At 51.7% G+C, this 139,901-nt stretch overlaps 2 protein-coding genes across 5 annotated transcripts; one reads left to right on the forward strand and one right to left on the reverse strand.

Annotated features, from left to right (window-relative positions):
* The first annotated feature begins 406 nt into the window (after positions 1-406).
* Positions 407-66,098, forward strand: Jph3 (junctophilin 3). The gene is made up of 5 exons (XM_028880818.2): positions 407-1,141; positions 23,765-24,542; positions 53,257-53,381; positions 56,129-57,012; positions 61,033-66,098. Exons 1-5 carry the CDS (start codon positions 760-762, stop codon positions 61,111-61,113), a joined length of 2,250 nt encoding a protein of 749 aa, XP_028736651.1. The 5' UTR covers positions 407-759; the 3' UTR covers positions 61,114-66,098.
* A 3,458-nt stretch (positions 66,099-69,556) lies between these two features.
* On the reverse strand, positions 69,557-101,819 carry Klhdc4 (kelch domain containing 4). Of its 4 annotated transcripts, XM_028880819.2 has the most exons (12): positions 101,639-101,819; positions 99,569-99,660; positions 96,486-96,564; positions 95,287-95,385; positions 90,816-90,952; positions 80,997-81,089; positions 78,899-79,058; positions 74,762-74,837; positions 72,814-73,022; positions 71,169-71,571; positions 70,137-70,262; positions 69,557-69,962 (listed from the first exon to the last, which is right to left on the reverse strand). In XM_028880819.2, exons 1-12 carry the CDS (start codon positions 101,735-101,737, stop codon positions 69,757-69,759), a joined length of 1,779 nt encoding a protein of 592 aa, XP_028736652.1. In that variant the 5' UTR covers positions 101,738-101,819; the 3' UTR covers positions 69,557-69,756. The 4 variants fall into 4 exon arrangements, with proteins under 4 accessions (XP_028736652.1, XP_028736653.1, XP_028736654.1 ...); XM_028880820.2 differs by lacking the exon at positions 101,639-101,819 and having other exon boundaries at positions 96,509-96,564; positions 99,569-99,583; XM_028880821.2 differs by lacking the exons at positions 99,569-99,660; positions 101,639-101,819 and having other exon boundaries at positions 96,481-96,555.
* Between the last annotated feature and the right edge of the window lie 38,082 nt (positions 101,820-139,901).

Genomic DNA, 139,901 nt, shown 5'->3' on the forward strand with positions numbered 1-139,901 from the left:
CGGCTAACGGGGTGGGGACCGCGCGGCCCTCCACTGCCTGCGGCGCCCGCGACTCGTCCCGGCTCCCGGCCGCGGCGTGCGCTCGCGGTGCCCGGTTCCTTCCCGTTACGCAGTTCCTGTCCCTTTAAATCCCAGCCCCTGCCAGGGGAGGCTGGGGCGCGCCGGCCGGACCCCGAGCCGGGGGAGGGGCAGGGCGCCCCGGGGTCCCCGCGTGCGCGCGCGCGGCCGCCAGCGCCCCTTCTCTAGGCGGCGGCGCGCCTGCCGGGGCCCGGAGCGCACGCCGCCGCCGCAGTGCCGCCGCCCGGCCCGGCCGGGATCGGTGCAGCCGCGCGCGCCGCCGCCCGCGGGCCCCGCCGCCCGGGCCTGAGCCGCGCCCCGCGCCCTCCCGCTCCCGGGGCGCGCGGCGAGGGGCCCTGGCGGCGAGGTGGAGCCGCGGGCACCAGCCGCTCCCCCGCCCTGCGCCGCCCCTCCCCCGCCTCCTCCCGGTCCTGTCTCCAGCGGGAGCGCGAGACGCTGGTCAGGCTCCGGCGCAGCTCGAAAATGAACAATCGCCGCGGGCGGACCTAGACGCCGCCGCCGGTCCGCGCGCGGGGTCGCGGGCGTGCTCCGTCCTCCCCCCCCTCCTCCCCCGAAAAGAGCATCGCAACAAAAAGCCAGCCAGCCAACCAAGACTCCGGTTTGTTGATCGCCTTGTTTTGGTTTTTTTTTTTTTTTTTTTTTCTTTCACCGCTTGCGGGATTCGCAAACCGCGTTACATGCATGTCCAGTGGGGGTAGGTTTAATTTTGACGATGGAGGGTCCTACTGCGGAGGCTGGGAGGACGGCAAGGCGCACGGCCATGGCGTCTGCACCGGCCCGAAGGGCCAGGGCGAATACACCGGCTCGTGGAGCCACGGCTTTGAGGTGCTGGGCGTCTACACCTGGCCCAGCGGCAACACGTACCAAGGCACCTGGGCGCAGGGCAAGCGCCACGGCATCGGCCTGGAGAGCAAGGGGAAGTGGGTGTACAAGGGCGAGTGGACGCACGGATTTAAGGGGCGCTACGGTGTGCGGGAGTGCACGGGCAACGGGGCCAAATACGAAGGGACCTGGAGCAACGGACTGCAGGATGGCTACGGCACGGAGACCTACTCGGATGGAGGTAGGTGCGGGCAGCGGGGGCGGGGGGGGGGGAATGAGGACTGTCCCCCTCTTTCTCCTTCTGTTTATCTCCTGGGAAGTTGAGCCTCGCCTTCCAATTGGGCTATGGGCTCCTGGGGCATCTCCTAGGTTCCCAGGAGGCCTCAGCGGGGCCCCTGGCCACAGGTTGCCCCACGCTTGATGGGGATAGTGGCCCGTGCCAACCCAAGGGCTGGGGGCTCTCCAGCAGTAGGGCCCTGCTGCAGCAGCTGAGCCAAAGTCTCGGCATATCCTGAGGAGCAGGCCGGAGATCTGCACCTGCCGGAAGGCCAGGCCGGGCCCTCTGCCACCTCTGGGACCAGCCAAAGCAGGAGGGGCCTGAAGATAGACCCTTCCTCTCCATTGGTGGTGCCTGCCTGGTGTCCTCAGAGTCAGGCCCCGGTTAGCTTCTTGTTTTCCTGCGGTGCCCAGGGCCTCCCTCAGTCCTAAAGCAACCCAAGCCAATGGAGAGGGAGCGCTGGGAGCGCCAGAGGCGGGGGATGCCGACCAAATCAAACAGCAAGGCAATAAACTTCTAGGTGGTTGGACACAGGCTGTCGAAGCAGGCTGCTGAAGGGAGGGAGGGAGGAAGGAGGCCCATCTGTTTAGCGGGAGCCCAGGAATCTGGCCGTTCAGTGGCTGAATCATTTTCCCCTTTAGTTTAGGGAATCGCTCTGCGCCTCCGGTGTAAGATGCCACCACAGTCCGGGCAGAGCCGGTGCCGGAAGCCAGGGAATTGCCAGTGTGACGGTTTCTGTTCAGAAGTCCTAGCTGGCTCGGCAGCCTCTACCTTCCCTGGACACTCCCGTGCCCACTCCTCAGCCGTGCTGAGACCTCGGGAATAGTTATAGGAAGTCAGACCCCAAAGCGGACTCTGCCTGGAGGCCCCCTCCCCCGCCAGGCGCTCATCCCAAGAGGCTGTTCTCTTGCCTCCCTCTGGGCCTGGGCGGCTTCGGATTTTTCGGGCATGGATGCCTGGGAAGGGAGTGAGTTGCAGCAGTGACTTGGGCTTCTGCCGGGAATAGAGAGCTTGATGGAGCCTCTCTGTGTTCTCTGTGCCTGAAGCCAGCTCCTGCCTGAAGCCAGCACCTGCTCCGGGCCACATCTAGGAGTGATCAGGGCTGGAAAGTAATTATTATTTTGGCTTATGCAACTGAAAGGCAGGGTTCGTTATTACCCGAAGAGGAGGCGGAGTCTGGGCAGTTAATTATATAATGCTTCTGCCTGTCTGTGCCTTGCCCAGCCCTGGTCCCAGGCGGCCTTTTCTGTACTGTTGTTTTCGTGGATAAGGCTGGAGAGTTTCCCTGACCCTGGGGCATTGAGGCCCTTCTGAGGTTCCAGGCGCGCGTGCGTGTATTTGTATGTGTGTGTGTGTGTGTGTATACATGTGTACTCACACTCAGTCTTGGTTAGGTCCTTGCAGCAGGTGTGGGTGGCAAAGGTGGGTGGTCAAGCAGTCTGGTGTTCCCAGCAGGGATCCTTAGCAGGCAGTTGTGGCCCAGGGCAGACATCACTCAGGGCTCTGGATAGACTGTTCAGCCAAACTGCCTTTTAGAGGTGTCTGCTCTGGAACAGCTATCATGGTACTCTGAGGTGACTGGACCCATCAGAAGAGGAAAATCCCAGAACACTTGAGGGTGGGGCTCTACATCCAGGCCTGCCCACACCCCAGATATCTATCTCCATTGGCCTAAAGAATTCTTACCTCACCGTCAACAAATGTTTATTGAACACTTACTATGGCCAGATGCTGTACGCTCTGGGAACTCAGAAGCAGCAAAGCAGACACGGTCTTTCCAGAGTGTTCACTTAAGAGGATGGTAGCAATTCTCCATGGGGAGTTGGGAGCAGGCACTGGGTCAGCCAGGGACTCAGGGCCTGGTGTGCTGAGATCATCCCTTAGATGACTTCCTGAGGATCTTAGCCCTCTACTTTCCAAGCCTTTGGCCTCCTGTAGTACTTCCCTGAAGTACTTGCTTTGAAGTGTAGTCAATTGAACCAGGGTTGTGTGTGAGCAGAGGTTCAGAGCCTAGCCTTGTGGCAGAGCCCCCCATGTCTGGGGTCATGACCCCTTGCTCCTCCTCACTACTTGACATTGCTCAGGGGTGCTCCTTTTACCCTGAACCTCTCAAGGGAATTTCAGTTCTTACCACTTTCCCTGGAGTGCATGGCAGAGAGGTAAGCATGTGGGTCTGGTCTCGGGGCTGGTTCTCCAACTCTTGGATGTTAACATAGCATGACGGAAACTAAGCTGGCCCTTCTTGCTCTGGATGTTCAAGTACAGGTGTCCAGATCCATTTTTTTTTTTCTGAACGTGACCAGCTTCTTGTTAGGGAGGGGTAACCTTTAAGAACTCAGACACTGGAGAAATCATTCTGTGAACCCTGGGTGGGGTGTGGTCAACTGCGAGAGCAGGTCAGGGCCTGGGTACCACGTCCCCTTACCTGGTGGGCACCCAGTCCTCAGTTAAGAATGACTGGTTCTCTTGAGTGAGTAGTCCCCCAGCCTCAGCACACCTTTGGTTTTGTACAGAGATTGGGGCAGACAGCAACAGAACTCCACAACTTTTGCTCAGCGTCCAAGGCTGACTTGGAGAAGCGGTGGTTGTCATGAACAGAAAATGTATTCTGCATTCAGCTGCAATTGGTACGGAATCCGTTTTGACTAGGGACGTTTCTGCCAAGTCCTCCTCCAGCTTGCCCTCCCCCAGGCACAGTCAGGCATCGCTCCTGATGTGAGCCCAGTGAGTGACTCTTGAAGTCCATATGAGGCCCCAGGGATGGGGTGGGGGCAGCAGGAGTACAAGCTTTTGGGGCATTGACCAGCTGGCCTTGCCAGGGATCTGCTTTGTGACTTTGGGCAAGTTGCTTAACCTCTCTGAGCTTCTGTCCCTTTGTCTTTGCAAGAGGATAATACCGTGGAGTGGGCGAGGATGAGCTGAGGGTGGAGTCCCAGGCTCTGCCAGGAACAAAGTGGGCATTCTTTTCATCCTTACAGTTCACGTGCAGAGAACATCACTGTTAACAGCTCCTAGGAGAACCATCAGACAGACAGGACCGAGAGGACCGTACAGGTGAAGAGGTGATGGGAGATACTTACTGTGTCTCTTACACTTCCCATGTCACACACTGGGCAGCAGAGACTTCGAGCCAGGAGCCTTGAGAAGAGCTGGGATTCTAAGTTAGCTTTCGTTTGCGTTGCCTTCTTATAAACTCCCTTTGCAAACTGCCTGTTGTCTCTTCCACATCCACGTTCCCATGCCGGGGACAGTACCTCTAGGTTCAGGCTGATGCTCCAGCAGCCATCGCCGTCGTCACATTGAGACCCTAGGACCTCCTTACTTTCTGAAGATAAACAAGGCTTCCTCTGGATGCCTTGGACCAAAAAGTCAACCCCCCCCCCATAAACCCTCCCACACTCTGAGAGATGAGTCATCGTACGCCCCGGCCTCCCCACTCCCCATACGAGCAGGTCCCGTTCACCGGCCCAGATTCCACAGCCCACACACATCACACACACCCACAGTAAGAACTCAGATCCACCCAGGCGCCTGCGCACACACACGCGCACAATACACCTGCCACCCTCGGATCTTCCACCCTGTCCCCCGAAGCAGCCACATGTATCTCCTGGCTTTGTTTGCTCCGCCATAGCCGAGGGCCGCCGGGAGTCCCTGCCACCCTGGAAATGTGGGGTTCTGATGCAAAGGTGGTGCAGCCATTTCCATTTTAAGCCCAAGCCTCTGGCATTGCTGCCCCCTGTGAAGAGAAACTGTTATCAGATGATAACAAACTGAGTTTTTCTTTCAGTCAGTACCAGGGTTTGAACCTTGCTGTGCTGGGTAGACACTCTGCCACTGAGCTATATCCCCAACCCTCTTTTTAACTTTTTTTTTTCCAATTTTATTTTGGATAGGGTCTTGCTAAGTTGTTTAGGCTGGCCTTGAACTCGTGACCCTCCTACCTCAGTCTCCTGGGTGCTGAGGATTCCAGGTCTGTGCTACCGCGATCGGCTGCTTAAACTGCCTTCCATGCTTGACTGTGAGGAAAGCTTTGATTGAAAAAATCCAGGTGCCTGGGTTAAGGGGGTACAGCCAACCCATCAGCCCATCCTCACAGATATTCTGCCCGGAGAAGCTTGGTTCTGAAAGGAAGCGCATACTCTGTCTTGGAAGATGAAGACATTTCCTCAGTCTCTTTTCACCACTGAGGGAGGGGGATGTTGACAGGCTCCATCAGGTGGAAGGAGAAAGGAGCAAATGACTGGTTCTTTGTTCCAATTATAGCTGAGAAAGAAGGGTTGGTGGGAAGTGTTCCCTCCCCCACCACAGCCTCAACTGCTGGCACTGGGGACCTGATGTGAGCCCTGGAGGGTCATCAGTTCCCTTGAGAGTGGTGTCTGGGAGCACCTAGTATGGACTCCTGGGTGACCTGAGGTAAGGGGGCTCTGTCCTGTCCTCTATGAGGACCTGGGCTAGAGAGAGGATGGCTCCAGAAGAGATTGTGCTGGTGTCCTGGGTGGGGGCACGTCTTCCTCAGCACCCTAGGTCTCCACAATTCTCAATGTAACGAGTGGACGTGCTTGCAGATACTCTCCATAGTAGCCCCTCCACGCTGGCCGTGGAGGACATGCCACTGTAGAGGATTCCAGTCTTTCTGGCATAGTTGTTGTATGTTATTTCTTTTGAGACAGGGACTTACTGTGTAGCCCAGACTGGCCTGATATTCACTCTGTAGCCTAAGCTGGCCTGGACCTTGCAGAAATCCTTCTTATTCAACTCCCAGGTGGAGATCTTTTTTTTAAAAAAATGCTTAACAAGTTTTTAATTTATCATTATTGTGTATGTATGAAGTGTGGGCAAGTGTGGGTGTGTACATGCCATGTCGTGTGTGTAGAGGTCAGAGGACAGCCTCCTTCCACCTTTACGTGGACTCTGGAGATTGAACTCAGGTTGTCAGGCTCACACAGAAAGTACCTTTATCCACTGAGCTCTCTCACTGGCCCTGTGTTTTGTCGTTGTTGAGACAGGGTCTCATGTGGCCCAAGCTGGCCTTGAATTCTCTGTGTACTTGAGATGACCATTTAATTTCTTTTTTTCTTTTTTTCTTTCTTTCTTTCTTTCTTTCTTTATTTATTTCTTTATTTCTTTATTTATTTTATTTTATTTTTGGTTTTTCGAGACAGGGTTTCTCTGTGTAGCTTTGCACCTTTCCTGACCCTTTAATTTCTTATCATCTAGCCTTGACCTCCTGAGTGCTGGGATTACAGGTGCAGGTCACCACACACACTTTATGTGTTGTTGGGGATCAAACCCAGGGCTTCTCGTGTGCTATGCACACACTCTACCAGCTGAGCTACATCTCCAGCCCTGGAGTCCTTTTTTATTTTTAAAAAGCATTTATCTATTTGTTTGTGCCAAGCTGAGTATGTAGAGGTCAGAGGACAACTTGCAGGGACCGGTTCTCTCCTTTCACTATGTGGGTCCAACAGAAGGAACACAAACCATCAGGCTTGTCGGCAAGCATGTTTACCCAGTGAGCCGTCTCTGTCCTGGGTTTCAAATTGAGCTGGGTGGCTCCTAAGGAGATGGCCCTGAGGACCTTCAGCACCTCGGAGAGCTCCCCCGCTCCGGATTGCTCTGGACTCAAATGCCAAGCAGGTGACTAGATTCTGGGGCCAAACCCAGTGGGTTCAAGAGTAAACCCTTGGCCCCGAACTCTCCCGTATACTGTGTACCTAGTCGGTGTGTCTACCACTCTGCCCACTGTTTATGCTTCAAGAAACATGACCAGTCGAGCTGCTGGGCTGTCTCACTCACCCTGTACTACGTACAATACACCCTACTCACCTTCTAGTGCTGTCTAGTGGGTGAAGACTGGCTGCCCTAAGTACAATCCAAGGCTTACTAACATCTTAGGTTGTGTGCTGGGTTCATGGAATGTGGCCAGTGCACAGCCAAAGGCGGATGGGAGAATGGTTCTGTCTGTGGCGGCCGATGAGAGAGAGTCTTGTGCTTTCTCTTTAGATCGGCCTTAATGGATTAATCACCTAGACCAGTCCTCCCCACCCCACTGGCCTTGGCCTCTAGCCATGTGCATCCATTTGCATTTAAATCTAATTGAATGCAATACAGTGTAAGGAGTCAGCTCCTTGGTGCACCAGCCACATCTCAGATGCTCTCTGGTTTGTGGAGCGGTGGCTCCTGTGGTGAACAGCACAGAGAGGGACTGTTATTGTCACTGCAGAAGGGCCTGTAGGATATGATGGCCTGAAGTGTTCCCCTCTTGCAGGAAGGGGGATTGCTGGTGGTCACTGCCATGTGGCCAGGGACTAAATATTGCCAGCATGTAGTAGTTGCTCAGTAAACTTGAAAATTACGGTAATGTTTAGTTTCACCCTTGTTCCTGGTGTCCATTTCTCCTGGACAGCTGGAGTATCCAGATGGAAACATCTCCATAAGCTGTGTGTCTGGGTGAGCCTCACATTTGGCCCCTGTCTACCATATCCCTGTTACAATATTTTATTACTAGCATTTGGTCAAACAGCATTTGAGACAAGTCAGTGGTACTGGGTGAACAAATAATGGTGATAACGGTCTAACAGTGAGATGCATTCATGTCTGGAGGTGGTTCTGAACCTCCGCTGAGCAAGCACGTTCCTTGTAGAGTGCTGGAAAGAGGAGGTACGTGGCCTCCCTGCCTGCGTGAGAACCACCTCTCTACCCTCCTCAGCTGGAAGCATCCAGGTCATCAAGAGGCTCTCACAGAGGTCTTCCTGTGTTCAGGGAGCAACAGGGCCTGCCTTGTAATTGGCTGCAGTTGTTGGCTGGGCCTGGCTGTGAGCAGGGTGTGGTTTGCAGGAGCAGAGGGGACGAGATAAAAGAAAGTCAGAAACAAGAAATAGGGTGACTGCCGGGCGTTGGTGGCGCACGCCTTTAATCCCAGCACTCGGGAGGCAGAGGCAGGCGGATCTCTGTGAGTTCGAGGCCAACCTGGGCTACCAAGTGAGCTCCAGGAAAGGCGCAAAGCTACACAGAGAAACCCTGTCTCGGAAAAAAAAAAAAAAAAAAAAAAAAAAAAAAAAAAAAAAAAAAAAAAAGAAATAGGGTGACATGATCTTCTGGAAAAGCAAGCCGTCTGGATACAGATGCAGACATATGTAATATAACTTGGGGTCTGTCCTCCCAGACTTTAGGGTTGCTGGAGGGAAGTCCCACAAATCAGAATTCCATGTGCATCCTGAAGGAGCAGCAGAGACCTCCCAGGGCAGGGAGGCTCTGGCTGTGTTTGGAAGTCCACCCCAGGTTCCTAGCTTCATGAGAATCCTCTGCTCCTTCCTCTACCTCCTAGTCTCTGTGGTGGGGCATTGACCTCGTCCTGCTCAGCAGGTGCTATCTCTCCACTTCCCAGAAATGTCACAGGTCATCACCTGAACCTGGGAGGGACTCTAAGATGCAAACAATGTCCTGAGAAGCAAGACCTGGTGCTTCCTGCCAGCCAGTGAAGCATGGGCTGCCTCCCTGAGTCTAGGCCTGCGCATGTGATAGCACTACCTGGAAGAAGTGCCTGGACACCGATTGTCAGCCTTCTTGAATTTCTGGGCTGGGATATCACTCAGGAATGTAGAAGACATCTTGCAGAGCTCAGGTGAGGCTGGTGCCAACCCAGGGAATGCTCTGAGAACCACAGTTTGGCCGGGTGCCTCCCAGCTCTGCTGCATACTAGAATCACTATGTGTGGTCCTGGTGTACCCATACCTCAGCTGAGTACGAAGTCTGTGTGAAGTGCTTTGTGGAACACCACTAACTGGGCTCACCCAGAAATGCAGGTAAAAGGGTAACTGGTCCCTTGGATACTCCATGATTTCCCCAGGAGAGGCTGATTCCTGCCTCCAGGGAAGCACAGTTGGTCCAGAACACTCCAACTTGCATCAGAACCCTGGAGTGCCTCGTCTCTGGTGGTGCCATGGTCTTATTTCAGGGCTGTGGAAATGAGACTCTTAGGGAGTGGCATCCCAGGCTGGGGGGTTGGAGAAAAGCAGATAGACCCCAGGATGGTTGTAGCAGAGAGGGCTGACCCTGGGTCAGTGTTTCAGGAAGCAGCTGAGGGGCTTCCTTTAATAGAAGCAGAGTAGACTATACATTTCTAAGCACAGTGGCTATGGTTTAGTCTCTGCCACTGTCTTCAGGTGGCCTTCTCTGTGGCTATGGTGGCTAATTTTGATTGTAGACTTGATGGAACTAGGAACCGCCTAGGGCACTGGTTTATCTGTGAGAACATTTCCAGGGGGGGCTAATGATGGAGGGAAGATGCTCTGAACATGGAAACCATCATCTCATACTGAATCAAAAGGAAAAGGCAGATGAAGGTGAGCCTTCCTCTCTCCCTCTCTGCCTGAACTGTGAGCAAGCAGCCCCCTCTCTTGCTGCCACAGCTGTGACCTCCCTCTCATAGACCTGTGACCATGTGCATTATCACACCCAAAGTGGGGTAGAGTAGACAGCCACAGCCCAGAGCCCCCAAAACTGTAAGCCAGAATGCATAGCCAACAATCCCTTCGGAGAGATTAGAAAAGTGGGGTGTGTGTGACTTACTGTGGTCATGTAGTTGGGGGACAGCAGAACCCAACTGGTTTCTACACTATCTCCATCCTGCCCTGGTTTCCTGATGGAGGATCATGTGTCAGCCACCCCCGTCTGTCATAGATACGGGATCAGAGTGGTGAGGAGCTGGGGCTGTGGCCTCAGCAGCGGCAGGCTGATCTCTGGTGGGGCTTTGCCCAGCAAATGGTAAGCCCCTTGACAAAACCACTCACTCTCTGGCAGAAGCATACAGGCTCTGCAGACTTACAGTGCTGTGTGCCCCCCTTCTAGGTGTTCATAGAACCCCAAAGAGGAACACTGTGCTCGCCACAAAGGCCAGAACCTTGACTGCTGGGTCTCATCTTGCACAGTGAGGACAAGAACAGGTACATGGCCAGAGCCAGAAGGCACCTCCAGGAGAGTAAATCTGAAAGTAGGGATTGAGGCTGTGTGACAGAGGCCGATTTTGCCACCCCTTGCATCTGCTGCCTCCACCAGGCACCCCACTCCCGCTCCACAGCATTGGGTACCCAGCATCTTTCTTGAGCCTGCACCTGGTCCCCAGCTTGGCAACATGGACCTGAATGTTCCTGACTTGGGTTGCATCAGCAACATCCCAGACCTTGGCTGCTTAGTCTCCAGGCAGGGAAGGCAGGGAACCCCCCACCCCATTTTGCAAATGAGCAGCAGGTGCTCCAGAAGCATGGAAATGAGGACGGCTGGGCCAGGGACACGGCCTTGCCCGTGGGGTGGGGGGATTCTGGACAGGCTGCCTGTACCATGTGCAAGGTCAGGCAGTGGAGTCCTCTACTACTGCTGTGCTGAGATTCCAAGGACTGTCGCCTCTCAGGAAGCGCCTGTCTCCTGCTTGTTGCCCCCGGGAAGAGGAAGTGCTCATTTCAGGAGGAGCATGGCCAGCTTCCCCAGGAAGGGTTTCCAACACAGAGGAAGGCTGGGGGAGCGCTTACAGGAGCTCTTCTTGGAGTTGCCTCTGGGGTAATCATGATGGTTAGCTTTTTGTCACCTCTAACTAGAATCACCTGACAAGAGGGAATGTCAATCAGGTTGTCCTCTGGGCAAGTCTGTGGGGCAACTTCTTGATTAACCTAACCCACTGGGACCGTGCCATCCCTGAGCAGGTGGTCCTGGGTGTTGGAAGAAGGCAGGCTGAGGAGCCATGTAGAACAAGCCGGTAAAGTGTTCCTCCATGGCTTCTGCCCTGACCTCCCTTGGTGATAGATGTGACAAGGAAGTGTAAACCGAATGAACCCTCTCCTCCCCAAAGCTGCTCTTGGTCAGTGTATTACCGCAGTAACAGAACGGAAACCAACACATCAGGCGTCACAGCCCCCACGGGCATGCTCAGACGCTGGTGCAGGTCGGGTTTGCGCCCCGAGAGGGAGAAAATGGTATTTTGACAACATTTTTGATGAGAACTTTATTGAGATAGAATTCACATAAAAATTCATTCTCTTCCCGTGCACGTTGTAGTGTTTTTTGTTGTTGTTTTCTTTTTGTTTTTTAGTGTATTCACGGTTGGGTTCTCATCACTAGTCCTTTTTCTTCTTTTTTGTCTCTGCATGTGCATGAGGGTGCATGTATGTGGCAGTCAAAGTCACCCCACGTGTTCCTCCTTAGGTGCCGTCCTTGTTTTATATGTGACAGGGTCTCTCCCTGGCCTGGGCCTTGCTGGCTAGGCTAGGCTGGATGGCCAGTGAACTCTAGAGATCTGCCTGTCTCTACCGCCCACGTGAGCATTACCATTGGGTGCTGCCATGCCTGGCTTTTCTATGTGGATTCTGGGGATTGAACCCTGGCCCTTGCTCTTCCAAGGCCAGCATTCTAACAACTGAGCAGGGTCTTACCGTAGCTCAGGCTGGCCTCAAATTTAGACAGTCCTGCCTCAGCCTCCCCAGTTCTGGGATCACAGGTCTGTACTACCTATGGTCAGGTCCAGCCTGTCTGGAACACTTTCTAGCTCCAACCATCTCTGTACCCTCCTTCATGCCTGCTCACCATTGGCCTGCTTCCTGTCCCCAGATTTACCATTTCAGACACGTGGGAACACACCTGTGTGCCCCTGTGTGACTGGCCCTTTCACTGAGAGTGACGTTCTCAATCCTCGGTATTGGTACTTCATTCCTTTTTCTGTCTGAGTAGTACTCCATTGTTTGGTGAACACATGGCCCGTCCTCTTCTGGGTCTTGGCATTGGTCTCCCCTGACGGGAGTGGGTGGTGCTGTTGTGATTCTATGTGTATGTGTAGTTTCAGTTCTCTCGGGGGTGCCAGAAGTGGGCTGTCGGGGTCCTGTGGGGTGACTGGCTCTTACCTTTTGAGGAGCCAGCTGACTAGCTGCACAGCTGCCGCTCTCTCTCCCATTCCTGCCAGCGGTGTGCGAGGGCTTCAGTCCCCTGCAGCCTCACCCCAGGCTCACCCACACCCGTCATTACTGCCCTTCAGACTGCAGCCACCCAGGCCCACGGTGTCTTGCTACAATCTTGTTTATACTTCCTGCAGTGCTGGATGTTGGCGTCTCTTCACACACAGTGCATGCTACTGCCTGGGTGTCTGTCTGTCTGCGCTGTCTGTTTAGCTCTTGCCTGTTTTTGAACCGTATTAGTTGTTTTATTATTGGCTTCTAGGGTTTTCTGTAGATTGCATCTGTGAGTGCTGGTTGGGAGGGAGGTAGACTGCCAGGCACACAGTGGGTTGGCTTCTTTCTCCCAGAGCTCCCAGCACCATGCCAGGCACACAGTGGGTGCCCAGCAAGTGCTTACGGTGACAGACTCAGGGTCACTGCTCAGGGTTTGCGGTTCTTGTCATTAGAGGCTGTGACACAAGACCAGCTGGCTCTGAGGATGGATGTACAGACGGACCCAGGACTGTTCCGCAGTTAGTCGCTCTGGAGCCCATGTGGATCCCTTGCATGATGTGGGTGGAGCAGAGGACACAGGAGACAGGGTGGTGTCTGTGACTTGGAGAAAGCCATCGGTGGAAGTAACTTTGGATGGAGAATCAGGATGTTGGGAGCGGGGCTGGTGGGCCTCCTAGCCCGCAGAAAGAACCTGCGACACCTCGGGGAGCGCTTTGTGGCCCACTTGCTGGATCACACCAGTCAGGGCTCCTGCCTGATCATCTCTGTGAAGGACCCGAGGAACTACACCATGTCCAGGGCCCTGGGCTTGACTATGTGTCTCTGAGAAAGTGCAGCGGAGAAGCCACAGGCAGGGGTTGATTGGACTGGAGTTGGCTTCAGCAATACCCACCCAACCATGAGGTAGCTTGCAGAAGCAGCATCCTGTCCTACTAGCTGATGGAGCAAAGAGAAGAGATGTGTGAGCCCTGGGGAGTGAGCAGCAAGTCGGGGAACAGAACCTAGGAGACGGGGAGGGGAGGAAGAGACAGGTAGGTGACCCAGGACCTATCAGGACCAACTTTGAATTTCTCACTCCATTCTTTATTTTCTGGTACATCTGTGCCTGGAAGCCTAGGAGGTATCTCAGTCTGCTGTGGAGGAACAAGACAGAGGTTTGGAGATGAAGCCGTGGCCCAGAGTGTCATGGAGTGTAGGTTCAACCTAGGAACCTAGGGCTGTGAGCCAGGTGTTCCATGGCTTCAGGAAATTGCCTGCCTGCCTGCCTCAGTTTCCAGCCCCTGGAAGGGCTCATCAGGACTATTAGCACTCAGTGGAAACTGGGTCCCCCAGTACCAGGGAATGTAGCCAACTCCCCACAGGGCCATCTCCAGCCCTGGTCCCAGGAGGTGGTGGGCTTGAGTCTCTAGAAAGGACGTCCGTCTCCTGGGTCCCAGGTGCAGCTGGTACCCTGGGGACATGGCTACCCTGAGGCAGAGTGAGGTAGGGGAGCTGCGGTCGTCCCTCAGGACCAGGCCTGGGATGGGTTCTTGGCATCTATGAGTCAGAAGCTGGTAGGCCTAGTCTACAGTGCTGCTCCATGTCCTACCCTGGGGCGGGTTTGCTGACCTGCCCCAGGCCTTCCTCTTCACTGACTGTCTCTGACAGATGACCAACCCTTCCATAGCCACCAAGGTCCCTCCATAGAAAAGCTCAGAGCCCCCGACCCCCTGCAGACATCACCATAGGTGAAGATTTGGGCTCATTCCTGGAGTGAGGATGTATTGTAAGGAGCCACTGAAGGGCTGGGGCTTTGGGGTCAGGTGTAGGGGGAGGCCCTAACCCTTTGGGGTTCACTCCATACTGGTGCTGTCTGAAAGAGAGGCAGCTTTCTAGAGAGAGAACTGTGGGGAACAGGGCTGTGATTGGCTGGGAAGTATCTGTCCTTTGTTTTCGCTGGAGAGGGATGGTTGGTGTTTGTGGGTGGCACATTGACCTGCTTTTGCTCATTATCCTGATATTGGGGTGATGTCTGCAGTTGATGATCTAGAAAGCAGTTTACATACAGAAAGATGTTGATGGGGGTCAGGGGCACGGGGGTGGGGTACCACAGGTACTTAGGTGGCCAGTTGATCTCTCTCTCTCTCTCTCTCTCTCTCTCTCTCTCTCTCTCTCTCTCCCTCCCTCTCTCTTTCTTTCTCTCGTTTTTTTGTTTTGTTTTGTTTTTCGAGACAGGATTTCTCTGTGTAGCTTTGGAGCCTTTCCTGGAACTCATTCTGTAGACCAGGCTGGCCTCGAACTGACAGAGATCCGCCTGCCTCTGCCTCCCGAGTGCTGGGATTAAAGGCGTGCGCCGCCACTGCCGCCGCCACCACCACCACCACCACCCGACCTCAGTTGATCTCTTCTGCTGATGGCGTCAGGGTCACCTCAGGCCTGCACTCAGGCCCCCGCCCCCCGCCATCTCTTTGCTGCCCCTTCCTTAGCCCCTTTCTGGTATTCTCTTCCTGGCTTGAGTCTGAGATCAGCCACCCCATGAGTACTCAAGCTTCCATGCCTCTCAGGCAGTAGCCAGAGAGAACCTCTGTGCCCGGAGACCTCTGGGGGACCCAAGATGGCTGGCCTGCGCTTCCCGAGAGCCAGGCTTTCTCTTCTGACTTCCCTCATCAAAGCTGCCCTGTCCCTCGGCCTCTCCACATGGATGCCTCTTTCCCAGGCTGGTGCCCACTGGGGCTGCAGGGGCAGCTGTAGGGTACAGCCTCTGCTGTCCTTGACACTGGGCCTCCTTGGCTGACCGCTCCAATGTCCGGCGGGGTGGGTGTGAGGCTGATCCCCGATTTCATAGCCAGGGCGGGCCACCTGTGCAGTGCTGTCCAGGGCTGTTTGTGTTCACTGGGACTGGATGTGCCATCTCCATGGAGGACAGTCACAGTCTGTCATCACGCTGATGCCTGTGAAGACAGAATGTGATCATTTGATTCTCACTCTCTGGAGACCCCACATCAGCCCCTGCCCATCCTACCCCTCCTGACTGATGGCCAGCCAGATCTGAAATCAGAGACCAGTGCTTCTGACCTTGGCTCCAGCCTCATCTCTGCATGGGACCCATGAATCCTCTGGGTTGGTTTTGGGCATTCTGTGAAGGTTTAGGGGTGCAACTGTGCCATGCCCCTTGGCCGCAGCACAGCTTTCTGGGAAGTTCTTATCCTGGGTGGTCTCCACAGAGCCCCAGAACAGGGACTGAGTAGTTATGAGCATAGCGATAATAGGGGGTCCCTGTTTTTCCCAATTAAAATAGATGGGGGACTTTGATGGCCAGCAGCAGAAGGGAGCAGGACCCCTTCACCCCATGGTCAGGGAAAAGGAAGGCAATTGCTGCTTCATCATATTAGGTGAGGCCCAGATGAGGCCCAGCATTCCTCTGGTGCAGATGGAGGTTTTCCACTGACCCGTGGCTTTTAAGCAAAACAGACAAACCAAAAACCAGCTTTGGGGCTGGAGAGATGCCTCAATGGTGAAGAGCACTTGTTCTTGCAGAGGATCCAGGTTCAGTTCCTGGCACCCATGTGGCCACTCATAATCACTTGTAACTCCAGTGCCAGAGGATCTGACACCCTTTTCTGGCTTCCAAAGGCACCAGGTACACATATGGTGTACAGACAGACATTCAGGAAAAACACCCATGTGCATAAAATAAATTAATCTAAAAAAATAAACTCCGTTGTATTGACATAAAACCTACACCATGCACAGTTCACTCATTTAAAGTGTGCTGCTCGATGTCTTTAATCCCAGCACTCGGGAGGCAGAGGCAGGCGGATCTCTATGAGTTCAAGGCCAGCCTAGTCTCCAAAGCAAGTTCCAAGACAGCCAGGGCTACACAGAGAAACCCCATCTCAAAACGAAACAAAAACATCAAGTATGCAGCTTAACAGTTCCTATGATACTCCTGGAGTCATAAGCCATCAGCCCAGGCGGTTTGTCCAGCAGTTTCACCATCTCAGGAAGAAACCTTGCACCTAAGGATCATGTCTCTGCTTTTCAGTCTCAGTCCCCAGTGGCCACCTGCTCTCTGTCTTGTGGATCTGTCCAAGCTGGGGGTGGCTCTGAGCAGCTGGTATCTGTCACTGACTTTCATGTGTCCGGGGTTCATCCACAGGGTGGCATGTGGCTGAGTGTTGTTCCTTTTCATAGCTGAGTAATATTCTGTCACCAAGATGGACCTCACTGTCCTAGCCCTTCCTTCAGTGGTGTCCCTGTGGGTGGTTCCTATCTTTGGGCTGTTGTGGACATCACCGCTGTGAACAGTCATGTGCAAGATGTATGTGTGTGCATTGTGCTTTCTTTTCTCTTGAGTGGGTCTCCAAGTATGGTGGGAATAGCATTTGCCTCATAGTGGACACATGAGAGGAAGAGGCAGGGGGACCCCATTATAGCCTTTAAGGGCACACTCCAATGCCTTGAAGATCCTGCCACCTCCCTATAGCTCTCTGCTAGGGATTCTACCTTTAACACCTGTCCCCGGTGACATCTGATCCAGACCATGGCTCTAGAGTCGAAATGCTTATCACAGGGTGACTTGAGGTTGAATTATTTGAGTAGCTTCTCCAGGCACATCTTACGTTCTGGAAGCTAAACTTTCGCCAGGACCCTGTTTGGAAGAAGTTGTAAGGCCATGAGAAGGCTGGGTTACCAAGTATGGGGTGCAGGGTAAGGAAACCCATGGTGAGTGCTCAGCTGCCTCCTCCTGGCACAGGCCTTTTCCTGTCCTCCCCCATGCCCTGCAGCCCAGACCTTGAGTCATGCCAGCTCCCCACTGAGAGTCTCTGGACCCTGGGTGCTGAGGATCACAGCCTGCCATGTGTACAGTGAGCAGAGCCAAGGTCATTGTGGGTCACGCCTCCATCCCTGAGGTTCTGAGCTTCCGGCAACCTGCTCTCCATCAGATAGAGAGAAGCTGGAGAAGGGTGATAAGGATACAGGGAGTCTCTGGGGTCCTCCACAAGGACATACAGAGACCCCAGGAACCTACATGGGGGCACACAGAGACCCTGGAACCTCCATGGAGGATGTACAGAGACCCTGGGAACCTCCATGGGGGGCATACAGAGACCCCAGGAACCCCCATGGGAGACAATACATACAGACCCTGGAACCTCCATGGGGGGTGGACAACACACCGAGACCCCAGGAACCTCCACAGGGACACACAGAGACCCTAGGAACCTCCATAGGGACATACAGAGACCCCAGGAACCTCCATGGGGGGACAACACACAGAGACCCCAGGGACCTCCACAGGGACATACAGAGACCCCAGGAACCTCCATGGCAGACATACAGAGACCCCAGGAACCTCCATGGGGACATACAGAGACCCCAGGAACTTCTATGGGGGGACAACACACAAAGACCCTAGGAACCTCCACAGGGACATACAGAGACCCCAGTAACATCCACAGGGACATACAGAGACCCCAGGAACCTCCATGGCAGACATACAGAGACCCCAGGAACCTCCATGGGGACATACAGAGACCCCAGGAACCTCCATGGGGGGCACACAAAGACTCTTGGGACCTCCATAGGGACACGGAGACCCTGGGGACCTCTACAGACCCTGGAACCTCCACATGGATACACAGAGACCCCAGAAACCCCCATGAGGGGCACACAGAGACCCTGGAACCTCTGTGGAGCACAGGGAGACCCAGGGGATTACCACGGGGAAACACTGTACTTCTCTAAACCTGAAACTGCTGTGAAAATCACATTAGTTATTTTACTAGAACAATGAAGAGCATCTCTGCTGCTCCAGTGTGGACAGTGGTCAGCCAAGAAGTGTTACTATGAAGTCCAAATGCTCAGGCCACAAGGGTATAGCCTGTCATTTACAAGGCTAGCTGCCGCAGGCTTGTGCTTCCCTGGGCTGAGGTGGACCACACAGGTGGACCTCAAGCAGCATGGACCCTGTGCTGTTCGTGGTTCCTCTCATTCAGGCAGCATGGGGTGAGTATGGGGCTGTGTTCACAGCTCCACTGGGCTCTGTCTTTGCCCTTGACCTCGCCTGACCCCATGTTTGTGTTATGCGAACATGATGCATGTGTACTCCAAAGTGGCCACCTTCTGGTCTCCTTCCTGCTTCCTCCATATGCTCTCTGACTCCTCTGGTGTCCTCTCTGCCTCTGGTCAGTCTTCCTTTCTCCTCCTGCCCCTAATCCCTTCCGAGAGCACATGCTTCTACATGTGCACCCACAGTTTATGGAGACTGTAAGTGGTAGACTTAGGACAGTGCTAAGCATTCAGGCAAGCTGTGACACCCAGGGGTGCCACATTCCTTCAGAGACTGACCTCTGCCTTTGTAAGTATGTGGTTGGTGTCAGATCTTCAACACCCTACCCCAGAAGACAGAGAGCTTCAGACTCTTGCTCCCCTCCCCTCCCCTGGCCATCCCAGCATTATAGCACAACTCGAAAGCTGAATCCATACTCGGTGTTTTTCATCCTTGCGACGGCAAGCTTGATTACTGCTGAGCCAAGCAATGTTCCCCAATGTCCATTTCCCATGCACACTTTGAGTTAGCAATTGACTCTTTTTTAATTGCATTGTTTTATTTAAGTCATTGGTCAGTTTTTCCCCCAGCCTCCGAATGCTCAATAAGAAAACCTTTTGAGCAAGCAGCCTTCCTCTTCACACACCTGTCAGAGTCTCGGTCTGCCATTACACAAATTCAAGTCTGCTTCCAGGTGGATTCCTCCCTCGGTGCCCTCATCCTGGAGTCCTGCATCATTCCCATTTGATCACCATGTCTTCCTCTCTCTTCCATTCCACCCTCATTTCGGTGGACCACATCCTGCAGTAGCTTTCTGAGAAAGGGTGCCTAGAAGAGTTTCTGGGGCTTGATCACTTGGCTGACATGTTGGTGAAAAACGCATGTCAGTGACACGCAGGTGAAAAATCATTTTTTTCCCAGAATTTGTGCCATGTGGGGGCGCCAGTTTCACACCAGGGGAGCCTTGCTGCTCTGCAGTCAGTCCTGTGTTATTCTGGCTGCTGGATAGTCTTTGTTTTGTTTTGTTTTTTTTGAGGCAGTTTCTATGGGTAGCCCTGGCTGTCCTAGAATTCCCTATGTAGACCAGGCTAGCCTTGAACTCAGAGATCCGCTTGTTTCTGCCTCACAAGTGCTGGGATTAAAGGCATGCACCACTGGCCTATGTCTCTTGTATGCTCCATTTTTGTGACTTTCTGGAAATGTCCTGCTGCTGTGTCCTTCTCTTCTCTGTGCAGTGACATGGGTCCTCGGTCAGGACACCCAGGCCCGTCATGTCCTGGGAGACCATCATCCCTGTGTTTGGTCTTCTCTTTTGTGCTTTCTTGGGACTTCATCTTGGGGCTTCGTGGATGCAACTTTTGGTTCCTGCCTCATTGTCTTGCCCACTTCTTTTTCCAGCTTCATCTCCTTCAAGAGTGTGTATCCACACAGTTCTACTCCTGGTTTGGAGGGTTTGGGCTTGTCCTAGGGATCAGGTGAACACGCTTCAGTCCACAGCTAACTCCAGGAGCCATAGCTCTCCAGAGCTGCACAAGGCTTTAGAATGTCCCTCGGTGGCTGGTGATGACAAGGATGTGGTCATTCTCGTGGCCTTTTCTGAGGACAACTTCTCGAAGACCTTGAGGAAACCTTCCTTGTGACCAAGAACTTTAGCTCTAGGGATGTGTCGTAAGGAGAAAGTGTGATATTATGTATGAATATCAGCCATTGTAAATAGGCCACGAGTGGGTGAGGGTATAAGTTGCTGTGTAGCCTGTGTGTGTGAGGCCCTGGATTCAGTCCCTAGAACCATAAATAAACAAATATGGAGTAAGTAAAACAGAAAAAAAAGGTAGGACCTACAGGCCAGACCCAGTGGCGATTTCTGTGACAGGAGACATCCATGTAGTGACTGTTACACAGCCATTCTTAATAGTGGGAAGAGGTCCGCTGTAAAGGAAAGAAGGTTCTAGAACATGATCTTACTATGTGTGCTATGTTAGGCACAGTTTCTCTACCTCCCAGTCCTGCCTTTCTTCCTAAGACACTGGAATGTACTTCTCTGATAGTGGGAATCACCCCGTCCCCTCTGAAATCCTGTCTCCATGGTCAGAGTTGGGGCCTTGGAGTGTTGTGTTTCTCGTCTCAAATACAAACTCAGTAGATGATTTCCAGACTCAGGGATAGCACCACTGTGTCCATAATGGTCACCTGAGAGGCCTTATGGCACAGTCCCCCACTGTGACAGTGCCCTGGTATCTTCTTTACTCTGGGTGCCATGGGCTCGGCCTTTTCCCCAGAATGGTTGGGAAAATCACTTCTTGGCTGGAACCCACAAGGCACAGCTTGAACCCTCGGTGCCATGCACTCGCCGGCCAAGACAGCTGACAGGCCTGTCCTCGCAGCCTCCACTGTGGGCAAAGGGCTGCTGGGCAGCAGGCTACCGGTCCTTTATGGATGAGGATGGTTACAGATCAGGTTGGAGGCCCTTGCAGGGGGACTGCAGGAGGGATGTCTACACCTTGTCCTCAGGCTCCCAAACTTCTGAGGAGGGTTCCCACTCGGGTCCCCAGACCAATGGCTTCCAACCTTTGTAACAGTGGACTGAAGGGCTGGTCCCTGGGTCAGCTGCCTTCCCTCAGGCTTCCATCCCAACCCAGCTTTGAGGCTGCACAATGACCCGTGTGGGAATTCAGCTGTCTGCCCCTGCTTCCAGGTGGGGTGGATTCCAATGTGCTCTCTGTAGTCGGACCCTCTGCATCCTGTCCCTTCTCCCTGACCCCACCCTGTGCGTGACCACCATAGATAGCCACATCTCAGGCTCTGCTCTGGAGAAGCCACCTGGCTACATTGCTGACCACTTTTCCTTCTCTTCCTTTCTCCTTCTATTTAGTTATGTTTTTGTTTTTGTGATCGAGTCTCACTTTGTAGTCAAGCCGGCCTCAGATATGTGATAATCCTCCTGCCTTAGCCTCTGAAGTACTGGGATTGCAAGCAGGAGCCACCATGCCTGACTTTTTATTTCCTTTCTCTGTAGTACTTGGGATGGAGGCCAGGCCCTCACATGGGCTAAGCGTGTGTTCCGTCGCTGGGTTGTGCTGTGGGCCTCCAGTTACGTACGTTTCACCAAGGATGCCATAGTTCTGGGCAGATTGGTCCAAAGCCCTGAGCAGATGGGCACTCTGTGCATATCTGTCCTCTGCACACATCCATAGAGAGCTGGGTGCCTGCAGTGTGGAGTTGGTGCCTGGGTAGCCAGCAAAGTACATTCTGGGCCATTCAGGAACCTGGTGCTGTCCTGGGCCAGTGTAGTGTGTGGACAGTTGGTCCAAATGACTGGTGTGTGTTGCTACTGGCTAGGGAGAGACATGAGCTGGGCCGACCTGGAGGGGTTGGGTGGGAGCACTTTGATTAAGGAGACACTTTGTGATCTCAGCCTCCATTAACCCAGTCTCCTTAGGCCTGATGAGGCCAGGGATGGCATTTGTTTATCTCTGACATCTGTAAATGAGGAAGGGGTCCTGGGTGATAGAGAGTAGGGGTGGAGTAAGGGATCAGAGGAGGCCGCTGCTATGGACTCCCACTCATTTCACATCTGAAAAGAAAGATCCTGGGCTGCTGTGTCTTTAGAATCACAAGAGAATCAGAGTTGTGCTGAAATCATTTGGTTTGACACCTGATGCCTCATAATGACACCGGTGTCTGCCTCGGGGCATCCGCTGCAGTGGGCTGGAAGATCCTTCTTAGGGTGATGAGCCCTTCTGCTGGGTTCAGGTTAGATCTACACCGTGAGGACCACTGGCCTGCTCTGCAGATAGGGAAGCTGAAGGGGTCCAGGAACTTACCTGAGTCATACAGTAATAGCTGAGCAAGATGTGTGTGTGGGGGGGGGGGGCGGAGTCCTGAATGTCCCCTTGATTTTTTTAGCACCTTTATAACATTTTGGGGCTCAGGAGATGGCTCAGTCAGTACAGTGCTCGCCACACAAGTGTAAGGACCCGAGTTCAATCTTAGCATCCATGTAAAAAGCCAGGTGTAGGTAGGTACATGCCTGTAAAAAGCCAGGTGTAGGTACATGCCTGTAATTGCAGCACTGATGGTCTGGATCCCTGATGCTTCCCAGCCAGCCAGTCTACCTGAATTGGTGAGCTCCAGGTTTAGTGAGAGACCTTGTCTCAAAAGATAAGATGGAACATCTGGAGAGATAGCTCGGTGGTTAAGAGTGCGCACTGCTCTTCTAAAGGTCTCAAGTTCAGTTCCCATCACCCACCTCAGGTGGCTCACAACCTCCTGTAAGTCCAGTTCCAGGGGATCTGATGCCCTCTTCTGGCCTCTTCAGGCACTGCATGTGTGTGGTGCACAGATGTACATGCAGGGAAACACACATAAAGTGAAATTAAAAGCTATGTATTTTAGAACATTTTACTTAAATTTTTAATTTTAAGTCTTAACAAAGTGGAGAACAACAATCAAGGAAGATAGGCATCTTCAACTCACCTTTGCACAGATGGGCGCACCTGCACACATCCATGAATATGTATACACACACACACACACACACACACACACACATTCTCACATTTTTACGTTGTGATTTTAACTACCGTTTCTCATTTGGAGAAAGAATTTGACTGTGTTGCCAAATTGGTTGGCTCTGGATTTCTGGGCTCACGTCCTTCTGCCTCAGTCTCCAAGGCACATACCATGGCACTATTCCGCATGCTCTTCAGAGGTGTTAAACATGCCATCATGTGGTCATATCTACTCTAGAACTTCTCCATCACTCCACATGGAAACGTGGCCCCAGTGAGGGGCATTAGCCATGCACTCCTGTCCCAGCTCCTGGGACTTTACCCCTGTATGTGGGACCAGGAGGATTTGTCCTTGGGTGCCTGGCTGCTTTTACTTTTATGGTGCCAAGGTTGTGCCCTGGTGTGGTGACATCAGTGCATCTAACTTTTCTTGGCTAATTTTTCATGTCATGGCTTTGCCACGAGGCTGACCTTTATTGATAGATGTAGCGATATCCACAGCAGATGCGGGGTTGTTTTGGACTCCTGTGGACAGTGCAGTGTACAGGGGGGGCATGTTTCTTTGCTCCTGACTCTGCTGTGTGTTTGTGGTCTACTAATTTTAATGTCCCTTCCCCATGCACCTGATGCTCCTCTAGAGTGTCCCCACTGAGTGGGCTGACACCTCCAGTAGCAGCAGCAGGGACCTCACTCTCCCTAAGGTGGACCCTTAACAGCCCCACTGCCTTCAGCATCCTACAGGCCATGCTTCCTCCCTCCTTTACCCCCCCCCCCCCCCCCCCCCCCCCCCCCCCCCCCCCCCCCCCCGCTGAAGGCTCCCCAGGGCTACTCTAGACTCTGCCTCTCTGTATCATACTCCATCGCAGTCTCAGAATCCAGCCATGGGAAACAGGACAAGAGTGTCTTTGAACATGATCATCCGTGGGGTCAGTTGGGGTCAGTTTACAGCCTCGCTGTGGCCCCTCTGCCTGCCTCTGTGCCCAGGTAAACCCACCTGGGTTTCACTGTCATGAAGAGGTTCTGAGGGGCAGGTGGATGTGGATGTTCCACACACCTGTCACCCACATCCTGCCCCAGGAGCTCACCCCTCTCTCCTTTGTCTCCCCAGGGACGTACCAGGGCCAGTGGGTTGGTGGCATGCGCCAGGGCTACGGTGTGCGGCAGAGTGTCCCCTATGGCATGGCCGCAGTCATCCGCTCACCCCTGAGGACGTCCATCAACTCCCTGCGCAGCGAGCACACCAACGGGGCAGCGCTGCACCCGGACGCCTCCCCGGCAGTGGCCGGCAGTCCAGCTGTGTCCCGCGGTGGCTTCGTGCTGGTGGCCCACAGTGACTCCGAGATCCTGAAGAGCAAGAAGAAGGGGCTGTTCCGGCGCTCGCTGCTGAGCGGCCTGAAGCTGCGCAAGTCTGAATCCAAGAGCAGCCTGGCCAGCCAGCGAAGCAAGCAGAGCTCCTTCCGCAGCGAGGCGGGCATGAGCACCGTGAGCTCCACGGCCAGCGACATCCACTCCACCATCAGCCTGGGTGAGGCCGAGGCCGAGCTGGCTGTCATCGAGGACGACATCGACGCCACCACCACTGAGACCTATGTGGGTGAGTGGAAGAACGACAAACGCTCGGGCTTCGGCGTGAGCCAGCGCTCGGACGGGCTCAAGTACGAGGGAGAGTGGGTTAGCAACCGGCGCCATGGCTACGGGTGCATGACCTTCCCCGACGGCACCAAGGAGGAGGGGAAGTACAAGCAGAATGTGCTCGTGAGTGGCAAGCGGAAGAACCTCATCCCACTGCGTGCCAGCAAGATCCGGGAGAAGGTGGACCGGGCCGTGGAGGCAGCCGAGCGGGCAGCCACCATCGCCAAGCAGAAGGCCGAGATCGCTGCGTCCAGGTAGGGTTGCACAGAGTGTCCGGCAGGGGCCTGTGTCTCGGGTCACCCAGCAGGAGTTCGTGACCCGCTCTGCCCATCTGTGTGGTGCCCACTGTGAGGCCTGCACAGTGTCCCTCTGTCTGTCCCCCACAGAGTCATGGTGTTCCTTGGAGGTCTTCAGACGGTGATCGTGGGCAGAGGCAGGGCAAGGGAATGATCTGAGGGGCCTTGGGGACCTGCAGCTTCCTCTTAAACAGGGCAGGAGGGAGTCAGGAGGCTGCAGCAGGGAGGGAGATGCCTCTTGTTTGTATGTGTCTAAGTGTGTTTTGTGCCTCTCCACCACTGGTGGACAGAGGAGGCTGCTGTTCCTGTTGGTGTGATGTGTAGGACACCTGCTGGCTGCTGCCCTCTGCTTCAGGGACACAGGAGGCTGGAAGCCACTTCAGTGGCCCCGATCTCCGGCTGAGGCCCCCACATGGGCCCCAAGAGACATCTCTTCCAGGGGAACAGAACAGCTGTGGGTGGCAGTGAGGGGCTCCCATAGACTTGGTATTTTGGGTCAAGAGCTGCCCCAGTCAGGCTATGGGGCATTGAACTTGTGTTTCAGAGGGACCATCAGGTCCCAGGGAACAGTTACAGAGGTGGCTGTGGGTGAGCATTGTGTGGTTTTTTTTTGCCTCTGGGTGTCAGGGCAGTGTGTAAGCCTCAGGGCTGGAGAAGGTGCCCCAGGTTAGCTCCCTGGAAACCACATAGGCAAGTGTGGGAGCCTGGGCTGGTCTCAGCCAGTCTGTGAGAGTCAGGAGGCAGCCAACAGGGGAGCCACAGGAGCCGCATTCGCAGGCTTGAGGATGCTGCCCTGTAGGAAGCCCAGAGCACGCCTGTGTGTGTGCCTCTGGGCTCTGCTGCGATGCGCCTATTAGATAGCTTTGTGAAGCCGTTGCACAGGATTATCCTCTGAGCCAATCTGCCACCATCTTCACCAGATCACCCGGGCCCGCTTGCAAAAGATCGTCATGGCTCAGCTTATTGGTTGTTGACTTTCACTTAGAAGTTGGGTGGGTCATGGGGCCCTCACCCGAGTAGCCAATCGCCCCATGCTCTTCTGCCCTAATGGCACGTGGTCTGTAGGTCCTGGGGGAGGGACCAGAGTATATAGGCGGGGAAGGATGAGGGGCAGATGTTCCATCTATGTGGCTATGGGGAAGCCAACACCCATTCTGGGTGAAGACTTTCCCAGAGGGGCCTTTTGGGGAGAGCACCCATATTCCTATCAGTAACGCCTGCCCAGGCTCTGTAAGGAAGCCCGATAAACTCGTTGGTTCCCCAAAGTGAACTTTGGTGGTATGTACCTTGGTTTGTTGTTGGGACCTTCGGGGGAGAGGTAGTTGTTTGTCTCCCCCCTCAGCTGCAGAAGGTGTTAGTTAGAAGCCGAAAGTCTCTGTCATTCCTTCCAGAGAGCCTGGGGCTGAGGAGCTATTGCATGGGTCTTGGGCTCCTGGGCCAGAGGCCTCAGGAGGAGATGTGTCCATCTGGAAGATTCTCAGGCAGTGATGGCTGGCTGAGCATCCAGCTCCCACTCAGCCTTCAGACTGTAGTGACTGAAGGTTTGCTCCTTCTGGTTGACCTTGGATCACGAAATAAAGCCCAGGTGTCGGCTGGTGGGACGTCTGTCCCCTGTAGTGCCTGTGGTCTAGAGGGGACAAGAGGCTGAAAGAAGGCAGAATTCGTACCTCAGTACTGATGTCTGACACTGCCCGGGCTTAGCCCCTCCCACTGCCCCACCACCACCACCAGGAAGTGACTGTGAGTGACAAGTGTGGCTGCTCACCTGGGGTTTTGGGAACCTACTAAGCTCTAGGTGTTTTTTACTGTTGTAAACATAAACAGAGCCCTTACCTCATACAGGAAGTTGGGAAATAACAGCCAGAAGACCACGGTGCTGGCTGAAAGCTGATGTGTGCACCCCAGCACCCCTAAGCATCCACTGAACTAGCTTCCGATTGCTCTGTTTTACTGTCTCCCTTGTATGTTGGGACCCTGGTGGATGAGAGACAGTTCAGAGGCTGGGGTTGCTTGCCACAGCCCTGTCAGGCCCCAGATGAATTCTTTTTTGTTATATTTGTTTTGTTGTTCTGTTTTTGAGACAAGATCTCTCTCTATGTAGCCCTGGCTATCCTAGAGCTCACTATGAAAACCAGGCTAGGGGCTGGAGAGATGGCTCAGAGGTTAAGAACATTGCTCTTCCAGAGGTCCTGAGTTCAATTCCCAGCAACCACATGGTGGCTCACAGCCATCTGTAATGAGATCTGATGCCCTCTTCTGGCTATTATACATAACAAATAAATAGTTTAAAAGAAAAGAAAACCAGGCTAGCCCTAAACTCAAAGAGATCTGCCTACCTGTGCCTTCTGAGTACTGGGATTAAAGGGGTGTGCTGCCATGCTTGGCTTCGGGAGAGTTCTTGAGTGAGGAGGGTTTGAGAAGCAGGAGCAAGTATCATGGGAGACCTCCCACAGACATGATGTCCCATACACCCACCACCAGATCCCCAATGTTAGGAATGAGAACATGGGACTCAAGGTAGTTTCTATGTAGATGCCATGGGACACTGGGAGAAGCTGGCCTCCCTAGAGCAGGGAGGTGCAGTTGGACCCAAGCACATGCGGGGTGACCCCCTGCAGTCGATGTTTCTCTCTGAGCCTCGGTTTCCCCATCTGTGGCAGAGGAGCCATGCTATTCCCAGCCCCTGCCCCTGGCCTGCCTTCCCCAAAGCATGAGAGTGCGGAGCTAGACAGGGTTGGCACACGGTGGCCTCCGTGCCCCAGGAAAGCCGAGAGACAGGGCTAGGAGGGCAAGAAGGACTCAAAGAAGTTGGGATCGACCTGGGAGTGAGTGAGGCTGAGTGACTCACCAGTGCCTGGCGTCCTGGCCAGCGGGCGGCGTTTCTGTCTCCTGTGGTGCCTCTGTTGTGGCTTCCCTGGTGGACACAGGGACAAGTGCAGGGCAGGGAAAAGACGTGCGTATCTTTGTGCACCTGGGCACCAGCAGACCCACGCACACACCCATGGGCTCCAACCTCGTCTGTTGAAACCCTGAAGCACACCCCTGTGCCTCACCCGCATTGGCTGCCCGACCCCAGGCTAGTTTTCTGCATAGCTAGGGTCCCAGAGGGGACCCAGTCCTGTTACCTTATCAGTGGCACGGCCATGAGATGAAATAGGCCCTGATTCTGCATTTACACAGCTGGGGTCCCAGAGTCTTCTAAGAAAGAGGCCAGTTGAGGGAAGTGTCCCCCAGGCTACCTCCACATAGTATGGGACCCATAATGTGTAGCATGTACAGGTATGCCAACTCCCTTGGTGCCCTCCAGGGCATTGTGAGGTTACTGCCTAACACTTACATTAGCCAAAGTTGTGGGGTCTGGCGGTGGCTGGCAGGAAAGACAGGAGGCATCAGACCCTCCTCACCAGCCATCAGGAAGCAGCTTCTTAGACTGTGGCCTTGAAAACAGCAGGGACCTTGCTCAACTCTACTGTCACTGCCAAATGGCCAGGGCAGGCCGCTCTATAAGCAAGGGTTCCCACGAGAGCAGTGATTCTCAACCTGTGGGTCATGACCCCTTTGGGGGGGTCACACATCAGCTATCTAGCCTACCCGATATTTACAACTCACAACAGTAGCAACATTACAGTTGTGAGTAGCAACAAAATAATTGTATGGTTGGGGGTCACCGCAACACGAGGAACTATGTTAAGGGGTCGCAGCCTTAGGAAGGTTGAGAACCACTGCACCAGAGGATGGTGGAGCCCAGGATGTGGGGCCTGGTTTATGGTCGGCCCCATCATCACTGCTGGTGTCACCCCAGCGGGGCTCTGAATCCTGGTACCCAGAGTCCCTTATTGGAGGTGGAGAGGCAGTGCAGCATCATGTAGAAGGCAGGCCACCACCCCAGGCTGTCACTGTGTCTCCTGCATCTTCCCAGTGGGCTCAGAATACAGTAGGCAACCAGAGGCCAATGCTGAAAGGGTAGAGATGGCAAGTGACCGGCCGAGCCTTGGGTCCAGCAAGAGCCACGAGCTGCTGTGCTGCCACTATAGAGCCCTCATCCCTAGGGGTCATCACTGTCACCATCAAGATGACAGCGTCATGGGGCCATGTTGCTCCATTCTCAGCCTCCATGTCAGGGCTCATCCAGTAGTGAGAAACTGCCCGTGGCATCCTTATCAGACATTCCAGGCCATCTTGATGATGGCTCCAGCAAGGCTTGGGACAGGCACAAGAAGAGTGACTCTGAGGGGTGCCATAACTCTTGGGGAACCCCTTCTGAGGCCCCTCTTGGTGGAGGCAAGGGAGTGCCCTGTAAATACAGGGGAGATGCTCAGTGGTTAAGGGCACCTGAGTTCAGTTCCCAGTACCCACATCAGGCAGCTCACAACCACCTATCACTCTGGCTCCAGGGAATCAGACGCCCTCCACTGGTCTCCATGTGCACTGCACACACACACACACACACACACACACACACACACACACACACACACGCACATTGACACCCCGGCACAAGCACATACCTGAGAAATGAAATGTGAGTCTTTAAATGCAGCACCGCTTCTGAAGTGGAAAGGTGGGTGTATGTGCACCTGGGAGGAGGCCCGCTCAGGAGAGAGGGTCCAACCCCGGCTGCTCCCCATTAAGGTGGTCAAATAGATTGTCCTTGTTAAGGGATAAGAAGTCACTATGCCACATCTTGAGCTAAGCCTGTCCCCTCAGCACTGCATGCAAATACCATGGTCCTTCTCATCCATGCATTTTCTGTGGTCAACTGTGGTCTGTCTGAAAGCATCTTAGGGAAAATTCCGTAAGTAAATAATTCATGAGTTTTTCCCCGCCTTGGGACCGGCTCTCCCTATGTACTCATAGGTCTTTCATTGTGCGCCATTCTGAGGTGTGCAGTGGTGTCTGGCACCATCCCACTCCATCCTTCCCAGGCCATGACTCATTCTATGACTTGTCCTTGTCCAGCACATCCACACCATGTATGATACTCACCCGTGAGCACCGAGTGGCTGTCTTCAAGTGACCCCGTTTGACTCGACAGAGTGACGGTTCTGTCACTAATAGTTATGGCCAAGCCCTCGTGGGTGCCTGGAATAACTGTACGGAATGGGCTTAGGACCGGAACCTGAGATCTCGGCCCTCCTGGCGACAAGGGGACCGCTGTACACGTGCCACGCTTTCATAACTTGCTTTGTGAGGATGGCATTGCACTGTGCCTGGTTCTCTGAGCTCGTCCCGTCTCCCTGGTCCAGGAGTCTCTCCACTGGTGCGGCCCAGTGTGCGCATTTCTTCACTCTCTGAGACGAGGGTGTTCCATGCTGCTGGAGCCCTCCCTCTGTTTGAGTGTTCTGGGCATTTCTGATCTTGCAGTCTAGGGGTGAGGCTGCAGAGGCCATCCTGCTCCCCGTCCCATGTCTGCACCACCCTCTCCAGTAGCATTATGGTCTGCTGAAAGATATGTGCTGCGAGCCTGTGGCGGATGCAGCTCTCACGAGGAGGCATGTTCCGAGGGGCTGAAGAGAGAGAGGCCCCTGAAGTGCACCCACACATCAAGCCCGGAGCCTGCAGCTGCGCCACCTCTCATGACAGAAGATCTTTGCAGATGTTGATGTGGAAGTGGGGGATTATCTTGGAGACACCCCCACCCCCACCCCCACCCCCCCGCAGGTGGCCTGGTGTCATCACAGGGTTTTCACGTGAGGGAGGCACTGAAGGCAGAGGTTAGAGCTGTGAAATACAAAGCTGGAAAAAGAGTCCAGGAACCAAGGAATGCAAGCAACTTCTAGACATTGGGGGAGTTAAGGGAAGGGATTTTCCTGGAGCTGATCTGGAGGGGGCCAACCCAGGCCACACCCTGATTTCAGCTCCTCTGTATTTTGGTGAATCTGCACAGCAGGTGGAGTTTTATTACAGTCGTTTCAGGAGCACCCCAGAGAATGTTCAAGGCCCCTTCTTCCCCCACTGGCTGCACTGCCCCACAGTATCACTTTCTGGTCCAGGGTTGGGCTCCTGCCTGTGGGAGGCTGGTCACACCTCTGGTGGGCAAAGGCCCATCTGTTTGGGATCGGCCTTGCAGCTTGACACTGAACAGGGTGGGTGGGGATGGGCTGTAGGGGCCTGGGAAGTGACTGGACTCAGGACTAGCTGAGGGGATACTGGAGGCGAATGGCTGGTATAGACCATCCAGGGCTCTGGCTTTACCCAGAAGCCCCCGTTCTATCTTGGTGAGCTGGGAGATCGTGACCTTGGCTGTCTGGCACCTCCTGTGGTACTTCTCATAGGCTCATAAACGTGGGAATGTGGGCAGCCTCTGCCCATGCCAGCACTGCCTCCAATCCCCGCCCCAAGGGTTCTCACCTTGCTGCAAACAGTCAGCCACTATGGTTGGAAGCCACAGTCAGGACAGCTGTCACATGCCCTTCCTATGGAACTGCTGGTCCCATGGTAGTCTAGGACCTCTGCGCAGTCTCAAGCAGCTGTCACCTGGATTCACAGAGGCTCAGCAGGAATCAGAAGAGAAAGGAGTCAGCTGGGGCCTGCTGTGTCCACAGGCTCACCGGGCCCAAGAGTCCTGCGCAGGTGAAGGAGCTGTGAGGAGCTGTGAAAACCAGGCCCGCGGGACTCCCTCCCCAAGTGAGACTGTTGCTGTTTAGAAGACCCCTGGGATGGGCCTCCATGGGACCTTAGTGGCCTGTCCCGGGAATTTGGTGACATCATGGTGTCTCCTCTGAATCTAGTCTGACCCTCTGAATCTAGTCTGACCCTCCCACTAAATGCCCTTTCCCCATCTGTCTCTCAGAAGTGCGCAGTGGCTCTGCTGTCTGTGACCTTGGCGGGTGTCTAAACTCCTGGGCCTTGCTTTCCACTCTGTAGGATGGCAAGTGGAGTCTGTGCCACATGCCACATGCCACGTTGCTAGTGTATCGGCATGAACACCCCAGGGGTTGAGTCAACCCCAGAGGACTCAGCGACGCCTACCCAGACATTTATTCCTCTGGCCTCAGCTCCTGTGTCCCACCGGTGGACACACGCACAGGGTCTCTGTAGCTTTCGGTGACACCCTGTCCTCACAGCAGGCTGTCCTTGTTCTTTGTCCATCTGTCTTCCCTAGGCCCACCTGTACCTTTTGCAGGGTCAGGTGGTTCCCGTGACTGGGGAAGGGGCTGTGCCGGAGCCTCCCGCTGCGGCCCAAGTCCCTGGGATGACGGGTGTGCCCGGACAGGCTTGGCTCACCCCTTGCTTTTGCTCCAGTTCGTCGTGAGGTTGATATTAGACCCTGCTGTGACAGCTGACACAGCTCACCGGCCCTGTGGTCTTCCCACACACCACGGCTCCCAGCCACACTGACTCTTCTGGGAACCTCTCCATCCTGCTAAAAGGCCTCATGGCTGCTGTGGCAAAGTGCCACAGACCGGGCAGTCACAGCAGCAGGAACCTATCCTGTGTGGCATTCTGGAGGCTGCCGTGGGTGGAGCCGTGATCTCCTCCACAGGACCAGGGTAGGGCCTTCTGTCCCTATGGGGTGCTCAAAGGGTTTCTTGGGATTCCAAGGTTCCATGGCTCATGGCCCCATCAGACCTCTGCCTGTGTCCCTTTGTGTTTGCTACTTTTCCTTTCTTTCTTTCTTTTTTAAAATGGAGAGTGTGCCATGGTGCTTGTATGAAGGTCAGGAGACCACTTCATGGAGTCAGTTCTCTCCCTCCGTCTTTATGTGAGTTCTGGGGTTGGAACTCAGGTCATCAGGCTCGTAGGACAAGTGCCTTCACCTGCTGAGCCATCTCGATAGCCCTGTGTGCTTTTTCTTGTAAAAGAAAAAAGATAAGGGCCCACTGGAGTCCATCGTGGCCTCATCTTAATCACTTCTGCAATGGCCGTGTCCCAGGAAGGCTGAACTGAGGCTTCAGGTTGGCAGGGAGTAGGACACTATTGTTTCCGCCCACTGCCTGCTCCTCTTCCACAGCCCAGGCTGCCCCTCCGTGCAGAGGGCCATCCCTGCACCATTTGCTCTGACTCCTGCAGGCCGAGGTGCCCTGCGGCAGTGGTGTCCCCAAGGTCTCATAAGCAGGTGCTGGCCTGGGCCATTCACTCCACGGCAGCCATGTTTGTGTTCTCAGTGTGGGGCCCGGTGTGCGGGGGGGCTTCTACTCTTTGGGCTCTTTGCTGATGGAGCCCCATGAAAATCTGCCCACGGAAGGTGTGTGTGTGTGTGTGTGTGTGTGTGTGTGTGTGTGTGTAACTGAACTCTGAAATGCATGTTCTAGGGTATTTTGAACAGCTGACCATGTAGCCAGGACGCGGCTGCAAGGACGGAATCCCAGTGCAGCTAGCTCAAGCAAAATGGCCCTGGGTTGGCTCCCACTCCTGGGGTGGACTGCGGACACAGCGGGACCCAGGGCTGCAGACAGCGTTGGCGCTCTCTCCCCATAGGTCTTGCTTTCCTCTGTACTCGGTGTCCCTATCCAGAAAGTTCTCAGCATGGGGTAGGGAAGACTGGCAGGTGTGTTTGCTCACACACCCGACAGTTCTCAACGTCTGCAGGAAGGAGATGCCCTTTCACTCCCAGCAGCCTTAGAGACGTCTGCCTGGAAGCCCCCATACTCCAGACTACAGCATGGAATTCGTCGCTTTTCCTCGTGCTCCAAGGAAGAAGGGCTGGTGGTAGCTCATAGTCTGTCATGGTGGCAAGAACCTGAGGCCGCCAGGGGCACATCGCGCCTGCAGACAGGAAGTGGGGCTGGGTTACCGCCAGTGATCCGCTTCCTCCGGTCAGGCTCCACCTCCTGAAGGTTCCACAGCCTTCCAAAACAGCGCAAGCCGCTGGGATCGAGTGTCTGAAGGAGGAGCCCAAGGGAGGAGTTTGGAAAGTGCCCTGTCCAGGGTGCTGAAAGACGCCTGGCGGCTAGCCAAGGCCATCAACCCACCTGCTTAGTGCCCCATCAATGACGTCAGCACATCCTGCCTCCATGGTTCACTCCCAGAACAACCTCATCACCTCAGACACACCGCCTTTCCCTCTCTGTTCCCACTCCTCAGCGCAGAACTGGAGTCTTTTCACATAACCAGCATCCTGCGCCACGAGGCCTTTGTTCCTGTTTTAACTTTCAGTTCATATCACATTCTCAGCAGCCATTCCTGTTGCCGACTAGATAATATTCCGCGTGTTTACTTATCCACTCGTTATCCTGTGGACCCTTGGCCTGTCTTCACTCTTGTCTACTGTGGATCAGGCTGACTCGGATGCTCATGGATGTGTGTGCAGTTTCCCTGAGTCCTGGGGTGACTCTGCAGATCTACAGATGCTGGGGTGACATGGTGTGGCTCTCTCTACTCCTTCTTTGCCAGCACTCGGTATTGGCCGTCTTCTCTACCCCACCATTCCAGTGGGTGGGGGAAGTGGTGTCTCTCTGTGGGTTCGTAGCTCAGGCTGGCCTTGAACTTGTGATCCCCACGCCTCAGCTTTCCTCTGTCATCCCTGCTTGGACTTGCGTTTCCCTGACAACCGATGGTGCCAAGTCTTTCCATGTGTTCACGGGTCGCTTCATACTTTCTCTGAGGAAATCGTTCAGTTGGGCTTTTCAGTAAATATTTGCGTCCTTTGAACGCTAAATCCATGCAACCAGGCTCCCTGGCATGAGACTGAGCTCCTCGAGAGCATAATGCTGCCCGAGACTGTGTCCTAGAGCACACAAGAGGACAGTCCAGGAGGGCTCCTTCAGGAGCAGAGCCACACAGTTGGTCCCATGTGTTGGCTCACCCAACTCTGAGCCCTCCCTGCAGGCCTGTCTTAAGTGACCTCCGAGACATAAGCAAGGGGAACGAGGCAGGTGCCCCAGTGGGCAGAGCCATTCATTCCTACTCCAGTTCCATGGAGGCTGAAGCAGGCCCAAGGCTGCTTCGCCTCAGGACCTGTTCATGCTGGGCAGAATGCTCAGTGAGGTCAAGTGCCCAGGTCTCCAGTGGCCCACCACTAAGCATGACCCCAGCTCACACCTCGATCTCAAGAAGGAGGAGAGAGAAGGCACAGTCACATTGTGAGGACACCCGGTCGCAAGGGAGGCTGGGAAACATGGTCCTAATCTCGGCCATGGGCTTTAGTATAACGAGAGAGAAGGGGCCAGCAGCTATGGGGAACAGACAGCCACATTTGCCGCCCTGACCAGGGGCAGTCACTCTCAGGGCCTGTGTCCCTCAATCTACAGCCTTCCCTGGGCCCCTGGCTGCCTCACCTCTGCAAGGCAGCTGCCCCTGCGGAGTCCTCTTCTTCTCTGAGCACAGAGATGCTGCCCATGTGTCACCTTGGGCCTCCAGGGCTGGACCAGACAGGGTCAGGGTAGATGTTCCACAGGAAGAGCGAGTGTAGGTGCCTCTGTTAGATTTCTCCGGATCTCAGAGCTAAGAGACAACCAAGGCATGCTGTCCCCAAACCCAGAGCAGATAACCAGCTGGGGCCTTCTGTACTCTGTCTTTTCCTTCTGAGGACAGAGGAGGTGAGGCCATGACATCTGCCACCAACCCTCGCCTCTGTGGCTGTCTCTCTCTGTGTCTGTCCCTCTCTCCTTTTATCTCCCTCCCTCCCTCCCCTCCTCCTTTCCTCACTCTTCATCCCTGCTTCCTTAGCTTTCTCTGTCGACCCGTTCCCTCCATTCTCTCTTCCGTTTCTCCTTCTTTCTTCACCTGTGGATTCCCACCATGGAACCAGGGTGGCCACAGTGAATTGGGTCAGGCCCTTTGCCACCCAGCCGACAGCCACATGTGGGGCATTTGTAAGGCACGGACTCCCAGCAGGTGGAGGGAAGTGTCACCCCTGTATTGTCTAAGAGGTGGCCCCACTTCCCCAGCCCCCAAGCGGAGGCCGGTTGACCGGACTGGGCTGCTGTGGGGGCTTCCACAGCCTTCCGCAGCCCCGAGGCCTCCCCTTTGCAGCCCCAGGGCTCTGTTAGTGATTTTCCCAGCAGGGCGGCCCGACGGCTGGTGCCTTGAGAAGCAATTATGTGAAGTGGCTGAGCAAGGGAGCTATTACCGGCAGGGCGCCACAGTTGCTGTGACCTCAGGTGCCACTTAGCTGTGCCCAGCTGGAGCACCCACAGCAGGCCCAGACACCCCGCCCAGGCGCCGCAGCCTGCCTCTTGTAGAGACCAGCTGTTGGGGAGGCTAGGGTGATGGGCTCAAGACCATCACTGATTGAATAGTAGTGGCTGCCTACGGCATTGTGTTGAGTATTAGAAGGCCAGATCTGGCGGGGGTGGGGGTGGGGGCTCCATTGATTAGTAACTTCTGTTATAGGCTCACCTGCGTCTAAGGGGGTTGTTTGTTGTCTCTGGGCTTTGTTGGCTTCAAGCTCTAGAGGTGAGTTTTCCCAGATGCCCCAGCATGGTGTTTGTGTGTGTGTGTGTGTGTGTGTGTGTGTGTGTGTGTGTGTGTGTGTGTTAGTGTTATGCATGTGTGTTCATATGTGTGTATAAGCTTGCTCATCCATGCCTCTGTGTGTGTGGAGGCCAGAGGTCAATGGTTCCTTCCTCCATTGCTCTGGACCCCGTCTTCCCAGCCCTATGACATTTTACTTGCAATTGTTAAAAATTGGGATGAAGGAGGCCGGGGAGATGATTCAGCTGGCAGAGTGCTTGCCTGGCAAGCGTGAGAACCTGAGCTCAGCCCCTGGCAGCGGCATTGACAAGGCAGCCGTGGTCGCTCACACCTGTAATCCCAGCACTGGGGTGGGCGGTGGAGGCTGGGATCCCTGAGGCTCACTGGCCAGCAAGCCTGGTTTAATCAGCAGTCTTGGGCCAGTGAGAGAACCTGTTCACAAATACAAGGTGGCTGGGTGGTGGTGGTGGTGGCGCACACCTTTAATCCCAGCACTCAGGAGGCAGAGGCAGGTGGGTCTCTGTGAGTTTGAGGCCAGCCTGGTCTACAAAGTGAGTTCCAGGACAGCCAGGACTACACAGAGAAACCCTGCCTTGAAAAAAATAAACAACAACAATAAAACCAAGGTGGACAGTAACTGGGGAAGAGGCCCAGGCTTGACCTTTGACCCCCCCACATGCCTGTGCACATGCGTAAACACATACACATGAGTACTTTTATAAAACCCACAGAACAAAATGATCATCTTAGCCGTTGTTAAGTTCATGATGTCAAATACATCAACCATTACCAGTGTCTTTCTTCAGACTGGAGCCTCTGCGCCCATGAAACATGGCTCACCCTAACATTCACAGCCCTCTGTTTCCACTCTCCCATGACCATTAAGATACTGAGGTGTCAGGACAAAGAAAGGGCTGATGTGGGGTTGACATTTGGGGTCAGCACCCAAGTGTCAATATTCATTTCTTGCTATTGTCTTGGGGTTGCCAGTGATGGATCCCAGGCCTTGTGCATGCTGGGCAGGCTCTCTAGCATTGGGCCTCACCCTGTAATAATGACAGATGTGTGGTCAGTTTCAGGACGATGCTTGTTTGAAGGACAAGAATTTGCTCCACGACAAGACTGAGGACTTGTCTGAGTGCAGTGCAGACTGTGTGTTTCCCTCTGCGCAGGCCCACACGGACCGTGTCAGAGGACACAGTGTGCACCTCTGTGCCCCTGGCTTCCTGTACCCTGTTCCTGTGGCATCAGGCCTGGCCACCCAGCCCATCTTGCCCTCATGCCCTTCACAGCAGCTCCCCAGTGGCCCCCACAAACTAGTGTCACTTCCAAATTCAGGGGATGCTTTTGTGGGTGTGTCAGTGTGTTGACCCTGTTAGCGCTCCTCTCTCTCTCTCTCTCTCTCTCTCTCTCTCTCTCTCTCTCTCTCTTCCTCCCTCCCTCTCCCTCTCCCTCTCCCTCTCCCCCTCCCCCTCCCTTCCTCCTCTCTTCCCTCCCTCCCTTCCTTCTTTTCTTTCTTGATTGTTTTTTCGAGACAGGGTTTCTCTGTGTAGCTTTGGTGCCTGTCCTGGAACTCGCTCTGTAGCCCAGGCTGGCCTTGAACTCACAGAGATCCGCCTGCCTCTGCCTCCTAAGTGCTGGGATTAAAGGTGTGTGCCACCACTGCTGTGTTATTATCAGCTTTCTGCCCTCTTATGTCTCTCCAGCCCCATCCACACACCCCTATAATTGGATGGTGCGGTCCATCTGCCCATGCCGTGATGTCCAGATGTGCAGGCATCTGTTTTAGCAACGTCCCTGTTCTGTGGTGTGTGTGGGAATGGCCTTGTGTTGTGAAGTCACATGCAAGTGTCCAGGGGTTGAAAATAAATGCCTCCCACAGGCACCTGAACTCCGGGTGCTGGCCAGACCTGTACTCCTCAAGTCTCAGGGCGCTTGAGGAATACGATGAGGAGCTGGAGGCAGCTGGAGGCGTGCTGGCGAGGCAGGGAGGTGAGGGCCTGTCACTAGGCTTGCCCTAGCACACACTCCATGGAGGGGGCGTTTCCATAGCCTGGCTGGGCTTGCCCATGTGCTGAGGCTGGTGAAGCCTGAGCTTGGGGTGAAGCGCCAGGCCTTGTCTGGCCCTCTGGGAAAAGGCCCTCCCCACACCTCCCAACCTCCTCCTGTGGGGCTCATTTGAAGCATGTATTCACTCATTTATTTAGCTAGCTACTTAGGTTTTTGAGATAGACTCTTGCCATGTAGCTCTGGCCAGCCTCAAACTGACAGTAATCCTCCTGCCTCAGCTTCCTGAGTGCCTGGCTGATGTCTTTCTTCTTCTTCTCCCAGATGCTCTACTCTTTTATTTCATGCAGTATTTAAACTTTCTTAGACACAAACAAAACCAGAGGCTAAAGCCAGCCTCCTTGTTTCTGCCTGCTCAGTAGTGCCCTCACCTGGTGAGTCCTTGTACTGCTCCTCCAGGTTAGCAGGGATGACAGTGAGATGGGAAGTGCTGCGGGCAGGCGCCCAACTGGCACTGGTCTAGCCTGGACTGCATGTCTCCTCCACAGTACCAGGAGGCCCACGGGACCCCAGGCTCTGACACAGATGCCCCATCTGTGTCTTATGGGACCCCTACCCACCCACCCCCCATGGGCCTGGAGGGTCTCTAAGACCCATCTCGGGCAGCAAGCACTTGCTCTCCGCACTCTTCCGTTGTGTGTCCTGCGTCCTGTGTAGATGAAGAGGCAGGCCACACAGCTGGTGCAGGAAGGTGGCTCGAGTTTTGGTTGCTCAAGGGTCGAGCCTTGTCATCTTCATCTTCTGCCCATCGCCAGGTGTGTGGCTCAGTGGGCACCTGCAGACTGGCCAAGTTGGAAAGAAAGTCTCCCGAAGGCAGGGGGAGGGATGGAGCCCGGTCAGTAATCTTGAGAGTGTTCTAGTGGCTGAATGGGACAGAGTCCATTGACATTTACCTTTCGGCCAGCCAGCTGGGGGAGAGGAGTCCAGTGCAACACCCCTAAGTTCTATCCACTCCCATTTCTCTCCCCCACCACACATCGGGGAGCCAGGACTCCTGGGGCAGGAGTGTGATTTATCCAGGCTCCCAGCTCCTCACTGACATAACTGGACCCCTGCCCAGTGTCTGTGTGAGCTTTGTGGGGTCTAGTGGAGTGCTGTGTGTGCCGGGTGAGTCTTAGTCCAGACCTGCACTTCGTGGGACTCCAGGTATCACCTACACTCACACACTGGCACCTCTGGGCTTCTGTCTTGCTGGCCCTGGCAAGCAGGTGACACTCGATTGCTGCTCCTCTCGGAGAGACACCCGTGCTCACTGTTCTTCCCCTTCCTGCCCCGGGCTGGCCCTCATCTCCTTCCCCGCAGAGTGGACCAACTAACCTTCCTCCCCAGGGGAGCACTTGGGTGCCCATCCAGGCCGCCTGAGTCAACCAGCTGCCTGAGGCCTGTGGGTTGCAAAGCTCCCCTGCCTGGATGACTTTGGCTGGTGACCATGCAAGCTCCAAGAAGGCTTTGGGCCCAGGCAGTGGTGGCACACGCCTTTAATCCCAGCACTCGGAAGGCAGAGGCAGGAGGATCTCAGTGAGTTTGAGGCCAGCCTGGTCTGCAGAGCAAGATCCAGGACAGGCTCCAAAACTACACAGAGAAACCCTATCTCGAAAATCCATTTAAAAAAATAAAAATAGTCTTTGGCCGGTCTAACCCATAAGGTCTCAGGGCAGGTGGGCCAAGCCCTGGGGCCCCCTTAGAGTCCCTTCTGTTTCCTGAGTGCTCCCCCAACAGCCAGTTCAGGTCATCGGGTTCCGAGACACCTTCTTTGAGCTTCCTTTGCCCCTGACTTTGCAGGTGACCCCACCTTGCAGATGCCGAAACAGCCAGGGAGGCCAAACCCAGCCAGCCCTCTTCCCCTAGGCTCAGACTTGATGTGCAGGGACAGGGCCCGCAGAAACTGGACTTGGCTCAGTGACAGGGAAGCCTGATGTCCCTCCCCTGTTACACTGAGTCCACGCCTGCTCTTCCCCCTGTGAATTCCAAGCCCACATCCCATCCCTGTCAATAAATGCGATTGTCGTGGGGCTCTCCTCAGCTTTGAAATGAGATCCTGGTACCTACTCACTCCTGTCTCTGATTCCCTCAGTGCCGAAGCTAGTTCATCCTCGGGTGCCCAGCTCAGATCTACAGAGGCAGAGGCAGTGTCTACAGTCATGGAAAGCCAGATAATTTCATTTCTGATGAGCATGGTGATGCCTTGCGTGAGTGCGTAGACACCCCTAATTTCACTGTACCTACGTGAGGTGGGCAGCGTTATGTACCTCTCACATCAGCTAGAAGGCTGAGGTGTCCACCTGGTCGCCCATCTGCAACCTGGCAGCGCCAATGTCAACTGCAGCAGCCAGTGCTGTGCCCACGGTCCCCGCCGCTGTCCCTGTGGTTCCCTAAAGCCTTGTAACAGAGGGTCACAGACTGAAGGCTCTCTCAGTCCACACAGTCTGTCTAGAGGCCTGAAGTAGGAAATGCTGATCCACAGAGGACCACACTCCCCCTCAGGCTTCAGAGGAGTCCTTCCTGCTTCTTCCAGCATCCAGAGCATCCTTGGCATCCCTTGGCTTATGGCCATATCAATCTGGTCTCTGCCTCTGTCTTTACATGGCTTCTCTCTGCAAGGTACTCTCTTCCTCGCCCTCTTCCCCCTCCCCTCTTCTGTTGTTTGTCTTGAGACAAGGTCTCATGTAGACCAGGCTAGCCTGGAATCTGATGTGTAGCTGAGGATGACCTTGAACTCCTAATCTTCTTGCCTCTGCCTCCCAAGTGTTGGGATTACAGGTATATGTCACCATGCCTGGTATGAAATCTGCCTCTTTTAAGCACACTGGTGGTGACCGCTAGGGCCTAGGTCACCTGGGTGAACTCATCTCAAGGTCCTCCCGTTTTTTTTTTAACAAGTTGTTTTTTGTTTGTTTGTTTGTTTTGTTTTGTTTTTTTGTTTTTTGTTTTTTTTAGATTTATTTATTATGTATACAGTGTTCTGTCTGCAGGCCAGAAGAGGGCACCAGATCTCATTAAAGATGGTTGTGATCCACCATGTGGTTGCTGGGAATTGAACTCAGGACCTCAGGAAGAACAGCCAGTGCTCTTAACCTCTGAGCCATGTCTCCAGCCTGGTCCTCCCTTTTTTTATTTTATTTTTTTACACTTACTGTGTGTGTGTGTGTGTGTGTGTGTGTGTGTGTGTGTGTGTGTGTACGTTTCGTGGTGTGCATGTGGAGGTCAGAGGACAGCTTGGAGGAGTTGATTCCTTCCACCGTGTGGATTTGGGGAATTGAACTTGGGTTTTCAGGCTTGGCAACAAGCCTCTTTTACCTGCTGAGCCATCTCGCTGGCCTCTCAAGGCTCTCACTTTAGTCAGATATACACACTGTCTTCTGAATACTGCAGGTCATTCATTACAGGTACAGGGAGAAGAGGAGGGCATGTCTTTTAGGGGGGGGGGACCTTTTCTAGTGTCATGAGGAAACTGGGCATGGAGTGACACCTGGTGATGCTGGAGGGTCCCCAGCCCTACCTCTCTGGCTTTGGCACAGCGGACCAGGGTGGCGTGTGTCAGGCCTCCAGCCCTGTTTCCACACCCCACCCCCTCCACTCTTGGATGTCAAGTTCAGGCTGCCGCTAGCTCCAGTGTGCTCTGAGATCTGGTCTCCAGAGACCTGGTGAACATTACAAACACCTCATTAAGCCTCTCCGAGGCCCCTGGAGGCCAGGCTGCCACCGCTTTGCCTTTGGAGAACTAAAAAATCGCAAAGAAATGGCTCCTGACAGCCCCTATTTCCTCTTCCGTGTGAGTGAGGCTTGGGGTTTGAGAGTCTACCTGCTGGGTGGGGTGGGCCGTGAACTGAGGTCCTACACAGGAGGGACGATGGCCTCCATGTCCAGCTGTGGTGGGGGGACAATGAGGAAGGAGCCTCGGTCACATCTGATCTGCAGCTCAGGCTCACACCTGTGCTGTGGGAGCAGGGATCGGGGCCGTTGGGCCCCAGCCCCTGTCCCCTTCTGGCTGCTTTGTCTCCCATCTGAGTCATTGCTGATCTCCTGTGGCTCTCGGGGGGTGACCCAGACACGGCACACAGGCTGACACCACTGGAGCTGTGGGGTGTCCATGTTGGCAGCACGCAGGGAGAGCTCTGTCCCTGCTCCATGCTGCTCCTGTGGCGGAAGAGCTGGGTCCCTGACAAGCCCTGTTCAGGACATTAGATTTTTCCAGGAAGCTTGGGCACAGAGTAAAGGCTTTGATCAATGTCTCTGCTGTCACCTGAGGTCCTCTGAGGTCCAGCCTGTCCTCAGTTTCCTCTCCTCTGTGAGCAGTTGTGCTTTGACCAAGATCTGAGTGTGGCGCCTGGGGCAGTCACGGGCCTTCCGATCCTGCTCAGGCATTGCCTCCTCCCCCTCCCTCTCCCGCTTTCCCCTCCCTCTCTCCTCCTCCTTTCCCTTCTCCCTCTCCCTTCTTCCTCCTCCCCTCCCTCTCTTCCTGCTCCTCCTGCTCCTCCCCTCCCCCTCATCAGACTGGGACCTGTCGCCCTACTGTGTGAGATGCTGCTGACAGGTCTCTGAGCTCCACCCGACTGACTCTCTCCTTGGTTGCCGGCTGCCTGTGCAGACAGAATCCTGGAGAGTGGCCCTCGTCTGTTGACTGAGTTCAGCCAGTGCCTGTGGGGTGCCCTGGACCCACCCTCCCCTTTGGCTCGTGGGGGTGTGTCCTGCTGCCTTACGGCCTGCTCACATGGGAACACGAGTAAAGGTGAAATCCGGGGACTTGATCGGGGCTGGCGGGAGGGGGCCTCAGAGGTAAGGTTTAGCTTAGGTGTTTGGAGTGTTGGGAGATGACAGGACCTGCCACGAGGTGAGACCACAGGATTGGGGTCAGGCCTGTCCTGGGCAGTCACCTCGGCCTGTGCCCAGCAAGGCATGTCTTACAGAGACGACTCATGGTTACCACTTTGAAGTTTTCTCTGGAGAGGAAGCCAACCAGGGCAGGGAAGCCAGCTGATGACCTGAAGGCATCTCACTCCCAGACAATCCCCTGGCCTTGGTGCTCAGGCCCCCACTTGGCCTCACTGAACTCCTGTGATGGTGCTGGGGTCCCGCTGATGGAGGAGGCCGACTGACCTCTTTGCCCTCTGCTCCATGGGGATCTGGACCTGGTGGCCAGGCAGTGCCATAGTGGACATGTCCTCCTGGTGTGGGGGCTGCTGTTCTTTTGCCGGATGGCTCTGGGCTGGTGCTGAGGCCCAGGGTAGAGGGAGAAGCAGGGTCATTACACGTGGTCCCCTGGGACTATCCCTGGGGATGAGGTGGCCCTGCCTGAGACTCCCCTTCCCCTGGTGTTGCCTCGTCACCCGAAGTTTGAGGTTTCTCTCTGGGAATGCACCTTCTGTGGGGGTCAGGAGGCCTCGCCAGATGCCCGACTTCACCTTTAACTGAGTAGAGCAGAGTTACCCAAAGGTTAGATTTAAACTAGGCACTGAAAAGGTAAACCAAGAGGCCGGAAGCAGGTTTCAGGTTCCCGTGGCTGTGTCCACACATGTGAGGCCCTCGCTTCTCTGTAAGTCCGTGCCTGACCCTCTCCCGCTCTGAGCCTGTGTCCGGGACCCATCTAGCTCCTCCTGGGAAAAGACCCTGAGCTCAGCCTGGTGGGGAGCCTGCCCTCTTCAGTGGGTCTCTAGGCTGTTCCTCATACAGTTTACATGGTTTGCCTGCTATTCCTGGGCACGGGGGTGGGCTGTAGGGTGAGGGAAAAGAGGGGGTGCTGGAGCTAAAGATAGATGGGAGGCCTGGAGGTGAGGGGAGGCACCGGAAGGGGGGTGAAAGAAAGCTTGAAAATCGACCTACCTTTGCGTTTCCCAGGCTTCCCAGGCTCCTAGAGCACTGGGGTTGTCATGACAACCGAGATACATCCTCTCCATCCTTCTTCCCCACACACAGAAACTGGTTGGTGTGGGTGGGGCCTTTTCTCTGACTGGCCAAGAGCTCTCTGACCCAGGCAGACTGAGCACTGGAGAGGATGAGTCTCGGCCCCAGCTTCCCCTCCTGAGCCACTGTTTCTCCGCTCCCGATGAGGGGTGACCCCTGCAGCCTGTGTGTTATGACCCCAATATTCCGAGCAGAGCCTTGTCCATGGGGAACCTCACAGTCCCCAACTACTGTTCCTGCCAGTAAACCCGTGCCCTTCTCCTTTTGGACTGTGTGGCTGTATAGAATCGGTTCTCTCACCCCCACCTTGAAGTCAGCCCTGGTGTGCCTCATCTCAGCAGCAGAGGCACTGGTGAGGGTCCAGTCAGCAAGGAGGTGTCCACGGGAGGAGGGCGCTAACAGGGAGAGAGGCCGTGGGGGACATTTTCAGATGGTGGCATTTAGTTGATGCAGCTTGTGGGCGTTGTTCATTGACTGGGCCAATTTGGGCTCCATTTGGGGAACAGGAATATGGAAATCTCTGCCTCACGGCTCCCTCATAAGTGAACTCCAGGTGTGCAGAATGCTCGTGCATGAAGCGTGGAGCGTTTGACTCTTCCTACATGGAGCATGCCCGGGAATTCGAGCTCTGCCAGCCATGGCAGCACACTCTTTGTACTCCCGGCACTGGGGAGGCTGAGGCAAGACTGCAGGTTTGAGACCAGCAAGATCCTTGCCACAAAGCAAGATCCCATCTCAGGTGAAGATACAGCTCACCAGGAGAGCCCGTGAGTACACATACAAAGCCCGGGGTTCAAACGCCAGCACATCGGCAGACAGTCAACCTCACCACCGTGCACCAAGCCCTGGGTTCCGTCTCTAGCACCACAGGTGTACGTGTTGGAGAGATGGCTCAGTGGCTAAGAGCACTTCCTGCTCTATCACGACGGTCAGAGCTCAGATCCTAGCATCCATGTTGGGCAGCTCACAAAACACCTGGAACTCTAGCTCCAAGAGGTCCAGTGCCCTCTTCTGGCTCCCAAAAACTCTTTCATGTATACGCACATGCCCACACAGAGACACACCCCCACAAATATAATAATGATGATGATGATGATGATGATGATAATAATAATAATATAAGCATGGTGGTATATGCCTGTTACCCTAACATTCAAGAGGTAGAGAGAAAAGCATACATTCAAGGTCATTCTTTGTTACGTGCTAAGCTGGAGGTCAGCCTGGGCTACATGAGGCCCTGTCTCAAAAATAATAAAAAAAAAAAAAAAAAAAAAAAAGAGAGAAATGCAAATTAAAGCCACACTGTGATGATACTGTCTTGCTCGTCAGCTTGGGAGAGATGGGTAAGCTTTGCTGACCCACAGAGCAGGAGAGCCGTGGATGGACCTCCCAGGGGAGCTCTTGTCACGCCCAACACAGCACAGGGCTTCCTCAGTGTCCCTGCTGTGCTTTAACTCAGAGATCACAGTTCTGGAAATTTATCCCCAAGTCAGATTTGTGTTGCCAAAGTCAAACACGCAGGTCATTGTTGGCCCGGGACTTGGGAGTGTAGGAGATGAGGTGTGGCCACACTGAACTTGGGGCAGAACCGAGAAGTTCTGTACTTCACTGGCGTGACACACGAAGTGTGGTGTTAAGTGAGAAAAGCCAAGTGAAGGAGAGCGTGTGGTGTGGCTTCTAGTGTATTCACGACCTGTGTCTGATGTGCGGGAACCGAAGGGCTCAGACTGGCTGGGCTGCTGTGACCAGAAATGCTCTAGATTTCAGACTTCATTGGGTTTTAGAGTACCTGCATATCCATGGTGAGATTTCTTGGAGCCACTCAGGAGGCTGAGACAAGACGATTGGGAATCTGAAACATATGAGACCCATCTCAGGAAATCAAAGCAAAACAAGAAAATATTTCTTAGAGGTAGAAGCCAAAATTTCACTTATGCCTCCAGTGTGCTGTCTACACGGCCTGAGAGTGATCTTACACATGCTGTTAGTGTGTCTGCTCTGTGACATGGACACCCTTCTCTGTGTGGACCTCAATTCTACAGGCCACTGTGCCAGCCTCCTGCTAGCCCTTCCCTCACAGGACAGGCCCTGTTCTGTGCCCAGGCCCCAGCACCTGCCTGTGTCCAGCATCTGTGTCCAGCAATAGACAAATTAGTCCAATGGACATTGCTCCCATGGGGAACGAGTGACTCCAGTGACAACAGAGATGTGGGGCCTTGGCGCCACTCACCACAGGTCCAGTGCTGTGAGCAGGAGGGTTCTCTGTGTGAGTGTACACACTGTGGAGAGCTGTGGTCAGGAGGGTTATCTCTGTGAGGGCATGCACTGTAGAGGGCCCAACATCTGCCCTGGAAGTGGAGCAACACCTGGTTGGAACAGTGGCTGCTTTACATGGAAGGCTTTCTTTGCTGTGAGGAAAGCCCCCGGGGAGCCTCGGTGACCCCCCGCTCTGACCTTTGCATGAGCCTTTGGTGGCTGTGGCCAGGCATGGTGCACAAGCCCACTGCTTAGAAGCTTTAGACAGGAAGACCACGTTTAAAGTCTGGAAAGGCAACTTAGCAAGACCCTGTCTAAAAGATAAATTCAACCAAGCCACCATGCCTTGTGTCTGGCACAGAGTGAGGGAGAGAAGGGCAGTGCTGTGAGCCGAGGATGCCTGGGAACCTTCCAGCCTCTGCGGGGTGCTGGCGGGTCTTCATCAACCTCTTCTTGTGGTCCCTGGCGGGCAGGTTGCAGGAGACATTCCTTCCAGTTCCCATGTGTGAACACCATGAGCAGTCAGTTCCCGAGGAAGCGTGGTTGTAGTATGTGTGCCACCTGGGCCCTGTACCCAGGCCTGAAAGTATCCCAAGACTTGTGTCTAGGAGTGCCACAGCAGTCTGCAGCACCCATTGACAGAGTGTGCTGTTTTTGGAGGACAGAGCCAACCTGAATCTCCTTGTTTGTAAATGATGGACCACGGCTCCATCATTCCTGTGCGCAGTGTCTGGCTTCAGGGCTGCCCAGAGTCTCCATACTTGTCAAGATAAACGCCAAGAGGTATTAGCCTGTTCACAGAGCCTGACAAGCTCTGGGCCAGATCTCTGAGGGCTGGCCTGAGAGTCAGATGATCAAGCCAATGGGGCTAGTCCCCAGTGGGCATCTAGGGGGGTGGGGCCAGCAGGGGCATGGTCCCTCCCCAGCAGCCTCCCTGGAGGAGGTGGGTTGCCTTGACAACCACAGCCCAGGGAGAGAAACTTGCTGTGGGGCTGGGCACTCCCAATAGAGTCTCTGGGAGCTGGCTTCTGGGGATTGGGTGGGATTCTAAGCATCCCTGAGACACCAGGACCACGTGTTAACTTCGACACAAGCAGTGGCTTTAGGTGGACCATGTGTGGACACAGCTCTGTCACACACTGCTTCCCTGGTCTGTCTGTCACCTTGAAGCGCTGCCAACTTGGGCCTTGACTTTCACCATGCTGGGAGCAGGAGTCCTAGCTGAAGATGGTAGGGCTGGTTCCATGACAGGCTGGTCCTGCCTCTATCCTTTTCTAGATGGTAGCAAGCCCCCTGTCTTCATGGAGCTCTCTCTCTCTGTCTATGTTCAAGTTTACTTTCTAGGCTAGTGTACTGAATTAGGGCCCATCCTGATGCTCATATCCTCCCTGAATAAGGTCACAGCCACAAATACCTCAAACAGGACCATGATATGTCTACTAGGGCTGTGACCCAACCTGTTCACACACACCTGACCTTTGTAGTTTAAGGTTGTTCTTAGAAGTGTAAAGAAAAGCCACATTTACACTCGAAGGAAAGCTCCAGATGACACATCCTAGCACTAGAGAGGCTGAGGCAGGAGAATTATGAATTCCAGGTCTGCCTGAGCTACAGAGTGTCACCTGTCTTAAAAAACAAAACACACAGAAACAAAGTAAACCATGCTGCGCAGGGGCAGGGTAGGGAGGTCAAGAGAACCATCAGGCTTAGCTGGCCTCATGAGGGATGGAGTCTGCACCTGTGTGGCCCTGCCTGCGTCCTGGTCTTCATCTATGCCCACCGATGCCCTTGCTTCTCCTCAGACCTGATTTGTGGAGACAGCCATTCAGAGCGGCAGCTGCTCAGGGTGTGTACTGCAGCGTGTGAGACCGCACACAGAGGGTCTCTGTCTCACCAGTGGGGTGGTAAAGGAGACCTGACAGGTAATAAGCTGGGCCTGTGGGAGACATGCACAGTGGGTGATGGAGTGGACATCTAGGAAGAAAGAAGAGCCAGAGCCCCGACAGGCACAAACCTTATCTTGATAAAACAGGCCCTCTCTGAGATCCAGTAAAGCCTGGGGACCGTATCTGGAGGAACGCCAGCATCTGTTGCCATTGCTGAGAATGACCGGAGGCCATGTGAGCCCCTGAGTCTGTAGAGATCAGCAGTGCTGCTACGGGCAGTGGAGAGGTCAGAAGCATGCACACAGTCTTACCAGGTACAAAATACATAGTTGCCACTGTGTGCCCTCCTGTGAGATCCCAGAGGGCTGAAGGACAGAGGAGGGGAGCTGGGATGCCTGTGACCCTTTGCCCTCCCTCATCTGCCAGCCCAAGCCAGGAGTGGATACAGAACAAGAGTCAGAGCGAGATACTGACCAGAGATTTGGTTCCTCTAGTCCAGGGGAGGAGGCACTTCCTACAAACACAGAGAAACAGAAATACCAACACAAGAGGGAGACAGAAGGCTCTGGAACTCAAGTTCCTTTCTCCAGAGGCTCACTCTGACTCCTGACCCTCAGTGGCCAGGAGACCTGAGCTGTCCTGTCTCTTTAGTGGTCCTCTCCACCATGCTTCTCTAACACTGGCCCTAGACAGGCAGCAGGAACATGAGACCTGTCTCGGGGCATGATAGCAAACCCCTGTGAGCCCAGCACGGCGGTGCACACCTGTAAGCCCAACAGTTTGAACACTGAAGTAGGAGGATTATGAATTTGAGGTCAGCTTGGGCTGCAGGATAAGATCCTCTCCTCCCGCCTTCCCACAAAAGAAAAAAAAAAAAAAACAAAAAAAAAAAACAACCCTCTGTGGTCCCCAAAGGCCTGCCTGGAGCTCCCAGGGTCCAAGCATCCATGGTGACTCTGGCCAGAGGGGAATAGAGAGCAACACAGGCAAGAAGATAGCAATCTGCCAGGGGGAGCCAGGAAGTCTAGAAGAAACAGCTGCCCCAGACTCTGGAGCCTTGCTGGGGAATGAAGCTGGTGGAGGGGAGGGGGTGGGTTGGAGAGGGAGGGGGTGGGTTGGAGAGGGAGGGTCTCCTCGTGGAGTTCCTACTAGTCCCTTGGCTGTGGGAGTCTCATAGCTGCCTGTTCCATGGGAGAGTGACCTGGGCTCAGAGGGTCCAGGAAAGCCAAGATGTAGACCATTCCTGTGGCTCCTGAACAAAATGCCACAAGTTCTCAGCAGCTTGAACAGTCCATTTGCACTCAGAGCTGCAGCAGTCCAAGTGGACTCCCCAGGATATGAACAAGGTGGGTGGGCCGGCCCCTCCCAGAAGGTTCCAGAGGGCCTGACCTTTGGTCCCCAGCCTCTAGACCTGGCTTCTCAAGAATGGGAGAAACACAGGTGTCAGGTGACCCGAGGACCTGGAGTTGACCCACCTGGCTGCTGAGTGGCAACCGGAGCTTTAGCACACTCCTAGGGATCTTGACCCCCACCCCAGACAATGCCACAAACTGTCACACAAAGCTGTGTCTCTGGCCTCCAGCGGCAGTTGCTGCCAGAAGCCCATTTTGTCTTGTGTTACCAGCACCGGCTCCCTTTGGCAACCATGGGCACAGTAGTTTCTCTCATGACATTGGATGGCTTCCTTTGTAGTCTCCAAAACCAGCAGTGGTCTGAGTGGTCACATGATATATATATATATATCCTGGGTACCCAGCACATGCTCCAGAGATGCCTTCAGGGAAAGATCGAGGCCTTATTGAGACACGTGCTGTGGCATCAAAGGTCCTGCGTCTCTCAGTTGGCCTGGGCCTCCTGGTAATCCACTCTTTTCCTTTTTTCTTTCCAAGAGTCACCCATGTAACCCAGTGATCCTCCAGCCTCAGCGTCCTCCATGTCTGTGTGATGGAATCACACCACCTTGCATAGTCCTACCGCTTTTATTTCAACGGCATGAGTTGAACATCGCCTCCCGGCTGCCCCTCAGTCCCTAGGCTTTCTCTGGCTCCCCACCCCACACACTTTCTGCAGGTAGCTCCTCACCGCCCCTAATCTGTAAGATGACTGGCCCTACCCGGCTACTGGTCTGTCTTAGTTTCCTCTCTCCAGGTCCGGTCCATGAGTCCTGGGTCACAATTAGCTGCCTCTCAGTTGCTCTGGGCTTTAAGTTGCCACCTCCTCTCTGGGTGTCTGAGCCTATGGTGAGGGCCACGGGTACGACTATGCCCATACACAGGGTACCTGTGCAGGAGGAAATGTGGGTACAACCATGCAGAGGGCCCAGCTAGTGATGCCGGGTGCAGGAGAGCCCCTCATAGGTTGAGAGTGTCCCATCTATGACACTGTAGCCAGACCTCACAGGTGTGAACTTAGACGGTGGGAACACCCTCTGGAGGCTGCTGTCCCTTAAAGTACTCGCTCAGGGCCAGGTCCTCCAAGTCTTGCTTAAAATTAGCCTTTGCTGTGTGGTGGAGTCTTTGCTACCCAATGCTTGTCTCCATTGATTTTATTTTAGGATTGGCACAGTATATTCTTTTTATGTATGTGTGGCATACATATGTGAATATGCACATGATGTTGGTGAATTAATGGTGTTTTTACTAAGTGTGGATGTGGGAACCAATCACAGCCCCTAAGGGATGTCGGGAAACTGAGCATCACCAGGACAGCACTGGAGCTGAGCTATGAGTGCCGATATTACCAGACAGGACCTGAGCTACAACCATCTGAGGAGCTGCACATGTGCAGATAAGCTCCGCACCCTAGCTGCCTGCTGTGGGATTTGGGGGTGGGCACTCTCTCTCGCTCCCCAGGACACTTCAGCTCAGCAGCTGCTCTATCAGGGCTGTGTTCTGCTCTGGGACATTGCAGACCCTCTGTTGGAGCTAGGGGACCTTGCAGAGAATTTGGAACAGTTTCCAAGGTCGCACAGATTCTCAGGGAGGTCATTTAAAGAGTGCCACAGGATATGCTGGGATCACAGAACAGGATAGACGGGGACCCTAGCTAGGGGACACAGGCTGTCCTCCAAGGTCCCCGGGCAGTTTCTGCAGAAGAGTCCTGAGGGCAGCAGCTGTGGGTCTTCGGCTGATCCATTGTCAGCAATAAATCAGGTGTGATTAGAGCTGTGTTAGTGTGTCCATCTCCTTTGTCATGACAAATACCAGATACCCAAGGAATATTGTAGAAGGCGTAGTTTTCATCTTACATTCCGTGAGACATGAGGTCATGGCTCTGATGAGAAGCAATTGTCCTTTCCCACCACTAGGAACTGGCGTGCTTCAAGGGGTCGGATTTCATCCACACTACATTTTATAGCATGTTGGGTTTTCTTGACTCCTTGGGCCGACTCCCTGGAGTGTATGGCAGAGAGCAGGAGGTCCTAATGCCTGGGGAGCCGCATTAGAGGAGAGCCTGTGGGCTGGACCAGGTGTCCTGGTAGCCTGCTTCCCTTCTTGGCCACTTGGCCTTCCACACTTGTATCTGGGTAGCACATTTTCTTCTAACACAATCATTTGAAAAGCAAAGCTCTAAGTGGCAAACACTGTGAGCATTTTGAGAGTTAGCTTGGAGAGTCCAAGGCACAGGTGCCGTGAGACATGGGAACCCGGCTGCTGGGCAGAGACTGTCCCCGAGAGCTGTGTGAGGAAACTCGATCTTCCATGTGTTCATTCTGGGAGCCCATCTCTGGGAGATAATAAGATTATTGGGGTGGGCCATTAAGAATAGCATTAGTGCCCTTTAGGACAAAGCACAAGAGATACCTTCTCTTCCTTCAAGGACACAGCCAGAAGGTATCATCTATGTGGGTCTTCCCCGGATGGCATCCTAACTTGGGACATCCAGCCTCAGAACTAGGAGAAAGATAACTGATTGAAAGTCACTGTCCCCCATTGCTTGCTCTGGCAGTTACCTGGACCACAGGCAGGAGACTTGTGAGGAAAATGCCACCTTTATCTCAGGGACTGGGGACTCCTGTTTCCAGTGTTGGGGAGGTGGTATTCATGTGTGGCATGATCCAGCCCTTGAGTCAACATGCTGGGAGGAAAGAGGGGCAGATGAGGAGCACCCCATTCTGCCTTGTAATTCCACCCTCTGCTATTCGAAGGGCAGGGTGGCCCTGTGGGACTCAGCAGAGACCCAGCACAAGCAGAGCTGGAGGAATATATACAGGTCCTGGCCCATCTGTCCCCAGACAGTGTCCTGTGTCCTCTTTGCCAGAACAGGAGCCTCCCCATCCCCACTCAGGGCTGGATGGAGCCTGAGGGACAGCTCATGTGGCAGGGACTCACTGGTGACCCGTTGCCACTTCCCTCCTGGGACGGGGATCGCCCATCTTAGGTTTCCACAGTGTGGGTGTTTGTTGATAAAAATACATATTCCAGGTCAGGTGGTGGTGGTGCACACCTTTAATCCCAGCACTCGGGAGGCAGAGGATCTCTGTGAGTTCGAGTCTAGCTTGGGCTACAGAGTGAGTTCCAGGAAAGGCACAATGCTACACAGAGAAACCCTGTCTTGAAAAACAAAGAAACAAACAAAAAAAAAATTCTAGGGCTGCTTGAGAGTGTGTACTGCCCTTCCAGTGGACACGAGTTCTATTCCCAACACCCATGTCTAGCAGTTCACAGCCACCTGCAGCTCCAGTTTCAGGGGTTCTGACACCCTGTTCTGTCCTCCAGGGGCATTCCTCAACATGTGATACACACACACACACACACACACACACACACACACACACAGAGTAAAAATACAATATTTTTTTAAACGAGATGTAGAGGTGTCTCACTGGTTAGAGCACTGCCTGCCCTTTGCAGAGGAACCAGGTTCAGTTCCCAGCACCCACACGATGACTCTCAGTTGCCTACAACTCTGGTCCTAGGGGATCCAATGCCCTTTTGTGACCTCTGTTGGCACTACATGCACACCATGCACAGACAGATGTGCAGGCAAAGCACCCATATACATAAAGTAAAAAATAAAGAAGAAATACACCACACTTTCTCCAGAGGCTGCTGTACTAAGGCTGGTTGTTGGTGTGAGGGATGTTTGTTGAGTGACTAAATGAACAAACAGGAGCCGAGGGTAGACACCCAGGGAGCTCACTGCAAAGGGTCCCATTCTGGCCTTCTACTCAATGCTCACCCTTTGCCTTCTGTCTCCCCCAGGACCTCCCACTCACGGGCCAAAGCTGAGGCAGCACTCACAGCCGCTCAAAAAGCCCAGGAGGAAGCGCGGATCGCCAGGATCACTGCCAAAGAGTTCTCGCCTTCCTTCCAGCACAGGGAAAACGGTGAGTTCTGCCTGAGCCAGTGACTCTGAGGGGCAGGGCCCTGGGCGGTGGCTCCTGATGCCACCTGGGGCCGATTGTCACCCAGAGCTAAGGCCTTACCAGTGACATCCCTTGCTGAAGCTGGTTCAGCAAACGCGTGGATGTGCATGGACTTCAGTGTCTGTTTCTAAGCCCTCTGCGTGTGTGGACACTGCTGTTCCTTTTCTGGTGTTATTCTATAGCCATCTGCAGTGGTGGATTTGTGCCCTCTGTAGCAAGAGTGGTTGGAGGGCTGAATCTAGTCCCATTCAGTAATTTCTGTTGCTTGTTTCTAGTACAAGATCTTATTCTGTAGCCCAGGCTGGCCCATCACAATCCTCATGCCTCAGCCTCTGCCATGCTGAGTTTTGTTTTGTTTTGTTTTTGTTTTTCAAGACCGGGTTTCTCTGTGTAGTTTTGATGCCTTTCCTGGAACTCACTCTGTAGATCAGGCTGGCCTCGAACTCACAAAGATCTGCCTGGCTCTGCCTCCCCAGGGCTGGGATTAAAGGCGAGCGCCACCGTTGCCCAGCCCATGCTGAGTTTTGATTTAATCTTAATGCACACTTGATGAAGTGCAGAGAGCCACTTATGGGCAATGGCTGCCAGGTTGGAGAATCTCTAATGAGTATAAGTACTGTGTCCTTTGGAAGTCACTGTCCTTCCTCTCTGGGGGCTGTGTGAATGATACATGGGGGCACAGGGCCTCCGGTGTGGGACAGTCAACTGTAGTGGGGTTTGCGCCGTGTGCACCCATCCTCAGAATACCCAGCTCTACCTTGCATCCCTCCAGCTTCATTGGGAAGCATCCCAGTCCCACAGAGCCTGGAAGCAGGGTTGAGGTCACAGTCCCTCCTGTTTGCTCCCAGCTACGGTATACAAGGGTAAGAACAAAGCCTATAGAACTAGGGTGTGCCATGCCCAGTCTGTGTTCTCACACAGTGACAAAGGGGCCTCTGGGTCTGGGCTGAGGAGCGAAGCGCACGCAGCTGGCACTGGACCTAGCTAGGTCAGCAGGTCAGATGAGTCTGGCTGTCTGCTCCTTCTGAGGCTCTGCCCAGGACCTGCTCTGGTATCCCACTGTGGCCACCAGCACCTTTCAGGTGTTTCTGATGTAGAGGAGGAGGTGGCCATTAACTCTCTGCACAGTCCTCCCACCCAGCTGCTCCAAGCTTAAAGAGAAAGTCAGAAAAAGCCATGCATGGTCCCCAGTGGAGGACCTGACCACCTGAGACTGAGGTGGCTCTTGTCCAAGTCAGTGGGCCACAGGCCATCTGCCCCACATTCAGACTACTAGACACCTGACTGACCCCACGCCAGGTGAGCCACGTGTAGAATATGTAGATGGACAAACATGCTAATAATTCCCATGGGTCCCCAGGCTCCAGCCCTGAATGCTTCTGATTCCTTCCTGGGGTCCTACGATACTGCTCCAAGGAGCTTTGGTTGGAGGGGATGTAGTATTGTCTGAGGCACTTGTGTGTAGAATGATGACCAAGGGAATTGTCCATCATGCTCTGAGGAACCTGGGCAAAACCCATAGGAGCCAGCCCTAGCCCCAGCTGGACTTTGGACCCCTGACTACCCGATGTCAAGAGACAGATGTGTCGCTTTATGCCCCGTGTATGTGGGCCTTGGAGCACGCAGCTGGCTGCTCCAGGGTATTGCTTTTGCCAGGGAGGCCTCAGCTGATATCTACTTTCTGTTCAGAGTTGCCTCCTTGAGAAACCTCTATGAGGGAGGTCTTCACCTCGAAGTACCTCAGCTGCCCCTCACTGGGATGGGACCAGATCACTGGATAGGGCTGATGCAGGACCCCTTCCTGACTGTTGCTCTGTGGTCTCTGGCCACGCCTACTGCCTGGGAGGCTGCCGTGGCCTCACCTCTCCAGCATTGTGTTACTGCCAGGTGCCCTTAAATCCCTCTGGGATTCACTTCCCCACATCAGGGCATTTCCTAGAATGCATTATCAGCCAGTGGGTCCACGCTGGAAGGGAACTGGGTGCTGTGTCCCCATTCCTGGTCCTCAAGGCTAGCAGCTGCTGTATTCTGCCTGCCCGAGATCTTGTGAAGATTCTGTCAGAACAGACATTTAGATGGGTCCTGGCTCCCAAGCTCTGGCTATCCCTGGTTCTAAAAACATTACCAAAGTGTTTCAGCTAGGGGCAGAAAGCTGCCCTCCTATGGGCTGGCTGCTTGGGGAAAAGACCCTGGTAGCCAGTCCTTCTGAGATTGCCTGAGGCCACGGGGATGGAAGGAGAGGGTGCAGGATGGGTCAGAGCAGAACCCACGATACTCAAGTTGACACCATCATATCATAGCCTGCATATCCATGGACCTAGGCCACAGGCTCTGGGATTATGTTGCAGCTGCCACAGATTCCTTCCTGGTCTTCATAATGGTCTTCCAGGGACAGTACATGCCTGACAGCTAATTTAAGCTAAGAATGACCTCCATGGCGCTGGCAGCCAGGCGCGAGCTTACCCCTAAGGTGCAGGTCTAATGGGCCGGCGGCCTCACCCTCTTGAAGAAAGCCACAGGACCACCTGCAGGCTCATACCCTGACTTTCCAGGTCCCTGATGTCCAGACAAGGTACTCTGGTGACAAGAAGTGCCCATGCTCTAAGGTCCTGCCAGTTATCCTTGCTGGGTGACCCAATCCACACTGTCACGAGGCCTCCCTGCAGCGGGCTCCATGTAACCCCGTGAACTTTTGTCTCCCACCCAAGGGCTTGAGTACCAGAGGCCAAAGCACCAGATGTCCTGTGATGACATCGAGGTGCTCTCCACCGGGACACCCCTGCAGCAGGAGAGCCCTGAGCTGTACCGCAAGGGCACCACCCCTTCTGACCTGACCCCCGACGACAGCCCCCTGCAGAGCTTCCCCACCAGCCCCACGGCCACCCCTCCGCCAGCTCCTGCCTCCAGGAACAAGATGGCGCACTTCTCCAGGCAGGTCTCAGTGGATGAGGAGCGAAGCGGGGACATCCAGATGCTCCTTGAGGGCCGCGGAGGAGACTATGCCCGCAACAGCTGGGACGAGGAGAAGGCTGGGGCCTCTAGGGGTGTCCGCAGTGGTGCCCTGCGCAGCGGCCAGCCCACTGAGGATTTCCGCACCCGGGGCTCGGGCCACAAGCAGCCTGGGAACCCCAAGCCCCGGGAGCGGCGGACGGAGTCCCCCACCACTTTCTCGTGGACTTCTCACCACCGGGCAGGCAATCCCTGTTCTGGGGGCCCCAAGCTGTCAGAGCCAGATGAGGAGCAGCTGAGCAACTACAAGCTGGAGATGAAGCCCTTGCTAAGGATGGATGCCTGTCCGCAGGACACGTACCCCCAGAGACGGCGTCACAGTCGGGGTGCTGGGGGAGACCGGCGCTCTGAGGACCGGGGCTTTGGGCTGCAGAGACTGAGGTCCAAGTCCCAGAATAAGGAGAACCTCAGGCCAGCCTCCTCTGCAGAGCCCACGGTGCAGAAACTAGAGAGCCTGCGGCTGGGGGACCGGCCCGAGCCCCGTCTGCTGCGTTGGGACTTGACCTTCTCCCCACCCCAGAAGTCCCTGCCTGTTGCACTCGAGTCTGACGAGGAGACTGGGGATGAGCTCAAGTCCAGTACGGTAAGTGCTGCCCAGCCCTGCAGGACAGAGGCAGTGGGACCCAGGGCCATCTGGTACTCTGCTCTGTGCATTTCCTCTCGAGGGGCTGAGGTGCAGCTAGTGTGGGTATCTACAGAAAGCGGAGATGCCGTACCACAGGGATCCCACTTGCTTTAGATTGATCCCTGAGAAGGCTCCCCATGGGCGCAACCCTTTAGAAGCAGGGTGGGTGCCCACGAGAGCTCCTGGAGGGGAACCAGTCTGCCTGTGCTTGGCATCCTGCCCCTGACTTGTGCAGACCCGTGGCTGTCAGTGGCTTGTGTTCTGGATCTGGGCTAGAACAGGGCTGAGGTGCCTCTGTCCAGACATCCTTTCTTCCCTGAGTATGTTTCACTCATGCCAGATGCCAAAACTGGTCAGGGTCCAGCTCCCAAGAAGTTGATGCTCCACACATGGGACAAGAGGATGGAACCCTGCAAGGCTGCCCTGCAGCCAGGCTCTAAAGTCTTCCTTTCTGTGGAGCTGTAGTTATCCAAGCAATGGGAGGTTGTTAGGAATCCATAGCATTGAGGTTCCTGGGCCCTGTAACCTTTGGAGATTCATCATGTCCCATGGGGTGTAGGTCAGACTCCCACACGAGTTCCCTTCACTGGACCCCAAGAGCAACTCTTTGTCTGGCCAGACACCCCCTTGTCTTCCCCTCCCTGCCCCAGGTTAGGCCTTTTGAAGGAAAACAGCCTCTCCTGGGCCAGAAAGGACATTTAAGGGGCCTCCTGTATCCTCTAAGTCCACAGCTGGCTCCATGAAAGAAGACATGGGAAGGATGCTGGCTATACAGAGCCTGGTGCCCTGGGTACCAGTGGCCCCAGCAGACAGGACCCCATTCACCTGCTATGGCACAGATGGCCACCCTCTGGTGCCGGGGCTTTTGTGACACCTAAGCATCTAGCTGTGTGTGTAGACGGAGTGCTCTGTGGCATGTGGTTTGTATGGGTCACACACCTGTGCCAGGCCCAGGGGGACCCTCTGCAGGGTTCCCGTTGCCGCTTCAGCAGGGGTCAGTGTCCATCTCAAGGGGCCTTGGGATGCTCTGGTTTCATCTGACAGCCCCAGCAGCCACTTGCCCTAGGGGAGATGTTTCCTGTGGCCCTCGGCTCTCCTTGAAGCCACCGATTATTACTTCTTACTGCTAAATTCTAAAATGTCTCCTCCGCTCTGGCTGCTGCTGGGACCACAGTGCTGGCTTGGGCCTCACCCCGCCAGCACAGAGCCTGCTGCGCAGTTGTTGTGCGCATGCGGAGTGTGTGGCTATTTCAGGAGCGGCACAGCAGTGGGCAGGGGTGGGAGGCTCAGGAGTAGTTCTATATTTAGCCCACTTCCCCGAGTTGGCTTTTTTGGGTGTTTTAAGACGCAGCTTCTGGCTGGGATTGTATCTCAATGGTAGAGTGCACTTGCCCAGTGTACATACGGCCTAGGTTCAGGCCCCAGCACCACTGAAAAGGAAAAGCAAATTGAGCCACACCCATAACCCCAGCACTCCAGAGCTGGATAGAGGAGCACTGTGAGGTCAGCCCAGCCTGGGCTACATAATAAGGCTGTCTTTTGCCAGAGCACAGTGTGTAAATTGGTTGCTGCATGAACCTGGGGACATAAATTTGATCCCTGGAACCATGTTTTGTTTTGTGTTTAAAAAAAAAAAACATCAGCCACAGTGGCATATGCTTATAACCCCAGCACTGGGGACATAGAGACAGGCAGATTCTCTGTGGCCCGTCAGGCTAGCCCACTTGGTGAGCTCCAGGCCAGTGAGCATCTGTGTCCAAATAAAATGAGGAGGGAGGCTCCTGAAGGAATGTGGGATTGTCCTCTGACTTCCATATGCATGTGCATACCTGTTCACCCATACATGCACACACACGTGAACATCCACACAAGGGACATACACATGAATAACTAAAATAAATACCCAAAGTTCCCTAGGGTAGATATGCAAAGCATGGGGACCAGCCACAGGCTGGCCTTAAAGTGTAGGGTGGGAGAGCCAGAGGCTTACAGTGCAGGGTCACTGTACCCTAAGGCTTCCAGCTGGGGTGAGTGATCTGGGACACTCTCTCACTGCCGAAGGCCATCCACACTCCAAGAATAGGAACTGAAGAAAGGAACTCCAGCCCCGCGCTCCCCACCCCTTCCACCCCTGTGGTCCCAACTACCTGAGAAAGTAGGCAGGGTCTCTGTAGGTGCCGTGCTGTTCTACTGACCTGAGAGGAGGTTGGGCGAGGCACAGGAGCGAAGCAGATGGGAGGTGAATGCCCCCTGCCTGCTTTCAGGGGTGACCATGAGTGGCCTCTGGGAGGTTGGCTTCCAGGCATCTCAAGACCTGTGTGTTCCCTTCCAGTGCAGGGCTCTGTACAGTATGGCCCGTCCTGTGTCCTGGGCAGGGAGGGTGGGTCCTGACTGGAAACACCACTTCCTCCAAGTTGTCTGGCAGTGGCGGGTGGGTAGGAAAGACCCAGGGCTCTGGCTCACGAAGTTCCTAGCCATGGTAAACTGTGGTCCTCTCTACACCTTACAAGACTTCTCTGAAGTGATGGAAAGAACGTGAGTCACCTGATTTAGACTTCCCATACCTGGTAGCAACTGCAGACGGTTCCTGAGGGTTAGGTCACTTTGGTGGTGGGTGAACTCTTGATGAGATAGGGGCCTGGTCCCAAAGCTATCCTGCTCCTCTGTGCTTTGACATACCCATGGATGGGCCTGGGGCTGGACAGAACAGCCGAGAAGGGTGTGGAGCAGTGGGCTTTTCTCCAGGCCAGGCATTGGGGGGACAGGACCCGCCCTGGGCCAACTCTGCTGTTAAGGTCCTTCCCACGTCCTTGCAAGGCTGGCTCAGCCCAGATATCACAGACACTTCAAAGTCCATGCCATAAAACACTGGAGTTCAAAGGTGACTCTGCTGTAGTGAAATCAGTGGAGGCAAGCTTCCCTGTCCCCTCCTGCCATGCAGAGCCTGGGTCCCCATCCATTCTTCAGCAAGGTGGTAATGGGCTGGGCTGCTCGGGTGCCAGACCCGGGCAGGACTGACTACTAGGATTGTCCTTGGCTAGTCCCCAGGGGATTTTTTAAAAAGCCCCTGCTTTGGCTGTGGAGGTAGCTCAGTCATAGAAAGCACTTGTCTAATGTAATCATTAGCATCATAAAATAGAACATATTTAAGAAGCCCTCTGCTTAACCAGGCATGTGGCACACACCTATAACCCCAGCATTCAAAAGGCTGAGCCAGGAGAATCGAATCCCTAAAGCTTAACTTCTTGGTCTGTTACAAGCCAATGTCTCTGGCAGACAAGAAGCAGACCCCTTTTGTGTGGAGTCTAGGGTCTGGGATGTGAGCTAGAAGGTGCATGTGTGTGGTCAGCAGGCCAGGTACCTTGTCTACTCAGAGGCTGTAGGGCGGAGCCTGAGGTGCTTGCTCTGCACCCACGGGGCCTGGCCAAGATGTCTGCAGTGCTGGTTAACGGGCTCCTCTCTGGACTGCTGGCTGTCAAGGGCAGATGCAAAGCGTCCGCGATGACGGGACTACGGAGCTTCCTCCCCCTGCACTGCCTGCAAAGCCTGCCCCCGGGAGCGGGGAGAAAGCAAGGTGCATGAGCAGGCAGCCGGCCAGGCAGGTGTCCAGGGCCCTTCGAGGCATTGGCTGTGATGAGGGTGACGGCGAGCCGTACTGAGACAGACAGAGCTAAGGGCTTTAGGAAGTGCCAGGAGAAACTAGGTACTGGGGGCATGTTAAGAAAGCAGCCAGTGGGCAGCAAGCAAGTCTACAAGCAGGAAGGAGAGGGAGCAGGGGAGATTCCAGGTGACCCACTGAAGAGTCTCCCTTCACCAGGTTCACGAGAAAGATTAGTGCAGAGAGCCCCCAAGACACCGGTGAGTGCTCTTGCAGCGGGGTGAGGCTCCTCTGCCCTGGGTGTTGGCTACTCTCATCTAGGCACCAGTGTGTAATGAGGCCCTGCACTGGCGTCTCTCTCACTGTCCTCTCTGTTCCAGGGCTCAGCTCCCATCTTGGTCGTCATGGTGATCCTGCTCAACATTGGAGTCGCCATTTTGTTTATTAACTTTTTCATCTGACAAGATTGTTGTGACCACGGAAGCGATGATGTACAAAAGGGACGTTAAAAGCAAAACAAAAGGGGGAATCCTGACTCGGACAGCCCCACGACTCCTGTCTTTCCACGGAAGAACAACATGATTGGGTATCACTCACAGTTTGCCTTTTTTTCTGGGTAATGTTTTTTGGATTTTAGCCAAAATTCTTTGCTTGTATAACACGATGCTGTGTGGCATGGCAGGAGGAGGCCGGCATGCCACCCCTCCAGCTTGGTATGAGAGGGTCCCGGCAAACCAGCGGCCAAAAGATCGGGATCTTCTTCGTGTTTCCTGCCGGGTGTGGAAGGTGGCAAGCGAGAGGAGGCACCTTCCCAAGGGTGCCCGTCTAGCCGGGGGAGGGGGAGGGCAGCTGGGGAGCGCAGCTGGGGAGGGCATGGCTCTGCCCTCCTGTCTGGAGTAGCTGCTGGGAGTGTGGGCCCAGGCCCAGGCCCAGGGACAGGGACAGGGCATCCTGGCCTGTCTCCATGGAGTCTGTGCTGCGTACCTGTGGAGGGAGAGGGAAGCCCCTGCTCTTCTTCCCAGAACAGACCATGATCCCTCTTCTCGGCACTGCCCCACGGCCCTCCTAAGGAGGCTGCCTCCCCACACTGAGTCTTACGGCCAAGTCTGTTCCCCTGCTGTCCTCTGCTCACTCATTGTTGGCCCTGTCCAGCCACCCTCCCTCCAGACCCAGGGAGGCCATGCTGCAGACGTCCAGGGCTAACCCCGATCTGGCCAGGCACATCTGAGCCCTGATGCCAAGGGGCTATGGCCCACATGCCCCGGACAGCCTGACAGCACGCCTGGGCTGAGCATGTGGCGATTTGCACCTAGTATGCAGGATGTATATTCAGGCTTCCGTGTCCCTGGCAGTGACGCCCCATGGAGGACGTCACCTCTCACTGACCTCCACGGGGTCTCACATCTTTGCACTGTGCCTGCCTCGACTACCCCTAACAGATATGCATATTCCCTCCAGATGCCTCAGTGCTACTCCAGAGAGAGTCTGGTCCCGGGACAGGAATGTGGTTGAAGCCAGTGGCTTGAAAGTCCTGGAGACTGTTGCATACCCAGCACTCCCCGGATGTACAATGTAACTTGTTTCAGTCAAACAACAGGTTCCTCATGTCTCTGCCTTCTCTACCAGGGTTGTTCCCTCATCCAAACAAACGAACAAGGGATGCCAGCTCGACTGGTACCCATGGCTCCGTCAGTCTTCTTGGGTGCAGCCCATCTGTCTTATGGACTCTGCCTTGCTTTGCTCGTGTTCAGCTGTTCTCTGCTACCTTTCGAGCAGATTTCTTTACTACAGTGCACTGGATTGCTATATTTTTAACCAGAAATAAACTACAGATTAGAGCATGTTCCAGCGACACTCAGCTTTATTGTTTCCGTTATCCACCCTGTTCCCTATCCACTGCCTGTCCCTTCTCCCAGGCTGGTTTGGATCAGGGGTCGAGGTGGGGGAGAGGCTCAGCAGGTACCCTGATGCATTTCTGGTGTTTCTAAAGGGTTCTTCCATCTTTTTGTACAGCTTACTTTTCCATTCACTTTTTTTAGTATCAGGTTGCTGCAGATCTGGCGTGAACCAAATAAATGATTCCTGCTCTTTGCAGCCATGAGAGCTGTCCATACGGGGCTATGTGAGTTGTAATTCTGTCTGCAGAGATGAGGGGCTCAGTGTGCATCCCAGGAGCTGCATGACCCAGAAGGGTGCTGACTCATGGAGGTGGCACATTTACTCACGTTACCTTGACATATGCACAAAGCACAGCCCAAAACGTGCCTAAGAGGCTCTCACAGGGGACAGCCCTCATCCACTCATTCGCTCTCAGTAATGCCACCGTAGAACCAAATCCACAGCCTGGCACTCCACTGGCAGCCTGCGGTACATGCAGCACAAAGCCACTTCTCTAGTCCTGGTGGATTCCAGGCAGAGGTGATGGAGACTGAGACGCACACTGGGTCTCGGGGGCTCTAGCAAGCTGCCCCGCAGTGAAGGAGACACCTTGCAGCAGCCTATGGCTACTCCCATCTGTGCAGAGCCCACTTCCTCCCTGAAGGCAGAGTAGATGCAGCATGTTGAGCAAGAGGAGGATGGTGGCCGGTGGAGATAGACCCGTGTGTCACTCTGGCTCCCGGGGCACACAGTAGGTGATGAGTTTTCACTAAGATACAGCTTGATCTCAGAAGATACTTTCGGAGTAAAGAGAAGTCCTTTCTGGAGGAGGTGGAGGATACCCAAGGCCCTTGCTGCCTGCAGCATGGCTGTATGGCTGCTGAGTGTTGAGTCCTGCACACTGAAGGCTCGTGCTGGCACATATGGGGAGCCTGGATGAGTCTCAGCACAATGACAAGTTTGAGGAGTCCAAATGTCTCAGACCAGACGGCAGCAGAGCCCAGGATAACGTAGTGATGGTGCTGGTCAGAAATTCCACACAGCTCCCACAATGCAAGGGTCAGGCACAGGATCTCAGGGAGCGCAGAGAGCAGACTACTTTCCATGTAAGTTTCTGCTTCGAGCTAAACTACTGGCCAACACCTGACACCAGGCTCCTCCCATGCACACTAATCAGAGGAACCACAGCCCATGGCTACCTCTGGCCAGGTCAGTACCCAGGGCAAGCAGAAAGCAGCCACACTTCCCAGTTCCAGCTTGTTCCTGCACCCTGGCCAAACAGGTCCAGTTCAGACAGCCCACAGGGCTACCCTCAGGGAGGCGAGACAATGCTGAGAGCCCAGAGTGCTTGGAGGCCCAGCCACGAGCATCAGTGAACATTTAGGGAGATGAGAGGTTCTGGGGTGTCCTTTCTGGTTAGAGTCTTGGTTGCACTCCACAGACCTCCAAAGCCCTTGAATGGCTGGATAGTTCCATACATTTGCACCTGCCTTGCTCCAGATGTCTCTTGGCTGCTTGTTTTTTCCTCTCTCTAACCTTCCTCAAGAGGATGTGGGACATTACACTCTTCCTCCAGCTTAAGCTCAGTTTTACTTCCTGCGGTCTTCCCACGATTGCAGCCTCTGGTCTCTGTGATCGACTGACGGCCACACAGGCCACTTCTTGACACCATGGAGCTCTGTACCATCACGTCACCATCACAACAGGTTAGCATCCAGACTAGGAAGGGCTTGGGACCCTTAGCTCTGCTGGCTCACTGAGGTCCAGCTCCAAGTCAAGCCCTCACCAGGACAATCAAATGTCCCCAAGTGCCAAGATCTATCTGTCCTGTGTACCTTGGCCTTTAAGGAAGAGAAAGTATAGCTGTCGTTGTTAAACTTACCAAACAAAAATAGCTAAGCTGCATGCCAGTGTGAATTCTGGGAGCATGCCCACAAGACTCAAGCCGTCTCTTCCTAAGGAGCTGGACAAGGCCTTCATGGCTGCATGACAACAAGGGGACAGGTATGCGGCAGGCAGGGAAGCCCTGCGTGGGCAGCTGCAGTCCTCGGTGGCCGAGCGCTCTCCAGACTCTAGCAGACACTGCTCCCGGAGTCTGCTTCTCCAGCCCTCTCCCAGTGTGGCCAGGCTGAAATGTGTATCGGGCAGTCTCCTTTGGCTCAGTTCCCTCCTAAACCTCAGACATACTGGGACTACATCAAAGTGGGGAGTGGGTCCGTACATTCCACAGGAGCTGCGCTGTGGGAACACAGGTCAAAGGGTTGCCAAGGTTGTCCGAACAGGCAAGGCCACACACAACTACCTCATTTCTGGGCTAGCCTGTGCCCATCCACCACAGACTGCAGGTCAAGATGCAAACGCCAGTGGCTAGAGAAAACACTTCAGACGGACTCACCCTGCCCTTTGTCCTAACCCTCCTAGGTGCAGATGGCTCTTAGCTGGATGCTGGTCCCCAACCCTGTTGACAATGCCTATCAGCATGCTGCTTTCTGTCTACCTTGGTGACCTTGACTCAACTCTGGTGAAGGTCAGCCCAATACCAGAGCTGTCTCTCCAAGGGTGATGTCTGAGGAGGCTGTTGAAGATCCTATGTCCTAAGGGCACAGTAGCCTTCAGGTTGCAGATTCCCCTGAACTGTGCAGAAACAGAAACAAGTGCAGCCCGTGGGGTACACTGTGCAGCCCGTGGTTCAACCTTGCCCACCAAAGAGGTTCTGTTCTCTCCCTCTCGGGCCAACATCCACTTTAGTAGGGATATCCCACCAATTCACCTCCAGCAAACGGCTCTCACAGACCATTCTGAGTCCACAGGGCAGACACTACTATCCAGGGTGGGTGAGCAGACACGTGGGTTCAAGCTGAAGACTCAGGGCACAGGGAGCAGCATCGGGTGGTGTACAGCATCATTCCTCCACCATGAGACCGACACCTGGCAAATGCTGCTTACAAGACCCGCCAGCCTGAGCACTGCCCTGCTGGGAGCAGCGGTAGCTACAGAAGCCCGGGCAGCTGTAGGCGGCAGGACCTACAGCTGGAGACAGGTCCACAGACAACACCTCACACTCAGTGCTCTCTGGGCTGGCACTCCTGAGCCTGCTGTTGCCCACGGGTCAGCTTCCCTCCCAGCAGGCCAATCCTGAATGCTCTAGCTGGAGCCTACTGATTGCACCATTGAGCATTCCCCCAAAGAAGAGCCACCCAGATGACCTGAGGACTGTGTGCTGAGCTTCCCGTGGCCACGACTGGTGTAGATGCCTTTTTGTGACCGAGTCAACAGTCTTCATCTGCTTGACCTTTTCCTGATCTTTCTTTCCTCTTGGTGCATGTAAACCACCCATTAATGCGACTGCTCTGCGGATAAGGAGGGGCTGTTAACTGAGTTACGTCACTGGCACAGTGGCTGCTCTTGCCTTGGCCTCTTTAGTTGGAAACAGCTTGGTTAATCAAAAACTGGAAACAAATCCTCTCTAATGAATGTAACTTTAAATCAGATTTCACACCTGAAGCAAGGGACACTCACGATTCAGAATTCTCTGCTCCTTTACTTAATAAACTCATTTGAAACCACAGGAAGCTTGTCTCCTTTCATTACAAACCACCTTCCCGAAGCCCCCAAAGCCACAGGTGCAGGGTGGGTGGAGCCTCTACCACCCGGTCGCTCCCAGTCTGGAACAGGAGCCCCAGGAGAACACCCTGCCAGAGTGATACCCTAATAGTTAACAAGGGTTCCAACACCAGATGGGAGCACTGGGTGCTTGACTTTCTCCCGACACACTCCACCTTTGTGGGTAGGAGGAGGGTATGGGACAAGGATGAGCCCTTATCGGGGTCTATGGGGGTCCAGCCCCTCGATAGTCCCCTCCCAGGGTCCGGGAAGAATCTACAACCAGCTGATAATTAAATGAATCTATGTACACGAAACTCCTTAGTTCATACACTGCAATTTTCTGTGACAGTTCTCTCTCTACACAGCTTCTATTCTGCTGTCATGTCTAGCTCCTTCCTTGCCTGATTTCTCTATATTTGTCTACTGTCCCCTCTAGGTTCTATCTTAATTCCTTCATCTAGTTCTGTCCCTTCTAGGTTCTCATATATCTAGTTCTTTCCCCTATCAGCTCCTCTCCCATCTCCTTCTCTCTCATCTTGTTCTTCCCCATCTGGCTCTTCCTCATCTTGTTCTTTTCCATCTGGCTCTTCCTCCTCTTCCATCTCGTTCCTCTAGTCCTCTCTTCTAGCCCTTCAATCTAGTTCTTCCCTATCTCAGTTTGTTCCTCTCAAGTTCTTACCCATCTAGTTCTCCCATTCTCTTTTCTCTTCCCTCCCCTGTGCCCTGGAAGTCCCGGTATATAAAGGGAGGGTCTGAGCTAAATTGTGTAAAGCTATTACTTAACATCCACCTCTCCTAGGTGGTGGCTCCTTGTGGAATTTACCTTAAGTCAGGAGACTTGCATGTGGCTGCTATCATTGTTAGTCCTCGCAAGTTGGGCGCCCCCCTGGGAGGTGTCTCCTTGTGGAATTTAAGTCAGGAGACTTGCAGGTGGGCTGTTATCATTGTTAGTCTTTGGCAGTTGGGCGTCCACCTGGGTGGTGTTTCCTGTAGTCCTTGAAAGTGGCTAAGGGAGATAATCTGATTCCAGAGAAAGCCTTTCCTGAGGCTGTTCTCCAAATACCTGGAATGTGTATGTCCAGAGAGTGATCGGTCCACATTGTTAGCCCTTCTTAGGGAAAAGTCAGTTGGAAAAACTATGAAGGCACACATGATTTCCATAACAGAATACAGCTGATGTATAACAAGCCAAGTAACACCAAGAACTCCTTGGGATTTGGCTTCCTCTGGAGGAATTCCCTGATCCCTCCAGGTAGTGACTTTACCATAACCAGCTGAGTTCTTATGATATTCCTGCGGCCTGCAGCAAGCCCTCATCATCTAAGCCTCCTCCCCATCAGAGAGGGTCACCCCATCTCCCTCATCCTGCCCCTGGGCAGACCATCAAGACCAGGATGCAAGCTCAAAGCAGCTCTAGCTGTCTCTAGCCTGCACTGTGGCTCCCTGCTGTGCTGACAGCCGCGGGTTTCTACTGGACACAACTGTATCAACAGACTGAGTGACCGAGTGCCGAGTGCTCTGGGGAAACAAGTGGCAGTCCCTTGGGGAGACTTTGCTCTACAGCGCTAACCTGCCCATGATGGCAGCAGCACTTAGTTCATTTGGCACGTGGGTCTGAGAGATGGCATACTGACCTCACACTGCTAGGCTGGAGCCCCACCATCCCTTCATATAAAGGAACAGCTATCCCTCCCCAGAAACCCGTGTCTCCTTCCTACAGCATACCAGAAGGGTTTCTGCATGCAAGGCTGTCACTGACCAGAACCGGTTCCTCCGGCAGGAAGGCTTCTAGCCTTGGCACTTTAGTGTATTTGTTTCATTATCTGGCCACTGGCTTGCTACCTGCAGCAATTCACTCTTAAAAGTCAGAATAAACACCATTATCAAACCATTAAAACAAAATCATACTTAGAATAAATAGTAAGGGTTTCCAGCCTGGTGTAGTGGCCCACGCCTTTAATCCCAGCACTAGAGAGGCAGAGTTAGGTGGGTCTCTGTGAGTCCAGCCTGGTCTAACTAGTGAGTTCTAGGACAGCCAGAGCCACAGAGTGACAACGTGTGTGGAAAACAAAACGAAATGAACACTAAGGGTCTCCAGCTCTTTGGTGTTTCCCTTTGTTAGGATTCAACTCTACCAACCCCAAGGGATCCAGGGCCTCTGAGCAACCCCTTGGCCTCAGCTAATGGCATGAATTGGGTGGCTAGCTCAGCACTCCTGGGGATACCATACTCAAACCCCACAAAACCCACCTGGAGCCACAGACTGCTGCAGGACAGAGCAAAAGGCACAGGTGGCATGCACTCCAGCAGCCCAGGCTGCACACACTAACTGTCCTGGTCACAGTAGCCACAGTGACACTGGACATCCCCCAACAGATAGTGGCAGCGGCTGGGGAGCCATGGTCGTCCTGGGTGTGCCCTCCCCTCCTCACTGCTCCACGGTAAGGTCTGTCTTCTTGCACTCAGCCTTGTGACCACATTCAGGTAGCCACCCATTCACCCTGTGGGCTCACAGCCCAGGACGGGCAGCAGATACTTCCCAACAAGGAGCCAATTCCTTGGAGTTTTTCTATTTCCCTCGCCTTAGTTCAGAAGCAGGGTCTCACTATGTAGCCCCGACTGGCCTGGAACTCTCACTCTTCCTGTCTCAGTCTTGGAGTGGGCACTGGCAGTGCTGGGGTACTAGACCCATGGCAATGGGTTCCCGGCTCCCTGACGCCATGAGGGGCTAGGTTCTTGCCCTGCAACCTCCCTGTCACTTCACAGAAGATAGCCCTGTGCCCAAACAGGAAGAGAGAAGGGAAGGTGCCACCACTTCCTCCTCAAAAAGACTGCGATGGAGGGGCTGGAGCAAGCGACAACTCAGAGCTTCAGAGCACTTGCTGCCTTTCCAGAAGACCAAGGTTCAGTTCCCAGCACCCATCTCACATGTCTTACAACTATCCCTGTAACTCCAGCCTCAGGGATCTGATACTCTCTTCTAGCCTCCATGAGCACTGGCACACACATTCACATAAATAAAATGAAAATACACGTCTAAGCCAGGCAGTGGTGGCGCACGCCTTTGATCCCAGCACTCGGGAGGCAAAGGCAGGCGAAGCTCTGAGTTTGAAGCCAGTCTTGTCTACAGAGTGAGTTCCAGAGCAGCCAGAGCTACACAGAGAAACCCTGTCTCAAAACCCCCCAAAAAATACATGTCTGAAAATGAGGGGGGAACCCCCCCCCAAAAAAAACCCACTGAAGCGGAGCCATGGACCTGCCCCTATATCCATAACATTCTACCCAGAGACCCAAGCACAAGGCCAAGCGGCACAAGAGCCGTGGCACTCCACAGCAGCTTCAGGTGACTGCTGGGCTGCTGGTGACCTTCCGATGGATGACACATAGCTCATCTCCTTGTTCTGCAGAAGAAAGAAAACCTTAAGAGAACACAGCCCAGTTTTATTAGGACAAGAGCACATATCCTACGGGTCCCTCACGTTCACGTCTCACTCTAACCTTCTTCAGTGTGGACGAAATCTGTGGTGAGGGCAGTGACGTCCTCATCAGACGCCGACACCCACTCGGCAGGGGCCTCCTCCTGCCTGGCTGAAGGACACCAGCGATGCTGCAGCCACCGCTCAGTCTAATGTTTGGCCGGCCTTGGCAGTGTCTTGCACCGCATCATCAACCAGTGTCTTTGCCATGGCATGGGCTACTTTCAGCACTTTCTTCTCCTTTGCCTCGGGCCCCATGTGGTTCCGGGCGAGCTTCAGCCAGTACTGTTCAGTCCGGGACAGGTACTCTTCGTACTGCTCCCCAGGCGCCACCTCTGGGTGCTGTGGATCTTTCCATCCCAGAAGGAAGAAAGAAACAGAGCATGCTCAGTCAGGCAGTCCCGAGGGAGCAGGGCAATGTTGCACTGCATGGCAACTTTCCTGGACCCACTCTAGACACAGACTGTTAAAGCAGCCTCCCACAGAAGCAATGCCCAGAACAGTCACCTGCCTAGGGTTCTCACCTGTCCCCTCCTCAGCACTCTCCTCCGTACTGTCCTCCTCCTGGTCCTCATCTCCCCCCTCTGCACCCTCTTCATCCGAGCTGCTGTCCTCTTCCGAGTCTGTCTCCTCCAGCCACTCCTGAGATTCTGACAAAAGAAAACCAACACAGGGTTCTGGCTACAACCTGGAAGCCAGGGACACACACAGCGGGGAACTGTCATCGCCTCACAAAACCCCTTCTTCCACTCAAGGAATGGGACAGGAACCCCAACTCTTCCGCCCTGAAGCCTGGGATTAACAGAACGGCACATGCCTCTCAGACCTCAGCAACTTGGGAGTGATGCTGTGGTGGGCACCAACTCCAGCCACACTGCCATCCCAGCTGTGGGCAGCTGAGTGGAGGCTGCCTCTTCCTGGGCCCCGACAGCCCCAGTGGTTCCCAGAAGACGGTGACAGACTATGAGCAGTGCCTGTCCTTAGACATGCAGGTTTAGTCTCGAATCTCAAAAAAGTGAATGATGGACCTGGGCATGGCAAGGCACACCTTTAATCCCAGAACTCAGGAGGCAGAGGTAAGTGGATCTATTTCAGTTCAAGGCCAGCCTGGTTTTACAGCAAGTTCCAGGTCAGCCAGGAATACAGTGAGACTGTCTCCTCCGCCACCCCCCAACAACAACATTAAAAGATTTAGGACCAACAGCAGTCTAGGATAAAATGGGTATGTCGTGATTTCTGAGCAATGAAGGATGGAGACAGCTACCACCTGAATGCCAGTCACCAAAGGCAGGCTCAAGTCCTGCCTGGTCTGCACTGACCCTGGAAGATGAGAGGCACATGTCGCAGGCCTGACCCAGGTACCAGTGACTTGTGCTGTTACCCATTTGGTTCCTGCTTAGCACCCAGAGCAGAGAGGCGTGTGCCAGGTGAGCCCCCCTCTATACCCAGGTTCTTCTCAGGGAAACTTGGGTGAGTCAAAAGCAGGGTTCCCTAAAAGCAGGGCAGAGGCTTTCAGAAGATCAGCACTCCATGGGGGCCTCACCCAACCCGCTTACTTGGATCCGTCTCTACCAAGGTTTTCCATCCTTCCATCTTGTGAAGGTCAAGGCAGTAGAGGTCACTAAGGGTCACCTGGCGGTCACCAGCTTCAAACATGCCGCCGTAGACATAGAGCAGTCCATGCTTGACGGCCAGCATGGCATTTGAACGTGGACATGGCTCCTGCCCAGTGTTGCTGGCCTCCAGAGCACTGTCTTCAGCATTCGGTGGGGGTGGCACCCCCGGCCCCGAGGGAGCAAGCACTTGTTTGATAGTGATCACTGTCCCATCTTCAGCCACCACCTCTTTGATCACCTCCAGCGGCTCTGGGGCACCAGTCCCCCCACTCCCCTGTTCAGGGGCACCTTCACGTTCCTCTCCTTTGCCCCGCCGCCGCTTCTTCTTCTCCGACTTGGGGCCCTGTGAACACAACTCAAGCTGCACAGCAGAGCAGTGACAGCCCTTCCTCCACATGCCAGTCAACATGCCAGTCAACATGCCAGTCAACAGGCCATCTAACAGGCCACTCCTGGGAAGAGGGGCTGAGCAGTGCAGGAGTGAGCACAGGCACCCCAGGTAGCAAGGACGGCAGGCTAGGAACGGACTCTAGCCATCACTGTAGTGAGGGACAGTCATTCCTGAGTCCCACACTGGGAAGTACCCAGGAAGACCAGGCCTGGCTAACATGCAGACAGTGTATCCATTCACGACTGTCACTTACAAAAGAGATGCAGTCTTCTCCCAGCCAACAACAGGATGGATGACAAGGGGGTCAGCACTCCCCACTGATCTTCCAGACCATGTAGGGCCCGCAATCACCATCACTTCAAAGGTACCCTCCCACTGAGTTCTCCTGAAGGAGGACATGTACTCTGTCTCCCTGGCCACTCTGCGGAGTATAGCTGAGTGGCTCTCTAGCAGCCTCTGTCATCTAGCAGAATGCCATGCTCACAAGATGGCACTTACTGAGCTATATTCAATATTTAAATATGCCAGCCAACCTGGGTCAGCTCCTTGTTCTAGACAAGAGACCCACTGCATCCTGAAGCTGCAGTGGGAGTCTCACACATCCTGAAGAACATCATGGGGCCTGAGGGCCAAGTAATCGGAAAATATAAAGCTAACCTACACACTGGATTCAATGCTCTTGGCCATGTCAGAGACGCTGAGTGCTCTGCCTGGTGTAGCTTCTCATGGCAGGGGCCGACATGTTCAAGGATGCTTTCTAACAGAGACCTTCCACGAGGCTGAGCCCACAGCAGGTACTAGCTCCTCTCGTTCTGTGGGCACCCAGAGCAGTTGCATGTGCAGATGCCAGGGCTGCCTGGGGCCCTCCAGGGACTTGTACCTGCTAGTCTGTCTGCTCCAGGCAGGTCCTGGGCAGCAGCCACACTGACAAGGATGACAGAAATGAGGGCTGAGCTCAAGTGACAGACACGAACTGGCACCGAGAACTTGACATGCTCTCAACGCCTCAGCTCTGTCAAAGAGTGGTAAGTGACACCAAGAAAGAGCAGGGGCCCCCAAACCAAGGAGGCCACAAGCCTAGTCCCCCCAGGACCCACACACAAGAGCACATGGACCTTAAAAGGAAGCAACAAGGTCCGAGAGTGGGCAGGAGACAGACAGGTAATGTGGAAGACTCCCAAGAGCCTAGGCTACCTTCAGCTGTGCTGAGAACCAGCGACTCCTGGCAGCATCATAGACATACAGGTCACTAAAGAATGAGCCCTCCAGGCTCTCCTCCTCTTCCTCATCGCACACGCCCCCAAAGACAAGTATCTGATGGTTGGGAGCCATGGCCACAGAAAAGCCAGACCTTGGAGTAGGCTTGACCCCTGAAGGGTTAATCCGGGTCCAAGTCCATTTGCCTGTCGAAGAGAACAGAGAAAGGGGTAAGAGGGGACACTGAGCGCCAACCAAGAACACAAAGAGAGCCCTGGGCACCTGGGATGAGGATAATGGCAAGAGTTTGAAATCCTGTTAGGCATGGAGTCTCCCTTTGTTCCCTATGCAGGAAGAGGGGATGCCAGTCAACAATGCTCAAGGTCCATCCTTCTCAAAGCTCAGTTGCGTGACAGACTATGCCCCAGACTCCGCCTTCTAAGGGACCATGGCACCAACTGATGAGAGGCAGAGAGGTAGATATGGAGGTGCCCTCTTGCTAGTCAAGGCCCACAGCCTGAAATGTACCTCACTGGAGTCCAAGCCAGCCCACCCAGTCCTGAACCACCTCTCCTCTGGAGACAGCTGCTCTAAGCTGTCCCAACAAATGCCACCTTCATCTGACAGTGCTGGCTATGTGGCCTGGTATGACATATGGAAAAGGTCTTCCCATTGCTTCTGGAAGAAAGAGCGGAGATTGTCCATTCACTAGACACTAAAAAGTACTGGTGACTGTGCACTGGGTAGTGGCTGACAAGGCCCACAGTGCAGGTAGGACTCTGGGCCTGCCCACTTGTGGTCACCAGTCAACTACTCACAGCGGCAAATGCTGTGGGGAGGTACTAGAGATGAAAACACACCAGCATGTAGCATGGAGTAAGTGAAGCCCACCATCTTCCACTGTGCAACCAGAGAGAGTGCTGCTCACGGCCCAGGACCCCCTTTTCATGGGGCCTGGTTCAAGCGTCACAGGTCCCCAGCCCTAGGTTCCTGCCAGCAATGGCAAATGATCTCACCGGCCCCTACCACTGCGAAGTGCTCATGGGCAGATCAGTTCCGAGGCTTCCCTTGAAGAATGCTAGAGCAGAAAAGAGGGAGAGTCTGTGCATGGCTCTCCTCACCTCACAGCAGAAGCTCACAAGGGCGCCGAACACACTGTCAGCTCGGCAGCAGCCCTGGCACCACAGCCAAGCCTGAGCCCCAAACTATGCGCCCCAAAGCCCAGGCCACAGTACTCAGTAAACCAGGACAAGCCCTACAGAATTCCACATCCTAACAATGATTGTGTGCTTCTGAGTAAGAACACATTCTTTAAAATGTCAAGAAAGGGGGGCTGGAGAGATGGCTCAGAGGTTAAGAGCACTAACTGCTCTTCCAGAGGTCCTGAGTTCAATTCCCAGCACCCACATGGTGGCTCACAACCATCTGTAATGAGATCTGGTGCCCTCTTCTAGGTGTGTAGGCATACACGCAGGCAGAACACTGTATACATAATAAATAAATAAATAAATCTTTTTTTTTTTTTTTTAATGTCAAGAAAGGACAGGAAAACAGCAGCTCCTTCCTTTCCATCTCTCACACCACATCTACCCATACATGGCTTCCGCACCTTGGGGTCCTGAGAATGCATGCATAGGGAGCCTGCCCAAAAGTGCCCTCCCCAATTTTCTCTCTCAGCATGAAGACCACACCTGAGAATAACACAAATATTAACACATGGCTTTCAAGGGGGACGCAACAGCTGAGTGATCTGGGCTCCTGCTGGGTTCCAGGGCACACTAAGGACTCACTCATGTCAAATAAGGCTCTAGACAGGCAACAAGGATCTCAATGCAGTTCCCATTTTGATAAGAGGGACACATAAGCTTTGTTTCTGCCCAGAGGCTAAATGCAACCCACCCCAAGGCCACACAGCCAAGCCCCAGTCCTCAAGGCACAGCAGTACCTTCTCCTCCTTCCTCAGGCTTCAGCAGGAACATGTCTGAGTGCTGGGTGCCTTTGTCCACATCTTTCTTGACTCTCTGCAAAACAAAGAAGTCTTGAGAACCAGCCAGGCTGCAGCAGCACTTAAGAGAGCCCAGATATGGCTGACCAATTTTAAAGCCACCACCAATGGCCAGTCACGCTGGCTGGAACGCTGCAGTATGCTCTACCACAGAGCTCCCATCCATCCACAGGTCTATACAATGTGATGGACCCACACACAGCAAAGTCCAGCCATACCTCACTCCAGCGCCACCTTTCAGGCGGCACAGCTGCAGTGGCACGGTGTGGCAAGAAGCATGCCAACACCACTTACAAGTGGGAGCCTTCAAACCCACACATCCCCGGCCCCTAGCTTTAAGCTTCAAACAGTGATGCTGACCAGCTGCCAGCCCTGAGCCCACAGCACATACATCTCCTACTCAGCACCCCAGGGCCCAGACAGCTGTTTGCCAAGACCATCACCCTGAGAAAGATACCAGTCCACGTAAATGTCTTCCCGTATTGTTTGTGCTGAAATTCTCAGTTTCAATACACTAGATCATGCCACCTTTCCATCTACAGGAAAACGGAAAGGCAGCACAGAAGCCCTGCCTGCCCTAGCAGCTGCCGTCGCTCATCCTACCCAGATGTGCAGAAGCGACACTGAACAGAGCGACCAGTCAGGCCCCACGGTCCTCATTGTCTCTGCTGTTGCTTCTCTCCCTAGGGTACCACTCAGGTCCTACATGTCCTGCAGGCTGGCTAAGCTCTGCCCTAGGGAACCACTAGTTCCCCTTTCCATCTGCACTGTCCAGAAGGATGTGACAGGAATGGCAGGTAGGAGGTAGGCGGGCACACAGGGTATTGTCCTTAGAGACCAAGTGCTGGTGTTTTTGTGTCAAACTGTAATGAAAATAGCAAGTCTGACCCTCTGGCCTCTGGCTCCCTATGCTTCCTCTCTCACATACGCTCTACCACTGGGACACCATCTGCCATGGGCCATCCATGTCCAAGCCGAGATTTTCAGCCTTCAAGCTCATTTCATAGTCAAGTGTGCCCTCATAGTCTGGGAGGGCTGAAAAAAAAGGTCTCTTTTCTTTTAAGTCTTCAGCCGGTAGCATCTTATTACACTCTCAGAAATAGGGCCACTATGTGTACCACAGGACTGCTGGGCTTGCTCATTTAAATGAGACTTGATGTGCACCACGAGTGCACTCAACTCTGCTGAAAATAAAGTAACGAGAACACTGTCTACAGGTACTGGGGACTGCAGAGGTCCAGTAAAATATTCCACCTGAAGCACTCAGAGCAGACCCAAGGAAGCCAGGGCATGAAAGGAGAGGCGGGCAAACACTAGGGGTTAAAAGGTTTAAACATGCCTGCAGGAACAGAGAGAGAAGGAAGTGAATGCGGTTTACCCAAAACTCGGGGTGCGTGAAAACCATTATAGAGACCTACTACTTTTTAACTACATTTTAAAATGTAATTTAAAAAAATAAATAAAAGAGTTTGGCTGGACGTGGAAGTGCACACCTTTAATCCCAGCACTCAGGAGGCAGAGGCAGGTGGATCTCTGTTGAGTGTGAGCCCATCCTGGTCTACAGAGTGAGTTCCAGGACAGCCTGGGCTGTTACACAGAGTTTTTAAATACCGAGTTTTGAACAGAGAATTTTGTTACAAAGAGTTTCGAATAAACAAAAACAAAACAAATAAATAAATGAAAGGAATTTGAACACAGGTATCCTGAGCCAGGTATTTGATACCTTAATAGAGTTACTGGTCAAGCAGGCCCCAGAAACAGCTAAAACAACACAAGTGATTGCCATTGCTCTTGGTTGCCCACCAGACCTAGATGGGGAAAATCTTCTGCTGACACCACTACAAGCTTTGCTTGGAAGGCAATCAGGATAGAACTGATCTGAAAACTTCCTCTCTGGCTGGCTAGCTTCCATAGTGTCTGAAGATGCACTGCAGGTCACTAGGGTCAACGGTATTACCAAGAGGTGAACCCTGAATACTGTAATACTGACCTTCCAGACAAGATGTGTCCATTGGTAAAATAGTGGCATTAAGGTTATGGGGGCAAGTAACCACTGACTGGAACTGAGGCTTGCTCCACAGGAGCAATTCATGCCTCGTACTGTAAACTGGTCAAAGGCCCATGGCTTGGGAGGTCATAGTCCCTACTACTGTTGTTCTGCTAAGCGGACACACTGGGAATCTGTCTTCTAAATATTTATGTTTCTACCCACAGATCAGTGCTGCCCTCTACCTTGGTCAGAGAAGCGTCTCTCTGCAGTGGGCAGCAGTAAACACAGAGACTCATAACTGGTCAAAGTGCTGAGAATAAGTGGCTGCTGAGTGCTCTGCCCTAAATGGGACACTGAGATCAACCGCCACCTCCTAGGGCTCAGGGAACAGCACTGAAGAGGGGACAGAAAGAATGTAAGAGCTGGGGGATGGGCAGGAGTGCTGTGAGGGGCTGTCTTTAGGATATGACACAGCCATTGTACTCAGGAAACTCAGAGCAGCAAAGGTCCCGTGCACAGGACCTGTGCAAGATCAAGCCAACAAGGTTTATCACCATTCTGGCAGGCTGTGCTAACTGGACTCAGTAGGTTACAAAACACAAAAACAGAGTGCATTAAGGTGGGAAGGGGCATGCTGGGAGATGTCTGGGAGAATGGGATGGGGATTTGGAAGAGCTGGGTTTAATCTAGATGCACTGTAAACATGTATGAAACTGTCAAAACAATAATAAAGATATTCTTTAAAAAAAAAAAGAAAAAGAAAAAGAAAGCAATGAACTGAAAGATATAGAATACGAGAGCTAGTAGGGCAGAAAGGACTCCGTGGGGGCCTGACAGAATGGCCACATTACACGCTACATAAATGGGTGTATTCACTGCACTCCGGGTAAACTATGTAACAGTCAACACTGACCTCTACCTGACTCCCCACAATCACACACACGAAGTGTGCTAGACCAAGAATGGCAGAATCTCTGGGGCATGTAGGTGTTAACTAAAAAATTCAGGTTAGCCGGGCGGTGGTGGCGCACGCCTTTAATCCCAGCACTCGGGAGGCAGAGCCAGGCGGATCTCTGTGAGTTCGAGGCCGGCCTGGGCTACCAAGTGAGCTCCAGGAAAGGCGCAAAGCTACGCAGAGAAACCCTGTCTCGAAAAACAAAACAAAACAAAACAAAACAAAAATCAGGTTAACTATGCACTTGAAAATTTTTGAAATACAAACGATTTTTAAAGAAAGTAATGATAGGGTTTTTGGTTTTGGGTTTTTTTGTTTTTTGTTTTTTTTTTTAATCTCTGATTTATAGCAATGTCAGGAATGGCACAGTACCAATGAGGAGCGGGGCAAGTGGGTGGCCAGCACCTGCAGATAAGCCAGCAAGAGACTCCTGAGCATCGCCTTGGGAAGACTGCTACAACACTGTCTGCAGACGCAGGGAGAAGGACACTATGCAGTCGTTATGACTACAGTGTAATACAGACTATTCACCTGGCAGTGCTCCTGGGAGGTTGGCACATGACCTAGGCTTGCATCCCCAGCACACACATAAAAGCTGGGCTTGGCAGCCAGCATCGGTAGTCCAGTCTCGGGAGGTAGGAGAGGCACAACCAATTGGCCAGCTCCATGTTCATTGTGAGGCATGTCTTAAAACAAACAGGTGGAGAGAAACTGAGAAAGATGCCTAATATTAACCTCTGGCCTACACACATACCCCCCCCCCACAAACACATATACACCACACACACAACTACATACACCCACATGAACACACACACACATCTCTGGCCAGGCGGTGGTGGTGCATTCCTTTAATCACAGCACTCAGGAGGCAGAGCCAGGCAGATCTCTGTGACTTTGAGGCCAGCCTGGGCTACAGAGTGAGATCCAGGACAGGTACCAAAACTACACAGAGAAACCCTGTCTCGGGGGGGGGGGGGGGGCCGGGGGCGGGGGGCGGGGGGGGGGACGACGGACCATCTCTGTATGCTTAAAGAGGATCAGAGCCATGCCACTGCAGCTTACAGCTCAGGGCAAGACTATTCACATCTCACTGGAAGGCCCTCTTAATTCTAAGCATAGGGGCCCTTACCTGCTTTGAGTAGCCCCCATAGATGGCAATGCTGCCCTGGGGGGTGACAGCCATCAGGCAGCCTGACCTGGGTGTGGGCCCAGGGCCTGAAGGGGACAGCTTGCTCCACAGGAAGGTATCCAGGCTGAAGGTGTACATGTCACTGTAGTAGATGTAGTCCCTGGTGGGAGAAAAGGACACAGGTCACCACAGAGATGACAGGGGAAGGCAGGGTCATTAGAGTGCACCAATTATACTGAAGGCAAACGTGTGATTCACCTGGTCATCTGCTTTAAGTCTAAATCCAAATAAAAAGCTGCAGATCCTGCATTTACAAAACAATCAGAAACAACTCCAGCCACAATCACAGGGTAGTTTACTATGAACATTGTCCGTTTCCTACCCCAGTGATAACTGCAATCTTCATCTGGCTACTCTGTGTGACCATAAGCCAGACAATGAGTCTACCTGATCACAAGGCTGGAGACTGACCATTTGGTAAGAACTGAGGCAGGGATGGGCAGGGGCAGAGCACCCCACGCAGCAAAGGACAGGAACAGAGCATTCACACCCACCACCCAAGCAGGACTAAGAGGCTCCACTTAATGCTCACTCTGCTCAGAGCCAGGGATTAAGACACCGACGCACTCAGTACACAGTCTGAGTCTTGGAAACAAAACAGAGAGGCTTGCTATTATGGGGTGAATGTCACAGAACGGACACTGTCCACAAAGAAGAGGCATGTGGAGGTTGGGACAACCACTGCTTCCCACAGTGTAGCTGAATGACCCAAGCCTGGGCTCTCCAGCCACTGTGAGCCCTGAAGGCTGCGGCGGCGGGAGAGCAGGCACAGGCAGGCTCAGTCCTCGTATGCACAAGGCGGAGGGCGGAAGCTGCAGGGGCAAAGCTGGCACTAGGCTGGAGAAAGGCTAAGAAGCCATGGGGACTGCCAGCTGCCTCTCCAAGCCAGAAAGCCCTCTCAAAGAGCACATGAAGGATGGGAGCCCCCAGGGTTCCAGAAGACTTACTATAACCCAGTTTTCTCTGGTTTCAAACACCACTTTCAGCTTAAAAAAAAAAAAGTCTACTCTGAACTGAAGATAAATAATAACCCTCTCAAGGAAAGCTCAGAATGTGATATTTAAAAGTCAGGCTAATTTAATACAGATGGTGACTGCATTCATTGGAGGACTGTCATTTTGTCTGCATGCCTAAGTGCTTCCTAAATAGGTTTGTACTTAAAAAAAGGTTGATTTTCATTTATGTGTCCATGTCTGTGTGGGCGCGCAGGGGCTGGTGAGGGCATTAGACATCCTGGAGGTGAAGTTACAGGCAGTTAGTTGTGAGCTACCAGACATGAGATGAGTGCTGGAAGCTGAACTCAGGTCTCTAGAGGAGCAGCAAGTGCTCCTAACCAGTGAGCCAGCTCCCCTGCTCCCTAAAGAGTCTTAAATAAAATGACTAAGTTTTGAAAAAGGCTCTAATTTTAAAATGACTGCCCCACCCCCACCCCCACCCCCAAAAAACCACTATGAAATGGTGATCAGCAATCTACAGGTCTGTAAGAGGGAAGGACTATGCTGGTTTCACACACAACCACACACACTGTAGATGCTAACTTAATGTAAGAATAAGCCCATAATGCGAGAAATCCATGGGAGTCTGCTCAATAGGTAAAAGGAATTTATTAGGAAAGAAAACACACTAAAACAGAATAGGAGAATCGTCACAGGGCCCTGGAAGGCTCAGGTACCATCCCATGCTGTTCTGCCACGGGAGTCAGTCCTCACCATCCAAGACCATGTGGGAGAGAATAAGCTGAATACATGGTCTCAGGTCTTAAGGGTAGCCCTGAGGCCACGGCCCAGGGGCGGGTACTTCAAGGTTATATCTACATCTCGAGGGGCTGCTACATCTCGAGGGGCTGTACCTCAAGATCATAGGTAGAACAGACATCCACTACAAGCCCGTGATTTCCTCACTATTTCATGGGGCTGTCACACACTGTAGCTGTCAGGCTATGTAGCCATGAAGTTAGTGAGTGAACAGTGTTTCTACAGAGATCAGAATGTTTGGCCCATTCCCTCTCCCTGTGCCCCAATCTGCTGTGTGTACCAACCTTGTGCTTTCATGGAAGCCACCAAAAAGAATTAACTGTCGCTTCCAAGCCACCATCCGATGTCCACTACGACCTGAAGGACCACCTGTTGATCTAAAATGAAGAGGAGGAAAAAAAACACTATTAAGTTAGATATTTATGTCGTATTTTTAAGGTTTACACATTGATTTCTTCTTTTTTAGTATTTATTTGCACTTTTTGTGTGTGGGTATCTAGTTCACATGTACGTCTGTGTACTATGTGGGTGCCTGGTGCACTCAAGAGTCCAGAAGAGGACATCAGATCCCCTGGGACTAGAGTTAGAGCGAGTGTAAGCTGCCATGTGAGTGCTGGGAATTAAACCCTGGTGCTCTAGAAGAACAGCAGCAATCTTGACTACTGAGCTATCTCTTCAGCTCTTGATTTCCATTTTTCAACACACTTAGTAAGTTATCTTCATTATCTCTTCAAATGACCAGAATCAGCCTGACAGTCCTGCCCGACGCTATAGGACTTCTGGAGGGATAAGAGGTAGATCAGTGGTAGAATACCTCCCAAGCATGTGTGAAACCTTGGGTTCAATTCCCAGACAGAAAAGACTTCTAGAATAGCAGAATCTCTGACTTGAATAAATGTTTTTTAGGTAAAATATAATAGGTTAGATTCTGTCAAATAAAAAACTAAAAATACACTATTAAAAATATATAGGGAGGGGGCTAGGGATATGGCTCAGTTGTTAGGAATGTTATGCCCACATCATGAGCCCCCCAGAGACCACCAGGAGTCTGAATTCATATTCAAAAGCAAAGAGCCTCTATTGCAAGCGTGAGCTTGGGCTCTCCTTCCGTTCCAACACAGCAGTTGGGTCAGGGAGAGCCCTGAGCTCTGCTGAAGCAGGGTTTTTAAGGAGTGAAAGATGGGGGTAGGGGGATTCTAGATTCAGATGGGGGTTTGAACTCGATTGAGTAGGAGTGAGGTAACACTTTTGTCAGTGACTGACACGGGCGTTGCTGCAAGGAAATTGGCAACTGATATACAAGTGATGTAAGCTATCGTTTATGTTCTAGATAGAGCATTTAGTACTTGTTTGTCTCAATTCTAATTGGTCCCCTGCAGGGTACAGTTTGTGGCTTTTCCTGGTTATTGTAAGGGTGAGGCCTAGTCCCAGTATTGTTAGTCTACAGCCTGTCATGGCTGCACTAATGTTAAGTTAGGCCTCTTCAAGGAGCACTGGCTGCTCTTCCAGAGGATCCAGCATCAATTCCCAGCACCCACATGGCAGTTCACAACTGTTTGTAACTCCAGTTCCAGGGATCCAACACCTTCATGCAGACATACATACAGACAAAAACACCAATGCACATGAAATAAAGATAAATATTAAAGTGTGTGTGTGTGTGTGTGTGTATGTGTGTGTGTGTGTGTGTGTATTTCCACATATGTATGGAAAAGCCAGGTGTGCCAGGCAGTGGTGACACACACCTTTAATCCCAGCACTTGGGAGGCAAAGGCAGGTAGATCTCTATGAATTCAAGGCCAGCCTAGTCTACAAAGCAAGTTCCAGGACAGCCAAGGCTACACAGAGAAACCCTGTCTCAAAAAACAAAAATAAAACAAAACAACAAAAAATATATATATATGAAAGCCAGGTATGGTAGCCCACACCTTTAATCCCAGCACTGGGGAGACAGAATCAGGCAGATCTCTGTGAGTTGGAGACCCACCTGGAATACATAGTGAAATAGTCAATAAATAATAACAATAATAACAACAATAGTATTTTTAAAAGTAGGGGGTCAGAGCACTGGTTAAGACACTGGCTGCTCTTCCAGGGGATCCTGGTTAAATCACTATCATCTACACAGTGGCTTACAACCAACCTTCTCTAACTCCAGATACAGACACCCTCTTCTGGCCTCCATGGACACTGCAAGTGTTTACACACATACAGTCAAAACATTCACACATAGGCCAGGCAGTGGTGGTGCAAGCCTTTAATGGTGGGGGAGGGGGCTGCAGCAGATGGATCTCTGTGAGTTTGAGGCCAGCCTGGTCTACAGAACAAGAGGCAGGGCAGGCACCAAATCTACACGAAGAAACCCTGTCTCGAAACCCCCACCCCTACCAAAAAAAAAATTCATGCACATAAATCTTACAAAAGAACCAGCCCATAATAGGTCAGGTATGGTGGTGCACATCTTTAATCCCAAGTGTTTGGGAGACAGAGGCAGGTGTATCTCATGAATTAAGGTCAGCCTGGTCTACATAGTGAGTCCCAGGACAGCAATGGCTACATAGAGACCCCATCTCAAACCCCCTCTGATGGGGAAATGTCTTTTTGTGTGCTGTGAAAATATGTTGCTCTGATTGGTTGATAAATAAAGCTGTTTGGCCAATGGCGAGGTAGAATAGGGTTAGGCGGGACATTCTAACTAGAGAGGAGGAAGGAGAAAGGCAGAACAGAGGGGATGCGAAGCAAGATGTAAAGATACTGGTAAGCCACAAGCCAGGTGGCAAAGTACAGATTTATGGAAATGGGTTAAGATGTAAGATCTAGCTAGTGAGAAGTCTGAGCCAATAGGCCATACAGTTCATAATTAATATAAGCCTCTGTGTGTTCATTTGGATCTGAGTGGCTGCGGGACAGCGAGGATGCAAGAGCCGGGTGGGCACAGGAACTTTCAGTTACACCCCTCACCAAAAAAAAAAAAAAAAGAAGCAAAGAAAAAAGAAAATTGAAACCTTAATAATATAGGCAAAGGGAGCTAGAGAGAGGTCTCAGTCTATGAAGTGACTGTCACACAGGCACAAGGAGCCAAAGGTGATCCCCAGAAATCAGCGTTTTTTTGTTTTGTTTTTTTAAATGTTTTGTTTTGATTTTTTGAGACAGGGTTTCTCTGTGTAGCTTTGGAGCCTGTCCTGGATCTCACTCTATAGACCAGGCTGGCCTCGAACTCACAGATATCCGCCTGCCTCTGCCTCCTAAGTGCTGGGATTAAAGGTGTGTGCCACTACTGCCCGGCTTGTTTTTTTTTTTTTTTTTTAACTAAAAAACAAAAGCCAAAAAGTTCAGTCTAGTGGTGTGCACTTGTTATCCAAATGCTGGGATGGAGACAGGTAGATCCTGGGGCTGGCTAACCAGGCACATCGACAACTGGTGAGCTCCAGGTTCAGTGAGAGACTGTCTCAAAAAGTATAGTCAAGAGGGTAAAACAAGACACCAAATATTGACCTCTGGCCTCCACACACATATTACCTCCCACATACACACCAGACAAATAATAGGAGCAAAAATATAAACTTCCCCAATTGCAAGCTTAATTGGAAATTCCACTTTATTCTATCAAAGTTGTTCGTTTTTAAAGAATCAGATTATGATATTTCATGTCACAGAAAAATGTTCGTAAGAATGGAAGACACCGGCAGGTTACAAAACACATTACATAAGATTCTAATCCAGGATTCTGAGCAGTTTTATTATCGTCTGTCTTTCCCCAGTGAACACACATCACTCTGGTAAGTAGAAAGAGGGAAGTCAGAGAGGAGCGTGGGGAAGGAAGGAGAGAGGTAGGAAGGGGCACCTGTCACTGCAGAAAAGCTGCTGGCTGGCTGCCAAAGGAGGGCACGGCCAGCAAGATTCACTGCAGCCTGCCTGCTCTGTAAGACCCTCCTACTTAGGAGTCAGGGCCTCAACCCTCAGTGCAGTATTCTCCCCAGGCCTTCCCACTGCTCCCAAGTGGAATGCAGGAAAAGTCAAATTGCCATGAGTGGTTACATACGGGCGGTTTTATGTAAAAATCCCAGAGTGGGGGCTGGCTCAGTGGAGAGATGGCTCAGAAGTTAAAAGCACTTGTTGCTCTTCTAGAAGATCAGAGTTCAGTTTCTAGCACCCACACTGGGTGGCTCACAACTATCTCTAACTCCATTACCTGAGGATCCAACACCCTCTTCTGGCTTCCATGGGTACTGGAATCCACCTCCCCCCCTCCAACTCCCCCCCAACACACACACAACAAATGAAATAAAACTTAAAAAAAAACAAAATCCCGGGAGGCAGAGCCAGGTGGATCTCTGTGAGTTTGAGGCCAGCCTGGGCTACCAAGTGAGCTCCAGGAAAGGCGCAAAGCTACGCAGAGAAACCCTGTCTCGAAAAACAAAACAAAACAAAACAAAACAAAAAATCCCATAAACAGCAAGATTTCTAACAAATGCATCCACACAGAACCTCAACAATGAAAGGCTCCTGCCCCGAAGCCACCCTTCACGAGCATTTAGATGCAGCATTTGAAGCATACCACAAGAGTGCCTGCTGGGGTCTTCCCTAGCTCAATCAAGAATGACTCTTGCCGGGCGGTGGTGGTGCACGCCTTTAATGCCAGCACTTGGGAAGCAGAGCCAGGCGGATCTCTATGACTTTGAGGCCAGCCTGGGCTACAAAGTGAGATCCAGGAAAGGCACCAAAAAAACTACACAGAGAAACCCTGTCTCGGGAAAAAAAAAGAACGATTCTCAAATGGTGATCAATACCTTCTCCTAGACACCATCCATATTCTAGCCACCCAACCTTCAGGCACCCTTTGGGTGGTCTCATAACCAATGACTTCTACTCTCAGGAAGAGCAGCTTTGGCGTCGTTTCCTTCACCCTTCTTTATAATCCTACACAGAAAATCTTTTTAGATTGGGGGGTACACAATTTGTCAACCAATTTATTTGCCTTCTTCTAGCTTTGTATTACTTGTAATCAAGTAAGCATGTTCTAGGGTCAAAATTCATGATTAAAAACAGCAAACATCAGTATCCAGGATCAAAAGAGCCAGTCTAGGCACACCATCACACAACATGCAGGCTTTCCGAAGCCAAGAGGACTATCTGGACCATACTGCAGAGGGGGCCTTGACTGTGCACATGGGAAAAGGCCACAATCCAGGGTGAGCAGACAGCACAGCCATGTTCTGCACAGGCATAAGACAAGAAAGGAACCGAGTGCTCTGGCCAGAGGTCAGCTCCCACTCAGGAGTTCAGAAGGTGCTCCCGGCCCAACTGAAGCAGCACACTCACACACCTAGTTACTACGGCACGGACACCAGGGAGACTGGGCATTCCCAGTGTCACCAGTGACAGAAGTCAAGGACACTGGAAAGCTGGCCATCTATGACCCAGAACCTTGGAGGCTTAGGCCAGGCTCCCAACAGCTTCCTGAACAGGCACCCCACCAGGTCATCCTCTGGCTGAGTCAGATGCTAAGGACACAACTCACTTGTGGCAGCAGCAGTGAAGTACCACTGTTCTGTAACTAAAAATAGAGGGAAGGGGCTATAAAAAGGTTCCATGTTCCCCTCTAGAAAAATCAAGCCACCCTCCCAAAAAGCCCATTTATATTCGAATCTCCAATAGGCTTTTCAATTGCTGTCAATCCTAAATATGGAGTTTTTTAAAAAAAAATTAGCCTGCCCCACTCATCCAGAAGCCTATGTATAGCACAAAGACACACACGCAATGGTGTGGGCGCAGGCTCTTAGCTCTTCTGGGCTCTGCGCAGAATGGCATTCCCATAGGGCATGCTGCCAGCCAGCATCACCAACTCCACCACCGGCCACTATGAGATATACATAGAGAATGTCCAAGCATCAGACATCAGTGCAGGCTTAGAGTGAACAGCCAAGCACTCAACACTAGTGTTCTGAGTTATGTTCATGTTTATACTTAGCACACTATATAGTACCCACTGTCCAAGGCCATGCCAAGCTTAGCAAAGGACTGAATTCTACAGGAATTCTGAGTTCAAGGTCACAAGGCCCATCACAGAACAGAAACAGTCCCTACTCCCATGGTGTGGTCTCAGTATGGCCTAAATGGAGGTATGTGCAGCATGTCCTCTTTCAAGCCTTCAGACACCCACGCAGACAGACACCTTACCATTCTTAGCTGTCAGCCCCAAGGAAACCACAGTCAGGTCAGAAGCCAGCCTCTAACACAGGAGATCATCCTCTTAGCTTTCCTACAAATCAGTTACACTTTACCACATGGCCCTTGCTCCTTCCCAGTACTCACTGGCACAGAATGGGTTCACACCTGACTTCTCTTTGGATCAGGTTCTCAAGCACCACTCTTCAGAAAACCTTACAATGCTACAGAGCCAAGAGGTAGGTCTTCAGACACCCAGCACACCTGGCCACAGTGCAAAGGGCCAAAGGGCTTCTTCCATTCCGGGAACAGGGTCTTCAGAGCCAAGCTGTAACAAAGAACAACTCCTTGGAGGTATAACTGGTGCAATACTCCTGAAGTAACACCAGTAAGTGCGCCAGTTAGCCAAGCTAGACTTAGAATATCCAGCCTGTTGTTGCCCACTATCTAGGGTGAAAAGAAAGAAACTTCTCAGGAAAAGTCATGCAACACCAGGACTCTGGGACTTGCCATCATCACTGAAGGGCACAGTTTTAGCCAGCTCCTCCTCCACACAGGCCTAAGCACACTTCCTCTGTAGACAACAAGTGGGCTGGGTACAGACTGAATATGGACTCCCTCCTCAGTCAGGAGACAAATAGCACACACAGACCACACACACTTTTACACTTCTAACCAGTTTTTCTTATCTACTGAAGGCATTAATGCGTATGACAATGTAGAAATAACCCGAGTGCCCTCCACAGATGAATGGATCAGTGGTCTATGGAACAAAACACTGGCACACTCCAACATGCTGAACTGGGAAATCTCACGCTGAGTAACACAGCTGACACTGAAGGCCACAGCATTTCAGGATTCCATTTACAGCCAGAAAAGGCAGCTCAAAGACCAAGTGGGGACTGGGGGGCTGAGGAAGAGTGGTTTCTTTTTAGGGGCTAGAAATCCTTTAGACTGAGACAGCAGTATTGCCCGCACAACTGAACGTGTAAGAAACAAGCATACACTGTGCGTGTGTGGTGTTACACATGTGCACTCTTGAGCCTTTGTGCGCACATGGATCAATGACAACATCTTCCTCAATCTCTCTCCATTTATCTAGACAGTCAGACACACACACAATACAAGAGAGACACACACACATACACACAAACACAACACACAAATACAACACACATACACACAAACACAACACACACACAAATACAACACACAAACACAACACACACACAAATACAACACACACATACAACACAAATACAACACACACATACAACACAAATACAACACACACATACAACACAAATACAACACACATATACACAAATACAAAACACACACAAATACAACACACACACACACACACACACACACACACACCCAAACCCAACATATTAAACACACCGCCCACCCAGATCAGAAGCTAATCTCAGATCCATCTCATATCCAAATGGAAGATTCCATCTGAACTGACCGGTGTCTGGTGGGAAGCACGAAACTTTGCCCTCCCTGAACTGCTGGCTGCTTCCTAACATACTTCAGATCCAACACCAAGGCAAGTCTCCCCTGGCCAACCGCCACCTAGACTGGGTGACATCCACTCCTGTTGGACAAACCTCTACGGTTCTGGAAGGCTCATTCCAAGCACCACCAAGGCCAGAATCAGAAACATGGACCCTGCACTGAGGCTGGCTTCCACAAGAGAACTGCTCATTCACTAATACTGCCACAGCTGTGGTGTCTGTCGCAGTCATGAGGTCAGCGGGCAGCCAGGAAAATGGAAAAGCCCAAAAGCCAGGCATGGTGACCCATGATTTTTAACCCCGGTACTTGTGAAGCAGAGGCAGAGGCAGTGAGTTTAAGGCCAGTCTGGTCTACAAAGAGAGTTCCAGTCTAGCCAGAGCGTCAGTGACATACTTCTGGAAAAAAAAAAAGAGGGGATGGGGAAGAAAAGCCCTGTAACACCCCAAACCAAAAGGGTATCAGGAATCAGGCCTCTCAGGAGCTGGGACCTGGCACCTGAGTGGAGGCATGGCCACGTCCATCAAGGTTCTCATACTGTTCTTTTGCATTTCATCAGGGGCCTTAAACACAGGTCAGGCTCAAATCAACACAAGGAGTGTGAACATCACAGACCCCTGACACAGTGACGCTGATTTGAGATAAAAAGCAACTACTAGCCGGGCGGTGGTGGCGCACGCCTTTAATCCCAGCACTCGGGAGGCAGAGGCAGGCGGATCTCTGTGAGTTCAAGGTCAGCCTGGGCTACCAAGTGAGTTCCAGGAAAGGCGCAAAGCTACACAGAGAAACTCTGTCTTGAAAAACAAAAAAAAAAAAAAACAAACAAACAAAAAAAAAAAAAAAAAGCAACTACTAGGCATGCACACAGCAGAGTACGGCTGTACAGTGCTCACTCCTGACCTCCACACCTGAACTAGCTCAACTACTCCTGGATGGATCTGACTGGGGAGGCAAGGAATGAAGAAAAGACAGACATAGACACACACAAAAAGGCTGGGACTGGGTGGGCTGGGGGTCTCTGAAGGGGAAACCACAGCACTCTGGAAGCTCAGAGTGCTTATTATGCAGAGCTGAACAGGGAGATGGGGCTATTGCATACAGCTGAACAAGCAGGTAGGGTTATTACATACAGATAAGCAAGGAGGCGGGTTTTGTGGTATACAGCTGGATCAAGGAGATTGTTTTAGCTAATCTCAGTAGCAACAATCTTGTGACTATCTGGGGGAAGAAAGCTTTGGTGGACATTTTCTCCACACATTATTAACATCCACACATAGATCAGAGGAAGGAATTACTATCCTTCTCTGAGCCTCACCTCAGAGGCATGGGGGTAGAGCTTTACCATTCTTCCATGGGTCAAAGGCTATGGGGTCCTGGACTTGGCTATTCCCATAGCAACAATGCACATTTCACTTAGGACTTTGGGCTTCCTAAAGGGACCAAGAATGACTTGTGAAATATCCATTACACCTGGCTACGAGGCAAATATCTCAAAGCACATCTGCTGGGTTTGTATCAGCACACTCTCCCCTGATAACACCAGAGGCCATGCTGAGCCTGAAACTGTTGGCAAAGGCTCCTCCAACAGGGATTTGGACAAAAAGACAAAAAAGCAGTAAAACACATAAAATAATCACCTTTCTACCTGCCATGAGTCTGCAATTGAAACTGAGGGCTTAAGAATGGCAACTAAGTCATGGGTGATGGGTGTGACTATAATGCCAGCACTCAGGAGGTGGAGGCAAGAGGATCAGGAATTAAAGGGCCCTCAACATTCTCTCTAGTGACAGCCACACCCCTTCCAGTGGGAGTCCTGGGACCAGGAGACTTTGCTCCCTGCCTAATATTGGTGTACTGCTTTATTAGCAGAGAGGACAGTACCATTATACTGTGGTATGCACATCCCTGGCAACAGTGCTTGGCAGCACCCAAAGAAGATGAAATCAGTAAGTCTGCTGGTAACTGGCCCTTCTGCCAGGCTCCTCTCTGCAGCAATTCTCATTCCGATACAGTAAGACAGAGACACAGCTAGGCTCCCAGCAGAGAGAACCAAGCACCAGTACTGCATGTCTGGCTTCCTGAGAACCGTGAAGGTTCCTCCCTCGTCTGACCAGCTCTGCCATTTCTCCATCTGTCTGGCACAGGGCCATCTCCTGGTCTTATCATGACAGATCTCCATCAGGATCAGCTTGACCTGCAGCAGGCCTGAACCCACACTGGAAAAGCTGCATGGAGAGGGGTGACTCAGGCCGACACACTGCTCGCTGCGCACCACCCCAAACAATGCCTCCACCAAAGCCCTGGCCCCCACCACACAGGAAAGCACCCTGCACCCTCCTTGCCCCACTCATAACTCAAATCCAATCAGGCACACAAGCTGAGGCCAGAGCTCAGGTTCCCATCCACAATCTTACCGAATCTGTTCCCAGGTCTTGGTGGCCAAGTGCAGGACCCAGAGATCCTTGTAATGGTAGAACTGCTCGCCATCAGGAGATGCAAACTCCCCACCAAAGATCCACAGCTGCCCACCACCCTGGGGCACCACCACAGCCTGTTAAAAGAAAGCAAACAGATTAGGTGAGCCATGAGACAGCACAGCCGGCCCCAGCATGACAAGCAGCATCAGCGCCGTTCACCCAGATCTCAGGGACACCCTTCGCCACTGTCTCCTGCCTTCCAGAGGAAGCTTCTAGAACAAACTTCCCTAAGCATATTAATTATACTCAAAGTCCTAACACATCCATGTTTCCCTAGACGGCAAGACAGACATCTACTTACATTCAGACAACGTACTGTCCTATTAAATGAGCAGTTACTATAACTTCACATAGGTCTCAATCAGCAAATACCATTTCTATTTATTAAATAACCACAAGGAAGCACTTCAGTGTTGTCTTTATTATTAGTTATGTGTACATGAGGTATATGCATGTGTGAAAGTGTGAGGTATAAACGTGTGTGAGTCCTATGCACATGTAAATGTATATATGGCATATGCACTTGTGTGATATATAATCACAGGGTATAAGGTGTATGCATGTGTATATGTGAGGCATATGCACATGTGTGGATATAAGGTATGTGGACATGTATGTGAGGCATATACACCTATGTGAGGTGTATGCACATGTGTATAAGTACATGAAATGTATGCACGTTTACATGTGCACGAGTATATTGAGATGTATGCACATATGTATGTGTGTATAAGGCATATGCACATGTGTGGATGTGAGGTGTGTTTACACGTACATGTGTATGTGTGTAAGGTATATGCATATGTGTGAGTTCGAGGTATGTGGACATGTATGCAAATCATATGCAACTGTGTATGTGCACAAGGATATATGTAAGGTGTATGCACAGGTGTATGAGTGTATGGGGTGTAAACACACAGGGGGGGGGGTGTTGCACTTGCCTGTGTGCGGGTGCAGAGGTAGGAGGAGGATGCTGAGTGTCCTGTCTATCACTCTCTACCTTATTCTCCTTAAGACAGGATCTTTCACTGAACCTGGAGTTGGGCTTGCGTAGCAAGTTCCAGTGATCCTTCATCTCTACCACTGACAACACTGGGTCACAGGTGCATGTGAACCACGCCCATATGTTTACATGGATGCTGGGGTCCTAACTCAGGGCTTCACATGCAACAAGAGTGCATTCTTACCCTCAGAGCCGTTTCCCCAGTCTGCTTCAGTCCATTTAACCCATTCCTAGGCTCTACAACACATCTAAAAGTGCTTCACAAAAAAGCATGTACATGACATGAGGTATTTGTAGAACGTTAATATTTATTTCTAAAGATCTAGAGGTAAGGATTGCTGTTTGTCTGAACATTCTCTGCAAAACTCACTTTTTTTCCCCTCTGTCTGTGTAACAGCCCTGGCTATCCTGGAACTCACTCTGTAGCCCAGGCTGGCCTTAAACTCACAGAGATCCACCAGCCTCTGCATCCTAAGTGCTGGGATTAAAGGCGTGCCCTACCACCGCCCGGCCCAAAACTAACTTCTTTAAAATAAAAACAAAGCCTCACATAGCCCAGGCTAGTCTCAAACTCATTATGTATCCAAGGATGGCCATGAGCTTCTGATCCTCCTACCTCCATCTCCTGAATGCTGGGATGGCAGGCAGACCTACCTACCACACCCTATACAGCACTAAGATGCTGGTACCTGGACACTAGGCTGTCTGTCTCCCAACCTGTGAGGAATAAACTACTCTACCACGGCACTGTGTTATCTACAGCAGTACAAACACACAATAAAACTAGAAAAGGCCGACAAAAGCGTGAAGGTAGGGCCTGTAGGTTCCCTCTGCAGGAACTTTACTGTCCCAACCAGTCCAGCCCAAGGACCCACGGAGAGCAGAGCAAGCTACACCAGCACCTCAGCCCCAAAGTATCAAAGCTGAAGCTTCCACCATTGTTCATCAGAGCTTGGCAACCAAAAGGATGAAGCATGAGCCACAGTGCCAATTGGGGTCATGGGATGGGCTCCCCTGGAGACTCGGTGCACAGCCCTAGATGTTGGTAACATCTGTGCAAAGAATGGACCCACCTATTGCCAAGCAGCGCTGCACACCTTTAATCCCAGCACTTGGGAAGCAGAGGCAGGCAGATCTATCTTTGTGAGTTCAAGAGCCAAAGCTACACAGTGAGACCCTGTCCAGTTACTTAGTCCCAGGCTCTTTTCTTGGGCCTGCGATCTGAGAAGGAAGCTAAGCAGGGCAAGCCATGGGACTCTTGCCAAGACCAGAACCAAAACCAAGGCCCACACATGCAGCGAAGAACTGCCAGGCCCAGGTCTGCCTCCTCAGCCACAAAGAGAACACAGAGAGTGGCAGGCAGCCTTCGGGGCTCCTTGTCACCACCTATAAAACCCTTCCCAGATACACGCACCTGGCTGGTTTTATAGTCAGTGACTGTAAGTGGCCTCTGGGGAGTGGGAACAGACACATTTCTTTGGAAACCACAGTGTGTCCTTTAAGCATCCCTCCATTGTGGGAACCATGTCAAAGTCCTCAAGTCAGAAGAAACACTTTCAGGAATGTGAGCCGCATGTGGGTGCTGGGAACCAAACTCATGTCCTCTGGAAGATCGGGTAGTTATCTTAACCACAGAGGCATCTCTCCAGCCCCACAGCACAGTTCTTAAGAAGGTACCTTAAAAAGCCACTAAAGAGGCAAGGCAGGGTGTTAGATCCATCATACAAACCTAAGTCCTAAGAAGGGAGGTGGCTATACTAACTCCAGAACATAGGTCATCAGGGATACATCAGTGAGTTCATGGAAAACCTGAATGCTAGTCAGGCAATACAGCTGGAGGACACACAGTCTTTTCATCAAGAGACCACATGGGGCCACAAGATAAACTTCAAACAGGATGAATCATGAAGGTTTTCTTGAAATAGAATGAGACTCTAACAACAAAAAGCTATCTGAAAAAAAATTCCAACATATGTGTAGACTAAGTAACTGCTAAATTCTGTAACCCACAGATCAAATAACATATCCAAATATATCAGAATGATCTAGATTCACTCGACCACATGAAAACACAAAACACCAAGTGTATGCAGGACAGAGCTGTAGCCACATCGGGGGGGATTTGCAGTTTTACAAGCTTCTAATAAGAAGAAATAAGAGGAGGTAGGCCTCCACCAAAGGAGCTAGGAAGAGTGGAACAAAGAAACCATCAACTACTAAAGTGATTGAAAAGAAAAAGTAGTGTTCAGTCAGATGGCTCAGCAGGTAAAGGTGCCTGCCACCAAACCTCGTGACCTGAGTTCAATCTCAGGAAGCCACGTGCTAAAAGGAGAACTGATTCCCTAAAAGCTGTCCTCAGACCTCCAAATGTGTGCCATGATAAATACACACACACACACACACACACACACACACACACACACACACACACTAATGTAAAAAAATTTTAAGTTAAAAAAATACATATACAGGACTAGAGATGCCTCAGCAGTTAAGAGCACTGGCTGCTCTTCCAGAGGATCCAGGTTCAATTCCCAGCAACCACATGTAAGCTCACAACTATCTGTAACTCCAGTTTCAGGGTATCTGACACCCTCACACAGACATACATGCAGGCAAAACACCAATGCACAAAGCTGGGTGCCGGTGGTGCACACCTTTAATCCCAGCACTTGGGAGGCAGAGCCAGGAGGATCTCTGTGAGTTCAAGGCCAGCCTGGTCTACAGAGCGAGATCCAGGACAGGCACTAAAACTACACGGAGAAACCCTGTCTCAAAAAACAAAAAAAAACAAAAAAACAAAAAAAAAAAAAAAACAAAAACAAAAAAAAACCACCAATGCACATGAAATATAAATTTAAAAAAATTTTAAATACATATACAAATAGGGAAAAAAAAATCTATGAATTCCACATTTGAAAAAATAAATAAATAAAACATAGGAACCCAATGCATCAGTTCTTCACTTGGGACTTAATGCTGAGATGTTTGACCACGTGGGATTTCTCTACCATCTTTCAGGGAGCTTTTGAAACTGTTAGCTGAGAGGGAGTTCAAGAAACCATTCCTCAACAGCTTCAAACCAGATGCATCCTTCTCTCCTTTCTTTAACATTCCATCATCACATCACTCAGAGCAGAGGCTCATTCCCTTCTCACAGGTGAAGAGACCAGTGCAATGAAACTCAATAAAGTGTCCAGGGAAGATGGCAGAGCCCAGGCTGGCGGCTCCAGCCTCTCATTCCAGCATGCAGGAGGCTGAAGGCAGGAGATGCCCTGAGTCCAAAACAAACCTAAGCCACAGTGTGAGACCCTGTCTCAAAGACCCAGACGGATGTAGCAGGAGGGAAGCAGGAGGTGGCCTGTCATCTGTAGATGACTCTGGGACAGACAGTTCTGGCATTACCTGATGAGCACAGCGCCGTGGAGGTGGGCCAGGGATGTCAACTTTCGTCCAGGTGTCCTTTCTGATACTGTAGACGTAGAGGTCATTATACATGAAGGTCTGCAGGAAGGAAGTGGATCAGCCACACCACACATGACATGCACACAGCAATGACAACAACAGTGAGCATGCTCCAGGAAGCTTGTACACTAGTCACCCAGTGCAGACAGGCCATGTGTAAGCCCCAAGACTGTCTGGGAGGACATGACAGATGCTCCCGACTCGCCTCAGGCTTGAGTCTCAATGAATTTATGAACAGGCAAAAATACTAAATGGAAGATGCACTGTGTGCCTAACCCATCAGACCTCCCCCTCACAGCCCTCTCAGCCCAGCCCACCTTAACATGGGTTGGGAACACTAGCCTCAGAACGGCTGGCGGTCATCTACCACGCCACCTGTCATTTAAAAAGCACTGCCACATCACAGAGCCCTGCTGCCTGACGACAGTGGCTGCAGCATCACTGTCTTTCATCACTCTAGACTTAGAGCTCACACACACACAAGACCCTTAAGCCAGGGACCAATGTCATCACGCCCATTGACTCCTCAGGTCCCAAGAGCCTCTGCAGCACAGCAAGACTCATCAGTGTCTGAATTTAAACCAGTTTTTTTTTTTTTTTTTGGTTTTTCGAGACAGGGTTTCTCTGTGTAGCTTTGCGCCTTTCCTGGAGCTCACTTGGTAGCCCAGGCTGGCCTCGAACTCACAGAGATCCGCCTGGCTCTGCCTCCCAAGTGCTGGGTTAAACCAGTTTTTAAGTGCATGAGAACACAGAGAGTGAGCTGGACGAGTGAGGTGACACTTGGAGCTTGTCACAGGCTACTGGAGGAGCCCACGCTTTCAACGGCTTTCCTTCCACACGCCAAACCTCAGGGTTTTCTGGCCCCCCAATTCACCAGCACTTTCTCTATTCAAGAGCACTCTGTGCACACGTATGGCCCAGTGGAGCTAGGGACCCCTGCAGCACTGAAGCCCCCACTGCCTGTCCCTGAGGGACCCTGGTGGCTGGCCAAGCACTACCCACACCAGGCCTGACACTGAGAGTGTGGGAAGTACAAGAGGGACGTAACAGGACAGAGGCCTGCTTCTATCACCAATTTAAATTTACTTCAAGTGAGCCCTGAAAAAGTTGGGAGGAAAAGAAAAACATATATACTTTACTTTTTGGCCATTGAAATATTCACCTCCGAAAAGGATTAATTCATCTTTCTCAGGGTGAGCAGACAGGGAGGCATTTAACCTGCAAGACACAAGCCACAGAGGAGCAACATCAGAGAACATGACACCATGCTAAGAACAGACTCCCCTTCCCTTCCTTAACCCCTCAGAGGATAGGACCAAAAATCACCCTGCTACCGCCGGTCTGTATATATACACATGTATATCTATATGAATGTATGTACACACACATAATTAAATCACAATCAAAATTCTACCAAGTCCAAGGTTAGTAAGATGGTTCAGCAGACAAAGGCTCTTGTGGCTAACCCGAAGACCTGAGCTCCGTCCCTGGTAACCCAATACTCACAGGACAGGGAGAACTAACTCTCACAAGCTGTCCTATCACCTCTACATGTGCACAGGGACAGATGTGCATGCACATACTCACACACAAATAAATAACCAAAGGTCCAAGGTCGCTACTCAAGGACTTCAGTATGAGGCCCAACACCATCGACAGAAATCACTAACACTTCCTACTTACTCACACAGGAACAGAACAGCTGTGGACAATGTGTATATCCGACTACGGAAGCAGAAAGCTAGAGCAGATGTGGTGGCCATGGGAACAACCCTGCAGAAGCCTAGTTCCCAGAGCCTGCACAGTGATGTGTCCCAGTGTGGACCACAACACTCACTCTAGAAGATGCTTCTCAGAAGGAAAATGGGTAGTAAGGTCGAGTTGTGTCTGGGGACTCTTTTGGAACCCTCTATTCATCTCGGGGATTTACTGTGCACAGAACATTTCTCAGGTTGAGAAATTCTTCAGTGAAGAAACCAGCATTGAAAACGCAACTGCACAGAGGCAGCTGACGGTCGCTCAGAAGCAAGGCCCAGAACTGACATGGATCTGAAGTGCCAGTGCAGGCTGGACTCATCACAGTGCTGTTCACAACCACCCAGTGCAGAACAGCCAAGACGCTACAGATGTGTGGACCAGCCAAGTGTGACACATGACGACAGTGGCCTAGGCATTCCTAGGAAGGAATGGGGTTCTGAAGCACACTATGCTGTGGATGAGCCTCTGAGACACACTGAGTGGAAGGAGTCTGTCCCCAAACACAAACGCCACACCACTCTCTATCTGAGAAATCTCTAGATAGGCAGGTCCACAGAGACAGGAGCAAGCTGTCTCTGAGCAGGGAGCAGGGAGCGTTTTAAAGCTGGACAGTGTAGGAAACTGCACAGCACAGCAATGTAAACATAAGCAATCCCGCTGAACTCAAGTGAAAAGGACTGAGACGACACACTTACGTCACAAGTGTAAGACTGGGGGTGTGGAGGGCATAATCAGAATCGAATGCACATGGCATGGTCAAAGAATAAGCTACATAATAATATAAAGAACAGTGTCCCAAACGCCTGTCACTCCAAATCTTACAAACCCAGTGCTAGGGCCTTCTCTGCTAGTAAGCCACACCCGGCCTATACATCATACATTCTTGTTATGGTTTGGATGTAAACTCTCCAAAAGGCTCGGAGGCGAAAGGCTTGCTCCCCAGCAGGCAGCAACACTGAGAGGTGAATGGATCAGGAAGAGGGCGACACATTAGTCACTGCTGGAGGAGTAAGTCACTGGAGTGGACTTCTAAAGGCGCATCTTTGCCGAAGCCTCTTCCATCCTGTTCCCCTGGTCTTCATGAGGTGAGCAGCTTTGCTCCTTCACATCGTTTTGTTCTGCCTTTCCGAGGAGGCCAAAACCATGGTAACCCTTTCCTCTCTTTAGCCGACTCTCAGAGAAAGAAAGGCTGAGTAACATGGTTTGAAACCCCAACTGAAAGGTGGGAGGTCAGAAGATATTTGGGTCATCAAGGAAGATGCAATCTCATCAGCTCACTTCCACCTCCTGTTCCCGACCTCCAGGTAGCATTCTCTGCAGGCATTTTTAAACTATACCCTGACATTAAACCTAACTCTGGGTCAATGTTGCTTTAGAAAAGTTCCAAATCATCATCAAAAAATAATAATCCACATTCAGAGTGAAGACGAACCATCTGCACTCTGAGTAGATTCCTGAGCGAAGGTGTCAGGCTTGCTTCAACAATCAGATAGGTTCAGCCAGCATACCAACTGAAGAGAAAAGTAAAAGCCAGTCCCAGCAGAATTCACCACCACCACTTCACTCCAGGGCTCAACACTGATTCCCTCCCACACCTGAGAGAGGTAAAGGCCATGTGTGACATCAGAGGGATTCAGGCTCTGGAGCCATCACTGCACCTAATTATCATATCCCTAAGAGCCCCATCTTGGGCTTCCACTCAAGCAAGTTATGGCAGGACAAGCTCAATCCCAGTCTGGGAAAATGAAGCACTCATTTTTCAACCAAACAAAATGGGGCTAGAGGCAGAAAGGCTTACACACTTTCCCTACACGAACAATAGAGCCTTATTACACACTTTCCCTACCCCAAATGACAGTCCATGAAGGCACTGGCCCTTTCCTGAGGATTCTGAGCTTCAGCTAAATAGCACAGACAAGTATTAGAGGGCCATAAATCAAATTAAAAAGGATTCAATGTTAGGACCTGGAGGAAACAATCCAATGGAGACCAAGTTGTTCATTCAGCCCATTTTATAAGTGTACGAATCCACAAAAGCCTTGGGACCTTTCTCATAAGTTATAAATTCACTTAGGATGGCAAATTTATAGTTTCTGTTTAAGAAGCTTTGCACATGTAAATAAAAAAGCATTAAGAACAGCAAAAACCTGTGGTGCTCTTCAGTCTACACCCATGACACATTCTTAAAATACTTGAGAACCAAAGGGAAGCTCACTGGGGCCATGTCTTTGTCACAATCTGTGGCAAGGGAATGTGAGAGACCACCTCCCCATGCCTCTGTAGATCAGGATGACAGACAGCTCTTCCTAGTGTTGCAGAGGCAGAGGCTGGCAGATCTCTGAGTTCTGAGGCCAGCCTGATCTTCAGAGAGCATTCCAGAACAGCCAGGGTTACACGGAAACCCTGTCTCAAAACCCCCTAGCTTTCCCCCCCAAAAAAGGAGAAACGAAGCTTGCTCACTTACCGTGGAGTGGGTGGAGAACATGGCGTCTCTGTGACCTGGGTCTTTTTGGCATCCAGGGTCTGGAAATGGGCTATGAGCGCCTCCAGATCTTCCTAAAGATACAAACATACCTACATGTGAGACTGTCTAACCTGTCTTAGAATTAAAGGCATAGACAGCTTTTTTCCCATAGACTGGGATCCAATCACACCTGAGTCCTAATATGCGTCTGAAAACACACAGAACTTGACACATTCAGAAAATATTCATTGTGTCACCATGGCAGCTTTTCTGTAGGTGCAGATGCATACACCGCCCCTCCTACCAACCAAAGGTTTTCTATGAAGGGGATCTCACTCTGGCCACACTGCCTTCAATGGCCTCTGACAACCTGTTTGTGCCAACAGCCCGCCTTGCTGTCTACACAGCCGTGCCTGGGATTTCTCTTGCTTACCGGTTTTCAGCTCCCACTCCCATCCCCATAACATATGAGCTCCAGGAGAACAGGCCTTAAGTCCTTCAAAGCAATGCCCGAATGACAGGGCCCAGTGGTGACCTGTAGTCTACCACTCACTAGCCCCTACTCCCCAGCTGTGACAGTAGACCTAGACAGTAAGGTATCAGTTCACAAGCATACTGGACAGTCCATCTTCCCACACACCCCCAGTGCCCACTCCCCTGCATTTACTAGGTTGGCCTAGCTTGCTTTCTAGTGCTGTGATCAAAAGCAACCTGGGGAGGAAAGAGTTTATTGCACCTTACAGCTTATATTCCATCATGAAAGGAAGTCAGATCAAGAACTCAAGGCAGGAACCTGGGGGCAGGAAATGAAGCAGAGACCAAGGAGGAAAGCTACTTATTGACTTGTTTTTTTTTTTTTTCCTGTGGCTTGCTCAGCTTACTTCCTTAACAACCCAGGACCACCTGTCTAGGTATGGAACTGCCTGGGTTAGACCCTCCTACATCAATTACTAAGCAAGACAATACCCCCACAGACTTGCCTATAAGCCAATTTTTTAAATGTATTATTTTATGTGTGTAGGAGTTTTGTCTGAATGTTTGTCTGTGCACCATGTTCGAAAATGGTGCCCACAAAGGCCAGACAGTTGTGAGCCACCATGTGGGTGCACAGAATCAACCCTGGATCCTCTGAAAGAGCAACATATGCTCTTAACGGCTGAGCCACCTCTTCAGCCCTGTACAGGCCAATCTTATGGATGTATTTTCTCAATTAAGGTGCCCTCTTCCCAGGTTATGAGGATGGGAGCCCAGGAAACCCTGTGCCTGGCAAACCACTGGGCAAACCCTGTTCATCACAGCTGCCCCATGGGAGAAAGACCTAAGACAAAGTGTCAGCACCGCACTTAGCCCGAAGTTCAGCGCTGATCCATCTGCAGTTCCTGGGTTAATAGGTGTGTAGGAAAATATGATAGTGGGGGCCACCACCTACTGTTATGGAATACCCCACAGTTCCAACGACTTGTTTGATTACTTAATCCTACTTGTGCCTCAGAGCAGTGTGCCATAGGCCTTTAGTCCAGTACTTGGGAGGCAGAGGCAGGAGGATCTATGAGTTCGAGGGTAGCCTGCTCTACAGAGTGAGTTCCAGGACAACCAGGGCTACAAAGAAAAACCCTGTCTCAAAAAGACATTAAAAATCCTAAAGCGGCTCACTCCCTAAGACTGTTGAAGGAAGTGCTCTCCTTTAAATAAAAAAATAAATAAATAAGCGCAGTACAGTTAAGACTTTACTCCCAGACCGCACATCCGGACAAAGTAGGAGTCACTCAACTTCAGGTTCTCCTCCACTTAATCCCACTTAATTTCTACCAGAAAGGGAAGCAAGCAGAACCGAATGGCGCCCTGGACAGATCTGATGTTCAAAGGAAGGTGGGAGAGAGCGACCAGGTAAACGAGGAGTGCCGGTGCTGCGGAGGGGCACGGGAGAAACGGGGAGGCCTGAGGGCGCTGGGATCGGCCAGGACAGCCACCCACAGACCCCGGGCCCCACTCCGGCTCCCGGTCTCCCGCCCGCAGTCCCAGACCACGCCACGCCTCCCTCCACGGCCGGGCCCTCCATGCCCCGCTCACCTCCTCCTTCCGAGAGCGCTTGGACACCTTCTTCTCCATCTTGGCGGCCGTCTTCTCCGCGCCGCGGCCCTTCTTCTCTTTCTTGCCTTTCTTGCCCATCGTGCTGGTTCTGAAGCGGCACCTGGAGACGACGGAAGGAGAGCAAGCAGCGTTCTGCCCAGACGGAAATAAGCGCGCGCTAAATAAAGGTCACTTCCTGTCCGTTTCTCCGGTGTTCCGTCGAGCAGCCAGCTCCACGAGTATTTGGGTCCGCCAACCGGTGCGTCTAGGGCCGCTTTAGTGCGTGGCTGCTCCCGAGTACACTAGCTAGTTGGGTGACTCTAAACTAGACAGGAGCAAGCGGAATTCTGGGGGTCTCATTTCCCAGGGAGCAAGCGGAATTCTGGAGGTCTCATTTCCCAGAGAAATTTCCATGCACTTAGGGGATTCCTGATCCTAGTTAAGGCAGCCCCATTCCCTACCCAATGTGCCAGGCAATGTCAGGCTTTTTAGGCACTGCCCTGAGCGAGAGAACAGCCTTTGCCCTTCTGCTGGCGTGGCTCCGCTCTGGACCGACATGTCTCTCCATTGCAAGGCTCGGGCTGGTGATGTCAATCTACCCTCCCAATGGTGCTCAATTTATGGTATGACAAATATGTGATAGGAAAATATGCTCCAGAATTTGACTCAAATGGCAGAGTGGAAGACGGATCCTGCAGTTTGAAAAAGCAGAATGAAAATGCTCATTGCCTAGAGTGTCATCTTTGGGCTGTACTCACGGAATGCCGCAAAGCAAGAGCAAGGGCAAGCAAAACATCGACAAAGGGAACGCAAATGATCTTCCTTCTCTATTGGAACGCTGCCAAAGCACAGCCTTTAAAGAAACTGCCTTAGATCTGGCCAACCACTGATCACTGAAGCTCCGAGGAGGCATGAGCTTCCAACACTCAAGATTTTTCCATAAACCTAGTTCTTAAGAAGAAAAAATACTTTAAAGGAAAACAGTGGTGTTGTGTGATTTTTCCCGAAGAGATACACAGAAACAACTTTTCACCCCAAATAGGACGTCAAAAGATAAAAGAAATGCGCTCATTTTGGCACCAGATAAACTAGAATTGGAGTGATACAGGGATTACCATGGCCCCTACGTGAAGCGTTCCATATTTTTCAAAGCTGAAATTGAGATTGTTATCCTCAGAAAGCTCTTCTGGGCTGGAACCTATGGCAATGCTGTTCTAACTCACCCAAAAGGAAAAGCCAATCAGTCAAAACCCATTGGGGTTTTTGGGGGGGGGTTATCTAGGAGGAGTTTCTGGAGGGGAAAGAACCTGATCAAAATATTATATTATATTATATTATATTATATTATATTATATTATATTATATTATATTATATGGTCAGACAGTGGTGGTGTATCCTTTTAATCCCAGCTCTCAAGAGGCAGAGGCACTCACTCTCTGTGAGTTCAAAGCCAGCCTGGTCTACAAAGTGAGTTCTAGGACACAGAGAAACCCTGTCTGGAAACAAAACAAAACAACCAAAAGTCCCACCTAGCATGGGTGGGTGATGACCATAAAAACAGTATCACTAGTGTCCCCAGTCAACCTCCACCTCCTGTGTAGTCTCGAATACATCCGTAAAGCACTTGCAGCTGAGGAGGCAAGAGGGAGTGGTGGCTGGAGAGTGATCTCTCTCTTGTGTGAGAGTCTTTTGGTACTCTCCCCTCCTACAAGAGAATGTTAATAGGCCCAATTTTGTGTGAGCATAAGAACAGTCTCTGTTTTCCACAATATATAACAGCACTCCCTCTTTAGGCCTGTGAAAGGGAGAGTGTATTCCCTGTGGAAGGTTTAGAAGGATCCAGAAGAGGCAGGGATTTATGCTTTTATTATCTGGAAGAATCTCAAAGCTAAATTGGAAAGCTCTTGGATGATACAGGTCACAGTGATTCACAGGAGGTTGAAATTTTCATTACCAGGAAAGAAGCAGAATAAAACAGTTCTAGGTTGTTGGGGGGGAGCTGTTTTTGTTGCTGTTGTTTGTTTGCTTGTTTTTTTTTTGTTTGTTTGTTTGTTTTTTTTGTTTGCTTGTTTTTTTGAGATAGGGTTTCTCTGTGTAGCCCTGGCTGTCCTGGATCTCACTCTGTAGACCAAGCTGGCCTCGAACTCAAGAGATCCACCTGCCTCTGCCTCAAGGGCTGGGATTAAAGGGGTGCACCACCACTGCCCATCCAAAACAGTTCTAATTTCAAGACAGAGATGGGAAGACCAGACCTGGAGGACAGAGTTCCGCTACAAATGAGGGAGAAAAAAAGAGGCAGAAGCGAAGGAAGGCTCTCCTGATCTCCAGCCTTGCTTGCAGGAGAGAGGGGAGAGGCGAGATGACAGTGGGAGAAAAGCAGAAAACAGGTACCTGATCAGAAACAGCAACATGGCCTGAGTTTCTAGACATGGCCTTCATTGTCGCAACCGACTACATCCTGCCCATTGCTCAGGGGAAGAGTTACGTCCCCTTATGTCCCCTTAGGCTGTCACCTTAAAATATCCCTAACCCTCCCTGAGTTTTCTGAGACTATTAGGTAACTTCCAAGCAGAGTACTGAGTACATCACATCAGTCCAAGATATATAACAACGCTCTCTCTTCAGGCCTGTGAAAGGGAGAGTGTATTCCCTGTGGAAGATTTGGAAGGATCTGGAAGCAGCCAGGATTAATGCTTTTATTATCTGAAAGAATCTCAAAGCTAAATTGGAAAGCTCTTGGATGATACATGTCACAGTGATTCACAGGAGGTTCAAATTTTCATTACCAAGAAAGAAATGGAATAGAACAGCTAAAGTGAGATCAGAATCCTAAAATAGTGAAAAGATTAAGTACCAAGTCCTATTTTAGTAAAATTCATATTTTTGAAAATTTAATAGATTGTCTTAAATGTAATGCCACTTTTAGACTCTTTTATGTATGTGACCAGGCGCCCTCTGCTGCCTTCAACTTGAAGTTCAGAGGAGAAAAAAGTCCAATAACAATAGAGGACTTGAAGGAGAGGGTACTGACTGCTAACCACCTTCACCACAAATAACCAAAATTGGAAGGGCTGAGTCACTTCATTTAACATTTACTGCAAGTTCAACAGGCAGGGTGAGAAATCATTCCAGGCCACTGGAGGCACACCAGAAAGCAGGCTTTCTTCTATCCAGACAGACAAACATATGAAGGCATCCACCAAAGGACTCAAGTGCAATATGGGAATTAAAAAAGGAGGTTGGTGGGGATAGAGAAATGGGTCAGTTAAGAACACTGGGTCAGTCCCCTGGCACCCACGTGGTGGCTCACAACCATCTCTAACTCCAGTCCAGGGGATCCAGCACCCTCTCCTGGCTTCCTCAGTCACTGCACCTGTAGCACGTGGCACACAGACATGCATGCAGGTGAAGCATTCACACACGTAAAACAAGAATAAATCTTTACAAAATAAAAGAAGAGGCCGGGCGGTGGTGGCGCACGCCTTTAATCCCAGCACTTGGGAGGCAGAGGCAGGCGGATCTCTATGAGTTCGAGGCCAGCTTGGTATCCAAAGCGAGTTCCAGGAAAGGTGCAAAACAACACAGAGAAACCCTGCCTCGAAAAACCCAAATAAATAAATAAATAAAAGAAGAGGCTGGAGAAATGACTCAGAGGTTAAAAGCACTGGCTGCTCTTCCAGAGGTCCTGAGTTCAGTTCTCAGCAACCACATGGTGGCTCACAACCATCTATAATAAGGTCTGGTGCCCTCTTCTGGTGTGCAGACAGAACACTGTATACATAATAAATAAATAAATAAATCTTTAAAATAAATAAATAAAATAAAAAAAGCCGGGAGGTGGTGGTGCACACCTTTAATCCCAGCACTCAGGAGGCAGAGGCAGGTGGATCGTTAACTTAAAGGCCAGCCTGGTCTACAAAGTGAGTTCCAGAAGAGCCAGGGCTACACAGAGAAACCCTGTCTCAAAAAACCAACCAACCAACCAACCAACCAACCAACCAATAAATAAATAAATGAATGGATGATCAAAAATGGAAAGAAAGGATAGAGAGAGATGAAATGCAAAAACAAACCCATGTAATAGATGTTGAATCTCAATTTCTAGTTGTTTGGGATGGTGAGTGTAAATCCAGTTTTGCATCACACTGAAAACTAAGTCCGTCCTCTTTAGCGCATTATTTAATGACCTCCTATCTGGAGATCTTTTCGTTATCCCAGGGCCTTGTGGATGCTAGGCAGGGGTTAGGCAAGTGCTCTATCACCAGCCTACATCCCAGTCCCGTCTCATCGTCTCTTTGTTACTCCTCTCTAATGCCTGCTTCTGTAGTTGGAAAACACACTCTATTGCTTCTGGTCCTTTCCAATGCATCAGTGAGTTGAGGCTGTTCAGTGCACTCCTGGACTGATTCTGCCCCTGAGTTCTGCAGCTGTCATGTGTAGTTGATTAACTGATTGATTGATTGATTGGAAGTCCATTGTTTAGACTTTCAATGGCAGTGGTTCTCAACTTTCCTGATGCTGTGACCCTTTAATACAATTCCTCATGTTGTGGTGACCCCCAACCATAAAATTATTTCTATTGCTACTTCCATAATTGTAATTTTGCTCCTGTTATGAATTGTAATGTAAATATCTATGTTTTCTGATGGTCTTAGGTGATCCCTGTGAAAGGGTCATTTGACACCCCCCTCAAAGGATTGAGACCCACAGGTTGAGAACCACTGTTCTATGTTGTGGTGGTATTATGTTCCCCAAAATATTGTGTACCCTAATAAACTTATCTGGGGTCAGAGAACAGAAAAGCCACTAGATACTTAGGATAGACAGTGGTAGCACATGCCTTTAATCCTAGCATTCCAGAGGCAGAAATTCATCTGTTCAAGGATACAACCAAGCATGGTGACTCACGCCTTTAATCCCAGAAAGCGAGCCTTTAATCCCAGGGAGTGATGGCAGATAGCAGAAAGGTATATAAGGCGTGAAGACCAGGAACTAGAAGCATTTGGCTGGTTAAGTTTTTAGGTTTTGAGCAGCACAGTTCCGCTGAGAGCCATTGGGATGAGGACACAGAGGCTTCCAGTCTGAGGAAACAAGACCAGCTGAGAAGTTGGTCAGGTGAGGTTAGCTGTGGCTTGTTCTGTCTCTCTGATCTTCCAGTGTTCACCCCAATACCTGCCTCAGGTTTGATTTTATTAATAAGAACTTTTAAGATTCCTGCTACACTATGGCCTTATATATTGTTGTTGACATCTACTTTTTTGAGTCAAACCCAGAGAGGGAAATATTATAATTGCCAACTATAGGAAAGATCTATCCAGCTATTCTTTGTAAACAATAAACTACACGTACTTAAAGTACGCACACGTGACTGTGCTGGAGCAGGTCGATGCTGGGAAACCGAAGGGCCCTGCTCCGCCCTGCCTTCTGGGAGGACACACCAGCTCAGGCTGGAGAATGGAGGAGAATGAGCCAAGAATTCATGAGCCCTGGGATTCCAAATTGGAAATCCATGAGCAAGTGGGTCATCTCTTGTTTTTTTAAAAGATTTATATTTAACTTTTATGTGTGTGTGTGTGTGTGTTTATGTGTATGCGTGTGTGTGCAGTCCTGAAGGAGGCCAGAGGGGACATTAGAGCTTCAGGAGCTGGCGGTACAGGTGGTTGTGAGCCACCAGACAGAGGGCAGGAATGGAGTTCGAATCTCTGCAGGGACAGCATAAACTCAACCTCAGAGCTAGGTTTCTCACCCCAGGTGCAAGTCATCTTTTTAATGGACATTTCAAACGTCTTGGCATAGAGCTGTGTGTGCTTTCCTTCTAAATAAAAGAATAATGGGGCTGGAGAGATGGCTCAGAGGTTAAGAGCACTGACTTCTCTTCCAGAGGTTCTGAGTTCAATTCCCAGCAACCACATGGTGGCTCACAACCATCTGTAATGAGATCTGGTGCCCTCTTCTGGCCTGCAGGCATACATGCAGGCAGACATTGTATACACAATAAATAAACCTTAAAAAAAAAAAAAGAATAAGATAACAAAAGTATAGAATTAAATATACATTGGCATATATGTACATTATGAGGCCATCACCACAGCTGCAAAAACACTCCTACCCACCCCAGAAACTCCCTGGGCTTTTCTTCCCTTCTGCAGTCCTAGCCCAGTGCTCACTGGTTGGGATTGCTTATCATCTTCAGGATTTTAGAAATAGAACCATAAAGTGACTGTCTTTGGGGAGGCATGGGGGGGGGGGGTCCTCCGGCTTTTTTCAATGGACCTAATTCTTTTGAGAGTTGCACGTTTACCTATGAATATTTTTGACATTATATGCATGTATTCTCATTCCTGCCCCTCCCTCTTCCTCCCTCTCCCTCTTCCCTCTTGTGATAGAAACCAGACTCCTGCACGCTAGATAAACGCTCTACCACTGCCTCACAACCCAGCCTAGTGAATTCTTTCCTGTCTGCAGACAGACCACACCTTATTTATCGATGCCCAACTTGGTGTGTGTTTGAGCTGCTTCCAACTTGAGGGTATTGCTAAAATCTCTGCTTTGAACAATCTGGGTCTAACTCTTACAAACATGTGCTTTCATTTCTCTTGGGTAAGTGCTTAGGAGCAGAGCCGCTAGGTCATAGCTAGTTGTGTGTGTGTGTGTGTGTGTGTGTGGTGTGTGTGTGTGTGTGTGTGTGTGTGTGTGTGATCTTTTAACTGCCCAGCTGTTTTCCAGTGTTGACTGTATCATGTTACACCCCCAGCAGCAGTAGCAGACAGTCCGGGCTGGTGCCAAGCCAGACATTTTCATCTTGTGCACACCGTTGTATCTCACCATGGTTGGAGTTTTGTCTTTCCTAAATGAGTGTGGATCCCGCTTGTTCTTCATTTGGGAATGATGTTTTTAGTATGTGATTAAGATGTATTTGTTTTTAATCTTGTAAAGTGTAGAAAAACAAAACAATGAAGGAATCTTTAAGTCATTTATGGACTACTCTCCCATCATGACCAACCTTCGAACTGGGGAGAACTTGCTGCTGGCGCTGAGCAGGGATCTTCACTGTGGTTTTACTCTGCTCAGTGATGCTAGGACCCTCCTTCATTCTTACATTATTTGCTTTGTATGTGCTTCCTTTTTTCCAGCGGGGCATGGAACCCAAGTCCTAGCACATGTCAGACAAATGATCCTACACAGAACTACACCCTCAACCCCGCCTCCTCAGAGCTTGCAGTGTTCCTGACTTCCTTATCGGCAGGTCCCGCTGGTCAAGGCCTGGTAGGAGGCCAAGATAAAGAGAGGAAACAACAAAACCTAGAAGATAGCACAGGCTGTGGAGCAGCCAACACAGTTGAGCTGTGTGTGGTAGCGCACTCAGCACTGAGGGGTGGAGGCAGGAGGAGGGTTAGGATTCAAGGTCATCATTAGCTGCATAGAGAACTAGAGACCATCCTGGGATGTATGATAGGCGGGCTTGACTTCCAGCCCTTGTCCACTGCATCCTGAGTTCTGCACCACCCTAGGCATCCATGTTCTGGATTGTGCTGTTCTAACAGGAGTATCATAGTTTCTCTCACTCCTATTTAAAGTTTCATTTTCCTATGCAAATTTACACACTGCCTATATGGGAGTGTACTGGCTGGTCTTATGTCAACTTGACACACAAACTAGAGTCATCTAAAAGGAGGGAACCTCAATTGAGAAAAATGCCTTCATGGGCGATGGTGGCACATGTCTTTAGTCCCAGCACTCAGGAAGCAGAGCCAGGAGGGGATCTCTGTGAGGTCAAGGCCAGCCTGGTCTACAGAGCAAGTTCCAGGACAGGCACCAAAACTACACAGAGAAAACCTGTCTCAAAAAGCCGAGAGAGAGAGAGAGAGGGAGAGAGAGAGAGAATGCCTTCATAAGATCCAACTGTGAGGCATTTTCTTAGTTAGTGATTGGTAGGAGAGGGCCCAGTACACTGTGGGTGGGGCCCCCCCTGGCCTGGTGGTCCTGGGTTCTATAAGAAAGCAGGCTGAGCTGTTGTGCCCAGATCGTGACCCCCAGAGAGACCACCAAAGACGAGCATGCCAGAATGCAAAAGCAAGGTTTAATTCTGGATATCCAAAAGCAATACAAGCCTAGGCAGGGACTTCGTCCAATACATCCAACGCAGTGGAGGCTGGAGGAAGTGCCCACCTGTCTGCAAGCTCAGTTTTTAAAGGGAAAAGTCACAAGGTTACATCATGGGGGCATTTCTGTGGCCAGTTACCCTGGAAACCAGGGAGAGGACATTCCATAGTCTGGCAGGCATTACCTCGTGACTATCTTGTGACTCTGTACTTTTACACTTCCTGGTTTCTGGAATCTGAACTGACTGATTTCATTAACTAATGGCCTATTCCTAAAAGGAGAAATCTTAGGCCTTAGTTTTAGGGTGAAAGCATTTTGGTCTTATTTCTAAGATGGCTCATTTTGGTCTCACATTTCCCCCTTCTCATGTGCCTAATGGAACCCAATCATGGGTTTTGGACAGTTAGCTCATAAGTATCCCTCTCTAATAATGGCCATGTATAGTTAGCCATCTCGTCTCTATGCCAGGGAGTTTCATTTTGACCCAGCAGAGCAAAGCCCCAAGGATCAAGAGTAAGCCGCACCCCTCCATGGCCTCTGCATCAGCTCCTGTCTCCAGGTTCCTGCCCTGTTTGAGTTCCTGCCCTGGCTTCCTTTGAGGATGAACATTGACACGGAAGTATGAGCCAAATAAACCCTTTTCATCCCAACTTGCTCTTTGGTCATGATGTTTTGTCACAGCAATAGCAATCGTAGCTATGACCAGCAGGAAAACCATGTGATTTATAAACTTATCTGTCAACTGTCTGCCTCTATCAGTGTTGAAGGACCCCTTGGGAGACTGGGGAATTGGACTGATTTTGGGGGTATGTGACAGGCCAGCAGAGGAAACAAGAGGCTTTACACCTGGCAATGATGTCACCTGTACCTCCATGTTGCCTGGGATAGGTTTCCCAGCAGCTCCCTGGAACAATGAAGCTACATAGAATTAGAGTATTTCCAGGGGTCATTTCCCATTCCCCTCTGTACCACTCCTTACCTCAGGCTGAACCAAAAAGAAAAGAAAGCAGAGGAATGTGAGCTATTGCTCAGGAAGAGAGTGGATGCCAAAGTTTCCCTTTTGTTTTGTTTTGTTTTGGTTTTTTGAGACAAGGTTTCTCTGTGTAGCTTTGTGCCTTTCCTGGATCTCACTCTGTAGTCCAGGCTGGCCTCGAACTCATAGAGATCCGCCTGGCTCTGCCTCCCGAGTGCTGGGGTTAAGTGTGAGCCACCACCACCCAGCTTAAAGGTGGTTTTTACGTGTCTGTGTGTGTGTGTGTGTGTGTGTGTGTGTGTGTGTGTGTGTGTGTGTGTACAGGGGTGTGTGTACACATGCACATCACGGCATGTGTGTGGAATTCAGAGGACAACTTGCAGGAGTTGGTTTTCTCCTTCCATCATGTGGGTCCTGAGGATCCAGCTCAGGTTGTCAGGCTTGGTGACAAACAAGCACCTTTACCTGCTGAGCCATCTCCCCAGCCCAGTACCAAATTCTTTAATGGGGATGTTAAAGGTCAGAATCACTGACTTGTGATGAACCCATTCTTAGAAGTTAGTTTGGAGTCCTAGAGAAAAGACCAACTCTCCAACTGAAGTGTCCCAAGGAGCCAAAACTTTACTTTTGCTCAAAATGGTTGGAGGAAGAGCAAGCACCCTGACAGGAAGTGTACTTAGTTTCTATTCTAATGCAAATGGTGATTGTCTTTTCCACACTGGGTGGGGTCTGACCTCACAGTCTTTCAAGATCTGCTAGTTTTTTTTTTTTTGTTGTTGTTGTTGGGGGGGGGGTGTTTTTGGTTTGGGTTTTTTTGTTGTTGTTGTTTTTTGTTTGTTTGTGGGGTGGTTGTTTTTGGTTTTCCAAGACAGGCTGCTCTTCCAGAGGTCCTGAGTTCAATTCCCAGCAACCACATGGTGGCTCACAACCATCTGTAGTGGGATCCGATGCCCCCCCCCTTTTTTTTTTTTTAGTTTTTCGAGACAGGGTTTCTCTGTGTAGCTTTGCACCTTTCCTGGATCTCACTCTGTAGACCAAGCTGGACTCGAATTCACAGAGATCCGCCTGGCTCTGCCTCCCGAGTGCTGGGATTAAAGGCGTGCGCCACCACTGCCCGGCCTGATGCCCTCTTCTGGCACTTCGCAGACAGAGCACTCATATACATTAAATAAATAAATAAGTAAATCTTTAAAAAGAAAAGGACTAACTTTTAGTGTTTTTTTAACACTGAGGAACTTAGTGTAAAAAGTAGACACAAGAACTTGCGTCTGCTTCAAAATGTAGGTAGAGCCATCTTGGTGCCCTCCAGAACAGTTCCGAGCAAGCTTACTGGCTCTGTCCCTCTGCTAAGCCTCCTTCCTATCTTAGTTTTGCTATCAACAGGGTGTGGCTCTTTCTTTGGAAATGGAAAACCCACCCCCACACCCACCCCCACACCTGACTTCCCAGCATGTGATGCTAAATAAAACAGTTGCTCATCTGATACAGCCCATTCTTTTTTTTTTTTTTTTTTTTTGGTTTTTCGAGACAGGGTTTCTCTGTGTAGCTTTGCGCCTTTCCTGGAGCTCACTTGGTAGCCCAGGCTGGCCTCGAACTCACAGAGATCCGCCTGCCTCTGCCTCCCGAGTGCTGGGATTAAAGGCGTGCGCCACCAACGCCCGGCGATACAGCCCATTCTATGGCCGGGCCTGAGAGACATTGTCTTGTCCCTTTCTGAGCTCTTTGGGAGTCTTCATTCACCGTTTATTCTTGGTTTACTAACATTTTACAAACAGGGAAGAATTGTATCCTGGAGGTACAGAGGTGAATAGAGAAGGGCTGGGGTGGGTGGGTGGGGGTGTCTTTTGGAAGAGAGACTGTGGGTAAGTGTAACAGCCTCGTCAGAGGGAAAGCCATTAGAGGGAACGTTTCATCTTCCTTGAAATCAAATGTTAGGAATTTATTCCTGACAAGTCTTTAAAATGTCCCCGACTCTCCAGTCAGCTTCCCGGTGCCTCTTACAGATGAGTGCAGCTTCACTTCAACGCATTTCACTTGTTCCTTGCCAATTGCATCATCCGCATGCTCAGCCAGGAACAGGGGATGTGGTTAGCACCCTGCCCAGAACGGGGGTTTCAGAATCGGCTTCCATGAAGGGCAAACACCTGGCCCCTCCAGTGGCCTTGATCGGAACCTTCGAACAATCAGCAGGAGAATGCCGGAGGGGAACTGGGAGTCTATTTTCATAGCCCTGCAGCTGGTGCTTAGGGGCGACTGCCAGGAACTGTCAGCACGTGTGGTTGGCTGTGGCAGCCCTGGCCTGAAAACTAGCTGGCTCCCGAGGCAGGCAGGGAGAAAGCACCAGGTGCTCCAAGCGGTGATGGGAGGCGGGCTTAAGGACCTGCTACCGTCAGAGCCACGGGCACCTTCCGTGCCTCTGACCTAGGCAGCACATCCTTTAAAAGCCAAATTTATCACCAGCAACAGGCTCGCCTACCTGAAGACCTGCCTGCTTCCCTGACTATGCCTCTAATGTCTGATTTGGGGGGTGCGCTGAGACCACCAGAGCAGACTTGGGGGACACTCGCAAGGAGGAAATATGACCCTACAGTTGCACCACATGGGGGACACATCAGGGTCACAGTTTCCCCACAATGGGCCCAACTAACGATAGTTTTTGTGTTCTGTTTTTAGGGTTTTAGAAAACTGAAATATAATTGCATCATCCCTCCCTTCCCTTTCCTCTCCTTCTCCCATATCCCTACTTCCCCTTGCTCCTCAAATTCATGGCCCTTTTTCTTTCATTGTAATTGTTGCACATGCATATATAAATACATAAATACATCCCGTTTGGTCCCTTTAGGTCCCTTTAGCATTGCTTGTATGTACAGGATCCCCAGGCTGACCGTTTGGTATTAAGGGGCTTTTCCAGCAGGGTTCTGAGACCCCGTCTCAAGTAGCCCAGGCAAGGCAGGCCTCCACTTCACTGTGTGGCTGAAGATGACCACATACTCCTGATCTTCCTGCCTCCATTGGGAGTAGTGGCATGTCTCACCACCCCCGGTTGTTATTACTATGACCTTCTAGGTTATTTCTCAGTTTACAAAATGCCCTGGTTTCACCAGGGTCTATCTACCCTCAAGATGAAAAATTTAATGACAGTGTTGCAGTTAGCCAGCAGAGGGCGCCAGTCACATGCCTTATCAACAATTCGCTTTGCCTTAGGAGGCTCACAGATTTTCACATCATGAGGCTGCATAAGGATCCTAGCACTTGAGAGATGGAGGCAGGAAGATCAGCTTAAGGTCATCCTTGGCTATAGAGTGACTTGGGGCCAGATTTCAAAAATGAAGGGAAAAAAAGAATGAAAGAAAGAGAAATAATTCACCTCGGGAAAGCACAGACAGGTGTGTCTCTGTGAGTTCAAGGCTAACCTGGTCTACATAGCAAGTTACAGGCCAGTCATAGCTACACAGTGAGACCCTGTCTCAAAATAACAAAAACAAATTCACATTAATATTAATATAATTTCATTATATATATTCTATACAGGGGGAGGGGAGGCGGATGAGCCGCTGATGCTGGGTACCAGGTGAGCTAAGTGTTCTCACGATGTCATACCTGTCCCATCTCACCCTTGACCCATCCCTAAAATCACCTCCAGGAAAGCTGCTGGAGGGACTGTCGTGATTACCTCTGTTTCTTTGTTTGTTGCAAGACTAGCCATTGAACCCAGGTCAAGAGGCCTGCTAGGCCAGGGAAACTGCTAGATCCCAGCTCCCCCTCCCCATTCCTTTTAAGCTCTATTTCTGTGTGCGTGTGTATGTGTGTGTGGTATGCATGCATGTATTCATGTTTGTCGGGGGCACTGTGTGTGCAGGTTCATGTGCCCTTGAGTATTCCTGCAAGTGGAAGCTAGAGATTCTTGCAGGTGTCTTCTTTGATTGCTCATGTGTGAAGAGAGTCTCTCACTTGAGTCAGGCGGCACTTACCTTACCTGAGTCTAGCTAGGCAGGTTTTTTTCCCAGGGATCCCCTGTGTCTGCTTCTCAAGAGCTGGGAAAACAGGTGGGCCACCTCATCTCCTGGACATTTACTCGGTCATTGACTATATCACTTCTGAACCATCTTGCCAGTCCCCTTCTGTTGTTTTCTTTTCTTACTTTTTACACTTATTTATTCTGTGTATATGTCCATGCATGTGCAATGAGAGTTGGTGGCCTGAGGCTGAGGGGCCGTTGGACCTGGGCTCAGCTACAGCAGCAGAACTTCTGAGAGAGCCCTTGGCCACCAGTTCCTGTCCATCATTAGCCCGGCAGTGGTGGTGCACACCTTTAATCCCAGCACTCAGGATGTTATATATAGTGTTGAAAACCAGGAGCTAACACCAAGATGTTGCAAAGCAAAACTTTAATAAGGGTCGGGCCATATTTTCAGTGTCCCATAGTAGGAGAATGAAAAAGGTCCACCCAGATTAAAGGCAGAGTAGTCTCTTTATACCAAGTGAGCAAGTGACTAAAAGTGGAATTTTGAAGTTATTTTTATGATCATGTGAAAGGTACATGTTATGGTTTATGGTCAGACAGTTAACATACCATGAAACATCTCATGGTCAGTCAATTCTCAGAACAATGGAAACAATTTACAAAGTGTAATTCTTAAGATTATTGAGGAGGAACTAGTTGAAACAGTTGGCAGTTAGCTAAAGATATGATCAAAGTCTAACACTGTTTAACTAAAAAGGAAATGGGGTCAGCTGTCCCTTAACAGGGAGGCAGAGGCTGGCGCTGATCTCTGAGTTCGAGGCCAGAGCCTGGTCTACAGAGCTAGTTCCAGGACAGCCAGGGCTACACAGAGAAACCCTGTTGTAAAACAAAACAACAACAACAAAAAAAAAAAAAGAGCCAAGCACAAGCAGGTATCCCTGAAACAATGAACAATGAGGTCTCGAACAGGCGAAATCCGAGATGGTCTCCATATTTCGACTCTTCGTCACCCCACCGACACCTTTGACCTTCAGAAAGCCGTGAGCAGGCAGGCAAGCCGCTCTAAATCTTAGGTGCTTACGCCAAGGCTGATGCAACACAGCTAGGAAGTTAGGTAGCAGCCCCGGAAAAGCAATGTCCCTGTTGGCCACCAGGGGTCAGTCTGGCTTGCAGAAGGGACTCAGGGAGCCTTGTAGACACAAGAAGCAAATATTGCATCATCCTGGGGGGGGAGGAGGGAATCCTGAAACAGCACGCTCCCGACAGTCGTGAACCTCATGTTGGAGACTTTATCTACACTAGTGGAAGTGTCTGTTGTCCTGTATTGTGGACATTAGACCGCACAGCAGTCACAGATAGAAATCGGTCTCACCTGCAGGCCTGGCTGTGAGGGATCCAGCATGGGAGATGGGCAGGCTTTTCTGATTTCACCCTTTCCTCCCAGCAGCATAGAAAAAAAAAAAAAAAAAAACAACAGCAACTGCATTTTGTTCCCTGCTTATAAAGAGGGACTTGGTTACAGCTTTAAAGAGTTCCAGGGAGACTGGCCATTGGTGTCCCTGGTACTCACACCTGGGGCAGTTTGCTCTCCTTCCCTCTTCACAACACACTAGACAGAAACACAGGCTCTCCCTTCATCCAAGCCTAGCCGCTGGCACATGGGGGCTCTGGGATCGCAAGATGCCTACTGGTTTTCCCCATCCAGAAGGGCACAGAGACCAAGGAAAAGATACAGCTGCCATGCACACAATCACTGCCATCAAATACTCTTAGGTGTCCATGGAAACTGGTAAGTGACTGTTTGCTCACTGTCCGGGAAACAAATGGTGCAGGAGAGGGAGGCACATGTCCAGAGCAGGCCAGAGGCCGCTGTGTGCCTGCACTTAATCCTGTCTGCGTCTTCATCGTGAACACACAGGGAAGGACAGGTGGCTGGCCTCTGTACTTCCCATCAAGAGAACCCTGTGCCCTCCAGGGACACCCTTATTTGGTCTGCCCCTCTCCCCCTATCTAGCACCCCGACTCCTGATGCTAGGTTCCCAGAGATTCTTCCTGGGGCTCATTTCCATTCTTTCTAGAGAACTTTTCCCCTTTTGGAATAATTTGGGATTTGCAAGGAAAGCTGCAAATTGGGCCGAGGAGATGGTCAGGGGGTGAAGTGTGCTGTGCAGGAATATCCTGCAAGCCAAACTGAGGCCATCTGTCTTCAGTGTGCCGGGGCTGGCTTGCAACAGAGCAGCAGCACTGGCCTTGCTGACCCTCTCTCTCAGAAAGAGAGGGGCCTCAGCTGAGTATCCCCTCCCAGCCATTGTCTGCAAGTCTACTCTAACTGCTTAAGGCCTCAGGGTCCCGGGGAGAGGCTATAGGTTGGGGAGCCATCGTCCCTGCTGAGTAAAGACCGGCCAGTGTGGCAGCTTTCAGGTCATCCACACTTCTGACCATCAACCCCACCAACTCACTGGTCCGTCAGCGTGAACTTGGGTGGAACTGAACTTGAGTTTGTCATTGGGACCGGAGGAGGAAAGGGTAGCTCTTACCCGGTCCCCACCCACCCAACCAGGGCAAACATTTTTACTATCCATTGGCATAGTCCGTAGGACTTGACAAAACCAGAGACAAGGTTTGGGGAAGCCCTGGCGCGGCTCTGCTAGGGGCGGTGAGACAGCCAGCTGAGTCCCTGCTGCCCCAGGGTGGAGTGTCTGCGGGGGAAATTCTGTCATAGCTGGGGGCGGCCTGGCAGTGTGTCTTCTGAGGATGGTGACCAAAGCCAAAGTAGTGTAGAGAGAAGTGAGAAAAGAAACTAAGGCGGGGCCACCGAAGGAGGGGTGTCTGTGGGGCGAACCCCAGGATGGCAGTTGTCTAAGGGGTATAGAGTGGCATTCCTGTCGATGAGTGTAGTCTGCCCCTGAGTACTGGGATGCTCTGAGACTATAACCCAGGTCCGAGAGAGAGAGAGAGAGAGAGAGAGAGAGAGAGAGAGAGAGAGGGAGAGAGAGAGAGAGAGAAGCCCAGCAGTATTAGCAAGCAGCTGCAGAGCTGTCTGAAATCACTGCGGCTGCCCAGAGGGAGGCTGTATGCTTAAGGGAACAATTACGATGGGTGAAGGACCGACAGCAGGCATCTTTGTATCAGTTTCTCTGTTGACAGGAAAACTGGATAAGCAGGAGGAGGAAATGGATGTGTTGACTGAGAGCATCCTACGCGGAAGGACCAGAAGGCATGAACTAATTAGGTCTATGCTAAGGAGCCATTCCCAGGAAGTATTGGAAAGTAGAGGAGGAAGACCCAGGGCAAAGGTTACCCTGAAAAGAGCTAAAGAGAGAGGTGGTAGGCCCTGCTTCTCATCCCAAGATAGGTCCTTTAGCCAGAGGGCAGACAGAGGCCGGTGTAGCAGGGCCCCTGGGACAGAGCTGCAGAGGAGTTGATGAGTCCCACTTCGCAGTATTCTGTGGAGGAAGGAACCATCGTGGGATGGAAACCCTAAGAGCGGCAGTGAGGGGTACCTGCAGATGAGGACTGTGCAGGGTGACTACTTCAAAGGAAGAAGCCAAAGCAAAGCCAGTTCTGGGGTACAGCTCTGTATTCTCAGCTACTCTCAAGGTTGAGACATGAGGACTGTAAAGCACTGTCTGGGCTACAGAGTGAGTTCAAGGCCAGCCTGGGCAACATCCTGAGACATTGTCTCAAAATCAAAATAGAAAAAGGGCTGCAGATGTCGTCAAAAGGCCTTGTGTCTATCTCTGGCTCTAAAAGAAAGAGGCACTGCCGGATGAGAGGGGAAGAGAGAGAGCCAGAAACAGACAGAGCCCGAGCCCTTCCCACCAGTTCAACACTCATTCAGGCCTCCTTGGCTACAGGTTTCTGAATGAAACCAACCTGTCCACCAGGCTCATTGATTGCAACAAATGGGGAGCAGTCTGGTGCAGGATGCTGATCATAGGGGAAGGGAGGCTCTTCATGTGGTGGTGGGGGGCCCTGGGAACATGGGAACTCCCTGGACTTTCCCCTCAATCTTGGTGGAAGCCTCAAGGGGATCCTATATCAGATAGCAGTCAGCGCTCTCCAGAATCATCCATGGCAGCTTCATCCCAGTGAGTGTTCCACTACGTAGCCACACCCCAGCCTTCCTCCCCCACAACCTTACTTGTATGTTTGTGCACCACATGCATGCCTACTGCCCTCAGAGGTCAGAAGAGGGGATCTGATGCCCTAAAACTAGAGTCACAGACAGTTGTGAGCTGCCATGTGGGTGCTGGAAACTGAACTTGGGTCCTCTGCAAGAGCAATCAGTGAGCCATCTCTCCAACACCTCATGCCTCTCTCTCTCTCTCTCTCTCTCTCTCTCTCTCTCTCTCTCTCTCTCTCTCTCTGAGACAGTCTCTAGTCCAGCTGAGCTTAAAGCTCTCTTGTTATGTGTGTGTGCACATGTGTACACGTGCATGCATGTGCGTGCCCATATATGTGGAGGGAGCTCAGTTTTGGGTGTCATTCGCCGGGAGCTATCGACCTTGTTTTTTGAAACTGAGTGTAGTAGCTTGGATGTAATTGGCCCCCCCTAAGCTCATAAGGAGTGGCACTCTTAGGAGGTGTGGCCTTGTTGAAGTAGGTATGGCCTTGTTGGAGAAAGTGTGTCACTGTGGGGTGGGCTTTGTAATCTCCTATGCTCAAGCTACATCCAGTGTCACAGTTCACATCCTCTTGTCTGAGGATCAAGATGTAGAACTCTCAGCTCCGTCTCCAGCACCATGTCTGCCTGCATGTTGCCATGTCCTGCCATGATGATAATGGACTGAACCTCTGAAACTGTAAGCCACACCAGTTAAACGTTTTCCTTTATAAGAGCTTTCTTGGTCATGGTGTCTCTTCACAGCAATAGAAACCCTAATGAAGATACTGAGTCTCTCACTAGGACCAGGGACTTCAGATTAGGCTAGGCTGGCTGGCCAGTGTATCCAGAGATCCACCTGCCTCTGCCTTCCCAGCACTTCCAATAACAAAGACATGCCCTAATGTCAGGTTTGGTCTTGTTTGTTTAACCTGGGTTCTGAGGATTAAAACTCACTTCTGGGCAAAGGTGGCACACACTTTTAATCCTGGCACTTGGGAGATAGAAGAGGGCAGATGTCTGTGAGTTCGAGGCCAGCCTGGTCTACAAAGATAGTTCCAGGACAGTCAGGGCTACACAGAGAAGCCCTGTCTCAAACCTTCATTTCTTCTTGTTTGCTTGGCAAGCATTTAACTTACTGAACCATCTCCCAAGCCCATAGCTATGGACTCTCTATGCAGCTGAGGATAGCCTTGAACTTCTGATCTTCCTGCCTCTACCTCCTAAGTGCTAGGATTGCAGATATGTGCTGCCATGCCTGTTTATGCTGTGCTGAGGGATTGAACCCAGGACCTCAGGCATGCTAGAGGAGCGCTCTACCAACTAAGTCACAGTTGGAGGAAGCCCTTAGTGTTGTTTTCAATAGGATTCCAGAGCTAGTTCTGTGTGTGTGTGTGTGTGTGTGTGTGTGTGCGCACACGTGTGTGTGCATACACTCATGAGCACATGTGTGCATGCAAACAAGCATAAGGACCAGCAAGGTGATTCTAAAACGTAATGGAAATACAAAGAGCCAAGAATGGGAACAGCAAAGCGGAGCTGAAGACTTTACTCCCCAGCCGTCAATGCAGAGATGCACGGCCCGTGAGTGAGACAACGGCCAGGAAAGAGGATGGACATGTGGTCCAGCTTCATTTCTGTTGCTGTGATACAATACCCTGATGAAAGCTCCTGGGGAAAAACAGTTGGCTTGAGCTCAAAGTTCCAGGTTACCATCCATGGTTGTGGAGAAGTGAAGGAAGGCATCAGGCACTTCAAACATCTGGTCACACCACATCCACGGTTAAGAGCAAAGACGTGAACACTTCCCGTCCTGCTTGCTTGTTGTGTTCAGCTTTACTCCTCCACTCTTAGACAGTCCAGCACCCACACTCAGGGAGTGCTGCCACTCACAGAGGACTGGATCTTAGCACGGCAATCAACGTAATTAAGACAATTCCCAACAGGCCAGTCCAATGGAGACAGTCCCTCGTTGAGACGCTCTTCTCAGGCCATCTAGGTTGTGTTAAGTTAACAATGAAAGCTAACTGTCACAACATGCAATTTCACAGGAGCCCCTGGACATCCCTATAATCCTAAGTGGTCTCACCCTACATGGAACATCCTACATTTTATAAGTAAGGAGAGACACAGTACATACTCTGGAGTTTTTACACACCATTTCAAGGCTAAAATTCTGTGGGAACTCAGCTTTGGGCAGTCTTGAGACTTCACCCCCCCCCACGCTCGCCCCCACCAGCATGGACAGATGATGGGTCTTGGGCTCCTCCTGGGGCTTTGTCCTCCTGGGGCTTTGTCGGTTCATTGACAAGGTTTTGCCATCACTGAGAAGCCTTAAGTTCAAAGGCAATCCCAAACAAGCAGTGGTTTGTTTTTTGGATAAAGAAATAATCGGCTGATCTTTAGATCAAAGTGTGACGTCAGAAGCTGCTGATGCTCTTTGATTGAGGGAGGAATTAGAGAAAAGGCCCACAGCTCTGACCTGGGCGTCTTCTCCTTGTCTCTTGCCCGGAACGTCTTCAAGGCCTTGTGAGCACCACTGAAACATGACAAGAATAACAGAGGACAGTGAGACAGTCCCTGGAGGGGGAAGTTGTTCTTCAGACTTGTTCCATCAGGTTGGGGGAAGTCATTAATCTTCTGGAGCAAGTCCCAGCTCTCTCGGGTCCCTCTGGCTGTTTCATTCTTTGGGAATGAATGTGTTGGACATGGAGAGGCTTAACAGGCAAAGGAGGAGAGGGAACGAGATGTGCCCTGCTGGCCAGGTTCAGTGCAGGTGCTGGAGCCGGGGTACTGCTCTGTGTGAGGCACAAGCTGCCTGGTAGGGTTTGCAGGTTGGGAGGCATTCAGGGGAAGCATTGCATCTGGAGGTACAGAAGCAAGTCTGCTGGGATCCTCCAAACATACACATCCATCTGCCCTATGGTGGGTCCCTGGTTATAAATGCCAAATGCCCCTGCCGGATCCCTCAGACACTCTTACCATAGAAAACCAGCCATAGCTCCTCCTTGGCCAGGCTCAGTGACCCTTGGTGATGTAGGCGCATCTGCCTGCACATGAGTAGGTGTAGATGTAGAGGCCAGCGGTCACCCTCAGCTGTACATCCACTTTGTTTTGGGAGACAGTCTCTCTAGTGGCTGAGAACTCACCAAATAAGCTAAGCAGGCCTCAGGGATCCTTCTGCCCCCACCTCCCCAATACTCATTGCCAAGGCCCCAACCCTGCCCCAGCTTTTTTTTTTTTTTACATGAGTCCTGGGGGTCAAATAGATCCTTTTGGAACAATCACTTTGCTGACTGAGTGATCTTCCAGTCAAACGCTGGCCTCTTCAATCCCCCTTTAGGAGTCTCCATGGTCTCGAGCAGATTTCTCCCCAGAGGAGCTTTGTCTTAGTGAGTAGAACACTCCTGCTCCACTGGCCTTCCATCTACTTGGCCACCGGCTTCGTCTTTTCAGCCCTGGGCCCAACAATTCCATGTGAAAATTCTCTCGCTATGACTGTGTTTACCGTAATTAACAACCACACCAAAGCCATATGAAATCCATACAGACCTGGGGAAGGGATGTAAATGTGCCCAGACCTGCTTGGTTGACGCCTCTCGGGCATCGCTGCCCTCTGTCCCTGAATAACACTCCCTTCTCGCTGTCCTGAGACTCTGCCAACCAGGAAGGCACAAGCCAGGCTGTCCTGCCAACACATGGGTGTCATTTACCCACGGATGCACTGGGCCACTCAATGCCATTCTCTGCTACTGGTGGCCAAGGCCAGACTCAGAAGGAGTAGGGGTGGCTGGATAAATGAGTTCCGGTGCATGGCTGAGTGGGCTGTGCAGAGGCGCTAGGCAGAGCTCCCCTTGTAGACCTATGACTTCACCACAGTCAGGAAGAAGTTCATCAGCTAAAGTGGCCCCCCAGACACCCCGGGCTAGCAGCTCCAGATGGACAGCCGCACACAGCCCCTTCTGTTCTCTCAGGCTGTGCCAAGGGCTCTTTGTGCCTCTGAACTGACAACTGGACAGAGAACCATGCCAAGAAACAGTGGCAGGGCCGGAGCGGTCCCACCAGCTCTGTGGAGTCCTTCTTGCCTCCTGCAAGGTATGGCTGCTGGATTGTCCCAGTACTGAGTGGCCTCTGTACTCCTGGAGTGTGTTAGCTACTGTGGAGGCAGGAGACATCTTGGGACAATGCTCAGGGTCGCTGGTGTGAATGATCTGAGCAGAGTGATAGTACAGAGGGTGGAGCTCCTGTGGGTGTGGGGATGATGGAGGGTGTCCTCGAGTGTTTGAGGCTGCTGTGAGAGTGCACAGGGTGCAGGTCAGAAAGGATTCCACATTAGAGGAACCAGGAGTCTTTTTTTTTTTCCCCTGAGACAAGGTTTCTCTCTGTAACAATCCTGCCTGTCCTGGAACTCACAGTGTAGACCAGGCTAGCCTTGAACTCACAGAGATCTGCCTGCCTCTGCCTCCAGAATGCTGTAATTAAAGAGTGCCACCATTGCCCAGCTGGGACCAGGATCTTACGCCATTTGTCACCAGGGCTGCCGCAGATCACAAACAGTGACTTAAAAGTACCATTAAAAAGAGCTGCAGCGGGGGCAGGAGGGGGAAGAGAACAAGGGAATCCGTGGCTGATGTGTAGAACTGAATTGTATTGTAAAATAAAATAAATAAATAAATAAATTTAAATAAGAAAAAAAAAAAAAAAAAGAGCCGCAGCACCTAAGGTCATGATAACACTCCCAAACTCAGCACCTCCTGGATCCCAGAAGGAGCCTGTGCCCAGGACCTTCTAGGCACAAAGGGCTTATCAGGTGTGGCTCAGTTCAAGATTTTGAAAGGGACGATTATCTTGGATTATCAGAAGAGACAGGTAGGCAGGCAGAGAGAAATCATGGCCTGTTTTGCTTGAAGACGGAAGACTGGGCTGCAAGGCCAAGAACAGCAGGTGTGTTCTTCCTGGCGCCTCTGGGAGCTGCCTGCCCTGCCCACACCTTCTCTTGGCCCACTGAGACCTGGTGTGGAAGTCTGGCTTTCAGGGCTGTAGCAGAATCACTCCCCTGTGTGTTTTAAGACACTGTGACAAAGGGCATGAACACAGGGAGTGGGAAGCCGTTGTTGGGGTTCAAATGAGCAGGCTAGGTAGGCAGGAGAGCCACGGGAGCACCCAAGCGATCAAGGAATACTGACGTGTTCTATCTCACTGAGAGTCACACAGCGCTTGGAAACTGCGGCTGCTCTCAGCAGATGGCGGAGCCGGGCCAAGAGGGAACAGAATCTCACCTCCTCCATGAACCAGAAGTAACAGTGGGGAGAACAATTCTATGCAAGAGTGGGAGGTGATGGCAGGCTTGGCCTGAGCTGGGGGGCATGGCGGCTCTCTTCCTCTGTTCTACCTCCCATGTGACCCTCCCTGGTCTGCCGCTCTGTGCTCTAACTGCTCTAGGGTCTATCTGTTCTGATAAATCACTGATTAAAATTTGGGACTGAAGAGATGGTTCAGTGGATAAGAGCACTGGCTGCTCTTCCACAGGACTCAGGTTTGATTCCCAGCACCCACATGGTGGCTCACAACCCTCTGTAACTCCAGTGCCAGGGGATCCAATTCCCTTTTCCAGCCTCTGTGGGCACTAGGCACACATATGCTACACAGGCATACAGGCAGGCAAAGCACCTATGGACAGAAGGAAGAGGATGAGGAAGAGGAGGAGAGGAAGGAGGGGGAGGAGGAGGGGAAGGAGGAAGGAAAGGAAGGGGAGGAGGAGGGAAAGGAGGAGGGAGAAGGTGGGAAGGAGGAGGAGGAAGAGGAGGAGGAGACAGAGAAGGAGACAGAGGAGGAGGAGGAAAAAGAAGAGCAACAACAATAACTATTACTACTACTTTTGGGTCCCAAAGTCATACACTTTCCGGAGACCCCAACTGTATAACAAGACAGAGACAGGTGGCAAGGAGGGCAGGGCCCAGGGCCACAGGACCCATGACAACAGCTTGTGAGACATACTCACCTGCCATAGGACCCACCAGTCCAACTGTGGTCAGTGGTTTTCCCATAATGGCAAAGGACTGTCATCACCCCCAGTGAACCACACAGCTACCACTTCCAGCCTCCTCCATGACAACTATGATTGCCAGGCACATCTGTCTCCATCTTTGAGGATTTGCCTATCTGTGACATTTCATGTCAGTGGCTCATGTGATACGGTCCCATGTGTCTGGCTGCTGTCCTCAAATGTCATGATTTCCAGGTTTCTCTACATTGTAGGGTGTGGCAGTGCTTCATGGCTGCATAATATTCCACCTTGTGGATGGACCACTGGTCTAGTTCTGCTCCTGTTGCTGTAATAAGACACCTCGACAAAAGCAACTTTAAGAAAATATTCATTAGTTTCGGGGTGTGATGGCACACACCTTTAATCCCAGCACGCATGAGGTACAGGCAGGTGGATCTCTGTGAGTTAGAGGCTAGTCTGGTCTACAAAGTGATTTCCAGGACAGCCAAGGCTGTTACACTGAGAAACATTGTCTCTGTAGAAAAGGAAGTGTTCATTTTGCTACAATTCCAGGCATCATCCATCACTGTGGAAAAGTCAAGACAGGACTCGAGCAGCTGGTCACATCCACAGTCAAGAGCAGTGAGAGAATGAATACATACCTGCCTGTGCTCAGTCCCCACTCTATAGTCCAGGACCACAAACGTGGGGAATGGTGCCACCCACAGTGGACTAGGTTTTCTCACATCCATTAGCAATCAAGACAATCCCTCATTGAAACTCTCCCCAAATGATTCTAGATTGTGTTAAATTAACAATGAAAAACTTTCTGTTGTTTGTTTTTTCAAGACAGGTTTTCTCTGTATAGACCTGGCTGTCCCTGGTGTCCTGGAACTGGATTTGTAGACCAGGCTGACCTTGAACTCAGAAATCTGCCTCCTAAGTGCTGGAATTAAAGGCATTTGCCACTATACCCAGCAACAAATAAAAAAAACTTAATCATCACAACCATATTTGTTTATGTCCCCAAATGTGGATGGACATTTGAAATAGAAATAAGAATAAATGGACCACTTTATAACCTTATTACCAGCAAGAAAATGTTAGAGCAACATGCTAAGAAAAAAAAAATGCTAACCGTGAATTCTGTACTCAGGGGATGAAGGCAATAATGTGTTTTTTGACAAACGGAAATAAGAAAATTTATGTCAAATGAGAGAACTTAGAATTCCACCAGGAATCTCATGCTGGGAAAAGAGAGGGGCTAAAGCCTGGGCCAGCCAGAAGGGACACTTTTCTTCAGGAAAGAGACTTGCAACTTTCAGATCACCTTGCAGGACAGCAGAGCTGAGACTAACGGGTCGGTGATGGACAGGACCACACCTGGACCAGGACTACTTAGCTGTGTACACTCTTCATTTAAACCTAAATCTCCTGTCAGGAACCCGAAGACAGACTTATGGGGGCATCACTGGACCTCTTGGTCTCTCTTACCAAGGTGCCACACTGAATGACTCTCTCTTTTTTCCCATTTTTCACCACTAATGTGGCTCTTTTAATTGTATTTTCAAGGACAAGGGCTGAGTCTGCGTTAGTCAGGCTGGCAAGGACACAACTTCAGAGATCCTACCTCGAGTAACACTGTAACTGTTCTCCAGGGCACTCATTCCCCTAAGCCCATTTGGTAACACTGGCTGAAGTGTTTCCCAGTGGAGCACATGACAGAGTCCTGAGTCCATTGTGAGAGGGCACTGGGAGAGGGATGGGCGTGAAGTCTCCCCAGCCCATGGTTCCAGCCCTCCCTGCCCAGGCTTGTGACTGAAAAAGCTTCGAGGTGGCAGGAACCGGAACCCAGGCTACCCCAGGGCACAGCTGCCCTTTAAATAATCTAAGCTGTTACTTTTGAGGCTGATCCGTTCCAACAGGCTTCCCCTGGGGCACACATTATTAAAGGGTGCTGCTCCACAGGAGGCGTGGCTTTTGGGCACCTTCTCCGTGGAAAGACATAGATACCCCATCTTAGGGCTAAATGGGGCCCAGGCCTGATGTATAGGAGCAGAGGCTGGTGCCAGGTGTACAAACGGTGCAGTCGCATGGGGCAGACCTGCCTAAAGGCCTCACTGCTAGGGGGCGGGGGAGGGGGAGGGCATTTCAGGAGCAAGTTTTCCCTTGTGTCTCCTCCCTGTCCCCTGCCTTCCATCAGCTCACTGGACTATGGAAGGGCCCTCTCTGGAGAAAGGGTGATGCTCTGACAGAGGCAGGCCCATACTAGAAGAGCAGGGAGGGGAGGAGAAGGGAGGGAGCCCTGGCAGCTCTCAGAGTTGAGCTTCTCAACCCTGGGCACAGGCTGCACTCACGGCTTATCTGAGCCTTGGCCCCAGCCAGCTTTTGATGTTCAAAGCCAGGCATTAACACACGCTGACCTGAACAGAGTACTGTCTCCAGCCTTTCCAGTTTGCGCCTGCTCCTCCTGGAGGCCACTTGTTATCCAGCCCTGCCTTACCCTTACCCAAAGAGATAGTCTTCTTCTGCCTTGTGTATGCCATCTGTGGTTTCTCTGGCCTGGTGGTGGCTCTGCCTGGGTTTGCCTGAGGACTCTTGGCCACAGACCCCTCTGTCCCCCTTGCAGGAGATGATGACCTTGTATGTGATGTACCTGGCTCCTGCTCTTTCAAGGTCTGTCTCATGCTGCTTTCCCAGGATGTCCTCACGCCCATGGATGCTCCTTGAACCCAGCACCAGCGGCAGGAGAGGGTGGGCCTTGGACACAGTACAAAGACACACACAGGCCATGTGCTCTATTAGCTCCCAGGTTCATGAATGGAATGGAAGTGAGCGTGCCTTTCCCTCTGGGCTCCATGCAGTGTGTTCCCGCTACTGTGCCTGAGGGGCACCTGTGTGGCTGGAAATGCCAGGTGTGAGATGCTGGCTGTTGTCTGAGCTGCCCTGACAAGACCGCCCTCATCTGGTGCCAGACAGCAGTTCTCTCTGAGCTGTGTGTGACTAGAGGCTCTGCTCCTAGGGAGGGCAGAGGAGGCGAGAGGTCCATGAGATACCTGCTCGGCATCAGCCTCATCGTAATCCTCATGGAAGAGTGGGAGCCAAAGGTGGCTATTTGCATCTTGACAGGAGGTCACCGAGATGCCTAAGACTGGTCACCTACAACAGTCAGATGCATATCAGTGCTCCAGCGGGCACAGCAAAGATCCCACCTGTGCCAGCCATTAAGCATCGATGCTGGCTGTGCCTCCCGAGTGCTGGGAATAAAAGGGCTAAAGAGGCTCAGTGATTAGAAAACAAGAGAGGAAGAGAGAGATGGAGCATCAATCAGAAAACACACCAAGCAGAATGTCAGGGCCTGCTGCCCCAGGGCACTGTCCATGACCTGGGCCTGGTACTGGGTGCGGCGTGTTGGCCCTGGGTGAACAGGGAAGGTGCTAGATGTTGACATGCTGCCCCGGCACCTAGCCAAGAAACACATCTGCAACCTTTCGCCTGTTCTCAGAACCAGAGTTCATTGGACGAGCTCTGTGGCCGTGGGGGAGAAGCAGCATCCAGGGCCCTCAAGGCTTCAGTTGCAGCGCAGATGCCTTGGACACCTGGCCTTTCCGTCCACAGAGGCACTTCGCAGAACTTCCTGCTCTTGGGAGATGATTGCTATGCTGTCCACTGCTGGCCTGGTTCATGTGCCCTGCCTGGAGCCGAGTTCTGGCTGCGCTGCAAAGTCACCAGCCAGAAGGGAAGGAAAGCCGAGACTGGGCCAGGGCAAAGGCTTGTCTCAGTCAGGCTGGACTCCAGCACAACTCGGCAGAATTCTAGGCTCCTTCAGTGCTGCCCAGAGTGCTTAGGACACCTGCTCAGGCCACAGGCTGGCTACAAATGCCACATGGTTGCTTGAATCAGAGTATGATGGTGTCTCCCCCATTCTCATTGGACCATCACATGTGACATTATTTAGAAATAAGATCATTGGCCAGGTCATGGTGGTGCCTTAATCCCAGCACTGGGGAGGCAGAGGCAGGTAGACGTCTATAAATTCAAGGGCAGCCTGGTCTACATAATGAGTTCCAAGCCAGCCAAGACTACATCGTGAGACTCAGTCTCAAAAAACAAAAACAAAACGAAACAGGTTCCACCTAGAAGTCCAGGCTACTCAGCCTCAGGGCACTGGCACTTTGCATGGGCTGGGCTGGCTCTTCGGTGCCCTCTAGCCCACACCTTTGCATGGCCTGGCCCACAGCTCCCTCTAGTCTCTCTCACGTACCCAAGGGAGCTGTGGGTGGACTCCTATTCCATTGCTACTTGGGGACCAGAATTCTGAGCATGCAATGGCTCTCAGAGCCTGGGACTGCTAAGAAGCATGTCCTCCATCCTTTTATCCTTCGAGGGGTAAACCAGAACTTTCTCAAGACTGTAAAGTAGTGAAACCAGGACTCAAAGCCCACACATTTCACACACACACACACACACACACACACACACACACACACACGCACACGCACACGCACACGCACACGCACACGCACCAGCAGCCTCTCGGCTCTGTCTCAGTCCACATAGGAGATTTAGCCATTGGGTCCTTGGGCTTCTGACCTGCTTCAGGAACAATGAAGGGTGGGCGTATCTCTTAGACAGCACCTGCTGAGCCTACAGGTACCTTTAGGTCAGGGTAACCCAGGGGATGGATCCAGGAGTGCTGTCATGCAGGGGACAGTCAGAGCTCAGACAGGCTTCAGGGCTCTGGAGGCAGCAGCAGACACCCAAGGCAATGGGCATTGGTTCTATGACTAGGGCTGCTGTGCCAAAGGCAATGATTTCCCAGAACCCAGCCATAGCTGCTGGGATTAGCGTCCCCGTGGCTGCCGTGATTAAGCGTCAGTGGGTGTTGTCCTTTCATAGTCCTCGGAGCAGAAGGCTGGCATCCAAATATGGCTGGGTCCTGCAGGCTCCAGGCATTCCATAGTTGGTGGCTACATCAGTTTAGGCTCGGCCTCCCTCTCTACTTAATCTGTACGTGTGTCAAGATTTGCTTACTCTAATAAGGACACCAGCCACTGAGTCTGGTGGCTCAGACCTGTCATCCTAGCTTCTCCGGAGGATTGTAAGTTCAAGACCATCCTGGACTATAAAGTGAGTTCTAGGGCACCCAGGGCAACATAGTGAGACCCTGTCTAGAAATAAAAAGTAAAAAAAAGAGGGCTGGAAGTGCAGTGGTTAGTGTTTGCCTAGCACTCACAAGGCCCAGGGTTCGATCCCTAGTGTTGCTGAGTTGTTGGACTTAGAGGCCCTCATTGATCAGTATGAGATCATTGTAACTAATCATATCTTCAGACTGTTTCCAAGTCAGGTCACACTCACAGGCACCAGGCTTAGGACCGAAGCCTGTCTTCTGGAGGCACATTCTTCTGAGAGAAGGCCTTTCTTACTATGTAGCTCTGGCTAGCCCATAACCTGCTATGTAGACGAGGTTGGCCTGCAACTCACTGAGCCCCTCCTGCTTCTGCCTGCAGAGTACTGGGGTTAAACCATGCCTAGCCTGGGGGCACATTAACCTGCAGCAGCTATGGGAAAGCACAATCACTCCTGAAGCTGTGGCCGGGGCGGTGGAGTGCGGATAATATCTTAGAGTTTCCATTCCTGACCTTACCTAGAAGTCTCCAGACAGGGAAGCTGGTGGAGCAGGAACAGAGTGCAGAGCTGAGCAGAGAGGGGCCTGGATAGGCAGAGCCGAGGGCAGAGGCCCAAGGCCCAGGCATCCTCTCCCTTGGGAGCCAGCTCTCTTCCCAAGCAGCCAGACGTCTGGAGAGCATCACGGGGAAAAGCCCTCTTTCCAAGACACTCACTCCACCGAGCTGCAGCTAAAGCTTGATGTCTACATGGGATCAGGGAAGGTCCACCATAGTCCCAGTGAGCACCAGACACCATCAGGACAAGCATCTCTCCCTTCTGGGCTAAGCACCGTCACCTCGCAAGGTCAAGGTCTAGGCTGACCCATCAGCAGGTGTTGGGAACCACAAGAGCTGCCATCAGAAGGAGCCACTGTTCAGGCCCCACAGACTCTGGTTTCCTGCCCCCCTCCCCCAATTAGCCCCCCTCCCCCAATAAGCCCAAGTACCATGAAAATAGCCAGGTTGTGTTTCTTCCTCCTATTCTGGGGATTGAACTCAGGGTCTTGTGTACACTAGGCAAGGGCTACCACTGAGTCGTACATCTCCCTGGCTTTATTTTCTAATCTTATGAAACAGGATCTCACTAAGTTGCCTAGGCTGGCAACTGCTAACTCAGTAGTTGGGATTACAGATGTGAGCCACCACTTCCAACTGAGAGGTACCAGAACTAACAAAGACTCGCACATCACACACTGGCAGAGCTGAGTGTCACACACTGGCAGAGCTGAGTGATGGCATAGTGGCCAGCACTTGCCCAGAGTATTCAAAGCCTGGGTTTCATCTCCAGCAACACACACACACACACACACACACACACACACACACACACACACCCCACACTCCTAATCAAATGAAGTTAGAAGTTAGGAGGGGGACCACCTCCTGGACCAGTGCCCACGGCAGGCCTCATCACAGGATGTGAAGACCACAGCATATTCATAAGCTGCTTGCACAAGGACAATAGTCCAGCCAAGTCTGTTAATATCACCGTCTCATGGAACAGCCCCTGGAAGCAAAGTCTTTGTTTGCAAACAGATTACATGGGCCTCTTCTCTTTGTCTTTAGGCATCTCCCCTCAGCCTAGCCCCTGCAACACACACACACACATCCGGGTGCTGATCTGCCTTTTCAGGGTCAGCCTAGCATGTTGGGGAGGTGCCCAGGGTCCCTGCAGAACCAAGGCCAGTCTGTCCTGCAGGCCTCTCACAGCTGCACATCTCATGAAGTTGAGCCCAGGGGAGACAAGAGGCACCGGGGTGCAAGATGGAAGGAGCTAAGAGCTAGTCCTACAGGTACGATGGAATCTTCCAGAGGCTCCGGGCCAGCTACCCGGGAATAGTTTCTACAGAAGCAGAAACAAGAGTGATCCTGACACAACAGGGGGAAGACAAGAACCAACTCCCAAGAGTTTGTCCTCTGACCTCCACATGTACATTGTGGCCTTGGGGCACAGGCACACACACACACACACACACACACGTGCACACAAAAACTTTTAGAAATTAAAAATGAAGGGTGGTGCTGACTTTGTGGTGCCAATCGTGTATTATACAACGTCAGGAATAAATGAGAGGTGGCTCAGTGCTTACTGCTCTTCCAGAGGGTCAATTCCGAGCACCCACATGGCATTTTACAATCATCTGTAACTCCAGTTCCAGAGGACCCAACTCCCTCTTCTGGCCTCTGCACAGAGCAGGCCCACATTACATATGTGCAGGTTAAACATTCCTATACACAACATACAAATAAGCAATTAAAGAAATAAAATAAGTGAGCCTTTACACCTCTCTCTCTCTCTCTCTCTCTCTCTCTCTCTCTCTCTCTCTCTCTCTCTCTCTCTCTCTCTCTCTCTCTCTCGTATTATGGGTAGCACCCATGCTAAGCCCCACCCCTCTGAGCCCCACCCCCCTAGCCACCTCCTAAGGTTGCTCCTCAGGTACAAGAGCCTCACCTAACGGGACCCTGTCCTTTCACCCCCATCAACACACAGTGAAAGGAAAATAGAGGTCCAGGTGTCAGAACCAAGGGGAAAAGTTGGGGTTGGGGGTTAAGAAGGGTGAAGTGGGCAAGACTGGTGCTGGACCAAGGGCACCAGTGGAGGGGGTGTTAATAGGAGCTGTAACTTGCATGTCATCCATCTTAGTCTTCCAGACATTCTTATTGTTTGGGCCCTTCTAGAATGTTCTGTGGAAACCCCATAGATGCTCACTAATGTACATAAGTGGTCTCCATCACTCATCTTCTCTCTCAGGGGAAGGATCTTGGACCTGCCCATGCAGATGGCACTCCAAAAGGTTATTTTTCAAGAGTTCCCAAGAGCAAGATGGAGCCAGGGTGCTCCTGTCTCTGCTAGGGGCACAAATGACCCATCACCATGGGTTGAGCAAGGTCCCTAAGACACAGACAGTTACCATGAAGGCTCAGACCTAGAGTGGACACCTGGACACCGGTGTGCAGGACTGAGCATCATTTCCATATGAATCCAAAAGGATCCGGCTGGCAAAGTCAAGATGTCGTCAGTTGTAGTGACGCATATCTGTATTGCCAGCCCTCAGGTAAGGGGGCTCTGGTGAGCCAGGAGGATTGCAAGTTTGAGGCTAGCCTGTACTACATAGTGAGTTCCAGGCTAGCCTGGGCTACATGATGAGTTTAAGGTCGTGAGACCCTGTCTCAAAAACAGAAAAACAAAACCAAGAAAACCTACAAAACCTCCAAACCCCAAACTAACCAAACAGAAAAAGAGTATTGGTGGTTGCTACCCAGCCTGATGACCTGAGTTTGAGCCCTGGAACCCACATGGCGAGGAAGAGAAGCTGCAAGCTGGGAGAACCCAGCTCATGACAAAGCCATGCAATATGCCCCAGGACCAGGAGCCTGGGGCACCCAGGAGAGACTGCAATGGCAGCTGGGGACAGGCATATCCTTCTGGCCCTCACGCTCTAGGCTCTGACTTGGCAAGGTCGTCTTTCTCAGGCTGCTGCCAGAACGGTAGTGGCGGCTTCACGCTGAGCCCAGCTGTGTCTTGGGAAGGAAACTGTCTTCCAGGAGCCTGGGTAACTAAGAGTTTTTCCCCAGAGGCTTCCAGGAAATGTTCCCACAGGTCTCTCTTCCCCAAAGTAAGCTCCAGGCAGTATATGGTAGGCCAGGGAAGGATCCCCCCTCCCCAAACTGTCAGTCATCAGTGTAGGCAAGGGGTTCCAGGAAAAGCACCTGGGATCCAGAGGACACGTGGCCACCTTAGCAGTCAAGGACAGATGAGGTGTGCAGGGGAGGAGGGACCAGGGTCAGGAGGAGTCCCGTGCCTCGTCTCCATCTTGCCCCTCCCCCACCTTGCACAGCCAGGCCTCTGACTACACCCATTTACAGGAGAGGTTTGTAGAACTTGACGTTCATGGTGGGGATCCTCTGGAATAGTTCCCACTATAGTCTCCAGGAATCCCTCCAACATGTTCTTACTGGTGCCCAGAGGTGGGCAGTGTGGGCAGGTGACTCTTAAGTGTCACGGTGAACTAAGGAGGTGGAAAGCCAGACCCCTGGGCTCTGCAGTCAGGGAGGAGAGCGCTTACTGGGAATAGAAAAGAGAGAGCTTAGGGAGGCGTGCCTATGCAAAACTCCTGAGGTATGTGTGTCCGGGCATGGAGTGTGGGGGGAGGGGAGACGGTGGCTCAACATGGGTTGGAAAAGTGGGCAGAGGAGTTATGCAAAGGCCCAGAACACCCAGAGATGGGATCTTAATCACTAAAGCAATAGATGTTCCATTAAGTCCTGGCACCTCTGCGAATTACCCAAGTCCTGGGTAGAAATGGTGAATGCCCAGGCTCAGGACAACCTTTCAACACATACATTTCTTTTCTCTGAGGATGACAGCAGTTAGCTCTCTCTGGCTTCCAGCTGCAGGCACCTCTGGGACTCTCATCTCTCACCCTTCTGGCCCTGACTGCCTGTACCTGCTGGTTGTTCTGGGTGTGCCAGTCCAGAAAACCAAAATCCTACCTTCCTCCACTTACCTCCACAGTCCTGGAAACCCTGACAGCCACATCCTGGGAACCACAGGCCCCAGCCACCACTACCCCCTCCTGTGAGCCATGTTATCTTCCCGTGTCTCTGGTTAGAAGCTCATGGGATGATCTGTGCAGCCAGCTCTTCCCCTCAGCTTACTGAAAGGCTTGAGGTCTCTGCTCCACTACCACGTGGGAGATGCCCTTTCTCAATGACGTCTGCCCTGCCTTAAACAGAGCTTGTCCAACCCCAGGACTTAAGCTCTTTGCATGGTCCTAGGTGGGCTCCAGATCTCTGCTACCACAAGGGCCTTCTGCAAAGCCCTGCAGCCATCTGGAGCCTTTTAGTTTGGGCCCTCTGCAGATATACCTACTCGGGTTTCCAAGGGATTCCAGGCTGGGTGCAGTGTCTTATGCATAAAAGCACAGCGCTGACAGGCTGAGGTAGGACAAGCTCTAGGAATCTGAAGCCTCAGTGATGGAGTGTGAGTGAATTGCAGGTTAGCCTGAGCTAGACTGAAACCTTGCCTCAGCCTTCACCCACCAAATCATGATTCATTAAAACTGCAGGACCATCCTCTGACAACTAGGACAAACCTAACCAGAATGCGCATCCCACCTAACTAGAGTGCACATCCCACTTCGCAATTGCATAACTCAGTTGAGTACATCAAACAGGTTCTCACTCTCCCTCAGTCTCTTTGGGCCTCAGTTTCCCCATCTGTAAAAACTGAAAGCCTGGGCCATCTCTGACTCTGACTCAGGAAGTCTAATGTTATGTCCACTCCTCACTCTGTCTTGCTCACAGGTTGATCCTGGTGAACTGGAAACCACAGAGCGGAGTCCACTGAAGCTTGTCACCCACTGTGAGGACAGCAGGGGGCATCTGGAGCCTGCTGGTGTGAAGCAGGAATGGGGCCTGGCTGTCTGCTTCCCATGAGAGGCCCCATCAGGAAGGAAGGAGGCTGAGATCAGTGAATCTGGGCTCAGTGAATTAGGGAATTTGGGCTTGCTGGCTCTCAGAGGCATCTGTTTGGGGGGCTTGTATTGGAGGTTCCATCTCTGCAAAAGCAGGGCAGCAGAGCAACTCCAATGGAAGAGGCACCCAACATTCTGCCCCAGCTTCCTGCCAGCCCAGGACCTGAAGGACAAGACCCATTCTCCTGGGGCAGTGGGACAGTCCACTGTGCCTCTTCTAATGATCCAAGGTCAAAATCAGACACCTGGGTGAGAAAAGGTTCCTGGAGTTTCAGGACAAATGGAGAAAGCACCATGTACTTACTTGGACAAAGGCAGCAGGTAGGTAGGCAGGCAGACAGACAGACACACACGGAGAAAAGCTATGCAGTGATATGCATGACCCCCACACACAGTGCAGAGTCTTTACCCAAGTGCTCCTCCAAGCCCCCACCCAGCCCCCACCCAGCCCCTGATCCACATCAACGTCCCTGGAGCCAACAAACTTCTCCAAGCTCCTTTAAAACCTGCTGTTTTGGAGAACAAGTGAAATAGCGCTGTGATTCAAGTTTCAAGGGGGTGCTGCTGGTGCAGACCTGTCATTCCTGTTACTCATGGCAGAGGCAGGTTATAAATTCCAAGCCTGCCTGGCCAACAGAGTTAATTCAAGTCCAGTCTGGGCAGTTTAGTGAGGCTGTCTCCAAAGAAAAAGAAAAAAATCAAAGAGAAAGAGGATCTTCCCGCCCAGACCGTGGGATTCAAGTTCCCTTCCGGCAAGGCCTAATTTTGGCACGATCCTCCACAGATATTTCAGACATAGCAAGAAAACACACTCCCACACTGAAACCCCCTCCACCAAAACAGCAAGAGTTTACGGGTCAGAGGGAAGGTCACACTGATTTTAAAGTTTGCAGACAACCCCCACACATACAACCCGCCCCCACGGACAGCACAAAGCAGCTTGTCATTTCTAGATACACACGGTACCGGTACCGACTGAGCATCTCTGTACTTGCTCCTTGGTTAGTGTAAGGACACTTTGTGACCTCTGTATCTATGGCTGAGTCATCTTCCAATATGCAAGAGCCACAGGATCCTTGGCCAGGTTTTACTGAGGATGGCAGGAGACCGGGAATCATTTCTGTCTCCTGCTTCTTCCAGAGAGTGAGCCCATCCAGCAAGGGTCTCTGGACACTGGATGGACACTGCGGGCTGGGAGTTTCTCAGAGGAGTGTCTTTCCCCATCTGAGCAGCAAACCTGCTGCTTTTGGCTCACCGTGACCTCAGGGCTTATCTACATACAGCAACAGTGAGAAAGGTAGCCAAGGCCACCTGCAGCCTCTATCAGACATCCTGAGGGAGTGTTGGGCAGTCATGGAGAGGTGACAAGTGGCCTGAGTGAAGGGGCGTGTGCCTGGGTGCAGCCTAACCCAAGTCCCGTCTTCAATTCCAGTACTCAGTTTTGTAGAAGCCCTTCCCGACGACTTAGATCCCCGCTCACTGAACCACACGGCGGGGGAAGGGCCCCACTCTGTGGCTTCCTCGGCTCTGCTTGCAGTAGTTATTTGGAATGAGGCTCTCTGCCCAACTCCAGATTTGTTTGACTGTTGCTTCTCTGCGGGTTTGAGCCCACCTCTAGGAACAGGGGCAAGCGCAGAAATAAAACAGCCAGTCCAATGATAGAGGCCAGACTCAGTGCTTCTGAGTCCTTCTAGAGAGAGCCTTTAAGGATCAAATGTCCTTGTCCCAGAAGGCTTGGAGAGGTGTCACAGCAGTAAGGGTAGGTATGAGGGGAGTGATATCAAGGTTGCCCAGAGGCTCAAAGCACAGCCTCAAAGTGTCCGGTTTCGTGAAGCAAGCAAGGCTAACTTTTCTTTTCTTTTTTTTTTTTTTTTTTGTGAAGAGGACTTCAGGAGAGGAGTCCCAAGCCAAGCTGTGTCCTGATCCAGATTTGCCCAAGGCCCCACCCAGTCCTTAGGATTAAGGGATCCACTGTGAAGTTGGTAGGATTAACTGATACCTCTTGCAGAGGACAGAGTGGCATCCAACAACCCAGGTTCCTTGTCAAAAAGTGTAGAGGGTGGGGCAGGGAGTTGGGGCCACACCCTAGCCTTGGCTCAGACTCTTGTCAGAAGCTACAAGAACCATCTAGAGATGATGCCTACAGAGGCCCTGAAGATGGCAAGGAAGGAGAGTCTCTGGAACCTTCCATCATTCCCTTTGACCCAGTCAAGGTTTGATCTCCCAAGAAACAGGCAGAGACTAGATCTGAGAAGGGATGCTCGCTGGGGGAGGGCGGGCACCGAGGTGTGTGCTTTATGAGGCCGACTTTAATGATGTAGTTGAGTTCCTACATGCAGAATTTACTGCGTTTGGCTACAGGAAAGGTCTTATTAGAACTGGACCCCAGAAGTGAACAGGGCAGTGTTTGGCATGGCTGTGCATACATAAGAGATAGGCATCTAGAAGTTCTGGCAGAAGATGAGGTCTTAAAGCTTAAGAACGCCTGAAGGAGGGATGTGCCTCTTTTCCTGGAGGCACGCACAGATAGCTATCTCGGGCTTGAGGAGCAATGTGGGAAATAAGGCCAAGAGCCAGCTTCATCTGGCTGCTGCAAGGCTGGCACTTTCTCAGGTGAGATCCACAGGGTCAGGCCTCAGGGTGGAGGGTCCAGGGGGTGGTGTCCGGCAGAGATTCTAGTAGAAGAGCTGGGGGGGTGGTTCCTCACTACCACCCAGCTGCAGAAACCTTTGGCTCACACTTCGACTAAGCTGTAGGAAGAACAGCCAACATTCCACCCTCTAGTGCTGGGGGGGGGAGGGGGGAACCTGGTGCCTGAGGCATGTGTCTCTCCTTCCCTCCTCCTCCTGATGCCCTCTGACAAGAGGCTTAGTGCTGCCCCCAACCTCCACCACGGTCAACCGTTTCTGGAGAGAGGCCAAGGACTTACAGGTCTTCAAGGGGTCAGAGATACATGCTTCAACACCCTGCCCCAAACTAGAGGATGACCAGAAGAGGCTGTGGCACACTGTGGCTTCTCCCCTCGGGTCTTAGAGGCTGTGTAAGGTTCTTGGGGTCCCCACTGGCCCAGATCTCCTGCATCTATTTTGTCCTGACAATGAATGGCTGGGCTGGGGACATACCTAGACCCTTGTTCCTACTCTCAAGATACCAACAGGATTTCTCTTATGGATGCCTCACCACCTGTGCCTCATTGGCCCTAATGAGCAACAACTGGGTTTTCTATCTAGCTGAATTTGATGGTCTCAACATAGCATTTTGACTTGAATTGGGGGGGGGGGACAGGGAGAGAGATGTATGTATGTGTGGTTTTTTAGGATGACTGCTTTCAGCTGGAGAAAACATCTGCTAGATAGTGCCCTTTGACGCTTGACCCTGTCGTTTTCCTCCAGGAAGGGAGTACCATGGCACCAGCTCCAGGGCTTTGTAGACCATCTTCCAAACTGCTTCTTCCAGCAGTCAGACCTAAGGGGGAGCCGGTGGAGTTGTGGAATCTACCCAGGGTCTGATTCCCATCCTCCACCTCATTAGTGGCCTAAGGGACAAGATGTTGGCTGATCTAACTGGTTTTCTTTCTTTTCTGAGGGCCGGCCTGAAACAAGCGACAGAACAGGGAAGAGACTGGAGTCTGATGCAATCAAGAGCAGTATTGGCATGGTGTGTGAATGCTCAAGCAGTTTAAAAAAAAAAAAAAAGCCAGATGACCAAACCTGGCTGGGCCCATGATGTGACCCACCCAAGGTGACTGTTAACCACCTTTTGCATGGTTAAAATGGCGTCTTCCAATCATCAGCCTTGCAGAACTGTCTGCTCCCATAACGCACCTGCCATTATGCTATAATCCCACAGGACAGAGAAGGGGAGAATTCCCACCCATTCCTGACTTTGCGTTGCCCTATTTAACTCACCAAGGATCCTCCCCTTTAAGTCTGCCCATAAAGCAAGCTACCCAGGGTCCCTCAAGGTGCTTCTTGAGGCGCCAGCACTCAGTGCTTCTCTGCATTGGCCTTCTTTCCAGGTAGGAGCTTTGGAACTTTCTTTGGAGTGGAGGACCTGGACCCTGGGTAGAGATCTCAACATGGTCTGTCTCTGTGTCCTCCCCAGCCTTTACCCACCTGCAACAAACCTGCCAGTCTGGCTGGCCTGAAACGTCTGCTCCGGCGCCTGCCTCTCCCACTCTTAGAGTCAATTCCCTTGAGACCCTTATACCAGATGGCTGAGACGATGCTGCAGCATTACAACACCCCACCCCCTCTCCATAATCCTTCAGAAGCTCTTAATAAATCCTGATCTGTTCTCATTTCACAGTCACCTGCTTAACACTTGGGGAAAAAACCAGCTCTTCAGTCTCCAGCTGGGCAGGCCCCTCAGGGGCCCCTGCAAGATGTCTAACCCAGAGCTATCAAATTCACCTCTGGCTCTTCACCCTTTATCTTTCCCCAGGAGCTCCTTCAAGACCAGAGGCTGCATGCTATGCACAAGTCAG

Source organism: Peromyscus leucopus, chromosome 5 (genome assembly GCF_004664715.2).
Source record: "Peromyscus leucopus breed LL Stock chromosome 5, UCI_PerLeu_2.1, whole genome shotgun sequence".
In the NCBI taxonomy this organism is placed as follows: Eukaryota; Metazoa; Chordata; class Mammalia; order Rodentia; family Cricetidae; genus Peromyscus; species Peromyscus leucopus.

Bases quoted from the DNA above. Each gene is read 5' to 3' on its own strand.
- Klhdc4 (XM_028880819.2), bottom strand. From the start codon at position 101,737: ATGGGCAAGAAAGGCAAGAAAGAGAAGAAGGGCCGCGGCGCGGAGAAG. The intron at 90,953-95,286 runs GTAATGCCAGAA...TTCTTTTAACAG, and splicing joins CACGGCGCTGTGCTCATCAG to GCTGTGGTGGTGCCCCAGGG. The intron at 74,838-78,898 runs GTAAGGGCCCCT...TTTGTTTTGCAG, and splicing joins ATGGGGGCTACTCAAAGCAG to AGAGTCAAGAAAGATGTGGA.
- Jph3 (XM_028880818.2), top strand. From the start codon at position 760: ATGTCCAGTGGGGGTAGGTTTAATTTTGACGATGGAGGGTCCTACTGC. The intron at 53,382-56,128 runs GTGAGTTCTGCC...CTCCCACCCAAG, and splicing joins CTTCCAGCACAGGGAAAACG to GGCTTGAGTACCAGAGGCCA. The intron at 57,013-61,032 runs GTAAGTGCTGCC...TCTCTGTTCCAG, and splicing joins ATGAGCTCAAGTCCAGTACG to GGCTCAGCTCCCATCTTGGT.